The sequence below is a fragment of the Chiloscyllium plagiosum genome, unplaced genomic scaffold, assembly GCF_037043375.1.
Source record: "Chiloscyllium plagiosum isolate Xiang-an unplaced genomic scaffold, Cpla_swu_hap1 HiC_scaffold_32, whole genome shotgun sequence".
NCBI lineage: Eukaryota > Metazoa > Chordata > Chondrichthyes > Orectolobiformes > Hemiscylliidae > Chiloscyllium > Chiloscyllium plagiosum.
The window spans coordinates 23,342,909-23,451,826 of NW_028270170.1; the positions used below are offsets into that span (position 1 = coordinate 23,342,909).

Sequence of the window (108,918 nt, forward strand, 5' to 3'; positions counted from 1 at the left end):
GAGTTAAGATATTGAATATACAGTGTATTTACTCTCAGGTCATGTGTTTTTTTTTAGTGATCATATCATGAGCTTGTTTCCTAAAGGATTGTGAGACAACTAGAGTTTCTGAGTACCTTTCATATATTTTGCATATCATTCTCTGGGTAGCTTTCAATTATAATTTCTTAACGTTCCCAGGAAATTGAAATAATTTAAGACTCAAATGATGTAATTCCATTAAATCTATTTCCCATTTGCTGCAAACTCCCTATTGTTATTTGGTCCACAAACTAAAGTTCAGATACTTGTACACACACAGGATGTATTGTTTATAACTGGATCATAACAAGAGTTTTTTTTGGCAGGGGAATCATTTTGGGGGAGATTAAATGAAAGACAGACCTCCAGGACATTTGAAAATACACTTTTTGGGCTAAAATATTGAGATTTTTAACCCCCTTTAGCTCCTCCAGAGCTGGACACTGTAAACTGACGGACGGAACGTTTTCTTGGGCGCCGCGTGGTTCCGGGCGGAGGGGGTTGATGGTGACACTCCGTCCGTTGAGACGGGGGGTTGCTGAAATCCCGCCGCCGGGTTTATATTACCCGCTGTTAAAATCTGAAGAATGAGCGTGTCAGACGTGGAGCCGCTGGTTCGCGGCGGTTACCGCTGCTTATTGTGTGATGTTCGGGTCCCCAACAGTAAGTGCAGAAACTTCTGAAAGCAGTGACGGCGGTGCCGGGGCCTAGTTTACCAGGATCCAGGCTCTTCCATTTGGAAAGGGAGGGAGTGTGGAGGCCCCTGAGTTGGTGAAGCCTCTGTTTCACTCTGTCCGATGGAACCAGATTTATAATAAAACAAAGTGAATTTCCTGAGGAACTGGTGGATGGGAGTGCAGTAAAATACATTTGGAAAAGTGCATGAAGAAGAAATGTTTGGAGGGATATGGGCCAGGAGCAGGCAGGTGGGATTAGATCAGTTTGGGATTATGGTCAGCATAGACTAGTTGGACCGAAGGGTCTGTTTGAATGACTCTATGACTAGAAAGGCTGCAAATACTCAACAGGTCAAGCAGCCTTTCCAGTTAGGAGAACTAACAGAAAGAAAGAGAATAAGTTAGTAGATTTCCTTTCATGAAGGGTATTATAAACCAAATGAGGTTCTTAATAACAATCAACATCAATGTCACTCATGATCATTTATTGAATTCCAATTCCAACATCTACCATCGTGGAATTTGAGCCTATATCTTCAGGACACTAACCTGGGATGCAGATTTGCTAGTCCAATAACATTACCACCTACATCAGGACTGTATTAACCCAAAGGCATTGACTGGGAATTTAACTCTAAAAATTCTTGCGGGACTGGATAGTGTTGTCTCTGGGAGCATGTCTCCCCTTCTCCTCCCTGGGTATGATTATTGGTAGGGTGTGGGAAAACAGTGTTCCCTCTGATATTTTGTTCAGCTCTGTGGACCTCTGGTTCATGCATGCCAGCAGATTCCAGAAACAGAAACCAATGTGTTGGCACGCTGTTATTTGTAGAGCCTTCCAGTGACCAGGGCATGTCAGTGAGGTGGTGATACAAAGTCTAGAACCAGTAGTCAGTCTCAGAATAAGAGGTGAGCCATCTCCGACTGAAACGAGGAGGAATTTCTTTCAGTGTGGTGAATCTTTGAAATTTTCTACCCCAGAGGCCTGTGTGGAAGCTGTTACTGAGGATGTTCAAGGTGGAAACCAGCAAATTTATAGATACAGTCAGTTTTGGTATAATTCTGCTGTAGTTCTGTTCTCGTGCACTCCCATGTTATAAGAAAATCGTGCAATAGCAGCACCATGTAAACTAATGGGGCCTGAATCGTGTTATAACCAATGGATGCTTTAAAAGTTCACAATATAGAAAGTGTCCTCAATTCATCAATTGAGTTAGAGTAAATTTGCATTAACGAAACACATGTTATAGCAGGATGACCTGTATTCAACACAGCAAGGGATATCAACATATTAATGTGGGAGAATGGTGTCGCGGTTAAAGATCAGCATGCTTCCAGCATGTTCTGTTGTTATTTCATTTTCCAGCAGTACTGTGGTGCAGTACTTTGGTTCTGATTTAATGTTTACTTTGCTATCACTTCTCCTTCAGGATTTCCCACCTTGAAGACTTTTTGTCCTTCTCTCTGACTCGACATCTGTTTGTTTCTTCTACCTTCTCTACTTTTTTCCTCACATACTTCCTTTTTACTTGAAACCTATTGCATTTCTAAGTTAGCCCAGTTCTTATGAATGGCCATTTACTTGAAATGTCAGGCAGGATTTCTCCTGTGGACTTTAGACCCTTGTGGTCATGGTCAAATGGTGAGAAAGGAGTTTCTACTTTGTAGGGAACTGTCATTAGGTGTTATTGCTACTAGCAAAAAAATGTATGAACTATATCATTGTGAATATGTGTACAGACACACATCCAGCATATTAAAACATTTGCTATTGCACTAGGTAGGTATGGGAGTAGCAATGTAACAGTCTGCAGCACATGGTTTGGTCTGCGAAATACACCCAATGAAGCTGCACCATTTGAGTTTCAAAGAATGTTTAAACCTGTGAACTACAAGACATGATACTTGGCTGTGATTTTCCCCTAATTGCCCAATTAAAAGCCAGAGTGCAGACCTGCCATTTAACTGAGGGTGGTAGGGAAAGTCTTCGATTGAAGGTTGGTTGATTGGCTTTCTCCTCAAGTATGCATCATCCTCACATGGAATTATGTTGCTTTACTGTTGCTTGGTTAAAATCCAGGAATACGTTTCTTAATTACACTATTATACCGCATAGACTGGTGCTTATCATCTTTTTTTTAAACAATTATTTATGGGATGTGAATATCGCTGGCTGGGCAGCAATTGTCACCTATCCCGAGTTATCCTTAAGAAGGTGGTGGTGAGCTGCCACCTTTGAGCTGCTGCACTCCCTTTGGTGCAGGTACACCTACATTCCTTTAGGGAGGATTTTCCAGGAACGGTATGTTTCAAAATCAAGATTGAGTGTGGCTTAGAGGGCGTCTTGCAGATTTTGGTATTCCCATGTATCTGCTGTACGTGTGCTTTTCGAAAGTAGTGGTCATGGGTTTGGATGATGCTCTCTAAAGAAGTGTATAATTTTCTGCAGTGCACCTTGTAGATAGCATTGCTATTGAGTGGATGTTTTGCGGTTGGCTTTGTCTGGTCGTGTCAAGTTTCTTGAGTGTGAGAGCTGCAAACGTCCAGGAGAGTTACATTTCTAACTTGGGCCTTGCGAATGGTGGAAAAGCTTTGGGGAATCAGGAGTTGACTTACTCATAACAGAATTCCTCGTCTCAGACTTGCCCTTGTAATCACATCTACAAAAGGCTTGTCCAGTTCAGTTTCTGGTCAGTGGTGAAACCTCCCCAGGATATTGAAAGTGGGGAATTCAGCAATGGCAATCAACAACATGTGATTGCATTCGCTTTTTTTGAGATAGTCTTTGCCTGGCACTGTGTGGCACAAATGTTACTTGTCAGTTGTCAACCCAAGCCTGGCTATTATCCAAGTCTTGCTTCAGTTGGAAATGGACTGCTTCAAGACCTGAGGAGTCATGAATGGTGCTGAATATTGTGCACTCATTGGTAGATGTGCTCACTGTTGATCTTAAAATGGAGGATAGGTCATTGATGAAGCAGCTGAAGATGGTTGCACCATGGGTACTCTTCAGACAAACTCCTGCAGAGGTTTTCTAGAGCTCAGACCTTCTCAAGGGCTACTATGGATGGGCAGTAAATGCTGGCCTAGTCAGTGTCCACATCCTTTGAAGTAATTAGAAAAGAAAACAGAAAAGAACAGAAGTCCTCTGGAACTGAAGCTGCAAAAAAACCATCTTTCCAGGTAAGTGAGGGAGAAGGCTCCCCAAGATGGAGGCACTCTCTCCCATGTTTTTAACTTGAAGTTTGAAAATGACCTCAGCAGCTAGATCATCACTCCAGCAAGCTTCCTGACTAATCTGCAGGATCTGGAGACTAATTATTACAGTCCACTTGGCCTTGAACAATATACTTCATTAGTAATAACCTGGAAAATCATAGTTGTGGATATGTTCACCAAGCTGGGAAGTTGATTTGCAGATGTTTCACCCCCTGTCTATGTGACATCTTCAGTGCTATGGAACCTCCTGTGAAGCACTGTTGTGCTGTGTCTTCTGGGATTTATTTGATTCCATTCCTGCTGCTTCCGGTTGTCTGTTCTGGTTGTTTGTTGTAGTGGCCGGTAGAATGAGTCTAGGTCTGTGTGTTTGTTGATGGGGTCTGTGGATGAGTGCCATGTTTCTAGAAATTCTGTGTGTCTTCTGTTTGGCTTGTCCTAAATCGTTGTGTTGTGTCCTGGTCGAATTTGGGGCCTTGCCAGCTGTGTGTGTGTGTGTCTACGAGGAACAGCTGGTCATGGCATCCAATGGCTCATTGGTGTTTGTGGATGCAGATTGCTTGTTATCTGCCTGTTTGTTCATTATAGTGTTGCGTGCAGTCTTTGTATGGAATCTTGTAAATTACCTTTGTCTTGCACATGATGGGTATAGGGTCTTTTGTCCTGGTGAGTTGTTGTCTGAGCATGGCTGTCAGTTTATGGGCTGTCGTGCATCCCAGTGGTCAGAGATGTCTGACTCTCAGCTCGGAGACGTTCTTTATGTAAGGTATCATGGCTCGTGAATAAGGTCGTGGTATGTCCTCATCATGTTGTTTGTCTGCCAGGCATCCAAGGATGAAGTTATGGGGATATCTGTTCTTGGTGAAGACTCTGTAGAGGTGTTCCTCTCCCCTTTGCAGGTCAGGAGTGCTGTAGCTCTTTTGAACAAGGTCCTTCTCTGACCATAGTCTCCATATTTGAAGCTACTTATCCTGCACGGTTTTAAAAGTAAGTTTTGCAACCTATCCCACAATTTTCAAGGGTTTGTATGCACAAATCGAAAAGAAGAATATAAGCGAATCTGAAATAGGTGCAGGAGTAGGTTCTGTGGCCCCTGCCTGCTCCACCATTCATTAAGATCATGACTGATCTTTCTCGTGGACTCAGTCCCATAGGCCTCATTGCTGTTGCCATTAACATTGTACTATTTAGTTTATTATCTCCTCATTCTCCTTTTTAAGTTCATGAACTCGCATCAACCATCTCTGTTACTAAGTCAGCACACTCAGTCTAGTTTAGGAGATGTGATTGCCTTTAAATCTGTGCTGACTGACATTTGTTAGTCTGTGTTTTCAAATGAGAATTATTCATGTTTGGGAATATTGCCTCCCAGATTACCCCAACTACTGATGTTCAGCTGACCTACTTGTGGTCACTACGTTTCTCCCTTTATTCTTCTGAACAGGGATGTAACTGTTGAAATTCTCTTATCCCCTGCCATGTCTCCCATACCCAAGTAGGGCTCAAGCTGTTGAAGTCTGTATTAATAACACCAACTTCTTAAGTGACTCTTTTTTAAATATGTAATCATGTCCAATTTTTCTATTATCCCTTCCATTGCTGTGGCATTGTCAACATCCTTGCTTCCAGTATGGACCTTTTTGATTAGTTTTTGCCATATATATCTTTATAAATAACTTTTGTGTTCCCTTTTTGTTACCTGCCAATCTATTGTCTTTAATAGATATTTTTTAATCAATCTGTTCAGATATATCCAATATCATTATCGAATTCCTCGTCCTCGTCCTCGTCCTCGTCCTCGTCCTCGACCTCGACCTCGACCTCGACCTCGACCTCGACCTCGTCCTCGACCTCGTCCTCGACCTCGACCTCGACCTCGACCTCGACCTCGACCTCGTCCTCGACCTCGTCCTCGACCTCGTCCTCGACCTCGTCCTCGACCTCGTCCTCGTCCTCGTCCTCGTCCTCGTCCTCGACCTCGTCCTCGACCTCGTCCTCGTCCTCGTCCTCGTCCTCGTCCTCGTCCTCGTCCTCGACCTCGTCCTCGTCCTCGACCTCGTCCTCGACCTCGACCTCGTCCTCGTCCTCGTCCTCGTCCTCGTCCTCGTCCTCGTCCTCGTCCTCGTCCTCGTCCTCGTCCTTCACCTCCACCTTCACCTTCACCTCCACCTCCACCTCCACCTCCACCTCCACCTCCACCTCCACCTCCACCTCCACCTCCACCTCCACCTCCACCTCCACCTCCACCTCCTCGCCGACCTCCTCGACCTCGACCTCGACAATGGCTGTACCTATGTCTCTTTGCAATGTACTCAGTTTCTAAAAGAAAAGGTGATTGCAACCCTTCTGTAATCCATTCTCTTTCATGCTTTTAGGTCCCAGTTTAAATGATCATCTCAAAGGAAAGAAACATCAAAAACTGCTGAGTGTAAGAAGTTGCAGAAAATCCCAGCAAGAGAAGAGTTTGTTTGTAAGTGGTTTCCATAAAGGCACATCTAATCTGGAAATCACTGACTACTTTCAAAACTTTGGCACGGTGGCAAACGTGATAATGGACAAAGACAAAGTAAGTCCTATTGGCAATTGACTTCAATATAATCCTAAATTAAATGTAATAACTTGGAACAGATGAAAAAATTGCAGAGAGCTGTAGTGTGAATCTTTGAAGTAAATTGCCAAGTGCAAATGGTAGTTTTCTGCCACTAGAGAGAGCTCTAATAACACAACAGTTTTGTGCAAAGATCATTGAAGGTGGCAGAACAGATAGTGGGAGCAATTAATATAGCATATAGTGATCATGGTTTTATTAATAGAGGCGTTCAGTACAAGAGCAAGGTGGCGATATTTAACTTTTCTAAGATACCTGTTGGACCTCAGCTGGAATATTTTCTATAGTTGAAGACACCACACTGTAGGAAAGATATGAATGCATTGGAGGGAGTTTGGAAGTGATTTACAAGAATAGTTGCTGGAATGAGAAACTTCAGTTCTGAGACTGATTGACGAAGTTGGGACTGCTCACCTTGGAGAGAAGAATATTGAGAGGTTTTCAAAAACATGAGTGGACTGGATAGAGTAAAGGGGGAAAGGTTGTTCCCACTCAAAAGGGACAAGAATGAGGGGGCACAGATTTCAAGATCGTGCAAAAGAGGTAAGGATGATGTGAGAAACATCTTATTCACACAATGATTAATTAGAATATGGAATACAATGCTGAGAAATGTGGAGACAGGTTTTGTTGAGGCATTCAGGAGGACATTGGTTTATTATTTGAGTCGACATCGTATGCTAGGATATGCAGAAAAAGCAAGAGTTTAGCTTGAGGTAATGATGGTTGTTTGAAAAGCTAGTCAAGGCAATAACCTCCTATTGTGCTGCCTTCAGTTTTGTGATTCTAAATTTTGAGGGCAGTGAAGATATTTGTAAATTACATTGAAATACTCCAACCTTTGTTCAGAGGGCAGGTGGATGAATTGGATGGTTTGGCTGCAAACATAGAAACATCAATAAACAAAACTCAGTTCCTGATTGTGATGCTTTAGTTGACTAATGTGCTGTGCAACATTACCAAATCTGGTTGGAGGCATTCTTGGAGTTTATTCACTTGACATTGTGATCAAGCAGTCTCTAACCATGTGACATTTTCAAACATTACTGCTTTTGCTTTGTAAATGTATGGTTTGCGTATTTAGTATTTCTGCTTCTGCATTTGCTTAAACAGCTATTACCTGAAATCCCAAGAATAGGCAGGGACAGGGTTCCTGGGCACGAATTTCCCAATTTCTGTCTTTGCACCTGACCTTGATCCCTGATCTTCAAGCCTTTTTGTTTTCCATCTTCCCCCTCAATCTATTCTTGCTTCCCTTCCCAATTCCTGAGAGTTGCCCCAGTATACTGGTAAAGTGTTACACTGGCTGCTCACTGCTGTCTTTTGGCAGTGAAACCCTTCAGTCTATTATGGCAGGAAAGCTAAATCATGCAGATTTCGCAGAATAACCAAGTCCAGGAGATGTGTGCCCAATTTAAGTGGCGAGTGGGCAATTTGGGAGGGCTGGAAACGTATTTACTGAATAGTTCAGCAAACAGGTGGAAAATCTCTCTTTTGATAATTTATTTTTCTATCTGCTGCTGCAGACTAGACAGACACTAGATGCATCTGTGTTGATAAACTTATCTTTGTTCTGATCCACAAGATACTGTGAATTTTGGCAATTTAAGAAACTCTTTGGTTAGAAATTGAATTGGTTGAATAAACTCATTGATTTGAATGTAACTTAATGACTTCTGTGTATAATTTGAGATTTTATGTTACCATCTACAGGGTTTATATGCAATTATAGAAATGGGTGATACTGAGGAAGTGGAAAAAGTGCTGTCTATTACACAGCACTGCATGAATGGTCAAAAACTACGAGTAAAGCACAAAGAGACTAAGGAGTTCAAATATATTCCAAAACGGAAGCAAATCCCTGGGAAAAAACAGTGGATTGATTTTGAAGAGCTGACACAGGGTCTCTGTCAAGCAGTTGATGTAAGTACTTTACCTTCACAATGTGACCAGCTAATTAAAACAATGGTTGTGATTTAAAAGGGGGTTTCAAAGGTGAATTGGTAGCTAATAAAAAAGTTTAGCATAGTAATCTGCTGAGAATTTCCTTGGGTATTCTGATTAACAGCAGCATTTCTGCTGAGGAACTAAATGGTGATCGCTTTAGTCAACCTGTCATGTGCTCTGGTGTGATGCTTTGCATCGTACGGCTGCTTAGTTTTTTTTCTCTGTCAGTTTAATTTTAAATGGATACTGATGTGATATTATGGCTAAAATATTTAATTAATTAAATCCTATTTTCACCTCTGGCTAGCATTTTAAGGATTAAAAACCTTTGCAAAAGTGAAGGTTTGTGTGCTGCAGACTCCTGAAATTTAATTCATGACTTAAGATGAATTTGTTCCTTCTTATTTTGGCATTAGAGACAAAAAGTGACATTAGTTGTGCTGTAAGTTCTGTTTTTCTCTTTGTTACTTTGTTTTGCAAAAGAAGGTGATGTTTTGAACTCTTTACCAACCCATTGTTACTTAAGGTGATTGATGGCTGCATTCATTGCATTAACAATTTACATTATGTTAACCTTGTTTAAAACTGTGTAATTTGTTGTGATCACGAACGTAAGTACCAATTTGGTTAGTCAATCGTAAAGTAATTCGCATCAGTTGTTCCTTACATGTTCATAATATAGAATGACGTAAGTAATTTTATCTACTGTAATATAAAGATAATATGATTAGTTAAAGCTTGCAGACGTCTTCCTCTTATTTTTAATATTTTTGGAGCTTGTATTCAAATTTTAACAATTTTTAGCTTTTTTCCTTTGGTCCTGCTTTCACTTACAGTCAGTACAGGAATGAATTATCTGGAATGGGGAAAGTGAGGACTGCAGATGCTGGAGACCAGAGTTGAAAAATGTGGTACTGGAAAAACACAGCAGGCCAGGCAGCATCCGAGGAGCAGGAGAATTGACATTTCGGGCATAAGCCCGCCCGAAATGTCGATTCTCCTGCTCCTCGGATGCTGCCTGGCCTGCTGTGTTTTTCCAGCACCACATTTTTCAACAACAGTACTGGAATGGCCATGTAAATTCTCTGGCAACAAGAGCAGACTGGAGCTCTTTGAGTAACTCAGCACCATATCTGCAAAGCCTGTTCATGATCTAAAAGCTCAAATCAAGAGGAGTGCGGTGGAATGGTCTCTGCTTGCTTAGATGAGTACAGCTCCTAAACGTTCGAGAGACTTGACACTAACCATGACAAAGCAGCCTGCATGACTGGTACCTCACCCACCACCTTAAACATTCAGACCCTCCACCATCAATGTACACTGACAGCGTGTAACATCTACAAGATGTGATACTGCAATTCAGCCAGGCTCTCTTAACGCAGTTTTCCAAACCCATGATCTCTACCAGTTAGAAGGAGACGGGTAGCAGGTGCATGGGAACACTACCACCTGCAAGTTACACTTCAAGTCGCATGCTGTTCTGACGTGGAACTGCAACCATCGTTCCTTCATTGTCACTGAGTCAATGTTTTGGAAATCCTACCCCAACAACACTCCTCCAGGTGTACTTACTTCATTTTTAACTGCAGCATTTAAAGAATACAACTCATCACTACCTTCTCAAGGGCAATTAGGAATGTGTAACAAATACTGACCACCTGTGTCACCCACATCACATGAAAGAATAAGATCCTTATGACAATAAATCTTTTAAAGGAAAATTCTCCTTTTGTTTAACACAATCAGCAGCTTATAATGCTGATAAAATGTGGAGCTGGAAAAAGCACAGCAGGTCAAGCAGTATCCAAAGAGCAGGAGAGTCTACATTTCGGCAGGACCCTTCATCAGGATCTGTTTTTTTCAGCTCCACATTTTGTCGTCTGACTTTGCAGCATCTGCAGTCCTCACTATCTCCATGCAGCTTATTATGTGAAAAGTTCCGCACTGTGATGTTGCCACAAACAGCACCATTCCTTCTCCTTTGGTCAGTAAATTTGGGGATAACTCGCATAATTTCTACTTTGCAGTTTTCTGTATTTATTTCACTGTGTACTTTGTAAAAGTTAAATAAATATCTCACTCTAATAAATATTGATATGAATTCACATTTTAATGTCTCTCATCTGAAATGCATTTATTGATGGTCATCAGGATACTGGAAAAAAGACAATCAAACCACTCAGATATACTTTCCAGATGAAATTCTGTGATTTAAGATGACCCAAAAAATGACTAATTTATTAATTATGACAAAGCAATTGTCTGTTTTAGAAAACATTATTCAGGAGCTACTGCAGTTGGAAGGAAAATTGTTAGAAAACTGTCTTCAAAGCTGTGGAGCAGATGTAGTTTTTCTATTTGTTTTAAGCCTGACTAGCATGGTTGAATGATTAATTAATATTGATGTCATTGGATATCTTATTCAGATTTATTTTTAAAAATTGGAGAGGAATATAATGACAGCAATTAAATGCTTTATTGTAGTTGTCACATTATCCAAGTCCTTTGTTTGCTGACGTTATAGCTGTCTCACATCAGTGAGGACTAACCTATCTCTAGTAACAGCCTGAACTATATGATTTAATTTACCTGCATAGTAGTAACAGATGTCTGCAATGGATATTCTGCTGTTCAGCTGCTTGCACAAAATATGTTGCTCACCAGTCACAAAGGATCATATCATTTGCTTATGCGTATCCAAGCGAAGATTTTGACTGCTTCTCATGTTCAATAGCAATTCTTTTTGTGTGACAGGTAGATGAACAAATGAAGCAGTTGCTACAGTTGTTTGAGCTTACAGAAAGTGAAAAAACGCTTAGGGAATTGATTGTGTCACTTTTACAAGAGGTCTTCTTAGAATTTTTCCCAAGTAAGTGATCTCAACATTATTGCTTGAGTTTTGACCATTGTTACATGAGAGATATGAATTGGAATCACCTTAACAGTGAGACTTGTTGCCTTAGGCTATGGACATTAAGATTATTAAAAAGAAATTGGTGCTTTTCTTGCAAAAAATACATTGTTGCAATATCATTGTTCCAGTATTCAAAATCCTGAAGGCTTTTACTTAGAACTGGCTTTCATTTAGATGTAAGGATTGTCGTAAATTTCTGCTGAGTAGATTTTTCACTTATGAGTTTTTTGCTTTTGATCTGAGAAAGGAAACATTGCTTGTGATAGTTGGTATTAATGCCCAACACTCATTACACAGGGTGCAGATGCCCAATGTTCTGTGTACACGGTGGCACCTTATTCACATAATTTCAAATTTAGACAAATACTTCTACTAGACAAGAATTTTCCACATCTAGATCCAAACCTTGTCCCTGTTTAGGGGTAGATATCATACAATGGGCTTTCAGTGGCTCATAGAGATGTTTGTTTCTCCTTGTACCATTAAAAACAATGGACAGAAAAGACTTCTCATCTCATTAATCTGAGTGGATTCAAACTCAAATGTCAGTGTTGAAAGGCTGGTACTTTATTCCATGCAATTCTTCTCTGTAGACATTACTATTGATAGAACTTAAAAGGGAAAGGTTTTCATTTCAAACTTTTCAACATTGATTGTAAGTTTAAGTTTACTGACTTTCGAACTATGCGGCCATTGTAACAAGTGGCTTAATATGATTTTGTTTCAAGGTTGTAGAATCTTACCCTTTGGATCATCGGTGAATGCATTTGGTATCCATGGCTGTGACATGGATTTGTTTCTGGATCTCGAAAACACCAAGGCTTTCCAGGCACATGCTAGAAGCAAAGTTGAAACTGAAGTACGTTTACATCTTTTGGGACTCTGGTAGTATCTGCATAATATTCAATAATATTAGGAGATTAAAATGTTTCTAGCTGTTGTATATGCCCCTGTGTTTGCAAACCAAGTTGTGGTTTTTTAAAAAGCCAAGCATCTGCAAAAGAGCATCAAATGCTGCAGCTTGAACTTTCATTAAAGGAACTCACTGGATATTTGTTTACAAGCCAGTTGAAAGCATTTGCAAAATTTCATTTGGATGTGACATAGTCAGTCTTAGGGAGAAAAAAATTGTAATTAGCCATACCTGAGCTTTCACCAGAGTACTGTTTCTCTAAATTTGAATGAGTTGAATGAAAATTGTTTGATACAAAGCACCATCTTTTTTTTAGTCTTGGAAAACTACTTGGCTTTAGTAAAGAAGAACTATGACAGCTTTTGAATAATTAAGAGGCACACAATTTTAATGACTGATTTTTTTTTTCTCCTGGTTATTTAACAAATTTTGTAAGTGCAACCTGCATTATCTTATCTGTTGTAATCCTTCAGTTCTTCTATTGGGAATTCTCAAAGAACTTCAGTGTTGATGGGAAGTACATTCTGAGTGGACAGAGATAGTTGTATTGGCATCCTATCTCTGGTCTTCCACAAAATTTAATCTGTATTTTGTCATTTTTGTTAAAGTTCTGACAAAGACATTCTAAATACTAACCACGATGACATTTTAAAATGATAAAATCTGCTGAAGGGATGGGGAATCAAAAGATAACTGGAGCAGGCATACACAGATACAAACAATATGCTTTATTTAATTACAGGAGGTTAATGGAATTAAAGAGGATGCTCAGTTTGAAACACAATCTGAGGATTCGATCTTGTCTGACATAGACCTGGGAACATCAACTACAGCTGAGGTGCTTCAACTTGTAGCAACTGTCTTGCAGAAATGTGTTCCAGGAATACACAAAGTTCAGGCTGTCACCACTGCTCGGCTACCTGTGGTGAAATTTATCCATAAGGAATCGGGCTTGCAAGGAGACATTTCTATTAATAATAGGTACAGTAGCCAACAAATTAAAATAGTGTTTAAATTTTTAAATTGGATTTATCAGGGCTATCCAGAGAGGAAGGGTAACTTTGTCTCTTTTCATGAAAACACCTTTCTCTGACTCTCCACCCTCAATTTTAATAGCTGCAAGATGCCTACAAATTGTTTTTGTCACCATTTTTTGATGTGATTCATTCAGTTGCCTGCTCCCTCAGCCCATAGTCCTCAAGCCAAGTTTCTCTCCTTCTTGCTTTTTTTTCCTATCTCACTGTTATTGAACTGAGCTTGTCATTACCTCCTTCCTGCAGTCTATTCCATAAAAGTACACACTTCTATTCCTCATTTTCATTCTAGATAAAATTGCAAATAGTATTTTTTTATCCTCAGCTATACTCTTTCCAATATACTAATTTTGCTTGCCTTCAAATTATCATATTATCTCCAACTCCTACCTCTATCCTTCTCAACATATTGTCACCCAAATCTGTAACCAATTGAGTTGGTACTAAAGTTGCAGTAACATCCAGTGAGTGCTGACTCCCTTGCTACATCATTCTCAGTTACTGCTCCTCTTGTTCTTTTCTCTCTTAATGGCGTTGCCCATGCATGTTTGCACTCTTCTCTTTTCAATTGTAGACACAACTTCTCTAGCAATGGCTTCTCTTCTCAACCCTGCAGCTTTAACACCCAAAGATTTGACTTCTTCCATTCCAACATTGACATACTGCTCATTGGCATCATCATGTACAAGAGGTCAGCTTCATCATGTACCGTGACAACTTTCATTTCTAAATCTCTCTTCGCTGCCTCCATGTTGTTGGACAGCATGTCCAAAAGCCAGTCTTGTGATGGGAGGACTAAAACATTGTCTGTGGTCCTTGCCACAAACTCTTTACCAACCCAGTCCTTTCCCGCTTCCTTGGCTGGTGTCTTAGGTTGCTTTGAAGAAACTGCATCAATATTCTACCATGTCAGTCTCTAACCCTACTTCACCGATCTGTTGTTCAAATCGTTTGTGGCCTGTAATGCTCAGCTAGACTTGCTCTCATCTCATAATGTCATTTATCTAAAACTCTGCTGCCTGTTCCTACCCTGTACTAAACTCTCCTCATCCATCACCCAACATCTCAACTTAGCAAGATATTTCATAGCAACTGAATATTAAAATTCATCCTTTTGCTTAAACCCTACTGTAATTATGAAGCTCCCAACCTCTGTAATATCCTTCAGACTGGAACTCTAATCTTTTCTGACTTTGCCCTTTTTTGTACAACTTATTCTGCTTGTACTCGTACCATTTGCAGTTGTCTCTTTAGCTACGTAAGCCCCAAGTCTTCTCATTTACCTAATAAGGTGCACTGCTTGTTCACATTCTATAAAGTCTTCCTTTGGTTCCATGTGCTAGATTTGTGCCTTTTGTTGGAGACAGACAAAACTGAACATTTAGCCCCTGCACAGGGTAGATAACTAATTAGGTCCATTTAATGGCCTTATTGAGACCAATTACAGGGGTTGCATCCAGATTAAGGGCCTGCAGGTCTTTCAGCAGCCTGCCCACTGCCCAAATATGAATTGAGAACCTGATTCTGTATCAATTAAGGGGCTGCACCCTTGAAAATCCCATGAGTTACTTTTGTTTCTTGGTGGCGTTGGAACCTGGAAAAGTCCTGTGTTCTGCTACACGCTTCCTTTGACCAAGCTGTTTTAACTTTCAAATATCTACTTTATGATCTGTATAAGTTAAATATAACCTTGTACAGACTTATTTGCCATACATCACTGTGTCTGGACCTTTCTCAATAAATTAATGATATCAGTACAATTTGTGATAATCGTAACTATCAATATGATTAGGTATCTGTGATTTCCATACACAAAGCTCGTTTTTGATGGCTTGCTTGAAATGACAAGAATGACAGGATGATCTGTTTTTGTAGGTTGGCTGTACGTAACACACAGTTCCTTCAATTATGTGCATCATTGGATCAAAGAGTGAGACCCCTTGTCTATGCTGTTCGCTATTGGGCAAAACAAAAGCAACTAGCTGGTAAGAAAAGCTATGTTAAACTGCATAAAGCCTTGAAGACAATTCATACAGAGTCATCTCCTAATCAGAGTCAATTAGTTGGGAATGAAGATATCAGTCTGAACAAACACTTTAAACTAATTGAAAGGCCTTCTGAATTTGCTAACCACAAAATATCACACAATATTAAATATGTATAGGAACATTTTCTCCCCCTAGATCAAAACATTAAAGCCTGTATACATTTTACTAATATATTTATTTCAAAATGATTTTAAATAATAAAATCACATTCAATTTGATGCTCATCAGAGATGTCTAAGCAAATGTTCTACATTTACAGTTAAGCATCATGGAGTTATGGGTAAATAAATGCAAACTTGACCAATTGTATTGTTGGGAACGATTGAGTTTTAGATTTGTGGGAAGTATACAAGGATGTTTCTGGAGAGTCAGTATTGGAGTTGCTGGTTTATTTTTATGTACAGTGGTGGTATACAGAGCAATGAAATCTGGAGATGACATGAAATCTGGAAATCTTGTAAACAGTGAAATGAACAAAGTAACTGACCACTAAAATAAGCAGATATTGTGAAGTAATGGGTTTTATTGCTAAGATTGAGGAAGGACAATATGACTGAAATGGTACAACTGTAAAGAGGTGCCGGAAGAGATATTAAGTAAGATGTACACATCTTTGAAGATGGCATACAAGTTGAGAAAATTTGAAAAAGCAGACAGGGCCATTTGCTTTTTGAATTTTAAAATGAAATAAAAAGTGGGTGGCATGGTGGCTCAGTGGTTAGCACTGCTGCCTCACAGCACCAGGTTCCCAGGTTCGATTCCAGCCGCTGATGACTGTCTGTGTGGAGTTTGCACATTCTCCCTGTGTCTGAGTGGGTTTCTTCCAGGTGCTCCAGTTTCCTCCCACAGTCCAAAGATGTGCAGGTTAGGTGAATTGGCCATGCTAAATTTCCCATCGTGTTAGCTGCATTAGTCAAAGAAAAATGGGTTTGGGTGGGTTACTCTTCGGAGGTTTGGTGTGGACTTGGTGGGCCAAAGGGCCTGTTTCCATGCTGTATGGAATCTAATCTAATCTAAAAGCAAGGAGGTTATGCTGAAACTTCAAAAAGAGCTGATTAGGCCTCAGCAGGATTGGTATGTCCAATTCTGGGCACAATAGGAAGAATGTTACATTTTTGGTGTTCCACTCCAGGAAATGAATTGGAGTAATAGTAATGTAGAGTGGTGTGAGTCTTCTACTAAGTGTTTTAGTCTTTGGTGTAGCCCCTTGGCCGATCTGTAAGTTGGTGTTCCAGGAAGCGAGACTGTGGGACTGAGAGGGCTCCTGGTTTGTGAATTTTGGGTAATCCATAGAAGCATGGCGTGTTGGATCCGTCTGGTTTCATTTTTTTGGAAGTCGGTCTTATTTATTTATCCAGATTTCTGAAGTTTTTTGAGTAGGGCTGTAATTCGGTTCTCTGCTGGTGGGGTCGGGTCCATTGCCACTTGTTGGCATCTGTAAGTAGTGCGTTCGCCTTTTCAATGTAGTCTCTTCGATTTAGAATGACTGTCAAGCATCCTTTGCAGGTAGGATAACAATGCTTTTTTTTGTCTTTCCAGAGCTTTCCTTTCTTGTGTATTGAGTGTATTTCCCTCCTTTTTTCTGCTTAATGTTGGTGCGACTCCCTGTTTGATAGTTTGCTGGGTTTTTCTGTGAGTTGGTTGTCTTTCAGTGTTGTTTCTAATGCAGCTAAGAAATCTTGTCCGCATCCTGGCAGTTGTAATTTAATCCTCTTACTAAGCCAGCTTTTTCAGTGTCTGTTAAGGGTCGGTCAGATAAGTTTTTTTTAAAAATCCATGCTTCTGTGTTGTCAGTGTTACTTTGTGTAAGTTTGTCTAGTTTTTTCACTTTGTGTTTGTCGCTGTCTAATATCTATGGCTTGTTGTACTGTGTCTGTCCATTCATGGTCTGTTGCACGAGTGAGTAAAGATTTTTGGTGCAAACGTTCCCAGTTGTATTTACGGAGTCTGTTGTGGGCATCATTAATCATTTCTCTAAGCATTGTGCGGCCATTTTGCCCTGCTATTCTTTTGGCTAGCGGGGTGTTAAGGGTAGGTTTGTATTGAAGACATTTAGGTAGTACCTGTTTTCTTAGGCATTCATGCAGCAATTATAGCAGTTCACGGGTGGCACTCTGTTAGATGACATTCATTTCACATTTTCGGGCCATTTTTTGCGTATTGTGCCTGTAGGACTTAGCAAGTTTTGAGAAGATTTGTAGCTTAGGTTGAGGTTCTCGATGTAGGTTTGACTGCCACACTGCTCAGACCCCTTGGCATCATGGTAGCCCACAAACCCACCAACACACTAAAACAGCAGCTAATGAACTTGAAAGATCCTATACAGACAACAAGCAAAAGTATTACAGAGGAGGAAGTGCTGGATGTCTTGAAATGCACAAAGGTGGATAAATCCCCAGGACCTGATCAGGTGTACCCTGGAACTCTGTGGGAAGCCAGAGAAGTGATTGCTGGGCCTCTTGCTGAGATATCTTATCATCGATACTCACAGGTGAGGTGCCGAAAGACTGGAGGTTGGCTGATGTGGTGCCACTCTTTAAGAAGGGTGGTAAGGACAAGCCAGGGAACTATAGACCAGTGAGCCTGGCATCAGTGGTGGGTAAGTTGTTGGAGGGAATCCTGAGGGACAGGATGTACATGTATTTGGAAGGCAAGGTCTGATTAGGGATAGTCAACATGGCTTTGTGTGTGGGAAATCATGTCTCACAAACTTGATTGAGTTTTTTGAAGAAATAACAAAGATTGATGAGGGCAGAGCAGTAGATGTGATCTATATGGACTTCATTAAGGTGTTCGACAAGGTTCCCCATGAGAGACTGGTTAGCAAGGTTAGATCTCATGGAATATAAGGAGAACTAGCCATTTGGATACAGAAGTGGCTCAAAGGTAGAAGACAGAGGGTGGTGGTGGAGGGTTGTTTTTCAGACTGGAGATCTGTGACCAGTGGAGTGCCACAAGAATCGGTGCTGGGCCCTCTACTTTTTGTCATTTACATAAATGATTTGGATGTGAGCATAAGAGGTACAGTTAGTAAGTTTGCAGATGTCAACAAAATTGGAGGTGTATTGGACAGCGAAGAAGGTTATCTCCGATTACAACAGGATCTGGACCAGATGGGCCAATGGGCTGAGAAGTGGCAGATGGAGTTTAATTCAGATAAATGCGAGGTGTTGCATTTTGGGAAAGCAAGTCTTAGCAGGACTTATACACTTAATGGTAAGGTCCTAGGGGGTGTTGCTGAACAAAGAGACCTTGGAATGCAGGTTCATAGCTCCTTGAAAGTGGAGTCACAGGTTGATAGGATAGTGAAGAAGGTGTTTGGTATGCTTTCCTTTATTGGTCAGAGTATTGAGTACAGGAGTGGGAGGTCATGTTGCAGTTGTACAGGACATGGGTTAGGCCACTGTTGGAATATTGCATGCAATTCTGTTCTCCTTCCTATCAGAAAAATGTTGTGAAACTTGAAAGAATTCAGAAAAGATTTACAAGGATTTTACTAGGAGGATTTGAGCTATAGGGAGAGGCTGGACAGGCTGGGGCTATTTTCCCTGGAGCGTCGGAGGCTGAGGAGTGACCTTATAGAGGTTTATAAAATCATGAGGGGCATGGATAGGATAAATAGACAAAATCTTTTCCCTGGGGTTGGGGAGTCCTGAACTAGAGGGCATAGGTTTAGGGTGAGTGGGGAAAGATATAAAAGGGACCTATGGGGCAACTTGTTTGTGTGGAGAATGGTACGTGTATGAGGAATGAGCTGCCAGAGGAAGTGGTGGAGGGTGGTACAATTGCAACATTTAAGAGGCATTTGGATGGGTGTATAAATAGGAAGGGTTTGGAGGGATATGGGCCGGGTGCTGGCAGATGGGACTAGATTGGTTTGGGATATCTGGTCGGCATGGATGAGTTGGACTGAAGGGACTGTTTCCATGCTGTACATCTCTATGACTCTATAATGTCATTTACAAAATACCTTGCAAGAACTGTAATAAACACTACATTAGACAAACAGACAGAAAACTAGCCACCAGGATACATGAACACCAAGTAGCCACAAAACGACATGACCCTTTCTCACTAGTATCCTTACGTACAGATAAGAAAGGACACCACTTCGACTGGGGCAACACATCCATCCTAGGACAAGCCAAACAGAGGCATGCACGAGAATTCCTAGAAGCATGGCATTCCAACTGAAACTCTATCAACAAACACATCGCGTTAGACCCCATCTACCACCCCCTGAGAAAAAGAACAGGAAATGTCATCACCACAGGAAATGACACCACCAACCCAAAGAAACCCAAGCATATAAATAGAAATCAGGAATTGTCAGCAGTGCTTCGCCCGGAGGCCCACTGAACATGTTACCCAGTAGGGTGACGAAACGCCTGGAAATGAACCTTCCAGCACAGCGAGCAAACCTACATCTAGAATCTCAACCTGAGCTACAAATCTTTTCAAAGCTTGCATAGTGATGCAGTTAGGTTGTCGCTCACATTGCAGTGATTTCTGCTGGCAAGTCCACAGGGTATGATTCCAACCCTTGTCCAGAGAATGCCTCATACCACTACATTATTTTAGATTAGATTAGATTCCCTACAGTGTGGAAACAGGCCCTTTGGCCCAACAAGTCCACACTGACCATCCGAAGAGCAACCCACCCAGACCCATTCCCCTAACACTACTGGCAATTTAGCTTGGCCAATTCACCTGACCTGCACATCTCTGACAACCTTGACGAAAGCAAGACGCAGATTCTAATATGAAAACACAAACTACTGGAAGCATTTGCTTCCAAGGACACAGAAACAGTGACATATTTCTCATTATTGGCCAATTTAAAAAGTTACGATGAAAAGTCATTCACTTCAAATATGAACTTTGCTTCTCCATATTTGATGTCTGATTTGCTGAGTGTTTCCAGTCCAGGTTTTGTTTTGACCCAGGTATTGTGATGGCTAGATAATCTTTGCAATGGCACAGACTGGAATTGGGGAATTCTGCGATGGTTGACTCCCGGTGGAATAGCCTGTAAAACTGAAAACCTTGATGATCCCCTGCATCTGGAATCCTCCAAGAAAGTCCCTTAAAGTTGGAGAATTCTGAGGGTTCTGGCTCAGTCCAGCTTAATATTTACCCAGGAAAAGTTGGAGTTTTAATACTCTAATGTAACTGCTGGGTAACTATTAAACTGAATCCCAAGTCATGTCACCCCATCTGGATATAAATTCCTCACCCCTAGTCTGACAAGCACATCCTCTATTTTTCCCAAATTTGATTTTCCTTGGACCTCCAAGGACCCTGTATACTAGCAACATCTGGAACTGCATGTGTTATGAAGTTGAAGGTGTGTACTGTACCTTTGAGAGAGTGAATGCTGTTCTGCACTGAGAGCTTAAAAGAGCAGTCTGAGTGTACTGGAAAATTAAAAATATGTAACATTTGGCTGTGAAATAGGTACCTAAGTTGGTTGCTGTTTTGACAATTCAAATTTAACTGATCAGTTTAAATTATACCCCAGAATACTAAAACCCAATCAAGTTTGAATTTATTGTTTTGCCAACAATGAACCAATGGGATGGTTTGGTGTTTGGGATATAATAAAGGCAGGCATTCCGAAAATCAGAGAGAGTAACTGCCATCAAAATAGACCCAAGATGTCGAAACACTCTGTATCAAAGATACCTTTTCATATGAAACATACTCCCAGTAAAATGAAAGACGATGACCCAGGAAGCTCTTCAGCTGGAAGAACACAGATATCAAAGACGGCAGCTGCTGTATGGTTTTGAAATTGTTAATGTAATTTTAATGAGTGTTTTATTGGAACAGTATATTGTTAGAGTTGGAGGTAGGCAATAATCAGTTCAGAGAAAGGGAAGCTTAGAGTTGTGATTAGTTGTTGTGTAATGTTCACCTTTTAGAGTTGAAGAATAAATTGATTTTATTTTCTTTTAAATAGTAGAATTCGGGAGCTCTCTGTCACTCCTGTTTTAACAGATTACGAGGTGTGGTGAGCTTTTCTGGACCTTTGGTTTAATTAACAGAAGGGCTCACTGCTGTATTGCAACAATGTCAAACAATTCCCACATTGATTGTATGTGTGTGGAACCCCCTAAGGAGTTTCATGATTGTGCAGCTGAGAAGGAATGTTGTCTGCCAGACAGTCTCTGATGCTGGACCCCTGACTTAGGTGTTCATTCACTTACCTGATGCCCAAAACTGCTCACTCACCTGGTATCTTGGCTTCTGAACACTTGGCACATTGTGGGCTCCAACCATTCCCACACCTTCCAACCCAGTGCTCTATATCCTCTCATCCACCTGTGCTAGTTTTCCCCGCCATAGTCATTTCTTAGTTGAAATAATTGTCCTCAACAGAGGAGATGGTAAAGGAGAGAGTTCGAAAAAAATTGAAAGAGCCAAGTGATCCTTATCGGTGCTTGAAAGACAACTTTTGCATACAGAAGGTGGTGTGTGTATGGAATGAGCTGCTGGAGGAAGTGGTGGAGGCTGGTACAATTATAACATTTAAAAGGCATCTGGGTGGGTATATGAATAGGAAGGGTTTTGAGGGACATGGACCAAATGCTGGCAAATGGAATTAGATTTATTGAAGATATTTAGTTGGAAAGGATGAGTTGGACCAAAGGGTGTGTTTCCACGCTGTACACCTCAATGAGTCAGACGTGGCATTTCTGGCATTAGAATCCACAGAAATAATCTGCAATTGAATGCTGGAGAATTGCAAGTTCAGTCTTACTTGTTAAAACTGATTTTTCATTATTAATGAATTAAAATTGTGGCAGGTATTTAACTTTAAACCTAATTTGACAAAAATGTGTATATTTTTCCCTTTTTATCTCAGGAAATCCTTTTGGAGGAGGGCCATTAATGAATAATTATGCAGTGACTCTCTTGGTTGTGTTCTTCCTTCAGAACAGGACACCACCAGTTCTCCCAACTGTGAACCATTTAAAAGAACTTGCAGGTATGGGTATGAAAAAGCAGACCATGCATTCAAAACTAAAATGCAATTAAAAGATACTTTATAAATTTTGAAATATCCTCTGGTGATTTGTTGCAATTGGAGCTCACTGTTCAAATTTCACATTTCTTAACTATTGGAAGTTACTTATGTTAAATTCTAGAGGATGGTGAATTTAATTTCTTATACTTCATGTTTTATTCCATACTTCCAGGACACTTCTTCCAATGCACGTTTAACTGTATACTTTGATAGTTTTCTGAATTATTTTCATTTTTGTAAAGTACAACAGTGCCATTCTTTGTTAAAGATCAACAACTCATTGGGAAGTTTTATTTAATGATTACAATAGAAATAGAAGTGTCGCAGTGAAATAGTGCTGAGTTTTTTGCCAATGGGAGAAGACATTTTTGGAGCAGTATAAGGAGAGCTTTCCCTTACCTTGAAGGTGCATTTTCCTATTAGTAATTGCTAACAATCTACAATAGATTGCATTCCCCAATCTTAACATTCCTTGAGCACAAAATTTTGCATCTCTGCAAAAACTTACAAGACAAAGTACAAAAGTTAACAAAAGCAAAATACCATAGTTATTGGAGACCTGATCTAAATGCTGAAAGTTTTCAGCAAGTCAGGCAATACCCCCTCACCTACCCACCCACTGAAATCAAACAGAGAAGATACTGACTGGAAACCTTTATGGACACTGCTGCTAATTACAATAAGAGCCCATGGTCTTAGGTGCAGGGTACTGGCATGGGTAGAGGAATGGCTGGCTGGTAGAAGGCAGAGAGTAGACTTAAAGGGGTCTTTTTCAGGACGGCAGCTGGTGGAGTTTCAAAGGGTTCAGTATTGGGTCCACAAGTATTCATGTTATACATTAATAGTCTGAACGAAGGAACTGAGGGCATTGTTACTAAGTTTGAAGTTGACACAAAGATAGGTAGAAAGACAGTTAGGGCTGAGGAAACGGGAAGGCTGCAGAAGGATTTGGAGAGACGAGGAGAGTGGCAAAGAAATCGCAGATGGACTACAATGGTGGGAAAGAATGAGGTTATGCACTTTAGTTGGAAGAACAGAAGCATAGACTATTTTCTAAGTGGGGAAAGGCTTTGGAAATCTGAAGCACAAAAGGTCCTGGGAGTTCTATCTCCAGATTCTGTTAAGGTTAACATGCTGACTCAGTTGGCAATTAGGAAGTCAAATGCAAAGTTAACATTCATTTCAAGAGAGCTAGAAAACAAGAGCAGAAATTTACTGCTGAGGCTGCATAAGGCTCTGGTCAGACAGCATTTGGAATATTGTGAGCAGTTTTGGGCCCTGTATCTAGGGAAGGTTGTACTGGCGTTGGAGGGGATCCAGAAGAGGTTTACAAGAATGATCCCAGGGATGAAGTGCTTGACATATTGCGATATGAGGATTGGTTAAGGACTCTGAGTCTATACCTGTTGGAGTTTAGAAGGATGTTGGTGGGGGTGACCTCTTTGAAGCTTACAGAATGCTGAAAAGCCTGGACAGAATAGACAAGGGAAAGATGTCTTAACTAATAAGAGAGACTAGAAAACAAGGAAACAGCCTCAGAGTGAAAGGGCAACCCTTTAGAACAGAGCTAAGGAATTTCCTCAGCCAGAGGGCGGTGAATCAATGGAACTTGTTTCGCAGAGGTCTGGAGGTCAAGTCACTGAGCGTATTTAAGGCAGTGATAGGTGGATTCTTGATTAGTAAGTGGATAAAGGGTTACATGGAAAAGGCAAGAAAACTGGGATGAGAAACATGTCAGCTATATTTGAATGATAGAACAGAGTCAGTGGGCCAAATGGCCTAATTCTGCACCGATACCTTATGGTCAAACCCTTCTACCACCTTTGTATTTTTCCATTAATAAGTTAGGAATGGCTGACCTGAGACGACTTAACCATAGAAGGTACATTACTTGGGCATTGTTTACATACCCCATAGTCCATAAAATATTTTGTCCATATTTCAGACCAGGATAGCACAACACCTTGTAATATACTGTAAAAAAGATTTATTGTGCAGATGAATTATGTCTTCTTCATTAGATGTTAGTAGATAATAAAATCAGTGTGATTGTCCAAGCTCTGGATTAAAATAAATCAAATGTTAACATCCTTATTTTGATGGGAATGCACTGAGTAAAGTTAGCATTTGCTGAAATAGGTCCTGAAGATACCCTAATTTTAGTAGATAACTGATCTTTAAAAAAACATATAATGCAGGTTTTAGTCATTATATTTTTTATGTCTGTATTTAAATTATGTGGAATATTTTTACTGAAGTGAATATTAATTTGAGCATCTTTTTGTGTTGAGATGAGGGTGACCAATGTGTAATTGATGGCTGGGACTGTACTTTTCCAAGTAATCAGTCTAAAGTGGAACCCAGTCCAAATTCTGAAGGATTATGTAAGTATTTAGTTACTGATCTTTTTAAAATTTAGTTTAGATTAGACTACTTACAATGTGGAAACAGGCCCTTCGGCCCAACAAGTCCACACCGACTTGCTGAAGCGCACCCACCTAGACCCATTCCTCTACATTTACCCCTGCACCTAACACTACGGGCAATTTAGCATGGCCCATTCACCTAACCTGCACATTTTTGGACTGTGGGAGGAAACTGAAGCACCTGGAGGAAACCCACGCAAACACGGGGAGAATGTGCAAACTCCACACAGTCAGTTGCCTGAGGCAGGAATTGAACCCGGGTCTCTGGTGCTGTGAGGCAGCAGTGCTAACCACTGTGCCACCGTGCCGCCCACTGTGCCACCAAGTTGTATTATAATGTCCATACATAATAGAAAATATCTGCTTATTTGTCAAAACTTTAGAACTATGGGGACGATGTGGTACAATATGTTAAGTACTAACCTTTCATTTGGATTTGACTGCAATCTAAATTAATAGGATAATATTTTGCTCTGTCCTCTGACTGTCAGGGTGCTTTATAATATATGTTCAGGCAAACTTTATCCAGCTCCAGTAAAAAATTGCTAGTTTTGCATTAATTGCCTATGTAACTCAACAACCATACACTGTTGGTATGGCAAGTGGACAAATTATCAACTGAGGAGCAAATTACTGCACATGCTGGAATCTGTTCTGAAAACAAGAAATGCTGGAGATCACTGCAGGTCAGGCAGCATCCATGGAGAGAAAGCAAGCTACCATTTTGACTCAAAATGGAGAGAAGGTAAGTGAACATGAATGCCACCTGACCCGCTGTGATCTGCAGCATTTCTTGTTTGAAATGATCAACTGATATTAGAGGGCTGACTGCTTCACCAAACTTGTGGTACTCATTGGTAGTGGGTGCGTGAAGTGAAAGGGTTTTCATTCACCAGCATTTAAAACCACAAAGACAGTTTCTTAAACAAGTTTAAAATGTTGCAATTTATTGATAAATCTATCTCTTGGGTTTATTTTTTCATGACAGGTGGGCTTCTTGCAGAGTTCTACAAATTTTATTCACAGTTTGACTTTGCTGGAACGGTAATATCGCTGAGTGAAGGTAAAGCTCATCTTGTGACTGACTTCATTGGTCCCGAATCAGAAACAAATCTCCGACTTGGACCAATTAATATCCAGGATCCGTTTGAGCTGAGTCACAATATTTCTGGAAACATTAATGAAAGGACAGGACAAAAGTTTAAGCGACAATTGGATGAAGCCTTCAAGTACTGTCGTAGTCTGCAGTATCAGAGAAAGTCAAACAAAGGGAAGATCTGGGGCATTGTCAGATTGTTTCAACCTCTAAATAGTACCGACTGTTCCCCAGCACATTCTCCAGAAGTGGATTGTAGTCCAGTCAAAGAGTTGAACCATAGTGGGAATGTGTTGACTATTCCTTTCAAATTATCTTGCCTCTCAGAGCAAACAAGGGAGAAGTTGCATGGATCTTCAGATTTCAGGGAAATTTGGTTTAACAAGGTATGTCATGCTGTCCTGTATGTGATGGAGACTATTCTTCAATGTGGTTGTACATGCACTGAGGGAAGTGGTGTGCGAATTGATGATATAAAGATCAGTAGCTTTGATGGAAGTAGGAATGACAGTGACAATGAAGACAACATTGGATTGAAGAGAAAACATCCTGCCGAGGAAATACCTGAAATATCGAGCACGAAGAAAGCAAGAATTGAAACTGTACAATACCGGCGAAAAGTGACCTGGCATTGTGAAGTTTGGAGCAGAGTATGGGTCGGGCGGAGAAAAATGAGACGTCAGCTCCATTTTAGAACAACTGAACCTGATGCAAATACAGGTGAGGTGGTCAATTCCTTAGAAATTGAAGAAAAGGTTAGTGCAGCTATATTGCAGCAGGAGGGACGTGGGGATAAATCCAGCCCATTAATAACGTTTACACTCTGTGCCTTCCTGGTTGGTGGTAATGAAGACACAAGGACGATGATCAGAGTCACCCCCATTCAACACACTACTTTATTTCCAGAATTCTTTCATTTTCTAGAATCCTTTGTTCCCAAGATGACTGAAAAATGCTTTGAAAAATCTGAGTAAAACACCAAGGTTGTTACATTGATTTGACTTCAGTTGAAAGACTTTTTTTTCCTTAAAACAGTGAATTGAGTTCTGAAATATTAACTGAAAAAATTATTCTGAATTGGACAAAGAAGTTTGTTTTTTTTGAAAACTTTAAATAAATCTGAGCAGGAATGTATTTTTATATAAATAGTATAACTATTAATTCCAGGTTCAAAATAAATACCTTTATTAGATACAAATACAGTGAATGTAACACTGACGAAGCTTCTTATTAAGCCAATTTCCTGCAGAAAAAATGGCATGTGCCTTCTGTTTGTATAGTGAGCATTTGTTAACTGTATTTAGCTAGTGAGAAATCCAGTAGACATGTTTCCTGTAATTCAGATAAATACTGGATTTCAAAAGACTTATCCATTTGTTGTCTTATTTTGCAAATGTGGTGGGTTTGAGCTTGACAGACTAAATTACAAAGTATAAATGAAATGTTTGATTTTGTACATGAACGTGCTAACTCAGGGATTCATTGACAGTGAATTTTGTCCTTTGGGCACTGTAAATAATGTATTCATGGCTAGCTTTTTATTTGCATTCTGTTGTAGAAATTTTCTTTTTGAATTGATCTGTTTGGTTTTATTCTTTACACTGATATGGCAAAGACTTTTTTAAATTGTATTTTTTAAACAATAAAATATATTTAGGCACAGATGTGAAAGCTAACGTTTTAACATGACTATGAAGAAAATAGTTAAAAGATATTTCCTAAAAGCAGGTGTTTGCTTGATGTACACTATCTGAGCATTTTATAATAATGCATAACTACAACAAACCGTTAGAGTTGATGGAGTGATGTGTTTTTTTTTAACCTCCTTCTAATTGTTTTACAAACTTAAATTAATAGTATTATAATTTCCTAAATGTAGATATCCTTTATTAAAAATATTGAATGGTAGTAGTCAAGCATCTTAAAACACGCTGTTCGCGTGTAGTAAACTGCTCCATAAAGTTTGTAACTTTGAATTCATAATCTGGTTAGAGGGTTCGATGATAGTTATTGTGATTATATGTCAGAGCAGTGGGAAGGATTTTTTTTTGACGGTTGCAAACAGGCAGACAATATCGGAATGAGAGGAGAAGAACCTTATTGAGTACCATCGTTCAGTTATAAAAAAAAATTCTTCTGGGCTGAATTTATCCCAAATTTTCATGCTTGGCAACAGCATATGATTGGGAAAACATTTGAAACAAAATTAATTAACACCTTTTTGAAATATAGTGCACCAAAGCCAAAGGAAACTCAATGATAATTGGTGATCAAGTGGTTCCTGGAATTCTACAGTATCAATTTTGAATGTTCCTGTTCTCAGAATAACATTGTAAATCTGATAAATGTGTAGCTTTGTGTTTTCATAATCCAGGTTTTGATGTATGTCTTTCTTCAAAATGACGTTATTGCTTTTATAATTAACATATGCTCTTAAAGTCTTGTGCTGTCATTGCTGATGGCTTCGATAAACTATTGGTATCATAATGACCACAGCATATACTAATGCAGGATTATGCTATTAAGGTGCAGCTGTTTTGAAGCCACAAAATCTAATTTTGGTTTGTCTGCAGATCAGAAAGAAGTTGTATATTTCCACCACTACATCAGAATAAAACAACATTTGGATCTTGATTTCATTCTCTCAATATTCACACTTGTAAATGTGACAGATGTGTTCTCAGTTTTATGCACATATATTATTATAGTTTGAATTTCTATGAGAATTATACAATATGTTTTAAACTTAACTGTTATTTCTAAAAATAGTTTTCTTATGATAAATAAACTCTCTTATTTTCCCTGTGGTATTGAGTTGTATTAAGCTAATGGTATTTAATTAAGTTTATGTGGAGACAATCCATTAATTTCAGATTTTGCTAAACATTTATGGCACTGATTTTTAGAGTCCGTCATTTACATCACAGGAGGCGGCCATTTGGCCTATTGAGTTTGCTACCTTTCTAAAGTTAATCACACAACACCAGGTTATAATCTAACAGGTTTATTTAGACGTAGTAGTTTTCAGAGTACTGCTCCTTCAGGTTACCTGATGAAGGAGCAGCACTCTGAAAGCTAGTGCTTCCAAATAAGCCTGTTGGGCTATAACCTGGTGTTGAGAGATTTTTAACTTTGTTCACCCCAGTCCAACACCAGGGCAACTTCTCTAAAGAGCAGCTCAGCCTCAATCATCTGCTTGTTCATTGCTGAGGTCCTATATAGGTTTATTTCCTTTAAGTGACCACCTAATCACCTTCTGGTGTTATTGATTGATTGATTGATTGATTGATTCCATATCTGTCACCTGGGTGGGCAGAAACACTCAGTTTGAACAGCAAGTGGTAATAATCTGTTTTCCTGTCATTCCCTATGCATCTCTGAATGAAACTTTAGAATGGCCAGGCCAGACAGATTTAGTGTCAACTAGTGCGAACAGTTTTTCCTTGTCTACATTATTGAAACTTGTCATAATCTTCGTACATTGGATATTGTTTTCCAATCTCCTTTGCCCTAAGGAAAGCAAATGCAGTTTTTCTAAATTAAACTTGTGACTAAGAACCCCGAGTCCTGCTGCCTTTCGAGTAAATCTCTCTGCATCCTCATATCCCGTAATGACCAAACCTTGATGTCAAGCTGTATTTGGGGCTGAAACACAGCCTAACGTTCAGCCTGATGCCCTGCTTTTGTACTCTCTCTCTGTTTATGAAGTCCAAGATCTTGAGTCTCTTGCTAACCACTCAAACTGTCCTGCTACCTTCGCATATCCGTGCACAGGCTTGGAAAATCTGAGCTCCACCTGAAGAAGCTGGAAATGTTCACTACACCACTAGACCCCCAAGATCAGTGAACTGCCCTGAAGTTCCCACATGGTGCAGAAATTGCAAACAAGACATTGGAAATGCTTGTTCATGGAGTTAAAGAGGGAATAAAGGATTTAAAAACAAAAAGTTGAGTTAGACTATTTAAGCTATTAATTTTAATTCATAAACTTCATATCTTATCTGTACTCTCAATTTCTTTGCTGTTTCCTAATGCTGATTGAAAATTTTAATTACTCAGCCCTAAGTTTGACAGATAACCTGGTTTAGACTTGAGAAAAATAATATCTGATCATTTAATTGACCTGTGATTCATTTCTTGATTTTTCTTTAGAATGCTGTTGGTCATCTCTGAACCCACACACCTCTCCACTGATCTCCATTTTATACCTGCAAACCAAATCACTGTACTCTCCCAGGCGCGTTATAGCATGTTTATAAAACCGAGCTGCGTCAATTTGCCCTTTTCAGTATTTTCTTGTAGGTAGGCTAACTTTGCAAAATGGTTCATGTAAAAACTGGTGCAGAATTTTGGGTTGAAGAAACTTTGTGAAAGAATAGATAAATGAGGTTGATGTTGATATCAGAATCTGGCAACTGTAAAAGAAATATTTTTCTCTGCACTGAGGATGTCTGGTTTGAAAGGAATTAGCAATTGGGTGGGATTAATGGAAGAATACGTAGCATTGGATCTTGGAGGAAGTCACTGAGCATGAAACGGGGAGAAGGAGAATACAGGATCAAAAAGTTGCCCTTTGCTGCTTTTTGTGGAAAGGAAATATGAGCTGAAATTATCATTATGTCTAGAAGAGCAGTTAACTGAAACCATCAAGGTAGATGGATGGTGGTTTTACACATGTGAAATCAACTTTTGGAGTGGACTCAAATCACGGCTGTAGAAATGAAAGTAAACAGTTGATCGTTTTTCAGTGATGCTCTGTATAGCAACTCTTATGTTGAGACTTCACCATGATGAATGGAGATTATATTGACTTGGGGGCTTTGAATGACAGGCATGAAAAACAGAATTGTATTTCCATACAATAGGCAATTGGTATGACAGGAAGGAAAGCTACCCAGGAAGGTAATATGAGGTGTGCTTATTAAAATGTTATTCATTGCAAAGGGGACAATTAGGGGTACATGCACAAAATGATATCCTGCATGCTTTCTGTTGGAAACATCTTGAGCAATCTGTGAGCAAAGACTGCATAACATTAAAAAATGGATGTTTTAGAGCTCTTTCCTCACTTAAGTTTTAAGGTGGTAAATTTACTTGAGCTAACAATATTGTAAGACATGTAGCTTTATTGACTTTTAGTCGCAATCTGTACTTGCAAAGTTCCTGTTTGAAACTATCTAATTTGCAGCAATGATTTATCTACATTTTGATTTAGTGATAGAATTCTATAAAATTTTACATCAGTGACCAGATCACAAGGTCTATTAGGTGCACAAAATTAAAAATGAATGTTGCTGCTTTGAGTCAGCATGTCCCAGACCACATTCAGGCTCGGGCTGAGAAGTGACAAATTTGTGTCAGTGAAGTGAACATCTTATTCAGAGAGAATCTAGCCATCTCTCTTTGACATCTCAGGCTTTACCATTGCTGAATTCCACATCAACATCCAGGGGAATTGTTAATGACCAGTAAACTAGCTAGACCAACTATATAAGTACTGTACTTACAAAAATAGTTCAAAAATGGGAATTCTGCAGCAAGTGTCTCACCTCTTGACTTTTCACAACCCTTTCACAAACACAAGAAGTGGAATACACGACAGTTGCTTGGATTTGTGCACCTTCACAAGAGGTCAACATCATCCACCACCAAGCAACTCGCTGATCAGCACCTAATCCATTGCCATAAACGTTTGCTCCCTCCACAACCGGCAAACAGTGGCAGCAATGTAAGTTGTCTTGAAAATGCACTTCAATTTGCCAATCCTCTTGGCTTCTCCAACTTCTACTGTCCAAAGCACAGGTGCAATATGCATATGGGAACAGCAGCACCTGTGCGTTCCTCTGCAAACCGCCTACCATCCTTTTGTGGAAATATTTCACCATTTCCTCACTGAGATTGGAACTCCCTTCCCAACAGCTCTTCGGGTGTGCTTACACTATAGACCACAGCGGTTTCCCATCATTTTCTAGAGAGCAATTAAGCAGAATAAACAGTGGTTTTCCTACTGATGCTCAAGTTCCAGGGACAATGAAAAAAAAATCATTTAAACTGATACAAAAATGCAACAGTACAAGGAATACTGAGCAACCATATTAACACTTATTTACTTAAAAGGTGCAAAATATATTCTTGATACACAACATAAAACTCCAGTTATTTGTTTGAACCCTTCTAATTAATATGATTCTGTTTAATTCAAAATGATCAAAAAGGTAGTTCATTTTTTAAAACGTGGAGGTAAGTTTTTAAGTTACTTTGGCAATTAGAACTATTAATTTCTTGTTAGAGACATGCACACAGAGCCTTTGTGTTATGTTGGTTAGGTTAAAATCTAGTGGCTACGAGATCCTGAGCCTCAAATTCAAAAGGTGTGAAAAGGTGGATGGTGTCAAGCTTCTTGCATGTTTTTGGAGCTGCACCCATCCAAGCTCATGGGGAGTACTTTACCACAGTCCTCACTTGTGCCTTATAGATGGTGGACAGGCTTTGAGAAATCAAGAGGTGACTGATTGACTGCATTGCTCCTGGCCTCCGATCTGCTTTTGCAGCCACTGTTTATGATAAGCGATTTTATCAGTTGCGATTCTGATCAATGGTGACCCCCCCCCCCCAAAACACTGATAGTGGGGTATTCCGAGATGGTAATTTCAATGACATTGAATGACAAGGGGCAGTGTTTAGATTGTCTCTTATTGAAGATGGTTATTCTGTGGCATTTATATGGTGTGATGTTACTTGCCACTTGTCAGCCCAAACCTGAATATTGTCCAAGGCTTGTTGCCTTCGACCATGGACTGCCTCCGTATCTGAATATTGTGCAATCATTGGTAAACTTGCTCAATTCTAACTTTATGATGGAGGGAACGTCATTGATGAAGCAGCTGAAGATGGTTGGACCTAGGACACTACCTGAGGAACTCCTGCAGTGAGGTCCTGATGACTGACCACCAACAACCACAACTATCCTCCTATGAACCAGATATGAATCCAACCACTGGAGAGTTTGCCCTGTAATTCCCATTGATTCCAGTTTTGCTACAGCTCCTTGATAACACACTCTGCAGTCTTGAAGTCTCACTTCACCACTGGAATTCAGCTCTTTGCTCTATCTTTGAATGAAGGTTGTAATAAAGTAAGGAGCTGAGTGGCTCTGGTGGAGCGCAAGCTGAGCATCACTGAGCAGATTATTGCTGATCAGATGCTGCCTGATAGTACTGTTGATGATGCCTTCGATCACTTTATTAATGATCAAGAATAGTTTAGATCAGAGTGGTGGTGGAAAAGCACAGCAGGTCAAGCAACATCCCAGGACCAGGAAAATCGATGTTTCAGGCAAAGCCCTTCATCAGGAATCAAGATTAGACTGCTAGGGTGCCATATCAGATGGTAGAATTTGAATTCAACAAAAGTCTGGTCTAATGATGACCATGAATCCATTGTCGATTGCTGGAAAAACCCATCTGGATCACTAATGTCCTTCAGGGAAGGAAGCTGCCGTCCTTACCTGGTCTGGCCTACATGTGACTCCGGACCCACAACAATGTAGCTGACTCTTAACTGTCCTCTGGGCAATAAATGCTGCCTAACCAGTGATGCCCTCATCCTGTGAATGAATAAAGAAAAATAGACTGCTGGGACTGTAGTTAGTCAGGTAGATGTCAATGTTGTAGCACTTCTGGACCAGCTTGGCTTGGGGTGTGGCAAGTTCGAGAGCACAGGTTTTCCATATTATTGCTGGAATGTTGTCAGGGCTTGTAACCTTTGCATATCCAATGCCTCCAACCGTTTCCTGATATCATGTGGGGTAAATCAAATTGGCTGAAAACTGGCATCTGTGATTTTGAGGACTGCATTAGGAGGCCGAGTTGGGACATCCACTTGGCACTTATGGCTGAAGATTACTGTGAATGTTTCAGCTCTATCATTTGGACTGTTGTGCTGAGTTGTTTCATAATTGATGATGGGGACATTTGTTGAGCTGATTCTCCTAGTGTGTTGTCTAATTTTCCAACACAATCAACTAGTGGATATGGCAGACCTTAGATCTGATTGGTTGTGGGATCACTTAGCTCTGTCTATCACTTGCTTCTTGTGGTGTTTGGCATGCTAGTACATCCTTTTGGTAGCTTTAACAAGTTGATGCCTCATTTTTAAGTATGCCTGATGCTGCTTCTAGCATGTCCTCTACCATTCTTGATTGAACTAAGGTTGATTCCCTGGCTTGATGGTAATGGTTGAGTAGGGGAATATGCCAGGCCATGACATTGCAAATTGAGATGGTCTGCAATTCTGTTGCTGTTGATGGCCCATAGCGCCTCATGGATGCCCAGTCTTGAGTTACTAGATCTGTTCAAAGTCTGTTCCATTTAGAACGATGATGTGCCACACGACACTATAGAGGTTATTCTTAATGTGAAGGTGGGACTTTGTCTCCACAAGGACAATGCGATGGTCACTTTTACTGATACTGTCATGGACAGATGTGTTGGCAGCAGGCAAATGGGTAAGGATGAGGTCAAGTATGTTTTTCTATCTTGTTGGTTCCTCACCACCTGCTGCACACCGAGTCTAGCAGCTATGTCCTTTAGGAACTAACCTGCTGATGAATAGTCCAGCTAGTGAGCCAATCTTGGCGGTGGACATGGAAATTCCCAATCCTGAGTGCATTTTGCCCCCTCAGTGTTTCATCCACGTGTTGCTCAATGTGGAGGAGTGCTGACTCAGCAGCTGAGGGAGGGGCGTACATGGAAATCGGAAGGAGGTTTCCTTGCGCATGGTTAACCTGAAGCCATGAGACTTTAAGGAGTTCAGAATCAATGTTGAGAACCTTCATGGCAACTGTATACCACTGTGCGGCCCACTCTGTTGGGTTTGTCCTGCCTGTGGGATAGGACGTATCCAGAGATGATGATGATAGTGGTGTCTGACACATCGACTGTACAGTGTGATTCCATGTCAGGCTGTTGCTTGACTAGTCTGTGAAACAGCTCTCCCAACCTTGGCACTAACCCCCAGATATTAGTAAGAAGGACATCAGAGGATTGACACAGCCAGTTTTACTGTTGTCGTTTCTGGTGCCCAGTCAATCCCAGGTGTCCATCTGGTTTCATGTCTATCTCAAAATGATTTAAATCATTAAGAATATGGGGGAAAAGAATGATAAGTAAAAATATTTGAAAACTTGTATGTATATATTTTAAAAATGCTAATACTTTAATTTAAATAGCAATATTATATTTATGCAGCCATATTTTTCCCTTTTATAAGTAGTTGTCAATGATTAAAGGTGCAAAACGTTTTAGTTTGCAATTACCTAAGTTGTTAATGTTGTGAACAGATAACTGAAGCAACTTGACCACTGTTTGGACAGAACTGTACAAAATGGCTGGTGTATATGATACATTTTAAAGGTTCTATTATAACTGATACCCACAATCATGAAATATAACTAGTGCCCTGATCTGCAATATACATGGCTGTCCATTATGTGTGTGGGATGTGTAACTGGTAAGGATTGTTAATCTCAGTAGGTTAAAAAAATTCTGAATTTTAATGAATGGAATGGGCAACATAGTGAAAACCTGTAGTGAACATATTCATTTTAATGAATACGTTTTGTGAAAAGGCAATTGCATAATAAGATTAAAGTTTTGGAAATTCCATTTCAAGTGCAAAGCTTGGCTTAATGTGGGTGCAAAATAGGACACCAGTTAGTATACTCAATTTACAACTGGTTTATTTCAACAACTGGATAATTGGAAGTCCTCTACTAGAAGGGGCAGATCTCTCCTTCTGACTTGCTGCTTGGCACTTCTTCCAAGTATGTCTTTACATTGTCAGAGGAACCCTCGATCCTTATTGATGTTTGTAAAGGTTATGGTGGTTTTTTCTTGTCAAAACTATTGTGCTCAGTTTAGGTCGCCATGCCACAAGGAATTCACTTGAATGACTTCCATCTCTAGGATTGGACAACGCATGCAGCCAGATTTTGAAGATAATAACAACTTAAAGTAAAGATAGCAACAACAAATTTGATTCCAAATCTTAAGTGGATCCATTGTGAGAAAAGTATTGTACTAAAAAAAGCAAATGAGTAAAATTGAACTTAATAACATAAACTTTTGCAAAGCCACATTATATTTAATATTGCTTGGATGACTTCAGTTTTCATGGATTATGTTAAATATATTTATTTGAGTTTTTTTTAGTCGACCTGAACAAAATAAATCATCTCACCTCTGCTTTCAAAGAGCAACCTTTTAGAATTTAATTTTAATTAATTAATTTTAAGACCATGTTTCCTAGTTTTGGACTCGCCCATTAGAGAAAACCCTTTTCATGTCCATCTTGTTGAGACAATTCAAGATCTTATATACTTCAATCAAGTCATCCCCCAGTCTTCCGAGATCCAGTGGATGCAAGTTTAGTCTGTCCAATCTTTCCTCATAGGGGAACCCACTCATTTCAGGTATCAAGTATTCTGGATAATCAAGAGGTCCACATAATCAATGTATTTACAGCACAATTCACTTAAATAATAATGCAACTTTGCCTTAAATAAAACTGATGGGCAGACACTTGCACTCTCAACTGATAACACAGATATTGTGGTAGACTGCAATATTTGAGCAGAAATTGACTTGACTTTCACGTGGCCATTAGATTGAACAACATGTATATTACATTGAGGTAAATAAATTAAAAAGGCTATGATAACTGGACAGAATAATACAGTAAACTCCTGGTATTTGAGGTCTATAATTTTTGCCAGTTTTTCGAGAGTACTGGTTCGTGAGGTGCCAGTTAAAACAAAGTTTGCTCTATATCCATTGTTGATCTCCTTAAGTTTAAACACAACATTGTTTCCTACCTACCTTGGTACTGTCTGAGGTTTTAGCAACAATACCTTTGCTCCCCTTATCTAAAGCCATTGATTTAAATTGTAGAAAGTTGAGGCTTGAGTAGACTCCATTCTGCCAATCACACAAGCACTTCCTTCTTTTGCACCAATGTGTGGGATTTGGATGTTATCCATCCCTAGTTGCCCTTGTATTGATTGGCTCTCGGCCATTTCAGAGGGAAGCTAAGTGTCAGCTATATAGTTGTGGATCTAGAGTTCATGTCCATCAATAGCAGATGTCCATCCCTATCGCACATTAATTAACCAATTGTTACACAGTCGCCTTTAAGCTAATGTTTAAAAAAAATCTGATTAAATTCAAACTTTACCCTCTGCCCTCATGGGATTCTAATCCATGTCCCCAAGACCCAGATTATTGGTTCAGTGATGATACCATTATGCCATCACCTTCTTATATTCTGTTCTCTGCCTGCCAGCCCATGTTCTATTCATGCTAATGTGCTACCTCTAAACCATGAGCTTTTATTTCCTGCAATAAACTTTTATGTGGCACTTTATTAAAATGCCTTCTGAAAATCTAACTACAGTATGTTTACAGGCTCCCCTTTGTTCAAAGTTCATGTAATTCCTTCCAACAAATTGGTTAAACACGATTTCCCTTTAACAACAATGTTGACTCTTATTGATCACCTTGACTATTTCTAAGTGCACAGTTATAATTTCTTTAAGAATCAATGCTAACACTTTCCACAAAACAGACATCAAAGTAACTAGCCTATAGTCTCCTGTTTTCTGCCTCCCTCCTATCTTGAAGAACTGAGTTATATTTCCTAATTTCAAGTGTGATGCTACCTTCTCTGAATCAAGAGTATTTTAGAAAATTAACATCAACTGATGTACTGGCTTATTTTCTCCACCTGTTTTAAGACCTTAGTATGACGTCCACCTGGAATCTCAGCTCCATCAGTTTGCTGAGTATAACTTAACTATCGTCCTTGCTTTCTTTCAAGTTTGGATTTAAAGCTATTACTGGATTTTTTTTGTATTTTCTATAGTGAAGATACAGAAATCCCCCCTTGGGTTCAAGATGAATCCTATTTGTTCTCGAAAGAGTGATTGAAGAAACGTGTCAAGATTGTCTTTCCAGGGAAAGCTCTGCCTGTAAGATTTCATTGAGAGCCATACACAATTAGTGACTTCATTATACCAGCCAGGACATGACAGCAACAGGCTCTAGAACATTCCGTACTTTGTCTCTTTGTCTTCAATGATAACCCATTAGTCAAAGTCTTTTATTTTTCAGAAATCCAATCTCTGCCAAAAAAAATCTAATTTTTTTTCTCTTTTCCTGAAGCAAGGGAGAGATTCTTCCATATAACTGATTGTGTGTGTTAATCAGTTATTTCATATTTATTGATTACCTTTTGGCATGATAATAAACAATTGATACAATTACGAAACTTGATTGATACATATTTTTCTTAAAACCTGATATAGGTAAGGTGTTGGATTGATCATCTTGGTAACAGGAAGTATTTTTTATTTATTTTCTGTTGCGGCCTGCAAGATTGGTGGAGCCTCTGTCGTAACAAAACCTATTGGTAAACAATCGTTATACTCAGATTATTGGCTGATATCAGATAAGAGAAGTGAAAGATAATAAATGGAAATGACTGAAAATAATCAAGTGGATATTCTGCCTCCAAACTCCCTTTATTCAACAAGTGATAAGTGGTTAAAACAATCACCCAAACAATAAAAGCCAAAGAACATCATTTTTGAATTGACATTTAACTACAATGGTGACAGATTAGGGGTAATTTGCAATAGTATGACAGTGCAAATTAGTTTCTCCTAGCACCAAGAATGAAGCAAAAGCAAGATATACAGCCTTAATCTGGAGTCAGAGTCTAAACTAAAACCAGACTAAATCTAATTGTAATTCCTTTGATTCCTACATTGCTAGAATGGGACACCTCTACCATTTTGTTTTGTTGTCAGATCAGGTCATAACAAACAATAAATACTGCACAAGATCAATATTGCTACGAGTTAATAATTATTTTGCAAGGGCTCAGCAGTTGTAGATAACATTTATTGCAAAAATAAGCTTTAACAGACCAAAAAACATTTCTCATTTGAAACTTTCTTTCATTCCTCTGAACTATAATATTGCACACGTCTCCAGATAAATGGAAAGCTAAGTTAGATTAAAATGAACCTGCATACCAGAGAATTAAGTTTTAACATGAATTTTTAAAAAGAATTTAAAGGAGAAGCATAGTTCCTTCTTGCAGTTGGCTAGAGAATCATCAACAACAAGTGAAGAAGCAATATTCATCTCTAATTATTTTGTGGCTTGTACCATTTAAAATAAAGCATGGATGTGTTTACCATTACCCAAGAATTAAATCTTTTGGCTTCAAATAAATGCTCATTTCAAATCAATTCCATTTGTGCAAAAGAGAAGAAACAGGTACAGCAAATGATGAAAACAAAGGTAACCCAGCCCTTCAGTGTTTGTATTGGGCGTAACATTTAAGCCAATTTTTGAAATGAACTAATGCAAGACGGGATTTGAATTGACGCTTGTTTGCATGCCTAAATGTTGCATATCTCCTTTCAACATCCTTCAGAGATTCCTGCGTTTGTTTTACTTTCTTCTGGTGACCAATACGGACATCATTGCACGATCCCACAAGTAAACTACCAAGGCCATCAATGAAAAACTCTAGGAATGATACAAAATAACATTTCCTTATCAGTATCACTGCATCGTAGAAGAACAGTCAGATGTTGAAGTAATGAGGAACAAGAAAAACATCTTATCCAAAGTTAAGTTCCAGAATATCTGTGCATCTAAAAATACTCATTTTACTCAACCTTACTGTCGATATTCTACATTTGAACCCACTTTGAGTGAAATAGAAGCCATTATATTCAATGGAGAAAATTTTAATTTTAGATTGTATTTGTAACTTTCAATTCTACACTTAAACAGCTATTTATCATTCTATTTTGTAGATTTTTAAACCAATGAGTATATTTGCTAAACACTGCTGACAGAGCCTTTTTACTGCTTGAAACAATTTTGCTAACTTAAAAGAAAACAGACTATTAACCACATTCCAGGTCAAAAGGGTGATGCTGGAAACGCACAACAGGTCAGGTAGCATCCAAGGAGCAGAAAAATCGACATTTTGGGCGTAAGTCCTGATGAAGGGATTATGCTCGAAATGTCGATTCTCCTGCTCCTTGGGTGCTGCCTGACCTGCTGTGCTTTTCCAGCACCACACTCTGGACTCTGATCTCCAGCATCTGCAGTCCTCACTTTCGCCTATTAAACACATTCACTGTGGTATTACATAGGATACAGGATATCTGATGTACAGAGATTTCCTGAGACCATCGAATAGGTCAGTTGTAAAAATTGAAGCATGTGAAAAGAAAAGCAAACTTGCTTGGATTAACAAAAAGGGAATAACAGAAATTACAGATACATTATTTTGACACTTGGACACCAGTGAAAATTTCTGGAAATATCAGACTGGATGGGTTGGTAAATAGCTGGATTATTGAAAAGTCAGAGACAAAAAAAGGAGGATAATTAAGGAAAGGCCAATGCATGGTAGGGAAATTATTGAAATTCATTACCAGGTTCTAAATAATTTTCATTTAGAAATATATCTGTTGATCATCGACATAGATTTTTTAAAAGGTGAATGATATTCATCTAATTGATTTAATTCTTTGGTGAGGTTGGTCAGGGTAATGCAACAGATGTATAAATGGCTATTCAGAAGGCTATTCAATAAAATGTCTCACAGGATGCTTATTGAATAAATGCATGTCTATGGAATTAAGAGAAAATTGATATTATCAATATAAAATTCACTCAGTGACAGGAAGCAAGAGCTGGTGGTAGATTAATGTTTTGGGAGGTCTTTAACAGAAATGCTCCCTGAGAGTTTGTTTTGGATTCATTACTCTTTTATAAAATTATCTAGATTAGAACACTTGGAAAAGTAGTGGTCATCTTAAAAAGATAATTAACTTTCAGGATATCATAGGTAGGATGGTGAAACGGGCAGAAAACCTCAATAGGTTTAACACAGAAAGATGTGAAGTGATGTATTTTGGCGGGATGAGTAGGCAAAGATGATAACTAGATGGCAAAAAGAGTGTTGATGAGTGGAAAGACATTTGTGCTCAGATAAATAAATTAGTAAGGATGGGAGGACAAGCTGATAAGATGGTTAACATGCAATTTGATAACTTAGCTTATAGATAGAGGATTATTCAAGCAGAAAAAATAATTCTGCAACTTCATAAACACTGGTTAGTTCTCTGATTGAATATTGCGGACAATTATGAGTACCAATTCAAGGGAAACATAAAGACTTTACAAAAGATACAGAAGAAGACTATTAGTTTTTTCTCTGGGAAAAGGAACTTCAGTTATGAGAAGAGATCAGGAAATTTGGGACTGTTATCCTTAGAACAAAGAAAGGTAAGAGGAGACTTGAGAGATGTTTTCAAGATTGAGAGTTCTGGCCAAGTAAGTAAAGGAAGATTATTCTCTTTGATGAGTGGACCAGCGATTAGATTTCTTGGATACAAATTATTAGGAAATCATTTAGAGGGGGTATTTACGTTTCAGTATTTTCCAAACCAAATGATGTTCCTGATCAATTTTCTTACTTCTAATGAAAACGATTTTAGATTTGGCTACTTCTCTGTAACATTGTGAAGCCCCTGTTGATTTTCTCAAATACTCTAATGCATCATTGACCTTTTGAAATCATTCCCAAATATTCATTTAATATATTGATCTTTGAATCAACTATATTGTTACATGAAAAACTTTTATACCATAATATTGGTGTAAAACTATTCAGAGAAGTGTATATGATAAAACATGTCTGAATCAAAATTCACCAATTAGCTGAAAATTTGGGGATATTTCTGTCCATTCTTGGTCAATAGGCAGGGAATCTTATGAATTATGCCTTAAGATGATTCTGTAAATCCATAGACAAACTTAATAAAAACCTGATTAAGAGAAAGTGAGGCTGGAGATCAGGGTCAAAAAGTGAGGTACTGGAAAAGCACAGCCAGTCAAGCAGCATCTGAGGAGCAGGAGATCGAATGTTCTTCATCTGATGAAGAGCTCATGCTCGAAACATCGACTCTCCTGCTCCTCGGATGCTGCCTGACCGGCTGTGCTTTTCCAGCACCACACTTTGGGAAAAGTCTGATTAACCCAGCCAGGACCATGAGTGTAAACATACAAAGGACATGAATGCAATTACCTGGGTGAGCTACCCTTGACAATCGTGGGTCAAATCCAACACTCCACACCTTTTGTGTCCTGGCCAGAAAGAAGTTCACCACAAGACTGGTGACTACACAGTGTGGAAACCCATCCAGTGCATGAAAACTGCCAAATTGGGAAAACAAGCAGTCTCCATCATCATTTCCTTTCTCATACCACAGTTTAAATTGAAATCGACTGCCACTCACAGAGGCTCCAACCTATGGAAAATAATTTTAAAAATGGTACATATGCTATGAACTTTGTTTGAAAATAAAGTTAATTTAATTATAGTGTAGGTCTCATGGCCTGATAATTCATGTTTTGTACTACTTTTAAAGTTCCTTAACCCCCCATTTGAAACAAATAGGTTAGCATCTGCATTAAACAGCATACAAAATAATGTTATAAAAACATGATAAGTATTGATACTATTCAATCACCAACAAAAATAAGTAAGTTCTGTGTTCCAAAAAAAAACTATGGTCTTTTTCAATATCTTTGTTATTTATCAACATATTTCAGTTGTTTGAAAATTCACCGAGGAGTTTAAAACTTGAGTGTTGTTGAAAAATACACTTTTTGTTGAAGCTTTTAACTTTGCACTCTTCAGAACAATTCACAAGGATGCCAATCTAAGGGAAAAACCAACATTTATATTACCTGAGAGGAAGTTGCTGATTGGTTAGCAAGTGGACTCTGATTCATGGAGGTGCTTTTATGGAGAATGCACCAATGAATGAAGCTTGGTAGTTAACTGTCTAAATTTTAGACCAGTAGGTTGACCTTAATTGGTCAGTGCGTTGTTCTGAGAAATGTACCTCTGACTGGCTGTCACCTATTTTGTTGTATTATAACAGGCATCATTTCTTCTCAGTCCAAGGGGCTGGCTATGGTCAGTCAGATGTTTGGGTCCAGTCAGGATTCAGGAATCCATGTCCTTTCAGTTCAGAGATAGGGTCAAGGTGAGTCCCATAGATCAAGTCATACCAGTCTGTTGGAGGTCTGTAGAGACATCTGTCAAGGGGCTGGGATGTGCTTAGTTGGGTCTAACCTGGTAAGTCAATCCAGAACATGGGCCACGGTCAATCCTTTAGTATTAAGCAGTTAATATTGTAGATAATAACTTATAATTTTCTGGCTTAGCTGAAGTTAAATTCAATGGAATGAGAATGAGAAAACATATGAAGCCTGGTGATACTTAATGTTTAGAAGGGTCACTGGTTTTAAAGTGTTTCTGTGATTTGCTGAAGGAATGTATAATTTTGTTTACGTCAAGCATTGTAACTCAGCAGGAATGGGCTGAAACCAGAACAGAACACAATTTTCCAAGTGTGATCTAACCAGGTTTCTATACAGCTGCAGCATAACCTCATGGCTTTTGAACTCAATCCCCCTGCTAATGAAACCTAACACACCATTTGCCTTCATAACAATCCTATTAACTTGAGTGGCAACTTTGAGGGATCTATGTACATGGACCCCAAGGTCCCATTGTTCCTCCACACTGCCGAAAATTCTATCTTTAAAAAAGTGAATCACTTCACACTTTCCAGGTTGAACTCCATCTGCCACTTGTCAGCCCAGTCCTGCATCCTGTCAATGTCCAGTTGCAACCTGCAACAGCCCTCCACGCTATCTACCACTCTACCAACCTTCATGTCATCGGCAAATTTACTAATCCACCCTTCCACTTCCTCATCCAAGGCATTTATAAAAATCACAAAGAGCAGAGGTCCCAGAACTGATAGCTGCAGAACACCACTGGTCACCAAGCTCCAGGCCAAATACTTTCCACCTACTACCACCCTCTGTCTTCCATGGGCCAGCCAATTCTGTATTCATTCAGTCAGAGGTCTCTGTATCCCATGCTTCTTTACTTTCTGAATAAGCCTACCATGGGGAACTTTATCAAATGCCTGCTAAAATCCATGTACCCTGTACATCACATCCACTGCTCTACCTCATCAATATGTTTATCACATCCTCAAAGAATTCAATAAGGTTTGTGGGGTATGACCAGTACCTCACACAGCCATGCTGACTATCTCTAATCAAACAATGGTCTTCCAAGTAATCATAAATCCTGTTTCTCAGAATGCTCTCCAATACTTTACCCACCATAGACATGAGACTGACTGGTCTGTAATTACCAGGATTATCCCTATTCCCTTTCTTGGACAAGAGAATAACATTTGCCACCCTCCAATTATCTGGCACTACTCAAGTGGACAGTGAGGAGGCAAAGATCATCACAAAGGCACAGCAATCTCTTCCCTCACTTTCTGTAGTAATTTGGCACGGGGGATTTAACTATCCTTATGATTTCCAAAATTTTCGGTACATTCTCCTTCCTAACATCAACCTGTTCGAGCATATCAGCCTGTTTCACACTGTCCTTACAAATGCCAAGGACTCTCTCAGTATTGAATGCAGAAGCAAAGTATTAATTAAGAACCTGGGAGATTTCTAATGAAGAGCTTATGCTTGAAACATTGACTCTCCTGCTCCTTGGATGCTGTCTGACTGGCTGTGCTTTTCCAGTACCACACTTTTTGATTCATTAACAGCCTCCCCTCCCTCCTTCAACTCCAAGTGCAAGTTCCCTCCACTATCCCTGATCAGTCTTGCCCTCACACAGGCCATCCTCTTGTTTCTCACCTAATGCCTTCGGGTTTTCCTTAGTCCTACCCACTAAAAGGTTTTCATGCCCCCCCTTCTAACTCTCCAAAGTCCATTAATCAGTTTTGTTTAAAATGGACACACTGAATTCAATGTGATAATGTAGACTATTTACTAGCTGAATTTGTGATGATCCTAGAATTGTGTTGTGTAAATATCATATATAATTTTGATGATTAGATGACCTAAAAGTGGTGAACTGTGAGCAGAAGCTAAGCTGAGGTCAAAGATCATTCAAAGCAAGTGATAAACCATTTCTTTGTTAAAGGAGCAGTATCGTCACACCTCCCCCCTTAAAAAAAATGAACCATCAATATGCAAAGATGGCTTCATTTTGATACCCTTTAATCTTACATTGTTAGTACATCAAATTATATTACAGTCTGTTTTATTCCACTATTGAACACCTAAGTTTCTCATCCACATCAGCAATCATGTTTTCATGTCCTGCTGCATACAGTTTTCAAATTGAATGGCTGAAGCAACAATCTTCATCAAAACAGTCCAGAATTTTGGTTCTTAAATTTCACCACAAACATCAATGGGTAACGATCAGTGAACATGATTGTCTCGGACACATTACTGGTAACATAACCTTTGAAATGTTGTAATGCCAACACCAAGCTCAAAGTCTCCTTCTCAGCTGTCAAATAGTTCTGCTGATCAATGTTCAATTTCCTAGAGAAATATCTGATCAGTCTTTCTATCTTCTTGTTGTCTTCCTGAAAGAGTACAGCACCGACAACCACATCACTCACATTGATAGCCACCTTGAATGGCTTTGCATAATTAGGTGTGGCTAATACCGGGGCAGTGGTTAACACAGCTTTCAGGCTATCAAACGCCTTCTGACAGTCCGCTGTCTACTGAAACCTTTTACCTTTCTTCAGTAATTCAGTGAGCAGCCACACTTCTAAAATTTGGTACAAATTTCTGATAAAATCCACTCAATCCCAGGAATCGTAGTACTGCTCTTTTTGTTGGTGGTATGGGAACCCCCCCAATAACATTTGTTTTGCATACTATGGGGCCATTTGTCCATGTTCAATAACATGGTCCAGGAAGGTGACTTGGCTTTGGCAAATTCACTTTTAGTCAGGTTTATCACCAAGCCTGCCTCCCAAAGTTGATCAAATAATTCATATAAATGTTGCAAATGTTCCTTCTCTGTGACACTAAAATTCAACAGGTCCTCAATATATACGACACAGTTGGGTAATCTGGAAATGACCTTATTGGTTAGTCTCTGAAATGTGGCTGGTGTGTTTTTCACACCAAACTGCATGACTTTAGACCGATACAGTCCACTTGATATTACAAAAGCTGAAATTGTCTTCACTCTTTTGGACAAGGTACCTGCCGGTATCCTCTGAGCAAGTCCAACTTAGAAATATAAGTTGCTTGTCCCACCTTTTCAACACAGTCTTCCAAACGCCGAATCGGAAATGCATCAGTCATTGTAACTGCATTGACTTTGCGATAGTCCAAACATAACCATTGGGTATCACCTGGCTTTGGCACCATTACTATGGGTGAGCTCCAGTCACTGTAACTCACTTCGATTATGTCATCTTGGAGCATGTGTTCAATCTCCTTTTGAACCCGTGTCAACTTTGGAGGGTTATGCCTATAAGGATGTTGCTTAATCAGAACAGCATTCCCTATATCTACATCATGCATAATTAGATTAATACCTCCCAGCTTATTTCCCTATGCAATAGCAATAACTCTTTCAGATCATTTCAATTTTCCTCTGGAAGGTAACTCGATAATTTTTTAAAATCAATTATTGACAACTTCCTCATTGTCCAATTTAATTTGAGGAACCCCATTTCAAAATCCTCTGAACTTGATTTTCACTTTGTGTTGTAACCAATAACACAGTCTGCTTTTGCTCTCCTTCCCTGTGAAAATACCTTTTGAACATATTCACATGAAACGCTGTGAGATTTCTCTCAGTCTGGAGTCCTTATCAAATAGTTCACTTCACCCAATCTCCTTTCGACTTGATAAGGTCCACTAAACCTTGCTTTTAAAGGTTCACTTATCACTGGAAATAACACTAATGCTTTATCCCTGATAGCAAAATTATAAGTTTTTGGTTTCTTGTCTACTTCCCATTTCACTGTAGGTTGTGATACTTGTAAATGCTGTCTAGCCAACTCCCCAGCTTTATTTAATCGTTCCCTAAAATTTGACACATTGTCCAAATATGTGGTCTCTGAATTCTGACTTACCAATTTCTCCTTAATCAGTTTTAGCAGACCTCTCACTTCATGCCCAATTCAAATGGACTGAATTTGGTGCATCTCTGATGGTAAAAAGTACAAACAGAATTTCCGTATCCCAATCATCGGGATAGTCTTGACTATAAACCCTCAACATGATCCTTAATGTCTCATGCCATCTTCCTTGTGTTCCCTCCGATTCTAGATGGTTTGCAGTAGATTTGAATTGTCCCTTGATCTGATTGTATCCCTGTGGGTAGTCCACATCTAGTGAAAAATTTGAGTAACTGCTCTACAATTCTTTTAGCTGTGATATTGTGTAATGGAATAGCCTCTAGAAATCTAGTGGACACATCTATTATTGTTAACAAATACTGATTCTTGCTTTTTGTTTTAGGTAGGGATTCTATACAATCAATTAAGACTCTTGTAAAAAGCTCCTCAAATTTAGGAATAGGTATTAATCGTGCTGGTTTTATTACTGCCTGTGGTTTTTCCAATTACCTGACAGGTATGACATGTCTGGCAAAATTTAATTACATCTTTGTGCAGCCCAGGGCAGTAAGAATGTTTTCGTATTTTAGCTTGAGTTTTTCTTAGCTCTAAATGACGTCCTTTCTATAACCCACTGGCAATACAACTTGATGAACTTCTGCACATTTCTCTGTCTGAACATGTGGTTGTCTGCATTTCCTCATTAAGAAATCATTTTAAAATTAGTAGCATTCAGGGATACATCTGGATTCTTTATCTGTGAATGCCTTTTGATACAACTGGTTTAGTTTATCATCTTTCAGTTAATTTCTCCGAACTAAAAATATCTACTTTATCATATGTCTGCACTTGGTTTGTCTCAATCATTTGATCAAACAGGGTCTCTGCTAACTCCACTTCAGCTTTCTTATCTAGACTCTTTGATCTCTCTCATTTCAACTGCTGCCTTTGTGACCTCGTTACCACACAGTCAGGAAAAATTCCAGGATATGCTTCCTGTAATATCCTGAGTTGCCTGAGTTTCCACTGGCTTTTCAACCACAATAGGCAGCACTCCTACCCGTGAACCAGCTGTATCGTTAGTAAGGACAAATTGTATTCCTGGAGTTGAGAGTTTGTCCAGTACTCTTACCACAATTTCTCCACTCTTCACTGGACACTGTAATCTCACTTTACATAACTGAGCACTTCTTGTCTCACCGTGAATTCCTGTTACTAGCATTTTTTTTCTGCCAATAGTCCTTCAGAGGTACATATCCCCTCATCTTTCAACATCAAAGATTGAAAGGATCCTGTATCTCTTAATATTGTAACCTCTTTACCTGATGCTCCTGGCCAGTGTCAGTAAACTTTACCTTCACAGGCATATGGTTTTAGAAGATCTGGCACTTCCTCTTGAACCAACCTCCGACCAGGTTGTACATTCTGATGCAGCTTTTTAGCCTCCACTGTCTCTCTGTTACACCTCCAACAAAATTCACTGGTTTATTCTATTTTTCTACATCTGGCTTCCCAGTACATTTCCTAATCCAACAACACTGTGATTTCACGTGGCCTACTTTATTGCAGTGAAAATTTTTTAACTTCTCTTCCCATTTCAAGGGTTTCCTTTTTACCCTTTGGGAAGTTATCCTTAGGATCGTAACTGAGATCTACTTTTCCCTTTCCACTTGAGGATTTCTCTTTTCCCCAATTTCTATCCCTTGAAGATTGAAACTGATGTTGGAAGCCAAACTTTGATTTACGAACCAACTCATAATCATCAGCTATTTCAGCTGGTAATCTTCTTGATTTAATTCCCTGCTCTTCCACATGAGTTCTCACTACCTCATGAAGTGATATTTTGAACTCTTCCAAAATAATCGTCTCTCTAAGAGTGGCATGGGTTTGCTCTATTTTGAATTCCCCATATCCACCTATCAAAATTACTTTGCTTGACTCTTTCAAATTCGATGTAACTTTGACCAGGGTCCCTCCTTAGATTCCTGAAATGCTGTCTGCGGGCTCCTGGCACAAGCTCATATGCACTTCAGTTGGCTTTCTTCACCTCCCCATACGGTCCAGACACCTCCTCTGATAGGAATACAAATCCCTCTCTAGCTCTACCTACAAATGTTGTTTCAATCAACAAAACCCACATGGTCACTGGCCACTGCACTTGTTTAGTCACCTTCTCAAATGAGATGAAAAAGGCTTCTACATCCTTCTCATCAAATTTAGGCAATGACTGGATATATTTAGCAGATCTCCACCAGGACTTTGGCTCCCATGGGATTGGTCATCTCACTCTCTTCTTCTCTAAGCTGACCTTCAGCCTTCTTCTCCATCCGTTCAAGCTGACGTTCCTGTCTAAGTGCCAATTTCTGAAAGTTCAAACTCCTTCTCTTTCTTCCTTTCCTCTCTCCCCTTTTCTCTCTTTCTCTCCCTTTTCCTTTTTGTTCTGTTAAAGCGATTCATTCTTTTTCTCTTTCCTTTGCTTTTAATCATAATTCAAATGGTTTCATTTCTTTTGCCCTTTCCTCTTCTATTACCTCTGACTCAAGCTGCTTCATTTCCAGTTGATTCTTAGCCACATCTAAAGATTCTGATGGTGTTTCCAGCAAATTTTAAATGTCTAACAATTGCTATAATTATCTCTCTTTTCCTCACAGAACGAGGTGGCTACAACTCCAGTTTACCTGTCACTTCCAGCAGCTTTTCCCTGGTCACCTTCTTCCACCCCCCAGAAAGCTCTTAGAGACTGAAGGAGCCATTATTACAGTAAGCACTGTTTAATCTAACTGAATACAACAAACCACACTAACACCTACTACTTGCAGCCTTTGAGTCAAACAAGCCTAATCCCAAATTGGAACTACAGAACAAATCCTGCAAAGAGCCCCAGTCTGTTATGGACCAGGCCAAACCCCCTCAAAACATTTCAAAAGGGTAGCCCAGACCCTAACTTTTCTAGTTGTTTTAAGCAGGTGTAGAGTGGATATTCCGGGAGGGATACAGCTGTCCCAAACACTCAGGTTTAAACAAAACAGAATTTATTTATACACAAACAAAATAGAACAGACCATAGAATAACATAATGAAAACACAATTGACTCTATAGCAACTTAATAATGCTGTTCCAAATACTGGCAACATCCCCATAAACACCCCATGGGCAAAAAAAAGTCAAATCAAATACAGGTTCTTACAGGAGAGATGTCAGAGAAAGAGAGAGGATCAGCATGGAGCTGTTTCTTTGACCAGCAGTGTCAAAAACAGCCTGACTGCTAAAACCAAGCAAACTAGAGAAAAGCTGAGCTGGGAGAACAGGTTACTCCCCCTTCATTGTACAGCTTTTCAATTTTAACTGAAAGCTTTTTTCCAGAGGCAGAATCTATTAGTTATAATCAAATTGATCCTAAAACACACACAAACCAGACACATTGGAGCCTTTGCATTTATGACCCTCTCAGCCGAAAACTGAGGAGAAATTAGCCTTGTCAGAGCAGTAGCATCATCACATTGTTGATGAGGATTAGATGATGTGATCATTCTCGTTGAACCAGTCTTGGTGTTTCCTGGTTTTGTCACTGATGGTGTCCTCACAGCATGAGATGGTGGCTGTCGTCAGCTCTTTCCAGATTTCCTCCACTCCTTTAAAATGAACGTTTTGGAGACTTTGGTGAAAGTATTGTTGGAGGTTTGCCAATCTGCTCAGATCTTGAGGTTGCTCAACGTTGACCTTTTTTTTAACTGTTTTGTGATTTTCAACTAATTCTGGTGGCATTTGATGGACATTGAGGACCAGATAAGCCTGTGTCTGTCCAACAATCACATACATGGTCATCACTTTAATCAAGGGGACTTCCTCTTTTTCTCAGGAGATCAAACAATGACATCGTCGATCATGTGCCAGTGCTTTGATCATGAATGCATCCAAAAAGTCTCGAACTTGTCTTTACGGTGGAACGGTGTAATGGTGATGACCAGCTGGTGTTCCACACACTTGCTGAGCAGGATCATCCCACTGGAATTGCAATTCCTAGCTTCCTCCTTTCTGATGGTTGGGCATCCTTTCCAATCCTGGTGTTGAATTCTCCAAAAAGGAGGATAATTCTATCTTCCTTGGGGATGCTGGTGAGTATGATGCCCAGGGTGGAAGCCTACACCCTATTCTTTGAATTCATCTATAGCATTAAAGGTTGGAGCACAGGGAATCACGACCATTGCCTGTTGGTTCTTGGCAGATTGTAGATGACGAGTCATGAGGTGATCATTGATGCCAATGGGGAGCTCTGAGAGTTGGCTGACAAGTTTGTTCTTGACAGCAAATCCAAATCTATCTGTCTTGGGTTGATCGTTGAGTTTTTCTGTCCAGGAAAATGTATAACCACTACTTTCTTCCCTCAGCTGCCCTTTGCCTACTCTTTGAGCATTCTGCAGGGCAGTGATTTCAATGTTGAATTGCCTGAGTTCATGTCCAACAAGGTTAGTTCTTTGTTCTGGCCAACTGGTATACTCATTATCCATGATTGTTTGAACATTCCAGGTTGTGAGAGTAAGTTTCACTTCAGTTTTATGACTGGTAGTAGATGAACCACTGGCTCCAGTATTCCAGTCAGGTTGGTAACATGGTAGACTATTTGAGGGCACCTTTTCTAACCCCTTCGCCTGTTGTGGGCTGAGCAGATTGGATCCTGCAAAGTGCTGCTTAGTTGTGAAGAAAGCTCCTGTTTCTATTTGAAGAGCAAAAATATTGAGTCAGACCCTACTGCTTACGTGCTGGTCCAAAGATAGGGATTTCCAGATCTCTCAGTCTTGTCCCTGTCACTTCTCATTGATCACTGCAGGGCTTGTGTTGTGTATGTGGGGTGACTGAAATCCTCTAGGTAGATGTCATGTGTGGGACATTTTTTAACATGGGAATGCTGTTTCCCATCAGCAGTCTCTTTGTCACACCTTGACATTTCCGCACTCTTGACTCTAATCTCTAGCATCTGCGGGTTGAAGGGTCCTGAGGTGGATGATAAGGCATTCTTCCTCCGCGCATCGGGTGGTGAGTGAGTGGCAGTGGAGGACGCCCACGACCTGCATGTCCTCAGCAAAATTAGGGCACATGGTATTGGGGGCAAGGTACTGACTTGGATTGAGAATTGGTTGACTGACAGTAAGCAAAGTGTAGTGGTAAACGGGTCCCTTTTAGAATGACAGGCAGTGACCAGTGGGGTACCACAAGGTTTGGTGCTGGAACCGCAGCTGTTTACAATATACATTAATGATATAGATCAAGGCATTAAAAGTAATATTAGCAAATTTGCTGATGACACAAAGCTGGATGGCAGGGTGAAATGTGAGGAAGATATTATGAGAATACAGCGTGGCTTGGACATGCTAGGTGAGTGGATGGATGCATGGCAGATGCAGCTTACTGTGGATAAATGTGTGGTTATCAATTTTGGCAAGAACAGGAAGGCAGATTACTTTCTAAATGGAGTCAAGGTAGGTAAAGGGGAAGTACAATGAGATCTATGTGTTCTTGTACATTAGGGAGAAAGTGAGGTCTGCAGATGCTGGAGATCAGAGCTGAAAATGTGTTGCTGGAAAAGTGCAGCAGGTCAGGCAGCATCCAGGGAACAGGAGAATCAACGTTTCGGGCATAAGCCCTTCTTCAGGAATGCTGCCTGGATTCTGCCTGACCTGCTGCGCTTTTCCAGCAACACATTTTCAGTTCTTGTACATTAGTCAATGCAAACAAGCATGCAGGTACAGCAGGCAGTGAAGAAAGCTAATGGCATGCAGGCCTTCATAACAAGAGGAATTGAGTATAGGAGCAAAGAAATCCTTCTGCAACTGTACAAGGCCCTGGTGAGATCATACCTGGAGTATTATGTGCAGGTTTAGTCTCCAAATTTAAGGAAGGACATTCTGGCTATTGAGGGAGTGCAGCGTAGGTTCGCGAGGTCAATTCCCGGAATGGCGGGACTATCTTATGTTGAAAGATTGGAGAGACTGGGCTTGCATACACTTGAGTTTAGAAGACTGAGAGGGGATCTAATTGAGACGTATAAGATTATTAAAGGATTGGACACTCTGGAGACAGGAAGCATGTTTCCACTGATGGGTGAGTCCACAACCAGAGGACACAGTTTAAAAATAAGGGGTAGGCCATTTAGAATAGAGTTGAGGAGAAACTTCTTCACCCAGAGAGTGGTGGGTGTATGGAATGCTCTGCCCCAGAAGGCTATGGAGGCCAAATCTCTCAATACTTTCAAGAAAGAGTTGGATAGAGCTCTTAAGGATAGTGGAATCAAGGGTTATGGGGATAAGGCAGGAACAGGATACTGATTGAGGATGATCAGCCATGATCATAATGAATGGTGGTGCTGGCTCGAAGGGCAGAATGGCCTACTTCTGCACCTGTTGTCTATTGGCAGAGTGGGAGGGGGAGTTGAAATGTTTGGCCATGTGGCGGTGGGTTTGATTGGTGCGGGTGTCCTGGAGATATTCTCTGAAGCGCTCTGCGAGAAGGCGTCCAGTCTCCCCAATGTAGACAAGAATGCATTGGGAGCAACGGATACAATAAATAACATGTTGGAAGTGCAGGTGAAACTATGATGAATGTGCAAGGCTCCTTTGGGGCCTTTGGCAGAGGTGAGGGGAGGTGTGGGCACAGGTTTTGCAATTCCTGCGTTGGCAGGGGAAGGTGCCGGGAGGGGAGGGTGGGCTGTTGGGGGGACATAGACTTGACTTGATGAGGATATGGATTTCAGTAAATCGTTTGATAAGTTCCCCATGGTAGGCTATTACAGAAAATATGAAGGCATGAGATTGAGCGTAATTTAGCAGATTGGATCAGAAATTGGCTAGCTGAAAGAAGACAGAGGGTGGTGGTTCATGGGAAATGTTTATCCTGGAGTTCAATTACTAGTGGGTTACTTCAAGGATCTGTTTTGGGGCCACTGCTGTTTGTCATTTTCAAAATGATCTGGATGAGGGAGGAGAAGGATGGGTTAGTAAATTTGTGGATGACACAGAAGTCGGTGGAATTGTGGACAGCGCGGAAGGATGTTGCAGGTTACAGAGGGACATAGATAAGCTGAAGAGTTGGGCTGAGGGGTGGCAAATTGAATTTAATGTGGAAAAGTGTCAGGTGATTCACTTTGGAAGGCGTAACAGGAATACAGAGTACTGGGCTAATAATAAGATTCTTGGTAGTGTGGATGAGCAGAGACATTGTGGTGCAGGCTCGAAGGGCAGAATGGTCTACTCCTGCACCTATTGTCTATTGTCTATTGTGTCCATGTGCATAGGTTCCTGAAAATTGCCACCCAGGTTGACAGGTTTGTTAAGAAGGCATACGGTGTGTTACTTTTATTGGCTGAGGGATTGGGTTTCGGAACTATGAGATCATGCTGCAGCTCTGGTGTGGCCACACTTGGAGCATTACTTATAGTTCTGGTCGCTGCATTATAGGAAGGAAGTATTGGAAAGGGTGCAGAGAAGATTTACGAGGATGTTCCTTGGGATGGAGGGAAAGTCTTATGATGAAAGGCTGAGGGACATGAGGCTGTTTTCATTAGAGAGAAGAAGGTTGAAAGGTGACTTAATAGAGACATACAAGATGATCAGAAGATTAGATTGGGTGAACAGTGAGAGCCTTTTTTCCTCGGATACTTACGGCAGCACGGAGGGACATAGCTTTATATTGAGGGGTGATAGACATAGGACAGATGTCAGAGGTAAGTTCTTTACTCAGAGAGTAGTAAGGGTGTGGAATGCCCTTCCTGCAACAGTAGTAGACTTGCCAACTTTAAGGGCATTTAAATGGTCATTGGATAGACATATGGATGAGAATGGAATAGTGGGGGTTAGATGGGCTTCAGATTGGTTTCACAAGTCAGCGCAACATCGAGGGCCAAAGGGCATGTACTGCACTGTCATGTTTTATGAATTAATCAGGCATCTTTTCAATTCAAAGGCGGCACACATCTGCCATCACATTACAAATCTTGGCTACATGCAATCGTGAACTTGTCATTGATTACGATAACTGTAGTCCACACTGGAAGAAGAAGTGATCACAGGTGAACTTAAAGGTGATATCTGTAATTGCTCATTTTCAAGTACATTCCAAAGATCTCATGGCTGCATGAGACACTGAGCTGCTGCCCTCTGCTGGAAGGATGTGAGAGCACGGGCTTCTCCTGCTCCTTGGATGCTGCCTGACCTGCTGCGCTTTTCCAGCAACACATTTTTCAGCTCTGATCTCCAGTATCTGCAGTCCTCACTTTCTCTTACATTCAATGTTGTGTTTGGTTGGTTGAGTGGTGGGGCAGCAAGAAGGGAGTAGTCCTAGTCCAGTTAGAAGATCCCAATATTGTTTCATGGCATGGATTGTGCTGCATACATCTCTGCGTAGACACCCTCCTTCTGGGAGTCTCCATGCCATGGTGTACTACAGTCTGTGATGATTCCTCATTTCTGTTTGGAATGATTCTCTGGAATCACATCACTGAGAAGCTGTCCTAATTCTGTTACTCCCCAGATATGATCAGTGCATTCAACCATAATGGACTCAGCAATATCTTTGCTGGTGTACTGATATGACAGTGCAGAATAAGAGAAAATTATTATAAAGGCATCAGCAAGCCCAGGAACAACAGTAACCTCCCAAGGCTCCTGCACAGCCACAAGAGGGAGAAACCACAGTGGAAAGTCTCCTCAGAATGTCGAGGAAAATAAGAAAAGAGAGAATTTATTATCCTTGCTGTCACTTTCTTCAGATGACCCACACATATTGCAAGCACAGACTGAGGGTATCCTAGGACATTGTTATGCCTCACTGGGGTAGCACATTGGACACAAGTCCAACTATTCCCACATACGTCACAAAAGCTTAAAAATATGTTGAAGTATGCAATGTCCCAGTTTACCTGTCTGATAGGTTCAAGTTAATGGAAGCATGGACCAGTTTCTGGACTTAAATGTGAGCAATTGCTCATTGCAAACAGGTAGATTCTAACCAGGAGTGAGCAATTAAAAACCATTAGCATGTAACTCTATTCATTCAAACTCTAACCCTTTTCTAAAGTGCTCACTCCCTATACACACAGACAGATTAAAAAACCTTTGTGAGCACGGTGGCTCAGTGGTTAGCACTGCTGCTTCACAGCACCAGGGATCTGGGTTTGATTCCAGCCTTGGGTGACTGACAGTGTGGAGTTTGCACATTCTCCCTGTGTCAGTGTGGGTTTCCTCCTGCAATCTAAAGATGTGCAGGTTAGGTGAATTGGCCATGCTAAATTGCCCAGACTGTTCAAGGGTGTGTCGGCTAGGTGGATTAGTCAGGGGAATAGGTCTGAATGTGTTTATCCTTTGGAGCGTTGGTATGGATTTGTTGGGCTGAAAGGCCTGTTTCCATGCTGTAGGGATTCTATGAATAGAAGCCATAGGTGCAGAAGTAGGCCATTCAGCCCGCTCTGTCATTCAATGAGACCATCACAGCTGATCAGATAATCTCAATTTCCAGTCTTTGAAAGTGTTTCTGTTGCATTGCTATCTTATTCGTAAAGAGCTGAGAACGAATGTTTAAGTGAATGTGGATTTCAGGGTGTCACATTCATTGCTACGCTGCAGGAGAAATCAGTATCAATGAGCACAGAGAAATGCAAGAAATATGCTCAAAGGATCACCAACATTTTATGTTTAACGTGTGATTATTTCAAATACTGGAGACATAACAAATCCCTTACCACATCCAAGTTTGTTTTTTCCAACACATCAACCAACTTTTCAAGCTTTGTTTCTTCTGTGAATAAAAAATCCTCATCCACCCACAGAAGGTATTTCGTTGTGACCTGAGAAGCCGCTAGGTTTCTCCCAGCAAACCAGCCCTGATATGAAAAACATGGCAGCAAAGTGAAGATCAGTTAATGTGTGCATTTATGCATTTACAAAATCACTTTTGAACTTTAGTTTTCAGATAGTGCAGATGATATTGTTTTAAAGTTGAAAGTCTTTTGTTAAATAACATTAGTAAACAGGTGGAAGTCAATCATTCAGAATCTATTTGGTTGTTTTTGAGATTTGTGACAAAAGTCAAAATTTCACCTGAATACCAGTGAAGTGACAATGATTGGGATGGGGTACAGTCAGCATTTTCTTGAGAAAGCAGTATTTGCAGACGAGAATACTTAACAAAAATAATGATGTCTGACCAATATGACACTCTCCATGTTGCAAAGCACAGAATTCTATAAGCTAAAAGATTTACCATTCCTAATATGTTCATAAGATCCTTAAATAACATCTGCATTTACTAGATTGACTATAGCAAGACAAAAAATGATAGAGTCATAGAGATGTACAGCATGGAAACAGACCCTTCGGTCTAACCCGCCCATGCTGACCAGTTATCCCAACCCAATCTAGTCCCACCTGCCAGCACCCGGCCCATATCACTCCAAACTCTTTCTATTCATATACCCATCCAAATGCCTCTTAAATGTTGCAATTGTACCAGCCTCCACCACATCCTCTGGCAGCTCATTCCATAAATGTACCACCCTCTGCGTGAAAAAGTTGCCCCTTAGGTCTCTTATATATCTTTCTCCTCTCACCCTTAACCTATGCCGTAAAAGGTAAAAACAATGACTGCAGATGCTGGAAATCAGATTCTGGATTAGTGGTGCTGGAAGAGCACAGCAGTTCAGGCAGCATCCAAGGAGCAGCGAAATCGACATTTCGGGCAAAAGCCCTTCATTCCTGACGAAGGGCTTTTGCCTGAAAAGTCGATTTCGCTGCTCCTTGGATGCTGCCTGAACTGCTGTGCTTTTCAGCACCACTAATCCTAAACCTATGCCGTCTAGTTGTGGACTCCCCGACCTCAGAGAAAAGACTTTGTCTATTTATCCTATCTATGCCCCTCATAATTTTGTAAACATTTATAAGGTCACCCCTCAGCCTCCGATGCTCCAGGGAAAACAGCCCAGCCTGTTCAGCCTCTCCCTGTAGCTCAGATCCTCCAATCCTGGCAACATCCTTGTAAATATTTTCTGAACCCTTTCAAATTGCACAATATCTTTCTGATAGGAAGGAGACCAGAATTGCACGCAATATTCCAAAAGTGGCCTAACCAATGTCCTGTACAGCCGCAACATGACCTCCCAACTCCTGTACTCAATACTCTGACCAATAAAGGAAAGCATACCAAACGCCCTCTTCACTATCCTATCTACCTGTGACTCCACTTTCAAGGAGCTACTCCAAGGTCTCTTTGTTCAGCAACACTCCCTAGGATCTTACCATTAAATGTATAAGTCCTGCTCTGCTTTGCTTTCCCAAAATGCAGCACCTCGCATTTATCTGAATTAAACTCCATCTGCCACTTCTCAGCCCATTGGCCCATCTAGTCCAGATCCTGTTGTATTCTGAGGTAACCCTCTTCGTTGTCCACTACACCTCCAATTTTGGTGTCATCTGCAAACTTACTAACTGTACCTCTTATGCTCGCATCCAAATCATTTATGTAAATGGCAAAAAGTAGAGGGCCCTGCACCGATCCTTGTGGCACTCCACTGGTCACAGGCCTCCAGTCTGAAAAACAACCCTCCACCACCACCTTCTGTCTTCTACCATTGAGCCAGTTCTGTATTCAAATGGCTAGTTCTCGAGAAGGTGTAAAACTTGACCTACTCTTGGGAAATAAGGAAGGGCAGGTGACTGAGGTGTCAGTGGGGGAGCACTTTGGGGCCAGCGACCATAATTCTATTCGTTTTAAAATAGTGATGGAAAAGGATAGACCAGATCTAAAAGTTGAAATTTTAAATTGGAGAAAGGCCAATTTTGACGGTATTCGGCAAGAACATTTGAAAGCTAGTTGGAGGCAGATGTTCGCAGGTAAAGGGACGGCTGGAAAATGGGAAGCCTTCAGAAATGAGATAACAAGAATCCAGAGAAAGTATATTCCTGTCAGGGTGAAAGGGAAGGCTGGTAGGTATAGGGAATGCTGGATGACTAAAGAAATTGAGGGTTTGGTTAAGAAAAAGAAGGAAGCATATGTCAGGTACAGACAGGATAGATCGAGTGAATCCTTAGAAGAGTATAAAGAAAGTAGGAGTATACTTAAGAGGGAAATCAGGAGGGCAAAACGGGGACATAAGGTAGCGTTGGCAACTACAATTAAGGGTAACTAGAGAGATAATAGGGCCCTCAAAGATTAGCAAGGCAGCCTTTGTGCAAGAGAAAATTGTCTTGTACACACTTAAGAAATTCCTCTCCATCTAAACCTTTAGCACTATGGCAGTCCCAGTCGATGTTTCGAAAGTTAAAATCCCCTACCATAACTACCCTATTATTCTTACAGATAGCTGAGATCTCCTTACGAAATTGTTTCTCAATTTCCCTCTGTAAGCAAGTCAGCAGTTTAACTAAACTTAATCCTGTTCAATTCAGGAGAGAAAGGTATTGGTGTAGCCCTATGTTTCATATCCTTAATGAAGTATTTAAATGAGGAAACAAACGTAAACAGAAATTGCTGGAGAAACACAGCAGGTCTGCAGCATTTGTGAAGAGAAAACAGAATTAACATTTCATGTCCAGAGACCCTCACAACCAGAAGTGTTGAGTTCCTCCCTCAATTTCGGCTTTTGCTTTTATTTCAGATTTTGAGCATCCACAGCTCTTTGTTTTATTTGACTTAAATGGAAAGTTTGATATATACCCGAGTGCCTGTAATATAGGAGTGGGATGCTTGTTTGTATTTTCATACACTTTCAATCCAACATTATCCTCCTTGTCCTTGTCCTTGTCCTCCGTATTCCTTCTTGCTGCTGAATTTGTCTGTCTATTTTTGGTAACACATGATTGTTAGATGTTTGTATATTTTAAAACAGATTTTTTGGTGAACATATACATTTTTAAATGTAAGTCACAATGAAATTCAGACCTTCAGCAATGACTGTGTTTCTTGGAATAATCTACAATTTTGACAAAATAATATAAGCATTTACTTCTGTGGTTGAATGGGGGCTGGTGGCGCAATGGTGATGTCATAGGGCTAATAGTTCAAAGGGAAAAGCAAAATATTGTGGGTGTGGAGAACTGACATAGAAATGGAAAATGCTGGAGAAACTCAGCAGCTTGGGCAGCATCCATAAAGAAAGGAATGGGAAAATAAAGATTTCCGTCTAAGTATCTTTCCAAAGTCTTACGAGAAAGCCACCAATACCTTTAGTTAAACTGCTGACTTGCCTATATCAGTTTTTGTCTTGCTGTAGTCAATCTAGCAAATGCAGATGTTATTTAAGGATCTTATGAACATATTAGGAATATTAACTCTTTTAGTTTATATAATTTTGTGCTTTGGAACATGGAGAGTGTCATATCGGTCAGACATCATTATTTTTAAGTATTCTTTGCTGCAAATTCCACCCCACCTTTTCCTGACGTCTCTTTGGAGTTTTTTCAGTAGTTTCTATAGAATCCCTACATGTGGAAACAGGCCATTCAGACCAACAAGTTCACACTGACTCTCTGTTGAGCATCCCACCCTGACCAAACCTCTATCTTGTTCCCCTGCATTTCCTGTGGCTAATCCACTTTACCTCCAAATCCCTGGACATGACTGGCAATTTAGCACCACCATCCACCTCATCTGCACATCTTTGTTCTGTGGGAGGAAACCGGATCACCCGGAGGAAACCAATACAGACTCAGGGAGAATGTGCAAACTCCACACAGACAGTTGTGTGGGATTGGAATCAAACCAGATCTCTGGCGCTATGGTGCAGCGGTGCTAACCACTGAGCTACTGTGTGTCTTGAGATGATTATGTTTTGTTAATAACCCAGTGCTTCAGGCTAATACGGTGAGTACTTGGGTTCACATCTTCCCATGACAGCTGGTGGAATTTAAATTTAGTGAATAAGTCTGGAATATGAAATAATGGTGGTAACCATGACAACGATCATCAATTGTTGTAAAGACCCAACAGGTTCACAAATGCCCTTTCGGGAATGAAATCTGCCATTCTTACCCATTCTTGCCTATGTGTGAGTCTAGACTTTGAACATGTGGTTGACTCTTAACTGTCCTCTGAAATAGTCTAGCAAGCTTCAGATTTTATAGAAATTAGGGACGAGTAACAAATGCTCGTCCTGCCAGTGACACCTACATCCCACGAAAGAATTAAAGAAAAATGTACACATTAAATAAACAAGATATTTATATTATCTGTGGGAAGCATTGAGACTTTGGTATTACCAACTCAATAGAGACTAGAAACTCTTGATGGAAATAGAATTGTATGAACATAATTCTGGTTTACATTATCAGTGCTGCAAATGATGACCAAAGCATGATTTACTGTACTTTTCCAAATGGCATCATGTATTGTTCAATGTGAGGTCCTTCAATTTTCTCAGGAGTTTCACTGTCATCTGCAATGATTATTGTTATTTCTGGGTAAAAGTTACGTATGCTATTGATTAAGATCCGAAGTTTATGATATCTTAAGAATGTCTTTGTCACTATTGTAACCAATGAGTTGATGTTGCTGTCTGGAATAAACATTAAAAAAAAACTGAAATTAGTTGTAACAGCAATTCAGTCAGGCATGATGATCAATGTTTGACTCAATAAAGGTAATTTTGAGATTTAATGAAAATTCGGAAATCACACAAATTAGTTGTAAACTAAATTATTATCTACTGTTGGCAAAAGTGGATTCATGCTATGCCTTAAATATTGACTAATCTTCAGCTACTGACACAATTTTCTTTTTATAGCTCAAATTTAAGTAAAATTTACCTGGACCGGGATCAAATAACCTTGGCATTTGGGGCTGTCTGATGATCACCGGAAAAACAGCAGTATGTTCTTCAAATTGAAAATATACTTTTATAGAAAAAAAAGTAGAAGCATTTAATAACAAGCACTGAATAAACAAATCTTTGATAAACTAATGTAAAATACTCTAAATATATAAATCAGCCCATACCATATATAGTCGAAGAGTGTAGTGCTAGAAAAGCACAGCCGGTCAACAGCATCCGAGGAGCAGGAGAATCAACTTTTTGAGCCTACGTTCTTCATCAGGAATGACATACCATTTACATCCCATTTGCCCATACCATTAACACCACGTTAGCCCATACCATTTACATCACATTAGCCCATACCATTTACAGCCCATTAGCCAATACTATTTACACCCCATTAACCCATAGCATTTACCCCCCTCAAACTTACTGCAGGAATAAAGTACTGCTCCTTGGAGACGGTCTCTCGGCCTGATAATAGGGGAAGCCGCCTGACACCTTCACCTCTTGCACCATTGTGTTCACTTGTCATGCCACTAATACAAATCCAGGTGCTAGGCTGGTCAGTCATTTCCTCCACCATGGGAACCCCCTCATTGACCACTCCCCACCTCCCCACCCCCCAACACACCCCACCGCAAACAGTCTCTATACCATTCTGCCACGCTGGCTTTCCTTTCACCTCATTTTTGTTTGATAGTTTTTTTTATCCCCCCCCTTGCCAGTTCAGCCTTACGAACAGCTGTAAGCTACGAAAGTGTCTTTTCACCATTTTTAAAGGTGATAGAAATAGAATCCCTGAATGAATCCATTCCCCTATAAGACGCTGTGTGAAATAACTCCATAGAGGCTGGTATCCTATCACCAAGCCCCCCCTTTATTTACACGTGGAGAGTCCCTGACACTGATCCAGTGCCCTCAGAGCCAGCTCTCGGAGTGAATGGAACCTCTGACACTCCTGTTTATTTATTTATTTTTCTTTTTTTTTTCCTTTTCTTTTTTTTTGTGTGTGTGCGCAGGTGTGAGACACAGTGAAAGACACAAAGTGCACGAATCTTTATTCAATTTCCACCACCAGGAAGATAGGAAAACACCCGAGTGACCAGTGACAAACACTGCCCTTCACATCAGAGGGCAGTGCTGTGTGATCAAAACAGTGAAGGGGAGGGTAGGGACTAAATCAGAATAGAATTGGAAGGAGAAATGATGCACTCCACTCCCTGCGGCGCCCACCTCTCCCTGAACAACTCCAGGGTGTTGGTCGACACCGCGTGCTCCTTCTCCAAGGATACCCGGGCTCTAACGTAACCGCGGAAGAGGGGCAGGCAGTCAGCCCTAACGACCCTCTCCACGGCCCGCTGCCTGGACCTGTTGATGGCCAGTTTGGCCAGGCCCAGGAGCAGACCCACGAGGAGGTCTTCAGACCTGCCCTCCTTCCTCCGTACCGGGTACCCAAAGATCAGGAGCGTGGGACTGAAATGCAGCTAAAACAGAGGAGAAGGTTTTTCAGAAAATCAAAAAGGGAGTGCAAACGCCCACACCCAATATATACATGGTCCACGGACTCCACAGCGCCACAGAACAAGCAGTTGGGCTGGGAGTCCGTGAACCACCGCAATCTGCAGTTGCAGGGGACTGCTGCGTGCAGCACCCTCCACCCCAGATCCCCGAGAGAAAGGGGGAGGACTCCCGCGTAGAGAGCCCTCCACTGGGGATCCCCACCGCCCGGTGGCAAATGGGCATGCCAAGGCGTGTCCGGACGGTGGATGAGGGAGAAGAGGTGGACGGTGTGCAGCAGCAATCCATACAGGGCTTTCCTTTTTACGTCCCTAAATGAGACAAAATTAAAATTTCGGAGGCAGCTCAGGTTGTGGGGCACAGTTCCCGCGGGAAGTACGGGACCTTGGGGCCAATGTGAAATTCCGTCCGGGCTGGGGTGAGCGCGGACGGGAGACACTCCTGTTTATATCTGTCAGCCAGTGCTACCTAATTGGACCAGGTGAGCAGTCCGAATCAGAGACCTTGTATTCTATGATGTCCATCTGGCTGGCTTCATTACAATAACTATAACCCTCCCCCTCTGAGACTGAGGATATAGTTTGGTGTGTTTTTTTTTGTACCTCCTCCTGGGGCATCTTAGCACCAGGTCTGGTGGGCGGCACGGTGGCACAGTGGTTAGCACTGCTGCCTCACAGCGTCAGAGACCCGGGTTCAATTCCCGACTCAGGGGACTGACTGTGTGGAGTTTGCACGTTCTCCCCGTGTCCGCGTGGGTTTCCTCCGGGTGCTCCGGTTTCCTCCCACAGTCCAAAGATGTGCAGGGTCAGGTGAATTGGCCACGCTAAATTGCCCATAGTGTTAGGTTAAAGGGGTAAATGTAGGGGTAGGGGTAGGGGTAGGGGTATGGGTGGGTTGCGCTTCGGCGGGTCAGTGTGGACTTGTTGGGCCGAAGGGCCTGTTTCCACCCTGTAAGTAATCTAATCTAACTCTGCCTCAGGTATGGGCAACGTGTAATGCATAGATGCTCACCCCTTGTATCTGGAACATCTCAGAAGAAATCCATTCCGTTTTGCTGGTGGCAAAAGTGCAGAGGAGGTGACATCTGCCATGTCCATCTCAGATTCCAAGGTATTTTCATTGCTTGATGGAGAGGGAGAACACATGGGTTCCAGACCGATGGAAAGGCTGTCGAGGAGCCGGGCACAATTTGCTCCTGCACGTTTGCAAGTCTGCAGCATTCATGTAATCCAAGTGCTTGTATAGGACTTTCCACATCACTGGACTTGACATCATCTCGACCATGGCTCTTACCCATCAAGGGTCACTCCCATGAATGTCTACACCAGGCTTTGTCCCCTGAAGTAAACTGCTTCCTCTTGCTTGACAGAGCCTTGTGTCCAGCATTCACATTCCTGATGGTGTTTCACCCATTCCCCCTCCAAGATCCAGGTAGATCAGATTTAACCTGATGTGGAGTCTTCACCCATTAGAAATTCTGCTAAATCTATCCCTGTTGTTGCATGAAGGGTGGTCCCATAATCCAATAGGAACTAGGACAGGTTGGTTTCTAATGATGTTGTAATGTATTTCTTTAAGCTCACCTTCAAAGTTTGGATTGATCTTTCTGCCAGACCATTGGATGATGGATGGTGTGGAGCTGTCCTAATATGGTAAAAAAAAACACTCGATCTAAGGAAATACTCAAATTCCCCGCTGGTAAATGACGGCCCCTTATCTGTGACCAACACTTCAGAGAGTATGTGTATTGCAAACGCTGCACTCTGTTTCTCTATTGTCGTCCATGTGTTTGATGAATGAACTCTATGTACATCCAGCCACTTTGAGTGGACGTGCACAATGACTAAGAACATTGAGCCCATGAAAGGGCTTGCACAGTTTAACTGAGTTCAGGGTTTACCCGGCCATTCCCATGAATGTGGGGGAGCTGCAGACAGTAATTTCTGTCCTTGTTGGCACTCTTGGCACTGCCCCACTAACGCAGCAATGTCTGCATCCAATCCTGGCCACCAAACATAACTTCTCACCAACATCTTCATTTTGGAAACCCATGGATGATACTGGTGGAGTTCAACCAGTATCTGACAGCAAACTTTGCCCATATCACTCTTGCTCCCCTTAATAATACACCACCCTCTACGGTAATCTGATCTGGCTGGGTCTAAAAAGCTTTCAGTACTGGTTGTGACATCCCCCTGGTTTCCCCTATCACCATGAACTGTTTCAGTTTTGCCAGAACCAATTTTGTCCCACAAGCTTCGGCCGAGTCTTTTACTACAGTTAGTGATAACTGAACAAGCTGCTTCAAATAAGAGAACGGAACTGAAGTTGTATCTTTAATCTGTTACGGTTCCTTGGCATAGGTTCTCAGTCTGGCCGAGGTCTTGTGCAAACTTAAGGACTGGAGTCCAGAATGAATTTTGTTAAAGATTGGTTCGGTAATCTCTTAACTAGTCGCACCAGTATTGACTTCCATTGAAACTGGATGGTCACTTAAGCAGATGCTTATTTTGATTGGTTCTGATTAAATTGCTAAGCAATTTAACTATTCCAAACCAAACATAGGTGGACTTTCCATGGCATGCATGCTCCTGGATACCAGCCTACAAGTTCTCTTACTCAGTTTAGTTCCAGTGAGACTCTTTTGCTGTTTGCAGTCCACACACAGGCAGCAACTTGCCTGCCCAGATCCTGAAGAAAATTTTAAATGTTTGGCCGAGACTTGGTTTTGATTTGAGGTTTGCTGTGGGCTGCCCTAGAGTTCCTCTGTTCAGGGTATGTCCTGACTGAGACTATGCAAATGCCTTCACTTCAACCATGTTCCCTAAGTTCAGTTAGACTGGCAAAGGTGTCCACTTCCATCGAACTACCCTGTAACTCATTTGCTCCACTTGCTGCATTTTCCAATGATGAAGCCAGTTGTAGTGCCTGTTTGAAGTCCAGTTGGGCTTCAGTTATTAGGTGTTTTTGCATGGTTACATCATTACTCCTACACCTCATTAATGGCTAACCTGAGGTCACATGCCTCTGCCAGTCATCTTTATCTCATCAAAAATCCCGATATGGATTCTCCTGGTTCTCGAATTGCTCAGTACAAGCAATAGCATATCAGAATTAAAGGAGTTTTGGGGTCATAATATTCCTTAACAAAATTCACCCACTCTTGAAAGATTTTAGCATCTATTGCCTCGGGGACAATTAGGCTCCTAATAACTGGAAAATCTATGGGTCCACAAGCTGTCAGGATTCATTGATTTTCGTCTGCCCCAATGTGATTTGCCTGGTAAAAATACGAAATTCATTCCACATACTGGCCGCAGTGTTTGACAGCAGGATCGATCGAGTCAAGTTTCCTAAATCATGGCATGATTCCAGAAAATCTTGCCCCAACTCAACGATTTGTGAGCAAGTTGCTTCAGGAACATGCTTTTCTCTTGTTGCAACAGAAATAAGACCACAGAGGCCAATATCCTGTCACCAAGTCACCCTTTCTTTACACATGAAGAGTCCTTGACATTGATCCAGCTCCCTCACAGCCAGCTGTCAGATTGAATAGGATGTCTGACACTCATATACCATGAGTTCCACCTGGCTGACCTTCATTACAATCATCCCACTGCATCTCTTTAAACTTTACCAGTCATGATTTTCCGACATCCTTTCCTCTACTCTTTACTTTAATTTCAAAATTAGCAAAATTTGCATTGGAAACTGTATATAATTATGGCAAGAAGCTGATTAGATTAGATTCCCTACAGTGTAGAAACAGGCCTTTCGGCCCAACAAATCCAGACCGACCTTCGAAGAGTAACCCCACCCAGATCTATTTCCCTCTGACTAATGCACCTCATACTATGGGCAATTTAGCATGGCTAATTCACTGAACCTGCACATCTTTGGACTGTGGGAGAAACTCGGAGCATCTGAAAGAAACCCATGCAGGCATGGGGATAATGTGCAAACTTCACATAAACAGTTGCTCGAGGCTGGAATCAAACTTGGGTTCCTAGCACTGTGAGGAATCAGTGCTAACCACTGAGCCACCATTCAGAAAGTGTGCTCCAGTTCTATCTTTGTACCCAAAACTTGGCAGCATTTGCCAGGAGACAAAAATTGTTTCTGGGTTCAGAGATATTTTATAGACAAAATAAAATGTACTATGCTTACCTAAATCAGCAGCATCAATTTGGTACTTTATACTTGTGTATGTGACATGTTTGAGTATACTATTGACGATTTCCAAACTTGGGCTTGTTATAGTCAATTCATTTTTACCTACTCCATTTAACAGGCCATCAGAAGTTTCAACAATTGCATTGAATAGTCCTTGTGTGGCTTTCAGTTTGACCTTGGCACAAAAAAAAATTGTTCATATAAATATTGGCGATTCTCCAAACCTTTTTGCATTAACTTTGTAGCAGTAACAAAGCAGAAGTGGGGTGGAGCCTTGTTGTGACATGGGTGGGGTGGAGGGAGTGTGTGGGCAGAACCAGCAAGAGGCCCATTCTCACCCTTTTTAAGAAAGCCCAATGAGCTCCAAGCTTATTAAGCAATGACAAGTCGACTGGAGGATTAATTCCCTTAGAATTATGATTCAAGACCCATAATTAAATGGTCGCAATACCGTCTACTGAGAGCCATGTTGGGGGGGATTTGTCACAGAAATGTATCTCTGGAGTCCCAGGATTATGAAGTGATCATGGGCTAGGATGAGGGGAAGGGGGAGTGATGGATTTCCACGGGATGCAGATCTTGAGTTGCGGGTGTGAAACCTAGAGGGAAAGCCCCCTAAAAACCAGTAACACTTGGAAAAGAAAGTAATGGTTCTGTGAAAGCTCCATTTTGAAGTAAGCAAGCTGAGTTACAGTATTACGTGCCATCAGGAGGTCTTTTACTGGCTTTCCTTCTGGGAATGCAAGAGGATTCATAGGATCTCTCAAACCCTTCCCAATGTCAACTCCGTCAATCAGACAGTAATTACCTTTGATCAGGGGACATTCCCTTGTGGGGGAGGGGCTTGGGGTTTGAGCTGTCATGGACGCTACATGGTAACAGGTTCAGCTGCAGCTGGGTCAAACACAGCAGCGGTGGAATGAGGCCTGAAGTGATCACTTAAATGCCTCAAATGTGGGGTGCATCAACCATGGACCTTCCAGGCCAGAATGTAATTCAGGTGGGGGCAGGAAGGTATCTGGGTCTGTTGCGCCACTATCCCATTCTATAACGTGCCTGTCTTACCTTGCGTAAAGGGGGCAGAAGATTCCACCTGTACTATTCTCACTTAAGTTGTCAACAAAATTAATTCTTTACAAGTTCACTGTCATTTCACGTACCATATAATTTTCTCTTCCTGAGACATGCACTCCTAAACCTAGAGCAAAGTAGATTTTAAAAGATTAATTTTGAAGTGGTGAGAAATCAAAATGTATGTTTAAAAAATCTATTGATTGAAACATGAAACTAATACACAAAACCTGGGATGAGAATAGAATACAGGGGCATGACCTCAACTCCTTGGATTGGATAGCTAAGAGGAGAATTGGGCTCAGCTATGATTATATTCTTCATGCTTGATTCAGTTCTGTAAAGAAAAAAACTCATCTCAGAACAATACAACTCTGAACACACCCTTTTTGCTGTCTTTGTCTATAATCACTGTCAATCATCAAATGTCTACTGGAAGTCTGGAATTTTTCATTGGAAGTCACAATGATGCTATACATACAATGGCAGCGATTGAGATGTTACAGGGAGATGAACAAGAAATAAATCTGAGACCACAGGAGAAAAATATACCTCCCAACAATCTCTTCAGAAAGAAAGATTCCAAAACACCTTTTCTTTACCAAGGTCATCCATGTCAATGACATTCCATTTTGAAAGTTAATGCACGTAGGAACAGAAGGTGCAATCACCTTCACCCGTTCCTAAACGCATGTTTTCAACGGCATAAGTTTGGTTACATTCAGGTAGGGATTTTTTTTTAATGGCACTGCCTCCTGAACCTTGCTTCTTGTCCTGAAAGTGATGCAAATAAACACAAAGTTGATTATCTTTAATAAATTACCTTTTTTTATGTTGTTCATATTGCAGTCTTCTTCGTTTCTTGACTGACAAAATGTCTTTCTGAATATAAACATTTTCAAAATCATGTAAAACCATTTCTGGTTCCAAAGCTGGGCAGCTGCACTCAGTTTTGCCATAGGTCCTGCAGAACTCAGAAACATTTCAAATTGAGATTTGACGGTGCAACAGATACTAAAAAGTCATTTTGATCAACAGCTATCGTATAGGATAAAGAATAAATCTAGAGATAATTAAGATATGCAAAAAAGGCAGCATATTACATGTGGGTAACTTTAATCTTTATGCAAATCAAATTGGCAGCGTTAACCAGCAGGGCGAATTCTTAGAGTGCATTCAGGAGAGTTTCCTAAAACAATGTGTTGTGGATTCAACTCGAGATCAATGTATTTTGCAACTGGTATTGAAACATGGTAATAAATGATCTCAGAGCAAAAGATTCTTTAGGAAACAATGTTAAAAAACACACAACACCCGGTTATAGTCCATAAGGTTTAATTGGAACACTAGCTTTTGGTGCGCTGCTCTTTCATCAGGTAGTCGAGTCGTGCTCCGAAAGTTTGTGCTTCCAATTAAACCTGTTGTTCTATAACCTGGTGTTGTGTGATTTTTAACTTTCTACACCCCAGTCCAACACCGGCATCTCCTAATTAGAAAACAATGATCATAACATTAGATTTCGAAGTTCAGTCAGAGAGTGAGAACCTTTGGTAAGAAACAATTGTACTAAACTTAAAAGAAGGTAACTACATCGGAATGAGGGTAAAGTTAGCTGAATTGGAATGGCAAAGGAGATTAGCAGAAAATGGTTTTGATGAATAATGGCATTTAAGAGAGTAGTCCATGGCTTGCAAGAAAGATATGTCTTAGTGAGGAAGAAGTATCCTAGGAAGGGGATAAGCCAATCACGTATCTGGTTCCTTCCAGGCTGAAGCAGCCACTGTATGCAATCTCTCCAAAAGCATCATTCGTTGTTGCATTATGGATGTCATTGGTACTCCACAATTCCCTGACTCCAAATGTGAGCAGCATGGAAGTCACATGAAATGTGCAAAAGAAAATCAGAAATGTGATTAAACTGGACAGTACTGGAGGAGAACTTGGGTACTCGGTCAGTTATAAAACCAGATGTTTTTACACAGATGTTTGCACTAACCAAACAGTGATCAACTCATGAGGAGAGGAGGAAGAACTGGAAGGGAACAAAGGGATGAAGTAACTCATCATCACATTCTTCTTTATCTTATGGGCTGTGATGTTAAAATAAAAGCTCCTGCAAAATTTATGAATCAAATGTCATCCAGATTTTGAATAATATTAAATAAGACATATTTAGTTGAAACTTCTATCTTGCAGACATCAAGGTAATACATAAGAATACTGATGTAATGGAAAGCCAACATTTGTACTACACAGGAGGATAGTACTGATCAGCATTCCTTCTGAATGTTGTTCCAGCAGCAAGGGCTTCTGAGGGCCATGAGGTCAGCAGGGACTTTGAGAACGGAGCACTGATACTGCGATCAGCATGCTGACGCCAAACCCCATCAGAGAACCTCACTGCGGCTGGGGCTGTGCTTTCCAAGGTGATCTGAGACAGACTGGGCATTTTCCAGGATCCACCTTAGAGTCTTTCATACCAAACATACTGACAACCCATTTAGGATTCTCAGTTGGGCCCATAGTAAGGTGCACTTGTGTGTACTGGAAGATGCATATATTAATACACAGGGCCTTGCTTTTGCAAGCAAAGGGAACAGTTTAATGCATTATGTCGGCTTCAATTTGACAAAATAGGTGACAACCATTTGTTGGTTCATTTCTTAGTTCATTTCACCAATTAGAGTCAACCTGTCAGGTTTTGTATTTAATGAAAACTGGCTGTTAACTGTCAATCATTATTAATTGTTACATTCTCCATGCAATGTCTTTACCAATCAGAGTCTACTTGGCAACCAATCAGCACTACCTTTGGCTGAGATATAAATGTTTGTTTTCCCATTGCATTGGTATCTTGTGAATAGTCCTGATGCATGCACGACAAACAACTTCAACAAAATGTGTCTTTTTTCTGGCAACACTCAGTTCATCTGCTACTAAATGGCTATTTTCTATTGTTGCTGTGTTTGTCTTAGCACTCATATAAGATATTGGCCTTCAGTGAGGGAGACTTCAGATGTCCTTGATCAGCTCTAGCCCCACGCATAGTGACAGTGAATTGCACGTTCTCAGCATGGCCCAAAGTAGTCTGGGAGGGTGGGCTGATACCGAGGGCATGGGTGTTAAGATCATAAGGACATAAGACCATAAGACATAGGAGTGGAAGTAAGGCCATTCGCCCCGTCGAGTCCAGTCCACCATTCAATCATGGCTGATGGGCATTTCAATGCCACTTACCTGCACTCTCCCTGTATCCCTTAATTCCTTGCAAGATTAAGAATTTATCAATCTCTGCCTTGAAGACATTAGGCCTACCATTCCAGGGATCATCCGTGTGAATCTCCGCTGGACATGCTCCAATGCCAGTATGTCCTTCCTGAGGTGTGGGGCCCAAAACTGGACACAGTATTCTAAATGGGGCCTAACCAGAGCTTTATAAAGTCTCAGAAGCATGTCACCGCTTTTACATTCCAACCCTCTTAAGATAATGACAACATTACATTTACTTTCTTAACTACAGACTCTACCTGCAAGTCAACCTTTAGACAATCCAAGACTAGCACTCCTAGATCCCTTTGTACTCTGGCTTTACGAATTTTCTCACCATTTAAAAAAGAGTCCATGTCTGTATTTTTTTTCCAAAGTGCAAGCCCTCGCAGTTGCTCACATTGAATTTTATCAGCCATTTCTTGAACCACACTCCTAAACTATCTAAATCTTTCGGCAGCCTCCCCATCTCCTCAGAACTACCTGTCTGTCTGACCTCCCCTTACTAGATCCATGCTGAGTTGTTCTAATCCGACCCTGCACTTCCAAGAATTTAGAAATCTCATCCTTAACGATGGATTCTAGAATTTTACCTACAACCAAGGTAAGACTAATTGGCCTATAATTTTCCAACTTTTGTCTTGACCCTTTCTTGAACAAGAGGGTTACAATAGCGATTTGTGGTGGTGGTAGTAGGATAAATACTGATATCCTGAGGGAAGACAGCAGAGTCTTGCTCCACGGTGCCAATACCCTGGGGCAGAGTTTCAGCCATCCTAGTGTAGTACTGAACTGTGGTGCCACCCTGTTAGCCCTTTGAACCAGTATCTGGGGCAATGATGGCAGCAGACTGAGGCTTTGTAGTAACAAGTTGAGCTTGCACAAGACAGTCTAGCCTGGCACGACTCTGAGCTTGGGCAGCGTTTCCTTCTGTAATGGAAGCACAGGTTTTGGTAAGACTGCCAATTCACCAAGCATCTTGTTGTGTAAACTGATCATCCCTCTTCTATACATCACCCCATTGAACTCCTGAACTGAGTGCTGTGCTGTAGAACAGATGTGTACTTTACCCTCTGATGATCTGACATCTCTGCTACACTTAATTCTTCTGTTGGCAGGCCCCATATGCCCAGTGTCTCCTTATATGCAGACCCCTCCTTCAAGCTACATTCTAAAGTATGTCCATGTTAATATCTGAGCTGGTGGCTGACCAAGTGGTGGTGTTCTTCACCTTACTGAATTCTTGCTTTTTCACCCTTTCCAACACTGCGTGACAAGATTGCAATTCTCAAGTATCTGACTAGAGTGCACAAGAGCCGCACTGTGGTGAAGAGAAGGTGTGAAGGAAGGTGGTGGGTTATCTCCTGTTTGTTAGGCTGGGTGTGTGCATGTCAGTAAATTGTACCATTGATCAGAGTGCTGATTTGGCAGAGTGCTAAAATCACTTAATGACAAATGAGATCAACATCTGAAACTGACCTACTATGGCTAACCTATCTGGTGGAAACCAAACAACTACTGCAGCAGCAGAAAAACAAGAAAAGAATTGGTGAGACTGGACACTCATTAGAAATGGCTATGAGCAAGAAAAATATATTGGACCAACAGGGGGCTAAAACTTTGTTAGAATTAGACTAATCCAGGATGTGCAAACAAAAGCTTCTCTATAAATTGGAAGCTGTTAAGGAACAAAACAGGAACATCTGAACCATTTAATACAGTTTGAGGAATAATGGCTCTCAGTCACTGAACTGGAACAAAATGTGGCAGCAGGGCTTCAGGATCAGCTAATTCTGGAACAGGAACTGCAGTCCATGAAAGAAACACTTGACAACACAAACAGGAATGACAGACAATGTCATTGTGACGGTGAGTAATCAGCAACCCTTTCAGACACACTCGCCATCATGAGATCAGGGTGTGTCATTACCCATATGTTATAGAATCTCACAGTCTCACTTAAAATCATAGAATTCCTACAGGCCTGGAAGCAGGCCATTTGGCCCATTAAGTTTACACTGGCCCTGTGAACATCATCCCACTCAAAGCTATCACATCCCTGCATTTCCTGTGGCTAATCCTCCCAGCCTGCACACTACAGGCAATTTAGCATGGCCAAACCACTTAACCTGCACCTCTTTGGACTGTGGGAGGACACTCATGCAGACATGGGGAGAATGTGTAAACTTCACACAGACAGTAGTATAAGGGTGAAATTGAACCCACTCCTGGTGCCGTAAGGCAGTAGTGCTAACCACTGCGCTACTGTGCCATCATAAATTGGAAAGGAATAATTGTTGTATATCTACCTTGCAATTAAGAGAGTTCATCCTTGAGAACTTCATGTGCTGTCTGCATGTAATGTTGCAACCCTGCCAGTTACTCTGCTGTGGCCCTGCAAGCTACATACAAATGCACACATGCACATGCACACTCATACACATGTGCACACACACATTCACACAAACACAAATTGGTTGGTTATTTTAATGTTTTACAATATTAAATAAGCTAATTCGTGGAGTTTTAATCAATCCCTGATGAGTGATAGATTATTAGACCGTTAACATTAGACAATAGAGTGGAGAAGAATTGAGCGCCTAGAACATGTCCAAGTAGCAAATTAGAAGAGACTGTGGAATGAGGAGGAAGAAGGATGTGAGAAGCTGTGATCACACTGTTATCTTCAATGGTCTCAGCTCTGCTGCAACTCACATCTTCAACCATGGTCAATGATTGAGCACCATCGCTTCCATGAGGTTAAGGACACAGAGCTGTGCCTATCCCAATGCACCCCCCACCCCCTGACCTGTTAGGTGCCTCCAGCTGTGAGCTATTTTGACTTGCAAAAGAAAAAGTGTATTTACCAGTGAGTGAGGCACAATATATTGGGTAATTTGATTGTCACACCAAATAGCTGGCAATTTGTGTAAGTTGCTAAGTGCATGCTGGTGAGGTGAAGAGGTATGAATGTGATTGATGAAAGTTCTTGGTAGGTGAATGTTGTGGAGATGTGCATAGAATAGTATGTGGGGCTTGTGCTGAGGTATGGCAGCTGAAGACACATACTCTGACCCTGACCACTGGCATGAGGCCATTGAAATTCCTGTGGCATAGAATCCAGTCTGGGGTGAAATTCTTGGTCGTGAAAATCTCCATTGTCTGATCCCACTGCCCTCTTAGAATTTATTCCTTGACCTCCTTTAAGAGATGCAGGTGACTTTAATTAGTGCAATCTACTTTAAATGGTGCTAGATAGGAGTCTTGTGGTCGTGAGCATACCAGTGGACTGAGAGCCCTCGGTTCACGTCCTACTGCTCCAGGAGATGTGTAATAATATCTCCGAACAGCTGGATTAGAACGATAGGTTTTTTAAAAAAACTGTTAAGTGGTGCTAGAGTCTCACAATTATGCATGCTAACTTAACACAGTGCATGTAACATGAGCCGTAAGCTAATTTAGTGATGTTCAGGTGCTGACTACAACAAAATGCATTGGATGTAGACTAATCATACCTTGCCACTCTCTGCCCAATATCAGGCCTTATCAGGGAGCGGCATGGTGGCTCTGTGGTTAGCACTGCTGTGTCACAGCACCAGGGTCCCAGGTTGGATTCCAGCCTTGGACAACTGTCTGTGTGGAGTTTGCACATTCTCCCCGTGTCTGTGTGGGTTTCCTCTGGGTGCTCTGGTTTCCTCCCACAGTCCAAAGATGTACAGGTCAGGTGAATTGGCCTTGCTAAATTGCCCATTGTGATAGGTGTATTAGTCAGAGGGAAGTGGGTCTGGGTGGGTTAGTCTTCGGAGGGTCGGTGTGGGGTCAAGGTGTCTGTTTCCACACTGTAGGGAATCTAATTGAATTGTGGCCGTAGGCTCCAGAGAGTCTTCCTTTATTTTGAGAACTTACTCAGTTTCAAAGAGCAAAGAGGACCAAAAAAAAAGTGACTTTGGATCTCTGTTCCATTTTATGCTATTCAAAGATTTCCTGGGATCAGCAGTGGAGAGCAGCATCCATGAAAATGAAGTAAGTGACCATTATAGGATCTTTGAACTTTAGCTTGATACGTTCTTGGTGGCCACTGGAGGGCAATGTTGCAGGAAGATATTGGCTTTGTTTCTTGGTTTGAAGGATGGTATCAAGGGCAGGTCTGCCTAATACATTTGCTGGCTTTTTATTCCCCCGTGCTTCAGTGGACCCCAACTCTGGCAGCCTTGCAACTATACTTCTTTTATAGGAACCTGAAAATCCTGAAGATGGAAGCCATTCCCCTCAGTTGGAGCATTCTCAGCTGGGTTTCTGCTCCCAATATCTGGCTACAGGACTCATCAATCAGGCTCTTTCCTAGTCCTGTTGTTGGATACAGGGTGGGCAGGAGAAAAGCGAGGTGACAATGTCAAAGTCCTAAAACAGGATTAGAAGGAAGGATAAATATTATATGAAACAAAGCTTACCAGTTTCCTCCATATGGAGATAGGAATGTTAGTTTTTCCCATGGTGTTAGGTTTAAGTGCAGTTTGGTGTTGGGGTTGTTAACTCTCCTAATGGGTCGTAAATTCCTGGATGTGATAAAGATCCTGTTGATGACAACACTGAGCAGAAAGGCTTCCAATCCAGCTAACATGAAAATCAGGCAAAAAGTCTTGTACTGCATGCTGGAGGACTTGTATGTAATAAAAAGTAAAGTCATGGATTATTAGATTGAAATCAAACCATTTTAAATATACTGAATATGTGCAATATGAGCCATTCTGATAAGTCAACACTGCAGTTTTTGTAAGTCACTCTGATAGTTTACCTTCAAGCTAGCATCTTATTTTTATTTCTACTTTTTTAGTACTTTGTATTTTCTACACTGATTTCTAAAGCATCAAATTTTCAATCCCAGATTTAATCTCCAATTGTTTTAGTATTTTTACTTCACTCCCTAACTCTTTCACTACTGTAAATATAATTTTCTCCGGACTTGTCCTCTCTGTCATGATATTCCCTTAACATGTTAACTTGACACATCACAGACTTTTCCTTCTGTCCACATAATTCACATCTTTGAGTTTCTTTCTTTGAACTACTCCACAGAGACAGTTAATTACATTAACATATGTCTCCAGCAACAACATTTTGAGCACTGGCCTCTCTACCAGCTTTCACTTTTAGTGTTTGTTCAAATGGTATAAATACTTTCCCAAGTTTGGCTGAAACTATATAAGCTTTCAATGACTTTGCTTGTTTATTTTTTGAAAGTTGCTAGTAGATTTGTCATTCCAAATGGAATAACTTTACAACTGGAGTTTCAAACGCTTACATTTCCTTAGTTTATCAGTCAATAGAACTTGCTAGTATCTTTTTAACAAGTCAAATTTAGTGACAAGTAATGTTTGTCTTCTTCTTAACCTCTCCTCTGGTAATGGCTAAGAACCACATCCATTACTGTGTTGACTTCACAATAATCAATGTAAAATCATTGTGACCCATCTAATTGTAGCAGTATGATGTTAGATGAATTGACATAACAATGGCAATGTTCAATAATGTCATTATTCATCTTGAACTTGATTTACCCAATAAGGGGACCAACCATATTGATCAGTACGGTACAAATTTGATCCATATGTGAGTTGATCTCTCTCAATATGTCCGAATAGGGACTGTTTGCAGATCTGAGCCCAGTAGAGAATAGATTGCAACATATGCTGAAAATAGAAGGTGACGTTGCCAAAGGTTAGGATTATCAAGAGCATTGCTATTACCAAGAAAGGAGGGGGAAATCAGTTTCCACATTTTAATCTTCTCTAGTCAGTTGCAGCAATTTAAAAAAAAAATTAGTTTGCAGCTATTAAATTTTAATTATGACGTAATTAACCTAATGAACAGGAATGAAGGCATAAAGTTACCAGATTTCTTTGACTGAAAGAGTAATTTTATTACTATTAACACTGAAAAATAATAAAAATATAATAGCAAACACACAGAAACAGAAGTAATACTTTTAAAAATAAGCAGGTGAATGTGCCTAGTACAGACAGGAGTGTAAAGGTAATGGATGGTAATGTGGTGACCTTGTGGCATTATCACTGGACTGTTAATCCAGCAACCCAAGTAATGGCCTGGGGACCTGGCTTTGAATCCTGCCATAGCAGATAGTAAAATTTGAATTCAATGAAAATCTGGAATTAAGAGTCTAATGTTAACCATGAATCCATTGCCAATTGTTGGAAAAAGAAACCCATCTGGTTCACTAATTGCTTTCAGGAAAGGAAATTGCCATCCTTACCTGGTCTGGTCTACATGTGACTCCAGACTCACAGCAATGTGATTGACTCTGGGCAGTTAGTGATAGGCAATAAATACTGACCTAACCAGTGACGCCCTCATTTCATGAATTATTAAAATGGAAAAAAATGCAAATTAAAGTTCTTGAATGGTGAGAATGACCTGAGTTCCAAAGGCTTAACAGTTGTCATGTTTCCAAAGCAGTGGAGAAGTTTTAAGATATCCCTGTTTTCTCAATGAATGGTTGCTTTTCCAAGCTGTGTATCTTTTGGTTGCTGGATCCTGAGAAGTTGAGAGATACAGGGTGAGAGCAGCTTGGTGTACGTCTTGATGTTATCTGTTTTTATTTCATCGGTTTTCTCTGTCTTACTACACAAAGCAGTTGTGCAAAAACATCCATTTTTATCTTCCTGAATGCTAAGGGTAAAGTCAAGTCTGCTCTTTCTGGTTAATCAGTTTGTTTGAGTGATGTAAATACCTTTTCCAGGTTTGGCTGAAGCTATATAATCTTTAACCATACTCATTATTATGTTTTCTTCATATTAATCAACGAAAGGTCATTGTGATCCATCCAATTTCGGTATTATGATGATAGATGTGTTGAAATTACTATTGCATGGTTCAGTAATGCCATAATCCATCTCGAACATAATCTCTTCCCTCACTTGAGCTAATAACGATATAGGTACATTATATTATAAGCACCAAATCCTAAACAATAGCATCATGAATAGTGTTATAACACTGAGATACACAGCCAAACCAAATAAGCCTTCCTAACTCTGTACACACAGCACAGTATAATTAAACAATTTGAAGACCCCTCCAATAATACTGCCTGACCTGCTGTGCTTTTCCAGCAGCTGAAATCCTCACTTTGTATAAAAACCCCCAACAGTCACTCCAACGGTTCCTAACCAGATTTTCAAATCATGAATCCTAAACTTTGTAAATAATTAATTTCAGACCCTGGTTTTAAAAGACTTAAGTATTTATTAAAGAAGCATACTAACTTTAGCAGAGGGAAAATTAAAAAAAAACAAGGTAGGCTGATTAATGTCTATGCTTTAAACCCAAAACATTTCTTTTTAGTCCCTATTCACACAAAATACAGACAGACGGACAAATACAGTTAAGGGATAAATAGAAAAAAATAACAAAACTGGCCCAATTGTTTAAATGCCTTTCATAATGCTTTGTTTTACCGGCAGAAGTGTGGACTCCTTTGCTGTTTTTCTGAAATATTGATCCGGATCACCTTCTTAGTCCATCCAGGTAAAAGCAGCAATACTTCTCTCTGGATTTCTGGAAGCTGGTGTAGCAGATTAGGCAAGGAGCCTTCAAATCTTCATACTGTTTCAGCAGCAGCCAAAAACCATCTCTGAGAAAACATGGTTCAAAACATATCTTCAATTCTCCTTCCACCTTGAGAGATGGATCAACTCTTCTTGGTTCAACAACTGCTATCTCCTTGAACATAGGGTCTCTTCAATCCTTGCCAGAACCAATTTCCAAGGACTGATCTATTTAATAGCCAGCTTCAGAAAAAATAATCTGTCAATTAGTGAAGGAAATGTGCCTAGTGCTTAATCTAGTTTGGCCAACATCTGACTCCAAACTCCCAATAATGTCATTGATTCTTAGCTAACAAGCCACTCAAACTGTTAAACGGTGTCAAAAAAGGAGTGAAATGGTACAGAGCACCAGACACTAGAAATGACAATGACAAACTCAACCCTGATGACTCAACAAAGTCCTCTTTACTAATGCCCATCGAGTCTGCATCAATCAAAAAGTAGCAGCTAAATATTGTAATGATTCTATGGACTTAGCTGCTACGTTGGGTTTATTGCAGGTGGTGACAGAGTCAACAAGAGGGAAAAGATATATTTGTCACTTCATCCTTGCCAATCTGTTCGCTGAAGATGACAGTATTGTAATATTGATCATTGCACAGGCCTTATGGGGACAACATCCCACTTTCAAATTGAGGATGCCCTCCATCATTTTGTGTGGAACTATCATCATGCTAAATGGAACGGATTCCAAATAAAACTAACAATCTATTAGGTGCCATGGACCATTATCAGCAGCAGTATCGTGTTCCAACATAGTCTACAATCTCACAGCGTGGTATAACCCTGCTCTACTATTGCCATCAAATGGTGTTCAACTTTGGTTCAATGAAGAGTGCAGGAGGGCGTGACAGGAACAGCATGAGACATATCTAAAAAAGAAGCGTCATCTTGACAAACACTACAGCATAGGACTACTTGCATGCCAAGCAGGATACACCGATACGATAGACAGGGTGAAGCAAGTACACATCCAACAGATCAAATGTAAGCTTTGCTGTCTTGACACATCCAGTTGTGAATGATGATGGATAAACAATTGGATTCAAAAATATCTCGATCCTCAATGATGGGGAGGCCAGCACATCAATGCAAAAGATAAGGCTGAAGCATTTGCAATAACCTTCAACCAGAAGTGTCAAGTGGATGGTCAATTCCAACCTCTTCCACAGCTTGCCAGCATCACAGCTGCAAGTCTTTAGCCAATTCAACATCAGGACACTGGATAGGCTCTATATACATGAAAAGAATTGGGCTCCAACTCTGCTTTTATATTCTATGTTTTTGGTTTATTTTTCTGTCTTTTAAGATAGCGCTGGAGAGTGGAAACATTATAGAACACTTTTCATTGTATTTTGTAATAAAATACATGTGACAATAAATAAATCAAATCAAATCAAATTAAATCACTCGCTAAGCCTGCTCAAATTCTCCTGAAGCTGCTTTACATCTTCCTCACAACACACATTTCCTTTTAGCTTTGTGTCATCTGCAAAGTTGAAATTGTTATATTTGTTCACCACCTCCAAAACATTGATGTATACTGTAAACAGCTGGAGCCCAAATATAAACTTTGTGTTTCGCTATGAGTCACAGTTCACCAATCTGAGAGTAGCCATTTATTCCTACTAATATAAAACCAAAATCTGCAGGTGCTGAAACAACAGCAGAAATTGCTGGAGAAACTCAGCGTGACCAGTAACCCCCCTCCCCTGCACCCCACTTTAGAACTAGTTTAAAGTAGCTTTGAAAAAGGCTCGTTGGATTTGAAATCGTTTGGACTTTCTAACCACAGATATTGCCAGACCTGCTGAGTTTCTCCTACAATTTCAGTTTTCATTTCTTCCTATGCTCTCTTTTCTGTTTTATTAGTTAAAATTGTGACAAGGTCAGCCAGGTGGACCTCATAGAATATGAGTTCCCTGATTGGGGCTGTTAATCTGGTCCAATCAGGGAGCCCTGCCTGACTGGTAAGAACAGGAGTGTCAGAGGTTCTGTTCACTCTGAGAGTTGACTCTGAGGAAGCTGGATCTGTGTCAAGGGCATTTCACGTGTAAATAAAGGGTGTCTTGATGACAGGATACCAGCCTCTGTGAGCTATTTCACCTTATGGTTTAAATTTTTGAATCATTCCTTCTGCCAGGGACTTGATCAAAAGTCTTCTGAAAATCTAAGTATATTTGGTCCATCAGCTCTTCTTAATCCATCTTGTTAGTAACATCTTCAAAAAGCTCATCAAATTTGTCAAACACAATTTCGCATTTGCAAAACCATGCCCAATCAATTATTATCATCCAAGTATCTATTGATTCGATCTTCTATAATAGAGTTATAGAGTGATAGAGATGTACAGCATGGAAACAGACCCTTCGGTCCAACTCGTCCATACTGGCCAGATATCCCAAACTAATCTAGTTCCACCTGCCAGCACCTGGCCCATATCCCTCCAAACCCTTCCGATCATATACCCATCCAAATGCCTTTTAAATGCTCCAATTGTACCAGCCTCCACCACTTCCTCTGGCAGCTCATTCCATACACTCACAACCCTCTGTGTGAAAAAGTTGCCCCTTAGGTCTCTTTTATATCTTTCCCCTCTCACCCTAAACCTATGCCCGCTAGTTCTGGACTCCCCCACCCCAGGGAAAAGACTTTGTCTATTTATCCTGTCTATGCCTCTCATGATTTTATAACCCTTTATAAGGTCACCCCTCAGCCTCCGACACTCCAGGGAAAACAGACCGAGCCTATTCAACCTCTCCCCAAACGCAAATCCTCCAAAGCCTGGCAACATCCTTGTAAATCTTTTCTGAACCCTTTCAAGTTTCACAACATCCTTCCGATAGGAAGGAGGCCAGAATTGCATTAACTTTTCCAAAAATGGCTTAATCAATGTCCTGTACAATTGTAACATATTCTCCTGACTCCTGTACTCAATACTCTGACCAATAAAGGAAAGCATACCAAATGCCTTCTTCACTATCCTATCTACCCGCAACTCCACTTTCAAGGAGCAATGAACCTGTACTCCAAGGTCTCTTTGTTCAGCAACACTCACCTAAGTCCTTACCATTAAGTGTATAAATCTTGCTAAGATTTGCTTTCCCAAAATGCGGCACCCCACATTTATCTAAATTAAAATCCATCTGCCGCTACTCTGCCCATTGGCCCATCTGACCAAGATTCCATTGTAATCTGAGGTAACCTTCTTTGCTGTCCACTACAACCCAATTTTGGTGTCACCTGCAAACTTACTAACTATACCTCTTATGCTCATATCCAAATCATTTATAAAAATGGCAAAAAGTAATGGACCCAGCACTGATCCTTGTGGCACTCCACTGGTCACAGGCCTCCAGTCTGAAAAACAACCTCTACCACCACCCTCTGAGTTCTACCTTGGAGCCAGTTCTATTTCCAAATGGCTAATTCTCCCTGTATTCCATGAGATCTACCCTTGCTAACCAGGCTCCCATGGGGAACCTTGTCGAACGCCTTACTGAAGTCCATATAGATCACATCTACCACTCTCCCCTCATCAATCTTCTTTGTTACTTCTTCAAAAAACTCAATCAGGTTTGTGAGACATGATTTCCCACACACAAAGCCATGTTGACTATCTCGAATCAGTCCTTGCCTTTCCAAATACATGTACATCCTGTCCCTCAGGATTCCCTCCAACAACTTGCCCACCAGTTCCCTGGTTTGTTCTTACTACTTTTCTTAAACAGTGGCACCATGTTAGCCAACCACCTGTCTTCTGGCACCTTACCTGTGACTATCGATGATACAAATATCTCAGTAAGAGGCCAAGCAATCACTTCCCTAGCTTCCCACAGAGTTCTAGGGTACACCTGATCAGGTCCTGGGGATTTATCCACTTTTATGCATTTCAAAACATCCAGCACTTCCTCCTCTGTAATATGGACAATTTCCAAGATGTCACCATCTATTTCCCTACATTCTATATCTTCCATGTCCTTTTCCACAGCAAACACTGATGCAAAATACTTGTTTAGTGTCTGCCCCATCTCCTGCGGTTCCACACAAAGATTGCCTTGCTGATCTTTGAGGGACTCTGTTCTCTCCAAAGTTACTCTTTTGTCTTTAATGTAGTTGGAAAAACCCTTTGGATTTTCCTTAACTCTATTTGCCAAAGCCATCTCGTGTACCCTTTTTGCCCTCTTAATTTCTCTCTTAGGTATATCCATACTGCCTTTACACTCTTCTAAGGATTCACTTGATCTATCCTATTGATACCTGACATATGCTTCCTTCTTTTTCTTAACCAAACACTCAATTTCTTCAGTCATCCAGCATTCCCTATACCTACCAGCCCTTCCTTTCACCCTGACAGGAATATACTTTCTCTGGATTCTCGTTATCTCATTTCTGAAGGCTTCCCATTTTTCAGCCGTCCCTTTACTTGTGAACATCTGCCCCCTATCAGCTTTGAAAGTTCTTGCCTAATTCGGTCAAAATTGGCCTTTCTCCAATTTCCAACTTCAACTTTTAGATCTGGTCTACCATTTTCCATCACTATTTTAGAACTGACAGAATTATAGTTGCTGGCCCCAAAGTGCTTCCCCACTGACACCTTAGTCACCTGCCCTGCCTTATTTCCCAAGAGTAGGTCAAGTTTTGCACCTTCTCTAGTAGGTACATCCACATACTGAATCAGAAAATTTTCTTGTACACACTTAACAAATTCCTCTCCATCTAAACCCTTAACACTATGGCAGTCTCAGTTTATGTTTGGAAAGTTAAAATCCCTACCATAACGGCGGGTGGCACAGTGGCTCAGTGGTTAGCACTGCTGCCTCACAGCGCCAGAACCTGGGCTCGAGTCCCACCTCGGGTGACTGACTATGTGGAGTTTGCACATTCTCCCCATGTCTGTGTGGGTTTCCTCCGGGTGCTCTGGTTTCCTCCCACAATCCAAAGATGTGCAGGTCAGGTGAATTGGCCATGCTAAATTGCCCGTAGTGTTAAGTGCATTAATCAGGAATACTTGTAGGGGAATGGGTATGGCTTGGTGTGGACTTGTTGGGCCGAAAGGCCTGTTTCCATACTCTAGGGAATCTAATCTAATAACCACCGTATTATTCTTACAGATAACTGAGACCTCCTTACAAGTTTATTTCTCAATTTCCCACTGATTATTTGGGGGTCTATAATCCAATCCCAATAAGGTGTTCATCACTTTCTTATTTGCCAGTTCCACTCAAATAACTTCCCTGGATGTATTTCCAGGAATATCCTCCCTCAGCACAGCTGTAATGCTGTCCCTTATCAAAAACATCACTCCCCCTCCTCTCTTGCCCCTCTTTGTGTCCTTTCTGTAGCATTTGTATCCTCTAACATTAATCTGCCAGTCCTGTCCATCCCTGAGCCATGTTTCTGTAATTGCTATGATATCCCAGTCCCAGGTTCCTAACCACGTCCTGAGTTCATCTGCCTTCCCTGTTAGGCCTCTTACATTGAAATAAATGCAGTTTAATTTATCAGTCCTACCTTGTTCTCTGCTTTGACCATGCCTCCCTTAACTGTTTGACTCGCTTCTCTTCTCAACTATATCAGTCTCAGATTAATCACTTTCCACACTATCTTCTTGGGTCTCACAATGCAATGTACTAGTTTAAATCGTCCCAAGCAGCTCTAGCAAATTTCTGTGCCAGAAAATTAGTCCTCTTCCAATTCATGAGGAATCCACATCAAGTGCAGATCACTTCTACTCCAGAAGAGATTCCAATGATCTAAAAATGTGAATCCTCCTCCTGTACACCAGCTCCTCAGCCATGCATTCATCTGCTCTATCCTTCTATTCCTACCCTCATCTCGTAGCACCGGGAGTAATCCAGATATTACTACTCTCGAGGACCTCCTTTTTAAGTTCCTGCCTAACTCTCCATATTCTCCCTTCAGAATCTCATCCTTTTCCCTTCCTATTTTGTTGATTCCAGTGTGTACAATGACCTCCTGCTGGTCTTTCTCGCCCTTGAGAACATGCTGCACCCTCTCTGAGAAATCCTTGATCCTGGCACCAGGAAAGCAACACACTATTCTGCTTTTTCACTGCTGGCCACAGAAATGTCAGTTTGGACCTCGGACTAGAGAGTCCCCTGGTTTTGATCTCTCGGAACCCAAAGTACCCCTCATTTCATTAGAGCTAGTCCTGATACCAGAAACTTGGTGTTTCGTGCTACATTTCCCTGAGAATCCGTCACTCCCTACATTTTCCAAAGCATACTTGTTTGAAAAGATGATAGCCACAGAAGACTCCTGCACTACCTGCATACCTCCCTTACACTTCCTGGAGCTAACCCATCTATGTGATTATATCTGTGACCTTTCTCCCTTCCTATAGCTGCCATCCATTACACCCCGTTGCGCTTGTAAATTCCTCATTGCCTGTAACTGTTGCTCCAACTGATCCATTTAATCTGATAGGATTCACAACCAACATCATTTATTGTCCTCAGTAACCCATAAACTCTCCCTAAACTCCCACATCTGGCAAGAAGAGCACATCACTCTACCAAGGGCCATTTTTGCTTCTTCCAAACTTCAGACCCAGAAAATAACATTGTCTTATTCCTCTACAGAGCACTGCTCCAGGCTAACTTAATACTTATGGCTTATATTTTTAAGTTTAATCAAAAGGCATATCTCAAATAAAACATACAATCGAGAAAGAACTCACTCTACTCACTGTTGTAAATTTACAGCAAGGCTATACTTAAAACTATTCACTTATCTGTTTCTGTGCTGTGACCGCTCCCAAACAGGTACCTCCAAGATCAGTTGTGAATTTCACTGTTTGTTAATTTTCCTTGACACATTCTGATGTCCAGTGATACATGAATTCAACAGCAAAGGCAGTAACTGTGCAGGTTCACTGCTTTGTCAGCTAGCAATGTGGTTTTCTTTCTCTCTTTTTCTCCTGCACTAACCCGACCATGTGCTGCCTTTGTCTGTCCCTCTCCCTTTTAAAAGTGCCATTGTTTTGCCTTTTTTATTTCTCCAAAGTTCCAAAACAATGCAGCAGCATATAAAACAGTATTGATGCTCCTGGAATTCGAGGAATTCACCTCCAGCACCTAAAATATCTCAAAAAAGGAACAGCCTGTTACAGCCAGAATTTATTCCCATCCACCATCTTGGATTATAACAATTTCCTTACCACTGATGTGAGGCTAACAAACTTCTTTTCTCATTCCCCCTCCTTAAATAATGGAGTGATATTTGCTACCTTCCAATTTGAAGGAATTATTCCAGAATTAACACAATTTTGGAAGATAATGATCAATGCATCGAATATCTCTATTGCCATCTCCATCAACACTCTTTCCCTCGTATGATCCTCTTGCTAATTCTAGCTTCCTTCAACTTCTTATTCTCCCTAGAATCTATGTCTTTTGTATTTTAACTTGTGTACTTTTTTGTATTGTCATTCCAATTATACGTACTGCAAAAATAGTAAGTATATTAAAGGATTGGACACTCTGGAGACAGGAAACATGTTTCCGCTGATGGGTGAGTGCCGAACCAGAGGACACAGCTTAAAAATACGGGGTAGACCATTTAGGACAGAGATGAGGAGAAACTTATTCACCCAGAGAGTAGTGGCTGTGTGGAATGCTCTGCCCCAGAGGGCAGGGGAGGCCCAGTCTCTGGATTCATTTAAGAAAGAGTTGGATAGAGCTCTCAAGGATAGTGGAATCAAGGGTTATGGAGATAAGGCAGGAACAGGATACTGATTAAGGATGATCAGCCATGATCATATTGAATGGTGGTGCAGGCTCGAAGGGCAGAATGGCCTACTCCTGCACCTATTGTCTATTATCTATTGCACTCTGGGACAAGGCTTCCCCCGACCTTTGAGTATCAGTGACCAGATCTAATATACATCACTGAAAATCATGTAGAATTACTTAAAGGAAATGAGAATTAAGCAGGTCAAATGATGAACTCAGTTATTTTGAGTGATCACCATGTAATCATCAGAAAACTGAAAACAGCAACAACAGGGAAAACTGGAACATACTTATAAGGATGATTTTAGAATAAGTTCATATTTAATTTGATTATACTTCTTGGACCTGCTCTAGCACAGTTTGAAAATAAACATTATTAACTAAAAATGCCAAATATCATGAACCGATGTAGAGTCCGACTCCAGGTATCCAAATGGTACCCGAGTGAACAAAAATGATTGAAAAGCAACAGTCAGAGTCAAAGAAGAACAAATGAAGTTCATGTCAGGAAAGAAATGTTAAGGTCGAAGCTGATGGAGCAAATGGTTCTTTATAGATTAGATTACATTACAGTTTGGAAACAGGCCCTTCGGCCCAACAAGTCCACACCGACCCACCACCCACCCATACATTTAACCCCTTACCTAACAATACAGGCAATTTAGTATGGCCAATTCACCTGACCTGCACATCTTTGGATTGTGGGAGGAAACCGGAGCACCCGGAGGAAACCCACGCAGACACGGGGAGAACGTGCAAACTCCACACAGTCAGTCGCCTGAGGCGGGAATTGAACCCGGGTCTCTGGCGCTGTGAGGCAGCAGTGCTAACCACTGTGCCACCATGCCGCCCACATTATACATTTAAGAGAAGTTAAGGAGGTTTTCTTATTTCCCTACTTTACTATTATTTTAACTTTTTGAACAAGACCAAAAGATTTTTCCTCAATACAGAATAAACCAATTTTTCACAATTTTTTTAAATTTCAAAATTATACTTTAATCATGAAAAGTAAATCTTTGGTACAAGGACAGTTAGTGAACCCACTAAGATCTATATTCTTTTTACTTACAGACAACAAATTAAGTCTTTGATGTTTGCCATACTCTACATTTACAGACAACCTCATGGCTTATAGCTGAGGTGACAGCATCAGCGGTGCCCAAATACTGAATGGACCCCCTTATTCTTTGGCAGAAGGACCTTACACAGTGGTCTTTCCCACCGCGCCTTGGCAGCAGTTGCCCCAAGCTTCAGTGTATCCCTCAGCAGGTAGTCCTGGACCTTGGAATGTGCCAGTTCGGTCGGGATTAACTCCTTCAACTGGAAGACTGGCAAGTTTCAGGCAGACCAGAGAGTGTCCTTTACGAGTTTATAATCCTCCAGGCACAAGTTGGCCAATCACTCAGCTCAATTTCCCCATTCCTGATCTTCATCAACAGATTGAGGATGCCGTTAGATTAATCCAGCAACTGGAGCTGAATGGCTTGAATTTCTCACCACTTTCCTGCATTGGGACTCATAATCTGAATAGGGTGACTCAGCCGGATCCTGAAAACCAAGGAGGTCCCAGGACTGCTGAGAGAAGGGAACCTGCTGCAGCATCAAAAATGGAGTCAATCGACATTAAGCTGACGGAAGCATTCTAAAAATCCAAAGCTGAATCTAAGCTTCAGACATTTTAAAGCGTAATTATTATTTTAAAAGACTAGTGGTGTCAATGGAAACTGCACTGAGTGTTTCAATGGCAGCTTTGATATAGTGTAAGTAAAACCCATATAAATCTCAACCATTCTTTCAAAGACTGGATTCAAGTTGATCCAGGATCACCTCACAGTTTATTGCCCAATTTGATCCCATTTGTCCCCAAAACTCTATTAGGGTATCTATAATTGAGGTAGTGAAAGAACCAAAGCAAAAACAGATATTGCTGGAAAAGCTCTGGCAGCATCTGTGAAGAAAATCAAGGTTACTGTTTCGGGTCCGGTGACCTTTCCTCTGATGTTTATTTAGGAAAAGAAAAGCATTGGCAAGTCTTAAAACAAATCAGGCATCATTGCTTCTTTAATGCTTACTTTGATTTGACAACTTTTTCTGGATAAATTATGCCTTTCAACCAATTTCATAATAAGGAATCTTCTGATACAACTGAAAATAAACTATCTTACCTTAAATATGTGAAGATTTAGCTGTGGAAATGGTTACTTAAAGTGTATCAATTCAAGAAAGGGGTACATTGGAGAACAAAATAGGAATTTAAGATTGCTATAATTTCTCCACAGATCATTTAGCACAGTCCTCAGCCAAAGCAAATACAACTGAAATGATAAATTGTTTTCTTATGCTATTCTTCCTTCGGCTGAGAGTTCAGGTTCAATGATTGGTCTAAAATGGACCAGTGAAAACATAGGCATGATTCAATGAATCTTGAGCATCATCCAGACAGGCACAGTGCTATAAACACAATAGTAATCTGCCCTTTACATGTGAGTAGTACCTGTAATAGTACCAAGTACATAAAAGATTTCCCTAAGGCTTTTAAGAAGGGGGTATAATTGGCTTCAAATGTTTCAAAGACAGATTATTTCAATGGAAAAGATTGAGCATGACCAGGTGTTGTGCACATAGCAAAGGTAAGGCTAGGTTAGATGTGAGCTGAAAATGTGTTGCTGGAAAAGCGCAGCAGGTCAGGCAGCATCCAGGGAACAGGAGAATCGACATTTCGGGCATAAGCCCTTCTTCAGGAATGATTCCTGAAGAAGGGCTTATGCTCGAAACGTCAATTCTCCTGTTCCCTGGATGCTGCCTGACCTGCTGCGCTTTTCCAGCAACACATTTTCAGCTCTGATCTCCAGCATCTGCAGTCCTCACTTTCTCCTCCTAGGTTAGATGTGAGGCAGTTTTTAATTCCCTAGAGGTTAGTAAGTCTTTGGAATGTACTTCCCACATACATGCAGAATATTCACTTTCTGCATATATTCAATGAAGAGTTGGATCAGATTCTGTTCATAGTAGGGATCATATCATATAAAAGGTAGGATTTTGCTCCTTTACACTATTCCCTTAGATAGAGTGGGAGAATTTGTGATCAAATTAGCTGTCTGATAGACTGCAATGTAAATACTGTCTTCATATCCGTAACTTAAGGTCTGGAATTTTACAACAGCGTCAACACTTCAGAAATATTTACTTGTTTGACAAGCACTTAAAGACACCCTGAGGTTGTGAAAGTCTCCAGGATATAACAATGGCAATTAGTTGATAATGTGAAGAATTTATCAGCTACATCCTCTGTACGAAAATCAGGACAAATCCAACTTGGTCATCTCAGTCTACCCACCATCATCAATAAACTGCAGCCTCCAACAACTCTTAAGAAGCTTGAGAGTATTCAGAACAAAGTCTCACTTGTAAGTATAATACATTTCCTTCATTGTTTCAGGAACAGAATACAGAAATTCCATTACTAACTTACTGTGTGTTTTTCTAAAAGCCGAAACTGTAGCATTTTAAGAAGGCAGCTCACCACTACCATCCTGAAACATTGATGGGCAATAAATGTTGGCCTAGCTAGCGATGCTCACATCCCCTGAAAAAATGAAAACTAATATATTGAAACATTATTCTTTTTCTCAATTTCTAATTAAATATTTTAAATTGCATATAATTGTTAATGAATGGCTAAAAATGTTCAATATTACTGTTATTCCTGTTCTTTTGAATGTGTGCTACCTAATGTGTAATCTGTTTGGATATATCATGACGGATCTCCAGGGCAGATGGGAATTAAGCCTCGACCTACTGGCCCAGGCACACTACCACTGCACCACAAAAGCCCTAAACACTAAAGATCATGTGATCTCAGTTAACAAATTAGGAGTAAAATTGGGGGTTATGTGCACCTAATAATGCTCAATGGTTGGAATATTCTCACTAACCTTTGAGTATTTGTATTTGGTTGCTCATTTAATATTAAGTTCTGTTAGTTTGAGGAGATAAATTTAATCAGTTGAATAAAATCCATCTTACTGTTATCTTCTGAAAGAAGCAGCAACTCTGACTAAGGACAAATATACATTTGGATACATACAAGCACACATTCAAAAGAATTTTACATATTCAACAAAACCTCAATTAAAAAAAAATCCTGAGATATATTGTTCATGTAAGTCATGAGCTACTCTCTTAAATGCTATTGTACATCAACAACATTTTCTGCTAATCTCCTTTGCCATTCCATTTCAGCTGACTTTGCCCTCATCCCTATGTAATTATCTTTATTTAAGCTGAGTACAGTTGTTTATAACTTAGCTCGCTGAGCTTGAAGGTTTGTTTTCAGGTTTGTTTAGGTTCATTACCTAAAGGATCCATTAGATACCACCAGCAAAACTAACGTCATTTACAAGATACCATGCAAGAACTGTAAAAAAATACTACATCGGGCAAACTAGCAGGAAACTTGCCACCAGGATACATAAACACCAACTGGCCACCAAAAAACATGACCCACTATCACTAGTTTCCCTACATGCAGACAAAGGTGAACATCATTTTGACTGGGACAACACACACATCCGAGGACAGGCGAAACAAAGACATGCATAAGAATTCTTAGAGGCATGGCATTCTAACCAGAACTCCATCAATAAACACATCAATTTAGATCCTGTCTCCTTTCCCTTGGAAAAAAAGAACAGGAAATGACATCACCCACCGTAAGAAACCATGACTTATAAATAGAGAGGTGGAGACTCTCATTGATGATGTTATCTAGTATGGTAATGAAACGTCCGAAAACAAACCTTCCAGCTCAGTGAGCTAACTTACATATTTACCATCAACCTGAGCTACAAATCTTCTCAAAAATCATTAGTACAGTTGTTTCTGATGGAAGTTCTCACTCTCTAACTGAACTTTGAAATCTAATATGTTCTGGTCACTGTTACCAGAGGATCTTTTGCTGTGATATCATTTATTAAAACTGTTTCATTACACATTACCAGTTCCAAAATACATTGATCTCTGGTTGAATCCACAACACATTGTTTTAGGAAACTATCCTGAATGCACTCTATGAATTTGTCCTTATGGTTACCGCTGCCAATTTGATTTTTCCAATCTGCATAAAGATTGAAGTCATCCACGAATAATATGCTGCCTTTTTTACATGCTTTCATTATTTCCTGATTTATTTTTTGTCTTCTACTATAGCTGTTGATTGGAATGTCTTTTCAGCATCTGGTGCGCTATCAAATCTCAATTTGAAATGTTTCTGAGTTCTGCAGGACATATGACAAAACTGAGTGCAGCTGCCCAGCTTTGGAACCAGAAATGGTTTTATTTGATTTTGAAAAAAATTACATTCAGAAAGATATTTTTCAGTCAAGGAGCTAAGAAGACTACAATATGAACAACATAAAAGAAAGGTAATTTATAAAAGACAGGCATTGTATTATTTAATCAACTTTGTGTTTATTTGCATCACTTTCAGGACAAGAAGCAAGGCTCAGGAGGCAGTGCCATAAGAAAAGATCCCTACCTGAATGTAACCAAACTTATGCCGTTGAAAACATGCGTTTAGGAATGAGTGAAGGTGATTGCACCTTCTGTTCCAACGTGCATTAACTATCAAAATAAAGTGTCTGCAAACAAGTGTTAACAAGGATGATCTTGGTAAAGAAAAGGTGCTTTGGAATTTTTATTTTCTGAAGAGAGTGTTGGGAGGTATATTTTTCTCCTCTGGTCGCAGATTTATTTCTTGTGAATCTCCCTGTAACTTCTCAAACACTGCCATTGTATGTATAGTGTCATTGTGACTTCCAATGAAAAATTCCAGACTTCCTGTAGACATTTGATGATTGACAGTGCATATAGACAAAGGTAAGAAAAAGGGTGTGTTCAGAGTTGTATTGTTCTGAGATGAATTTTTTTTCTTTACAGAACTGAATCAATCATGAAGAATATAATCATAGCTGAGCCCAATTCTCCTCTAAGCTATCCAATCCAAGGAGTTGAGGTCATGCCCCTGTATTCTATTCTCATCCCAGGTTTTGTGTATTAGTTTCGTGTTTCAATCAATAGATTTAAAAAATACATTTTGATTTCTCACCACCTCAAAATTAATCTTTTAAAATCTATTTTGCTTTAGGTCTCAGGAAGAGAAAATTATATGGTACGTGAAATGACAGTGAACATGCAGAGAATTAATTTTGTTGACACAATTTAAGTGAGAATAGTACAGGTGGAATCTTCTGTCCCCTTTACCTAAGGTAAGACAGGTACGTTATGGAATAGGATAATAGCACAACAGACCCAGATACCTTCCTGCCCCCCACCTGAATTACATTCTGGACTGGAAGATCCATGGTTGATGCACCCCACATTTGAGGCATTTAAGTGATCACTTCAGGTCTCATTCCATCGCTGCTGTGTTTGACCCAGCTGCAGCTGAACTTGTTGCCATGTAGCATCCATGACAGCTCAAACCCCATGCCCCTCCCCCACAAGGGAGTGCCCCCACTGAAAGGTAATCACTGTCTGATTGATGGACTTGACATTAGACAGAGTTTGGGTGAGCAACCCTTTGCATTTCCTACGAATCCTCTTGCATTCCCAGAAGGAAAGCCAGTATAAAAACCTCCTGATGGCACGTAGTACTGTAACTCAGCTTGCTTACTTCAAAATGGAGCTTTCACAGAACCATTAGTTTCTTTTCCAAGCATTACTGGTTTTTAGGGGGCTTTCCCTCTAGGTTTCACACCCGCAACTCAAGATTGTTGAATCAAGACTGTGGAACGCCATCACTCCCCCTTCCCCTCATCCTAGCCCATGTGTTGTTTTCTGTGTTCGGGATCACTTCATGATCATGGGATTCCAGAGATACTTTTCTGTGATAATCAATAGATGACATTTATACCATTTAATTGTGGATCTTGATTCATAATTCTAAGTGTCTTTATCCTAGGGCACGTTCCTCCAGTCGCCTTGTCACTGCTTAATAAGCTTGGAGTCCATTGGGCTTTCTCAAAAAAGGGGAGCATGAGCCTCTTACTGCTTCTGCCCACGCCCCCTGCCATGCCACAACAAGGTTCCACCTCATTTCTGCTTTATTACTGTGACAGACATAACTCAAAAAGGTTTGGAGAATCGCCAATATTTACAAGAATAAATTATTGATTTTTTTGTGCCAAGGTCAAACTGAAAGCCACACAAGGACTTTTCAATGCAATTTTTGAAACTTCTGATGGTCTGTTAAATGGAGTAGGTAAAAATGAATTGACTAACAAGCCTAAGTATGGAAATCATCAATAGATTACTCAAACATGTCACATACACAAGCACAAAGTACCAAATTGATGCTGCTGATTTAGGTAAGCATAATATATTTTTATTTTGTCCATAAAATACTTCTGAACCCAGAAACAATTTAAAACTCCTGGCAAATGCTGCCAAGTTTTGGGTACAAAGATAGAACTGGAGCACACTTTCTGAACAGTGGCTCAGTGGTTAACAACTGCTGCCTCACAGTGCCAGGGACCCAGGTTTGATTCCAGCCTCGGGCAACTGTCTGTGTTTTTGGGTATAAAGATAGAACTGCAGCACAATTTCTGAATCAGCTTCCTGCCATAATTATTTTGACTTTCCATTGCAAATTTTGCTAATTTTGGAATGAGAGTAAAGGATGTCAGGAATGATGATAGATAAAGCTTAAGGAGATTCATTGGAGTGATTGTAACAAAGCTCAGCCAGGTGGAACTCATAGAGTATGAGTTCACTGACTGGGGCTGTTAATCTGCTCCAATCAGGGATGAAAATGTGTTGCTGGAAAAGCGCAGCAGGTCAGGCAGCATCCAGGGAACAGGAGAATCGACGTTTCGGGCATAAGCCCTTCTTCAGGAATCTGTCAGCCAGGGACTCCTGTATTTTTTAATGTTTAATAAATTATAAAAAAGTAAACTGGCCATAAACAGGTCCGGGCAGCGGGCCGTGGAGGGGGTCGTTAGGGCCGACTGCCTGCCCTTCTTTTGTGGTTACGTTAGAGCCCGGGTGTCTCTGGAAAAGGAGCACATGGTGTCCACCGACACCCTGGAGTTGTTCAGGGAGAGGTGGGTGCCGCAGGGAGTGGAGTGCATTATTTCCCCCTCCAACTCTATTTTGATTTAATCCCTGCCCTCCCCTTCACTGTTTGATCACACAGCATTGCCCTTTGATGTGAAGGGCACTGCTTGTCACTGGCCACTCGGGTGTTTTCCTATCTTCCTGGTGGTGGAAATTGAAAAACGATTCATGCACCTTGTGTCTCTCACTGTGTCTCACACCTGCACACACACACCATGGGTGCTGGGGAAAAATAAGCACTACCGCAGTTAGGTGGCAGTGTGGGGGTTTAAAAAAAAGGAAAAAAAAGAAAAAATAACAGGATAAAAAAAAAACTGTTTTCTGTTTATTGTCAACTGTATTTTTTAATGCCAGGCAATAATGTGGGACAAAAGAAAAAAACGAAAACAGGTCCAGGTAGCCGGCCGCGGAAGGGATCGTTAGGGTCGATTGCCTACCCCTCTTCTGTGGTTATGTTAGAGCCCGGGTGTCCCTGGAAAAGGAACACGCGGTGTCCACCAACACCTTCGAGCTGTTTGGGGAATGGCAGGCACCTCAGGGAATGGAGTGTTTATTTCTCCCTCCAACTCTGTTTTGATTTAAACCTTGCCCTCCCCTTCACTTTTCTTTTGATCACGCAGCATTGACCTTTGGCAAGGGCATTGCTTGTCACTGGCCACTTGGGTGTTTCCTTTCTTCTTGGTGGTGGAATAAAATAAAGATGAACACACTTGTTGTTTTTCACTGTGTCTGACACCTGTACACACACACACAAGGGTGCTGGAGAAAAATAAGCACTACTGCTGTCAGGCGGTAGTGTGGGGAAAATAAAAGAAGAAAAAACAAAAAACAAAAAAAAGTAAACAAACAGGAACATCAAAGGTTCTGTTCACACAGAGCTGTCTGAACCACAGTCAGTGTGTTACTACTGTTGGTTTTCTATGAAGAAGGATTTTCTTTGTCTCTCCTCCTTGTTTCAGGGAGACTTTTTTGATTTTTTTTGGTTTTCTTTATTGTTGCGGTTGTTTTTCTGGGTTTCTTTCTGTTTATTTCCTTTAATTTGAGCTGTGCTCGGCTGCACAGGCAGCTACCACCACCACCTGGGCCTGGGCCTGGGCCTGGGCCTTGTCTACACCTCAGCTCTGCTACTGCTGCTAGGGACTGCTGCTGCTGTCTGGGCCACATATACATCCAGGCCTACCTCTGCTAAAACTGCTGGGAACCACCTATACCTGGGACTGATGCTGCCTGGACCTGCCCCTACTGCTACCTGGGCCCTACTGACACCCCAGACTGTTGCTACTGCCTGGGTCCACAGACACCCTGGACTGTTGCTGCTGCCTGAGCTTGCCTCCATCTCTGCAGCCTGGGCATGCCTTTGTTGCTGCTGCCTGGACCCCACCTAACTCAGGACTGCTATTGTCTGGGCCTGCCACCACTGCAGCTGCCTGAGCCCCACCAACACCTGGGACTGTTGCTGTTGTTATTGCCTGGGCCTAAACCCTCTGCTATTGCCAAGGTCCACTAATACCCAGGATAGTTGCTGCACCATCCCTGGCTGCAAATACTTCCCCCTTCAGGCACCTAAATATACACCTGGGGGTTAAGGCCTATCCCCACCCAAACATGACCATAGAGGCTTGCAGTAAGACCATGGCTAGCAGGGTCAGCTGGCTAGCCATTTTCACTGCAACCCGAATGTATGGGAAGGCAGTATTTTTCCTGAGGACTGAGCAAGTGCTCCACTTGGTCGTGCAGGAGAGGCTCACTGTGGGTGGGACATTCCTCCCCGTTGACCCATTGGAGGTCATGGCCCAGAGGGTCGTGTTCTCGAATGTCCTGCCCTTCATTGCCAGCGAGCTCCTTCTCCCCCATCTCCACACCCTGGGGGAGATCCAGTCATGGGTCCAACCACTCCTGCTCAGTCTGAAGGACCCTGCCCTCAAGCACGTTTACTCCAGTTGGTACTAGGTGTTCATTTGCCTGGCCTGGGAGGAAGTCTCTGAGGTGTCCTTTACCCTCATCCATGAGGGCATGGCATATCGCATCTTCTGGGCAGCAGACGGTGTCCAGTGCCACTTGTGCCACAAGGTGTGACTCATAAGAAAGAACTGCCCCTCCAGAAGGGAGCCCAGCCCACACCAGGAGTTGCAGGTGGCATCACTGCACTCGTTCCCCTTCTCCCTAAGACAACACCAAAGGCCCCATCAGCAGGGTCTAAGCCAGGGGCTACTAGTGCTTTGGTCTCTGGCAGGGAGGGTGAGCATCCAACCGGGCAGAAGGTGCAGAAGAAGACACAATATATCGAGCCTGCTCCTGTAGAAGTAACCCCATCCCCTACCTCGGAATCGGACCCTCGCCCTGGCCCACCCCAGCATGACAATGCTCCTGTCGCCACGCCAGCATCACCCTGGTGTGGGAACCCTGAACCCCAGCCCCCCGATTCTGTTCCTGATCTCTGCCCCTTTGTGGCGACCCCTGTGGCATTCGTGACTGACCCTCGCCCTGTGACACCTGACCCTGGGATCCTTGAGGCTGAACCCTGCCCCTCTCCTCCAGGCCCTGGTTCCGATCCTGGGGAATCTGTTACTGCTGCTGCTGCCCTCCGTCCTGCAGTTGCTGTGTCTCTGGGCCTTGCCCCACCAACCATCACCTGATAGCCCAGGGGCGGGACAGGAAGTGACATGGATGGATCTCCATGCCATTGCCACTCTCCCAGTTTTCCACCAGGCAATCATATTCTGAGACAAGTTGGGGGGAGGAGCCTCAGACCCCGTGACCACCAGGGCGACGGGGAGGGGAGAGTGTTCCCCATGGCCACTGTAACATCAGGGAAGAGGCGTCGCCCCCCCAGGAGGGCAGGACTTTTCTGCGGCATGCCAACGGCGCTACCCCTTCCCTGAATGGATTCCCCTGCTGCTGTCATTCCCTGGAGATGAGTCTGTGCCCCACGTAGGTTGTGGTGCAGGCTGAATTATAATTTTAACACCATTGGGGCATCGAGTGGTGGAGGGGAAGAAGGTATTATCCTCACTCCTTTCTCCCAGACTGTTTTTCCGGGTGCCTTGGTCCTGGGGAAGGACCTTATCTTCCGAGGAGCTGGGCGTCCCGGTGTCAGGAGAGGAGTGGGGCCCCGAGCCTCTGCTGCCTGATGACCCAACTTTGGGGCATTCTGGGAAGGGATGCACTGAGGAAGCTACCATCGGTGACCCTGAGGGTGGGGTCTCTGGGGGTTCGAGGCCAACTGGCAGTGCCGGACCAGCCCCCACTCTCATGGTGAGGGAGGGGCCGGTGACCGAGGGGACATCCCGGATGAGGGCTCAGGCTTGTTGTGCATTGAGGACAACGCCGAGTCCGTCTGCAGCGAAGGTTTTGAGCCCAGGTGACCCCACTGAGCTCCCCCTCATTTCCCTCGAGGAATGCTGGGAATTTGTAGAGGAAACTCGCAGTCGCTGAATAGAGCCCAACTGGCACTCGACCACTGGAGCTCCTTCGAACCAGTGTATTGGTTGGTCCAGGCTGCTCGCAAACGAGTGAAAGCGGGTCAGGAACTTCCTGGCTGCACTCCTAGTGAGGGCAAGGGATTTCTGCGCCCCCTCCTTTGTCCTCCCAGTAACTGTATATGTAGGTTTATGGTAGCGGTTGCACAGTACTGCTGACACGAAGACCACTATAGCCAGCCTCAACATCAACGGCAGCAGGGAGTCACAGTGCAGATTCCAGACCTTCTCGATCCTTCGGTTCAGGAGGTATGCGGTGTGCTTCCTGCAAGAAACCCAAACCACCCCGGAAGATGAAGCCACCTGGCTCCTGGAGTGGCTAGGGGGGGTCTACATGAGTCACCTCACCCGCCGATCTGGCGGGGTGGCTATCTTGCTGGCCCCACATTTTCTGTCAGAGATCTTGGGGGTCAGGGAGCCTGTGCCGTTTGCTTCACCTGACAGTTCAGCGGTGGGGGGGCGTGCGTGGTGCTTCACTTAGTGAACGTCTACACTCCCTTGGCCGGGCCGTGGCAAACATGCTTCAATGGAGAAGTGTCCACTCATCTCGCCTCCATCGATGAGAGCCAGTGCATCGTCCTCAGGGAAGATTTTAACTGCATCCTCAAGGACAGGGACCACGGTGGGCCCGGACTGGTTGGGCGTCGGGGAGGAGGTTGGGGGACTTGATCAAGTCCTTCAAACTGGTGGATGTCTGGCAGAATCTCCATCCCGACTCCATTGCCTTCACCTTCGTGAGGCCTGGAGTTCGGACTGTCCAGAATCGACCACCTGTACGTTTAGCGGGCGTACGCCTCCTATTTTCTGATGGCCTCCATGCGGCAGATGTCGTGCACAGATCATCACCTGGTGTGGGCGGAACTCCTTCCGTTCAGCGCCCGGCTTGGCCCCATGTACTGGCACTTTAACAACCGGCTGCTGGAGAACCAGCGGTTCCGTGACTCGTTTCGTCGTTCCTGGGCCAGCTGACGAAGGAAGTGGGGAAGCTTCCCCTCCCTGAGGCAATGGTGGGACATGGGCAAGGCTCATGTCCAAGTTTTCTGTCAGGAGTACGCGAAGGGGTCAACAAAGAGGTGGAAATCCAGGATCGAGGAGTTGGAGAAGTAGATGCTCAACCTGGAGTCACGCCTCGGTCAGCCCGACGCAGACCCGGCCCTGCGCGGGGTGTACGAAGAGAAGAAGGCAGCACTCCGGGACCTGTAGCTCGTCGGGGCGCGCACATGAGGTCGTGAATCCAGCTCCTCCAGGAGCTGGACCGCGTCTCCCTCTTCTTCTACTCGCTGGAAAAAAGGCGTGACACCCGTCAGCAGCTCCTTGTGCTGCTGGCCAACAACGGGTTCCTTGTCTCGGTTCTGCAGGGTAACAGGGCCCATGTTTGCTCCTACTATACAGCTCTGTTCTCCCCGGATACGTCCAGCGAGGTTGCTCGCACAGTTCTGTGGTAGGACCTGTCGCAGCTTAGCCCGGAGGATGCCAGAAGACTCGACGCTCCTGTTACCTTAGAGGAGCTGACCAGCGCCCTCAACTGGCTCTCGAGGGGCAAGTCTTCGGGGCTGGACGGGCTGACTGTGGAGTTCTTTAAGGCTTTTGGGACATCCAGGGGAGTGACTACGCACAGGTCCTGGGGGGAGTGTTTAAATGCTGGACAGCTGCCCTTTTCTTGGCGCAGGGCGGTCATTGTCCTGCTGCCAAAGAAGCGGGACCTTCGTTCACTAAAGAACAGGCGTCTGGTCTCCCTCCTCAGCACAGATTACAAAATCTTCGCCAGGGTGTTGTCTTCTCACCTGGCTTCCGTGCTGGCCCACATGATTCACCCGGACCAGTCCTACACGGTCCCAGGCCGGAGGATACACGACAATGTCCAACTGGTCCGGGACCCGATCCATTTCTGTCGACGGGCTGGTCTGCCGAGCGCCTTCCTGTCTCTCGACCAGGAGAAGGTACTCAACAAGGTCGATCACGAGTACCTGCTCGGGACTCTGTGGGCATTCAGATTCGGGACATAGTTCGTCGCCCGGACCTGACTTTTGTATGGCGCCCCTTTGCTTTGGGAGAGGAGTACGTCAAGGCTGCCCCCTGTCCGGCCAGCTGTATTCCCTGTGCATGGAGCCTTTCCTGCGCCTCTTGCGGAGGAGGTTGTCGGGGCTGGTTCTGCACGGTGCGGGCACGGGGGGTGGTCCTCTTGGCCCACGCTGTTGAAGGTGAGGGTGATAGGCCAGAAGGGGTTGGGGGCGGAGAGGTTGGGAAGAAGATTGCAGGTCAAGAAGGCGGTGCTGAGTCCGAGGGTTGGGACTGAGATAAGGTGGGGGGAGGGGAAATGAGGAAGCTGGAGAAATCTGTATTCATCCCTTGTGGTTGGAGGGTGCCTAGGCGGAAGATGAGGCGCTCTTCCTCCAGGCATCGTGTTGCCATGTTCTGGGGATGGAGGAGGCCAAGGACCTCTCCGCCCCCAACCCCTCTCCGGCCTATCACCCTCACCTTAACCTCCTTCCACCTATCGTATTCCCAACGCCCCTCCCCCAAGTCCGTCCTCCCTACCTTTTATCTCAGCCGGCTTGGCACACCCTCCTCATTCCTGAAGAAGGGCTTATGCCCGAAATGTCGATTCTCCTGCTCCTTTGATGCTGCCTGACCTGCTGTGGTTTTCCAGCAACACATTTTTCAGCTCTGATCTCCAACATCTGCAGTCCTTACTTTCTCCACGGTAGCAGATTCGCCAAGTTTAAGTGCATTTAAGTCGTCATTGGACAGGCATATGGACGTACATGGAACAGTTTAGGTGGGATGGGCTTCAGCTTAGTATGACAGGGTGGTGCAACATCGAGGGCCGAAGGGCCTGTACTGCGCTGGAATGTTCTATGTTCTATGTTCTATGTTAAAACTGAAATGAAAGGAAAGCCAGTGTGGAGGAATGGTATAGAGGTTGTTTGCGGTGGGGTGTGTGGGAGTGGGGGAGGGAGGGGGTGGGGAGCTGGTGACTGGTCAATGAGGGGGTTTGCTTAGTGAAGGAAATGACTGACCAGCCTAGGACACGGGTTTGTATTAGTGGAATGACAAGTGAGCACAATGGTGCAAGAGGTGAATGTGTCAGATGGCTTCCCCTATTAACAGGCCAAGAGGATGTCTCCAACGAGCAGTACTTTATTCCTGCAGTAAGTTTGGGGGGAGGTAAAGGATATGGGCTAATGAGGTGTAAATGGTATGTCATTCCTGATGACGAACTTATGCTCGAAACTTCGATTCTCCTGCTCCTCGGATGCTGCTGACCGGCTGTGCTTTTCCAGCACCACACTCTTCGACTATACATGGTATGGGCTGATTTACATATTTGGAGTCTTTTACATTAGTTTATCAGAGATTTATTTATTCAGTATTTGTCATTCAATGATTATACCTTTTTTTTAAAAAAAGTATATTTTCTGTTTGAAGAACATCCTGCTGTTTTTCCGGTCATCATCAGACAGCCCCAAATGCCAAGGTTATTTGATCCCGGTCCAGGTAAATTTTATTTAAATTTGATCTATAAAAAGAAAATTTGTGTCAGTAGCTGAAGATTAGCCAATTTTTAAGGCATAGCATGAATCACTTATGCCAATAAGAGATTACAACTAATTTGTGCGATTTCTGAATTTTCATTAAATCCCAAAGTTATCTTTATCATTATAACTAATTTCAGTTTTTTTTTAATGTTTATTCCAGACAGCAACATCAACTCATTGGTCACAATAGTGACAAAGACATTGTTGTGGTTCTGTTCGCCGAGTTGGGAATTTGTGTTGCAGACATTTCGTCCCCTGTCTAGGTGACATCCTCAGTGCTTGGGAGCCTCCTGTGAAGCGCTTCTGTGATGTTTCCTCCGGTATTTATAGTGATTTGTATCTGCCGCTTCCGGTTGTCAGTTCCAGCTGTCCGCTGCAGTGGCCGGTATATTGGGTCCAGGTCGATGTGCTTATTGATTGAATCTGTGGATGAGTGCCATGCCTCTAGGAATTCCCTGGCTGTTCTCTGTTTGGCTTGTCCTATAATAGTAGTGATGTCCCAGTCGAACTCATGTTGCTTGTCATCCGCGTGTGTGGCTACGAAGGATAGCTGGTCGTGTCGTTTTGTGGCTAGTTGGTGTTCATGGATGTGGATCGTTAGCTGTCTTCCTGTTTGTCCTATGTAGTGTTTTGTGCAGTCCTTGCATGGGATTTTGTATACAACATTGGTTTTTCTCATGCTGGGTATTGGGTCCTTCGGCCTGGTGAGTTGTTGTCTGAGAGTGGCTGTTGGTTTGTGTGCTGTTATGAGTCCTAGTGGTCATAGTAGTCTGGCTGTCAGTTCAGAAATGTTTTTGATGTATGGTAGTGTGGCTAGTCCTTTGGGTTGTGGCATGCCCTCGTTCCGTTGTCTTTCCCTTCGGCATCTGTTGATGAAATCGCAGGGGTATCCGTTTTTGGCGAATGCATTGTATAGGTGTTCTTCTTCCTCTTTTTGCAGTTCTGGTGTACTGCAGTGTGTTGTGGCCCTTTTGAACAGTGTCTTGATGCAACTTCTTTTGTGTGTGTTGGGATGGTTGCTTTCGTAGTTTAGGATTTGGTCTCTGTGTGTGGCTTTCCTGTATACCTTTGTGGTGAATTCTCCGTTAGGTGTTCTCTGTACCATCACATCTAGGAATGGGAGTTGGTTGTCCTTTTCTTTCTCTCTAGTGAATCGGATTCCTGTGAGTGTGGCGTTGATGATCTGGTGTGTATTCTCTATTTCTGTGTTTTTAATGATTACAAAGGTATCATCTACATATCTGACCCAGAGTTTGGGTTGAATTTGCAGTTTGTTCTAACCTTTGCATTACCGCTTCTGCTATGAGTCCAGAGATGGGTGAGCCCATGGGTGTGCCGTTGATTTGTTCATATATTTGGTTGTTGAATGTGAAGTGTGTTGTGAGGCACAGGTCCAGTAGTTTGAGTATGCCGTCTTTGTTGATAGGTTCCCCATCTTGTTGTCTGTTCTGTATGTCCAGCAGGTTGGCTATTGTTTCTCTGGCTAGGGTTTTGTCGATAGGGGTGAACAGTGCCGTTACATCAAATGAGACCATAGTTTCTTCCTTGTCTATGTGTATATTTCTGATGATGTCCAAGAATTCCTGTGTTGACTGTATAGAGTGTCTGGATCCGCTGATCAGGTGTTTCAGTTTCTGCTGTAGTTCTTTAGCCAGTTTGTGTGATGGTGTCTCTGGTAGTGATCCTATGGGTCTGAGTGGGATGTCTGGTTTGTGCACTCTTGGTATTCCATAGAATCTGGGGATGATGTTGCTTTCAGGTTTCATTCTTTGTAGGTCCGACCTGGTTATCTGTCCGTTTTTTTGTAGGTTCCTCAGTGTGTTGTTTATCCTATTGGTGAGTTGTGGGGTGGGGTCAAACTCCCTCTTTTGGTAGGTGTTGGTATCTGCAAGTAGTTGTTGCACTTTTTGGATGTATTCTGCTTTGTCCAGGATGACCGTCATTCTGCCTTTGTCTGCTGGTAGTATGATTATGTTCTTAATGTTTCTTAGTGCTTTTAGTGCTTCCTTCTCCTTGGTGTTGAGGTTACATGTTTGCCTTTTCCTTATTATCAGAGGTACGATACTTTGCCTCACTGTTTGTTGTGTCTCTTCTGTCAGTCCATTGTTCCTGAGCGTGCATTCTAGTGCTGCTAGGAAGTCTGCTGTCTTGGCGTCCCTGTGGTTGTAGTTGAGTCCATTGGCCAGTATTGTTCTTTCCGTGTCTGTGAGCTGTCTGTGGGAGAGGTTTCTAACCCAGGAGTCTGTTGTATGTTAGTTTGGCCATTTTTTCTTTTAGTGCCATTTTATTGTGGTGTGTGGTCCTGTTCTGTCCTATGGTGATGGCCTGTTCTATGGTCCGGTCCATTCCTGATTGGTGATTTTTGAAATTAATGATTTTTGGCGTGCAATTTCTTGTCTGTATTTGTGTAGTCTGTTGTGTGCATCTGTAATCATTACCTGGATCATCCTGAATCCGTTCTGTCTGGCTGTGTCCCTGGCTTGTGGGTTGTTGACTGGTGGTCTGTATCATGGTGGAAGGATTCAGCATTCTTGCAGGAACCGGAGTTGTTCGTATGTGGCGCTTAGGCGGTTGGCACAGGATTCCCATTTCCTGGCTTGTCTTAGCGTCTCTCGCCCGTAGGTGTTCAAAGTTTGGGAGAAGATTTGTAGCTCGGGTGCTCGTTGTTGTGGTTCTGTTAGCCGAGCTGGAAATGCTTAAGATGCTTAAGATGCTTAAGATATTATAAACTTCGGATCTTAATCAATAGCATACGTAACTTTTACCCAGAAATAACAATAATCATTGCAGATGACAGTGAAACTCCTGAGAAAATTGAAGGACCTCACATTGAACAATACATGATGCCATTTGGAAAAGTACAGTAAATCATGCTTTGGTCATCATTTGCAGCACTGATAATGTAAACCAGAATTACGTTCATACAATTCTATTTCCATCAAGAGTTTCTAGTCTCTATTGAATTGGTAATACCAAAGTCTCAATGCTTCCCTCAGATAATATAAATATCTTGTTTATTTAATGTGTACATTTTTCTTTAATTCTTTCGTGGGATGTAGGTGTCACTGGCAGGACGAGCATTTGTTACTCGTCCCTAATTTCTATAAAATGCTAGACTATTTCAGAGGACAGTTAAGGGTCAACCACATGTTCAAAGTCTAGACTCACGCGTAGGTAAGAATGGCAGATTTCATTCCCAAAAGGGCATTTGTGAACCTGTTGGGTCTTTACAACAATTGATGATCGTTGTCATGGTTACCACCACTATTTCATATTCCAGACTTATTCACTGAATTTAAATTCCACCAGCTGTCATGGTAAGATGTGAACCCAAGTACTCACCGTATTAGCCTGAAGCATTGGGTTATTAACAGAATTTAAAAATATTGGGGCATCATAGTGGCTCAGTGCTTAGTGTCATTGCCTCACAGCACCAGGGACCTGGGTACGGTTCCGGCCCCGTGCAACTGTCCGTGTGATGTTTGCACATTCTCCCCGAGTCTGCATTGGTTTCCTCCTGGAGTTCCGGTTTCCTCTAGAGGTGCAGGTGAGGTGGATGGCAGTGCTAAATTGCTCATCCTGTCCAGGGATTTGTACGTAAAGTGGATTAACCATTGGAAATGCAATAGTACAGGGATTCTATAGAAAGTGCTGGAGAAATTCCAAGGAAAAGTTATGTGGAATTTGCAGCAAAGCCTGCTGTTCACAAGGCTTTGGAAAGATACTCAGATGGAACATCTTTATTTCTCCATTCCTTTCTTTATGGATGCTGCCCAAGCTGCTGGGTTTCTCCAGCATTTTCTGTTTCTATGTCCATTCTCCATATCCACAATAGTTTGCTTTTCCCTCTGAACTATTAGCCCTGTGACATCATCGTTGCGCCACAACCCCCACTCAACCACAGAAGTAAATTAGATTCCCTACACTGTGGAAACAGGCTCTTCGGCCCAACAAGTCCACACCGACCCGCCAAAGAGCAACCCACCCAGACCCATTCCCCCTAACTAATGCATCTAACACGACAGGCAATTATAGCATGGCCAATTCACCTAACCTGCACATCTTTGGAATGTGGGAAGAAACCCACACAGACACGGGGAGAATGTGCAAACTCTACACAAATAATTGCCTGAAGCAGGAATTGAACCCAGGTTCCTGGTGCTGTGAGGCAGCAGTGCTAACCACTGAGCCACCATATTCATTGCTACGGTGCAGGAGAAATCAGTATCAATCAGCACGGAGAAATGTGCTCAATGAATCACCAACATTTTATGTTTAAAGTGTGATTATTTCAAATTCTGGAGACATAACAAATCCCTTACCACATTTTTCCAACATCTACCAACTTTTCAAGCTTTGTTTCTTCAGTGAATAAAAAATCCTCATCCACCCACAGAAGGTATTTCGTTGTGACCTGAGAAGCCGCTAGGTTTCTCCCAGCAAACCAGCCCTGATATGAAAAAAATGGCAGCATAGTGACAATCAGTCAATGTAGGCAATTTGGCTACTGACTTTCTGTATGCATTTACAAATCCACATTCACTTAATCATTCATTCTCAGCTCTTTATGAATAAGATAGCAATGCAACAGAAACAGTTTCAAAGACTGGAAATTGAGATTATCTGATCAGCGGTGATGGCCTCATTGAATGACAGAGCAGGCTGAATGGGCTGAAGGGCCTACATCTGCACCTATATTTTCTATGCTGATTTAGTTATCACATGAAGGCTTTTAAATTATCTGTCTGTGGATATCAGCGGAGCGTTTTAGAGTCACAGTGTCATAGAGATGTACAGCATGGAAACAGATCCTTTGGTCCAAGTTGTCCATGCTGACCAGATATCCTAACCTAACCATTTGCCAGCACTTGGCCCGTATCCCTCTAAACCCTTCCTATTCATATACCCACCCAGATGCCTTTTAAATGCTGCAATTATGCCAGCCTCTACCACTTCCTTTGGCAGCTCATTCCATACATGCACAACCCTTTGTGTGAAAAAGTTGATCTTTAGGTCCCTTTTATATTTTTCCCCTCTCACCCTGAAACGATGTCCTCTCATTCTGGACTCCCCGACCCCAGGGAAAAGACTTTGTCTATTTATCCTATCCATGCCCCTCATGATTTTATAAACCTCTATAAGGTCACCCCTCAGCCTCCCACGCTTCAGGGAAAACAGTCCCAGCCTATTCAACCTCTCCCTGAAGCTGAAATCCTCCAACCCTGGCAACATCTTTGTAAATGTTTTCTGAACCCTTTCAAGTTTCACAACATCCTTCTGATAGGAAGGAGACCAGAATTGCACGCAATATTCATTTAGAAGAATTAGAATAGGAACAAACAGAGTTACATGCTAACATTTTTTAATTGTTTACATGTGGTTAGAATCTATTTGTAATGGGCAATTGTTCATATTTAAGTTCAGAAATTGGTCCATCCTTTGATTAACTTGAATCTATCTGTGAGATAAACTGGGGACATTACATACTTCAACAATTTTCTGATATCTTTTGTGACATATCTGAGAATAGTTGGGCTTGGTTTCCAATGTGCTACCCAATGAGGCATAACAGTTTCCTGGGATACCCTCGTCTGTGCTTACCAACCTAGTTTAGTGTATGTGGTGCTCTGAATGTTGGTCTTCTCTACATCAGGGGAGACCAAATGTAAACTCAGGGCACGTTTCCCTGAGCATCTCAGCTAGGTCTGCAGGGGCTGACCTCAACTCCCAGTCAGCGAACATTTTAATTCCCCTTCCCACTCCCTTTCAGACATGACCATCCTTTGCCTCCTCCATTGCCAGAGCAAATCAGACCACAAATTGGAGGAACAACACCTCATCTTCTGCCTGGGCAGCCTACAGCCCAGATGATTGAGCTCTCCAATTTCAAATAACTTTCCTACCCATGCGCTGACTGCCTTTCCAGACCCTGTTCCTCCGATCGACCCTTCCTTCCAGCTACCAGTCGGATTAATTCCTTCCATTGTTCATCCAGACTCCATCTTACCTGTGTTCACCTACCCTACCTCACCACTCTGCACCCTCCTCCCACAGCCGTCCCCTGGACCTTTGTCTGCAGCTCCCCTCACACTCACACCCAGTACTGAAGAAAGGTTACACCCAAAATAAACATACTTTTCCACCTCCTGATGCTGCCTGGCTTGCCGTGCTCTTCTAGCCTCCTGGATTCCAGCATCTGCAGTTTTTTTGTCTCTGCAGTATGTTTGGGTCATCTGAAGAAAGCAACAGCGAGGATAATAAATTCTCCCTTTTCTTATTCTCCTCTACAATCTGAGGGGACTTTCCACTGCGGCCTCTCCCTCTTGAGGCTGTGCAGGAGCATTGGGAGGTTACTGTTGTTCCTGGGCTTGCTGATGCTTTTATAATTCCTCTCTTATTCTGCACTGTTGTTGTGTGAGTACAACAGCAAAGATATTGCTGGGTCCATTCCAGTTGGATGCACTGATTGCATCTGGGGAATAACAGTGGGCAGCACGGTGGCACAGTAGTTAGCACTGCTGTCTCACAGCGCCAGAGACCTGGGTTCAATCCCCACCTCGG

The 108,918-nt window shown here is 41.6% G+C and overlaps 2 protein-coding genes and 1 pseudogene across 2 annotated transcripts; 2 read left to right on the forward strand and 1 right to left on the reverse strand.

Moving 5' to 3' along the window:
• Positions 1–559: 559 nt before the first annotated feature.
• tut1 (terminal uridylyl transferase 1, U6 snRNA-specific) lies at positions 560–28,737 on the forward strand. Its single transcript, XM_043675121.2, has 10 exons — positions 560–684; positions 6,290–6,480; positions 8,236–8,445; positions 11,224–11,338; positions 12,112–12,242; positions 13,039–13,277; positions 15,206–15,315; positions 22,247–22,369; positions 24,700–24,792; positions 25,823–28,737. Exons 1-10 carry the CDS (start codon positions 609–611, stop codon positions 26,902–26,904), a joined length of 2,370 nt encoding a protein of 789 aa, XP_043531056.2. The 5' UTR covers positions 560–608; the 3' UTR covers positions 26,905–28,737.
• A 10,354-nt stretch (positions 28,738–39,091) lies between these two features.
• Positions 39,092–76,490, reverse strand: LOC122539634 (N-acetylneuraminylgalactosylglucosyl-glucoside beta-1,4-N- acetylgalactosaminyltransferase 2-like). Its single transcript, XM_043674633.2, has 10 exons — positions 76,291–76,490; positions 69,396–69,536; positions 68,803–68,909; positions 68,662–68,699; positions 67,496–67,676; positions 61,800–61,886; positions 61,362–61,549; positions 56,744–56,884; positions 42,107–42,329; positions 39,092–39,525 (listed from the first exon to the last, which is right to left on the reverse strand). Exons 1-10 carry the CDS (start codon positions 76,488–76,490, stop codon positions 39,308–39,310), a joined length of 1,524 nt encoding a protein of 507 aa, XP_043530568.2. The 3' UTR covers positions 39,092–39,307.
• Positions 76,491–77,351: 861 nt separating this feature from the next.
• Positions 77,352–105,224, forward strand: LOC148141783 (beta-1,4 N-acetylgalactosaminyltransferase 2-like; annotated as a pseudogene).
• Positions 105,225–108,918: the final 3,694 nt, after the last annotated feature.

Excerpts from the sequence above, each read along its gene's own strand:
- tut1 (XM_043675121.2), top strand. The coding sequence starts at position 609 with ATGAGCGTGTCAGACGTGGAGCCGCTGGTTCGCGGCGGTTACCGCTGC. Across the intron at positions 685-6,289 it reads TGATGTTCGGGTCCCCAACA|GTCCCAGTTTAAATGATCAT; the intron begins GTAAGTGCAGAA and ends TCATGCTTTTAG. Across the intron at positions 15,316-22,246 it reads AAAACAAAAGCAACTAGCTG|GAAATCCTTTTGGAGGAGGG; the intron begins GTAAGAAAAGCT and ends TTTTTATCTCAG.
- LOC122539634 (XM_043674633.2), bottom strand. The coding sequence starts at position 76,490 with ATGCAGTACAAGACTTTTTGCCTGATTTTCATGTTAGCTGGATTGGAA. Across the intron at positions 61,550-61,799 it reads GTTATTTGATCCCGGTCCAG|ACAGCAACATCAACTCATTG; the intron begins GTAAATTTTACT and ends TGTTTATTCCAG. Across the intron at positions 42,330-56,743 it reads AAAAAACAAACTTGGATGTG|GTTGGAGCCTCTGTGAGTGG; the intron begins GTAAGGGATTTG and ends TATTTTCCATAG.